General features: G+C 47.7%; 3 protein-coding genes across 3 annotated transcripts in view; 1 reads left to right on the forward strand and 2 right to left on the reverse strand.

Annotated features, from left to right (window-relative positions):
- LOC137147939 (C-type lectin domain family 4 member G-like) overlaps positions 1 to 8480 on the reverse strand; it is a 16232-nt gene extending 7752 nt beyond the window's left edge. The window contains exons 1-4 of the mRNA XM_067540364.1: positions 8349 to 8480; positions 5753 to 5878; positions 1819 to 1881; positions 173 to 235 (exon numbers count right to left, since the gene is read on the reverse strand). Coding sequence (XP_067396465.1) covers positions 173 to 235; positions 1819 to 1881; positions 5753 to 5878; positions 8349 to 8439 — 343 coding nt within the window. The 5' untranslated portion in view covers positions 8440 to 8480. The remainder of the gene's footprint in view (positions 1 to 172; positions 236 to 1818; positions 1882 to 5752; positions 5879 to 8348) is intronic.
- Positions 8481 to 25327: 16847 nt separating this feature from the next.
- On the reverse strand, positions 25328 to 36647 carry LOC137147936 (adhesion G protein-coupled receptor E3-like). Its single transcript, XM_067540357.1, has 11 exons — positions 36470 to 36647; positions 35853 to 35948; positions 34716 to 34912; positions 33849 to 34019; positions 33502 to 33696; positions 32546 to 32781; positions 31767 to 31833; positions 31039 to 31130; positions 29519 to 29687; positions 29202 to 29408; positions 25328 to 27645 (listed from the first exon to the last, which is right to left on the reverse strand). Exons 1-10 carry the CDS (start codon positions 36501 to 36503, stop codon positions 29214 to 29216), a joined length of 1452 nt encoding a protein of 483 aa, XP_067396458.1. The 5' UTR covers positions 36504 to 36647; the 3' UTR covers positions 25328 to 27645; positions 29202 to 29213.
- A 34116-nt stretch (positions 36648 to 70763) lies between these two features.
- LOC137147937 (EVI5-like protein) lies at positions 70764 to 121329 on the forward strand (the record flags this gene model as incomplete). The annotated part of the gene is made up of 15 exons (XM_067540358.1): positions 70764 to 70817; positions 83330 to 83556; positions 89702 to 89891; positions 90277 to 90501; positions 93483 to 93557; positions 94705 to 94830; positions 95205 to 95348; positions 96480 to 96569; positions 98057 to 98154; positions 99584 to 99644; positions 100279 to 100332; positions 101852 to 101884; positions 107105 to 107245; positions 114830 to 114958; positions 121189 to 121329. Coding segments are annotated over exons 2-15 (1689 nt in total), but the record flags the coding sequence as incomplete, so codon positions are not given.
- Between the last annotated feature and the right edge of the window lie 3792 nt (positions 121330 to 125121).

The raw sequence follows: 125121 nt of genomic DNA on the forward strand, positions 1-125121 counted from the left end.
CAAACAGAGCCCATCACACTGCTGGGAGGGACTCAGGGCTCAGCGGGAACAGGGCGGTTGCCAGGGGACGGGGATGTTGGGTGGAGCTTGTGAGGAGGAGTGAGCTGACTGGGTGCAGGGGGCTCACACAGGGGATGCTGGGCTGTGCATCCGTGAGGGCGCTGGTACGTACCAGTGCTGCGCATGGTGGACTGGTTGAAGTGAAGCAGCTCCAGTTGCTTTGCTGTCTCGGCGCCTGGAAGAGACAGAGATTGGTGAGCTGGGAGCTACCCCTCACCTCATCTCCCGGGGCGGGGCTGTGGTCCCTACAGAGCGGGTCTGCCAAGTACTGGCATCTCCCGGGGCTGGTTTCCTTCCTAGGAAGAGGCTGCAAGGGTGGATTTGCTTTCACCCCCATGCCATGATGGTCCATGAGGCGCTGAGATGCAAAGTGACTTGCCCCAGGCCAGGCAGTGAGAGAAGATTAGAACTTGGGGCCCCTTGACTCCCTGCCTTGTGTTCATTCCTTCAGACCCCACAGCCAGCTGCCAGCCCTGCCTGGGGAGAGCTAGTTAACGAGTTCAGGTAGGGCCCATCCAGACTAGGGAAATTTGTACTAGTGCCACTAAGACTGGTGCAAATCCCTCGTGCAGACACATGGCACAAGGCTCGCACAGGTTACCAGGGTCAGGCCCACTGGTGAGAGTCCTACTTTGCACCATCCCAGCATGTCTATATTAGTGGTTTGCATCGTCATTTACCCATCAGGACAAGGTCTTTAGAGAAAGGACAAGTTCTGCATCACCTGGAATCACGTCTCTTCCTACAAGCTCCATGCCGGCTCGACCACCAGAGATGGGCTGGATGTAGGAACTCTGGGTGGGATTCTCTGGCCTGTGCTATGCAGGAGGTCCCCTTCTGGCCTTAACATCTATGAGGGACAATGGGGCCAATTTCCCTAATGCAGACAGTACTTTAGCTAGTTAGACAGAGCCTCATCCACTGAAGACAATGGAAGCCTTTCAATTGGTTCAGTAGGCTTTGGCTCAAACCGTTAGTTAATAGGAGCACAACAGAAAAGATGGAAGCTTTGGCACCTCTTGTTTCTCTCTGCCTGTCTGTCTGTCTGCACCTTTCGTCCCATGTCTCACACTTAGAATGGAAGCTCTTTGGGGCAGGAACTGGCTTTTTGTGATGTGTTTGTACAGCACCTAGCACAGCAGGGTCCTGGTCCATGAGTGGGCTCCTGGATGCTACCATAATACACCTAATAGATAAGAGCGTTAGGCTGGAGGGTGCTAACAGCACCCACCTTCAGGTCAGTCTGGGATCCAGAGACATTCACAGCCCATTTGAGCCAATGGGCACCAAGTGCCCACATTCAGACAACTGGAGGAGCAATCAAGTTTCCTTATGTAATGAAACAGCTGCAGACAATGGCGACCACCCCAGGCACCAGGCAGGAAAGAGCCGTGTGGGCTCAGGAAGTCCCTGGTTGCAGACCCAGGCGCTGGGAGTAACCTGTGCGTGAGGGCAGCTGAAGGAGATGTGAACAGGACCCTGGAAGGAAGCAGAGATGGTGTTTCTTGAGCACAATGCCCGCTGGAGAGGCAGATGGAGGATTTCCAAGAGAGGGAACAGCCTGTGGATTTTTGTTCCTCTGTGTTCATGACAGATGTTGTATCTAAATCTCACTGAGAATAGACCTGCCTGGGAGCAGCAATTGCTTCCCCTCCTCCCCCTAGGACTAAACCTGGCAATGCCTCAAATTTTGGTTTCTGCCCAAGGGGCAACAGTAACACCAATACATGGACACTCAGGAATAAGCTGGATTGTTACCGTTGCCTTTCAGGATGGATTGACCAGTCCGCATCTGCTCCAGCTCCTTGGACATCTCTGAGTCTAGAAAGAAGGACAGACACCAGTGTTATATGGTTTTCAGGGGGTGCAACAGAGTGGCACCCACCACTCGCAAGCACCCCCTGAACCAGTGTGTGCCTGCACTCTCTTAGTCTGTGGTGACCCCTGTCAGTGTTGTCTCAGGTGGGTTTTCAACAACTCAGCCCTCCAATCGAGTCTCTCATATGGACTGTATGTGAAATAAACTAGACCCCTTCTGGGATACACAGTCTAACATGGGCCTATTCCAGTACCCCTCCATTAGTATCTCTGTACCTGTCCCTGGGCTCAGTCTTTAAATAGTCCTAGCACTGGTATGGGGCCATACCCCACGGGCTTCCTCCCTGTCTTTGCCCGCTCTGGGCCTTTCTGGTCCCAGCTCTTCATCTGGGCCACTAAACCACCTGCCTCCCTCCAAGGGTATTTCACAGTTCACTACTCCAGGTCTCAGCCCAGGGACCCTATGAATAGCAGCCATGTGCCACTGTGTCCCTTTAAATAGTCACTATGCTGCTACCAGTCACTGGGCCACTTCCCTACAGCACCTTCCTGAACACTTCTTCTTTGCCATAGGACCGAAATCTTTTGCTCAGCCAGCTTTCACCCCCCTCTAGCTCCAGGTAGCAACTGACTGACTCTAGGGACCCTGCAGCTTCTTTTATATGGCCCTCCTGTGCCCTGATTGGCTGCTCCCTGCGGCCTCTCTGATTGGCTTCTTTCCCCCACAGCCACTCTCAGCTGCTTGGAGGACTTCTCTACTGCTCCTTTCTGGGACAGGGTGTAGTAGGACCCTGAGGCCTCCAGCAGGGGGCATCTGGGCCTCATACACCCTGTCACAGGAGTAAATTTTCAATTTGGATTCACAGCGTAGAGAGAAATGCTGCATTTCTTCTTTCCAACTTCCCCCTGCTGGCTTGTGACTGGTGGAGATAATCTCCGAGTGCGGGATCCACAAAGGGGTTTAGATGTTACAAGGCTGAACATCACAGGGCCTAGAAAGTCCCAGGAACACCACTGTGATCCACAAAGCACAGTTATGTACCCAGGCTCCTATACGATGAATGGGGAGAGACACATCAGAGAGTGCAATCCAGAAAACCCAGCACGCTCAGTGAGGAGCTGCATAAGCTAGCCAATGGAAGACACTTATGAGCCCCTTTCTCAGAGCTAGGTGTCCTAGTCCAGGCTGCAGGAATGGGAAGTATCTAGCTCGCTAGTGATCCATGAACAGGAACCCCGCTCCTGGCTTGGGTGCCTACATAATGTCTTGCAGGAATGAGTCAGGTCCCTGCCTCATTCTACACAATATGCAGGGGAGGAGGTAGGGCTGCTCACCTTATAACTTTTAGCCCAATGATTAGAGCTCTCACCTGGGAGGTGGGAAATCCAGATTCAATTCCCTCCTCCCTGGCAGAGAGGGAGAACAGATTTGAACAGGGGCATCTCCTGGATCATGCACCTTGGGCAAGATAGATGATCAAATGCCTGTCTTCCTCTGCTTCATGAATGACCCTGGGGCTTAGGTGAGAGACAGGTGTCTGGATGCCTAGAGGGAGGCAGGGGAATTCCCAGGGAATTACAGACCTGTTATCTTAACGTCTGACCCAGAAAGATAATGGAGCAAATAATTACTCAATCAATTTGCAAATATCTAGAAGATAATAAGGTAATAAGTAACAGTCAGCATGGATTTGTCAAGAACAAATCATGTCAAATCAACCTGATAGCTTTCTTTGACAGGGTAACAAGTCTTATGGCTGGGGGGAAGCGGTGGATGCGGTATACCTTGACTTTAGTAAGGCTTTTGATACTATCCCGCATGATCTTCTCATAAACAAACTAAGGAAATACAACCTAGCTGGAGCTACTATAAGGTGGGGGCAAAACTGGTTGGAAATCCGTTCCCAGAGAGTAGTTATCAATGGTTCACAGTCAAGCTGGAAGGGCAGAACGAGTGGGATCCCGCAGAGATCAGTTCTGGATCCGGTTCTGTTCAATATTTTCATCAATGATTTAGATAATGGCACAGAGAGCACACTTCTTAAGTTTGCGGACAATACCAGGCTGGGAGGGGTTGCAAGTGCTTTGGAGGATAGGATTATAATTCAGAATGATCTGGACAAACTGGAGAATTGGTCTGAGGTAGACAGGGTGAAATTCAATGAGGACAAATGCAGAGTGCTCCACTTCGGAAGGAACAATCAGTTGCACGCGTACAGAATGGGCAATGACTGCCCAGGAAGGAGTACGGTGGAAAGGGATCTGGGGGTCACAGTGGATCACAAGTTAAATATGAGTCAACCATGTAATGCTGTTGCAAAAAAAACTAACACGATTCTGGGCTGTATTAGCAGGAGTGTTGTAAGCAAGACACGAGTAATAATTCTTCTGCTCTACGTCGCCCTGATTAGGCCTCAGCTGGTGGATTGTGTCCAGTTCAGGGCACCATATTTCAGGAAAGATGGGGACAAATTGGAGAAAGTCCAGAGAAGAGCAACAAAAATGATTCAAGGTCTAGAAAACATGATCTGTGAGGCAAGACTGAAAGAACTGGGTTTGTTTAGCCTGGAGAAGAGAAGACTGGGAGGGGACATGATAACAGCTTCCAAATACATAAAAGGTTGTTACAAGGAGGAGGGAGAAAAATTGTTCTTCTTAACCTCTGAGGACAGGACAAGAAGCAATGGGCTTAAACTGCAGCAAGGAGGTTTAGGTTGGACATCAGGAAAAACTTCCTGCCTGTCAGGGTGGTTAATCACTGGAATAAATTGCCTAAGGAGGTTGTGGAATCTCCATCATTGGAGATTTTTAAGAGCAGGTTAGACAAACACCTGTCAGGGATGGTCTAGATATTACTTAGTCCTGCCATGAGCGCAGTGGTCTGGACTAGATAACCTCTCGAGGTCCCTTCCAGCCCTATGATTCTATGCCCAAAGGCAAAAACTTAGGTGCCAAGTGAATTTAGGCGCCTACAGCACTCAGCAAGAGTGGGAGACTTAGGTGCCTAAATCGGGGTTTTGGTGTCTAATCAGCTTTGTGGATTCCACCTAGAGTCCCTCTGAATGACCTTTGCCCTTGCTTTGAATGACCTCTGCCCTTGCTTTGAATGACCTCTGCCCTTGCACAAACTGGCCAATCACAGATGTTTTAAAAAATCACAAGATTGGCTTAAAAATCATGAGATTTGTGAAAAATAATAGATTTTCATTTCCTTTTCTTTGCCTCCTGGTTTCTAAGCCATTATGCCACTTTCTCAAGCTTTTCTCTTCAACTAGAAACCGCCTCAGTATTTTTAAATGAAAGCTCAGAGTCTCACCTAATCACATGACTCCTGGAGCTGGGGCTTGAATTCATACACAACTTAAAGTTGGCAACGCTGTGTGTAATGGCACCCGCCAAGGCTCCTCAGCAGGATGCGAATCCCTGCCCTCTACAACAAAGACCTCTTGAGCTAAAGGAGCAACTCTGTTAGCTGGCAGGAGTAGTTAGGCCGTAATCCTGTGTGGAGCAGCTGCTAGAGGGGCCCCAACACACACTACACTCACTTACTGCACATGGGAATACATGCAAGAATCAAACACCAGCGTGTCCCTGCTCACAATGTGGCCTGGGAAGGGGCCCCACAGCTGTGAAATGGAGAGCAGGTGGCCTGACTTACAATTCGCAACACTACGGCACGGTGTGGGGGACTATACCCCTTTCCATACAGCATCTGATGCTGCCCATTGACAGAGAGAGGGGACCGGGCTGGCAGGGACCGATGGCCTGAAATCCTGGCCTTGCTGAAGCCAATGAGAGTTTGGCCATTGACTTAATGGCATTAGGATTTCACCCCCCATCTTTTCCACCAGGCCCATTCTTATGGGATACTCACACTTTGCAGTCACCACGGCGAGGAGGACGGCCCACAACACGAACGACACGGCGTGCACGGCATAGAGGGTTAATACGGACTTTGTCTCCCCATTCTGGCCCCTAGCAACATGCTCCAAGGAACTCCCTGGAAGGCAGCAGCAGAGACAGCTTAGGTTAGAGCATGAGTCCCTACCCTACAGAGAACCAGTGCTGGGGGGAAGGAGGAGAGCTCGGAGCCGCACGGGGGAAGGCACTAGAGGAATTCAGAATTCACTATTATTATAATTCTTGAACAAATAGTGATGGACGTGCCTCTGGTGCCAGGAATCTCTGTGCAGCACGGGGCATGTAGGGGAATTCCCACCAAGAGGCTGGGAAACCAAGTTAGAATGTTGATGTCCATCCATCCGTCCACACAGGTTTCGGCTGAGCCTAAGGCCCCAGCAGTAAGAGAACCCCATTTCCTGGGCATCCCTCTGTTTTCCCAAGGATCCTTTGAGGAGCGGGGCCGTGAGATTCACGTGATGCTCTGATGATTCTCTGGTGTTTCAGCCCTCCACCCCTGCCCTTTTCCTCTCTCTGCAGGATACAGCTCCACGGCTGGGACCCCTGCTTACATCCCCCCCCCATCCTCTGTTCAATCTGTGCTCCCCTCTTGATGGTTGCCCCTCCCTGTCCCCAGCCTAGGGTGACCAGATAGCAAATGTGAAAAATCGGGACGGGGGTGGAGGGTAATAGGTGCCTATATAAGAAAAAACCCCGAATATCGGAACTGTCTTTATAAAATCAGGACCTCTGATCACCCTAGCCCAGTCCTGGCCTCCCCTCCTGGTGCGCTACATTCCCCCATGCACTGTCCCCCACCATTCCTCCCTATCTTGCTGCAGACTTGTGCGCCATGAAGCCTCCCCAATGGAAAGGCTGCCCCCGGCTGTATGCTGCTCTGTCCCCTCCACTGTCGCCTCCTCCAGACAGGGCCCAGCCATTGGTTCAGAGCATTTCTCCTTGCACAGTGCCCCACACTCACCAGCCAGACCTCCCTTCCCCCCATAATCCCAGCCCACTGTGCTGCTGTCAGCAGGGGGGCTGGGGAGGGAAAAGAAACAGCTGTATCTCCAACCCCCGCATCTCACATCAGCCTCCCCTCTCCCCCCCCACACACACACACACACACCCCTTCCCTTCCCAGGAATGAAAATAAAAAAGAGGAAGAAAAGAAGCACAAATCTGCTGTCAGTGCAGAACTGTAAGTTCCTATTGCACAACCAGCGGCATCCCATCTGACCAGCAGGATTCTGGATCTGAAATGTTCTCTATCGCTTCCACCACTGGGCCTGGGACGGACATCGGGGCCCAGGCTCCTCATCGCACAATCTGAAATTGTGTGTAACAGGCTCCACTGCCCGGCAACTCGCACACCGTTGACACTAGTCCTGAGTGCAGTATGGGTGCAAAATCTATTTATCTATTCATAGAATCAGAGAATCACAGAAGATTAGAGTTGGAAGGGACCTCAAGAGGTCGTCTAGTCCAAACCCCTGCTCAGAGCAGGACCAACCTCAGCTAAATCATCCCAGCCAGGGCTTTGTCAAGCTGCACCTTAAAAACCTCTAAAGATGGAGATTCCACCACCTCCCTAGGTAACCCATTCCAGTGCTTCACCACCCTCCGAGGGAAAAACGTTTTCCTAATGGCCAACCTAGACCTTCCCCACTGCAACTTGAGACCATTGCTCCTTGTTCTGTCATCTACTACCACTGAGAACAGCCTAGCTCCATCCTCCCTGGAATCCTTTTTCAGGTAGTTAAAGGCTGCTGTCAAATCCCCCCTCACTCTTCTCATCTGCAGACTAAACAAGCCTAGTTCCCTCAGCCTCTCCTCATAAGTCTTGTGCTCCAGCCCCTTAACAATATTTGTTGCCCTCCTCTGGACTCTCTCCAACTTGTCCACATCCTTTTTGTAGTGGGGGGCCCAAAACTGGACACAATATTCTAAATGCGGCCTCACCAATGCCGAATGGAGGGGAATAATCACTGCCCTCCATCTGCTGGCAATGCTCCTCCTAATGCAGCCCAATATGCTATTAGCCTTCTTGGCAATAAGGGCACACTGCTGACTCATATCCAGCTTTTTATCCACTGTTACCCCCAGGTCCTTTTCTGCAGAACTGCTGCCCAGCTCATCAGTCCCCAGTCTATAGCTGTGCATTCAATCCCATAAACACCATCACCAGCCTTTCTATCTATCTACCCTCATACAGCACCCCTCCATCCCCATACACCCACTCTCTCTCTTGCTCCCTCTCCTTTTAAACCCCTCACTGCCAGAGTATCCAAGTGCCAGACAAACGCTGGACAAAACGCTGCTGAGTCAAGCCTGGAATTCTCGGCCGGGCTCTATCCAGCCCCTCCTCCACCTTCCACAGCAGAGACCTGCCTTCAGGTCCGACTGTGCAGCTCCAGAAGCAGGGCCTGATCCTGCATACCTCGCTGACACCACACCCCATCGGCTTCCCTGGGGTGTGAGGTCTTCAGGGTCAGGGCCTGTGGCTAAGGAGTGAGCCGATTAGTAGGAAATGATCGCGCATTCTCCCACGAATGCAGCCCAGGGGTTACCTGCTCTCCCAGATGTCATTTCTGCTTCCTGTTCCTTGAGTGGTTCTTGGTCTAACTCTTCACACTTTCTGTAGATGCTGCCCGAAGCCATTTCTCTCAGCCTCGCCCCACCTCAACTGCTCCGACGGTTTTATGCCAGCTGAGACTCTGCGCAGCTTTCCTGGAGGAGGAAACGCATGTACCAGTCACCCTTCCTCTCTTCAGAGCTGCAGAGATCTGTGTCCCTTTCACTTCTCTCTCAGCTGCTGAGCACCCTCATACAATCAGTGTCCCTGGCGCGTCTGAAAAATAATAGCTCCACACACCCAGTGGGGCATCGGGAAGGGGAGGATATTAAATTCCTTCAGAGGGAAAGTTCAACCTCTGCCCAATGAGCTGCTTGTACTCAAGATCCCTGCTGCTATTAGAAATCAGTCTATCCATCCATCCAGCATCCACACATATCTATCCCCATATACACCCATCCATCCTCATACACATCCATCCGCCCATCCATCCCCAGTCACAACTACCCATCCATCCATCCACCATACACACACACATCCATTCCCAGACACATCCACCCATAAGAACATAAGAACGGCCATACTGGATCAGACCAATGGTTCATCTGGCCCAGTGTCCTGTCTTCTGACAGTGGCCAATGCCAGGTGCTTCAGAGGGAATGAATAGAACAGGTAAGCATCAAGTGACCCATCCCACCAGCCATTCCCAGCATCTGGCAAACAGCGATCCCTGCCTACCTGGCTCATAGCCATCGTTGAACCTATCCTTCGTGAATTTATCTAGTTCTTTTCTGAACCCCATTTTAGTTTTAGCCTTCACAACATCCTCTGGCAAGGAGTTCCACAAGTTGACTGTGCTTTGTATGAAGAAATACTTCCTTCTGTTCATTTTAAATCTACTGCCTATTAATTTCATTTGTTGACCACTAGTTCTTGTGTTATGAGAAAAAGTAAATAACACTTCCTTATTTTATTTACTTTCCCCACACCAGACCACAGTCTATCATATTCCCTCTTGGCCATCTCTTTTCCAAGATGAAAAGTCCAAGTCTTATTAATCTCTCCTCATATGGAAGTGTTTCCATACCCCTAATCATTTTAGTTGCCATTTTCTGTGCCTTTTCCAATTCCAATATACCTTTTTTGAGGTGGGGTGACCGGATCTGCAGACAGTATTCAAGATGTGGTCATACCATGGATTTATATTGAGGCATTATGATATTTTCTGTCTTATTATCTATCCCTTTTCTAATGATTCCTAATGTTCTGTTAGCTTTTTTGACTGCTGTTGCACATTGAGTGGATGTTTTCTGAGAACTATCCACTGTGACTCCAAGATCTCTTTCTTGAGTGGTAACAGCTAATTTAGACCCCATTGTTGTATATGTATAGTTGGGGTTATATTTTCCAATGTGCATCACTTTGCATTTATCAACATTGAATTTCATCTGCCATTTTGTTGCCCAGTCACCCTGTTTTGTGAGATCCCTTTGTAACTCTTCGCAGTCTGCTTTGGATTTAACTATCTTGAGTAGTTTTGTATCATCTGCAAATTTTGCCACCTCACTGTTTACCCCTTTTTCCAGATCATTTATGAATATCTTGAACAGCACCGGTCCCAACGCTGTATGATCAGAGCGAGAAGGAAAAGGAGACCCACAGAGACCTGAATTGCTTGCACCCCAGTCTAGCCATCAACAAGGACAAGTCACGGGCCAAACTTCCACCATGAGAGGACAGTTTTGAAGAGCATGTCAAAAGAGATTTGGATGTCTTCGCACATAGATAAACCAGATATTGGATCACCATTGCAATGTAAACGGAAAAGTGGATTCTTCAAGGGCCCAATGGCATCTGAGCTTCTTCAAGACCTTATCTGACTGCGGCTGGCCCGGGTCAGCTGACTCAGGCTCGTGGGACTCAGCCTGTGGGACTAAAAATTGCAGTGTAGATGGTTGGGCTTACCGGATTTCAGAGCCGGGGCCTCAGCCTGAGACTGAATGTCTATATTGCAATTTTTGCCCACCAATTCAAGCCCCATGGACCCGAGTCGATTGACCTCAGCTCTGAGGCTCAGTGTTGTGGGTTTTTATCACAACATAGACATACCCCAAGTAATTTAGGAGCCTAAATCCCTGTGTCAAAGGGCACTTTGGGCCACATTTACCAAGGTATCTGGCCCCTAGAGATGCAGATAGACAAGCAGAGTTGCAAAATCAGCTCTCCAGCCCAGAGACTGTAACAGTGAGGTGGGTGTCTCAGTGAGCTCTGTTCTGATTAGGGGTGTTAAGAAAGGGGAAGAGATCTTGGGTTTTGGTCCACAACCGGAGCTCCTAGGTGCTACTGCAATCCAAATAAATAATAATAGTCTGTTCCTCAAGACATGGCTCTAACTCCAGCCTGCTGACTCAAAGCCAAGAGCACTCAGGACAGAGACAGTGACGGTAACAGAGCTGCTGACTATTTCTAAAAAACTGGGGTGAGAGGGGAACCCAGCAGAGGAAGAGGAAAAGGAAAAGGAAGATGTCACCAGGGCCAACAGGTAAATGATCTGTCTGGCTCATCCTTCTCTCTCTGGGCCCCTCTGCACTCAGATTTTGCACCAATGTCACTAAATCAGGTGAAAAACTCATTTAGTTCAATCAGCACAACTCCCTAGCTTGGATGTAGTCATATGGTTGTGGCTTTGGAAGAACTACACAGGCACCTTTATACCGCTCTAACGGCACCCTGTCAATTTAACTAAACAGGGTTTTTCTACCAATTTAATTGCATCAGTGCAAAAACAGAGGGCAGCCCAGCCCAGCCCTCTCCCTCCATGCATAGTCATCATTTATCTACCTAAGTGTGGAAGCCCTTGGCTCAGGGCTGGCTTCTGTGCTTCTGCTCCATGGAGTGTGTGTGTGGGGTGGGAGCTGCCAGGAGCTGGGGCAGGGACCTGGATGGGGTATCTTGCCTAAGCGATGGCTATGGGGCAAGAAGCTATGATTTGGCATTGGCCACAGTCGGAAGATGGGACATTGGACTAGACGGACCATTGGTCTGACCCAATATGGCCATTCTGATGTTCTTATGCCCTCCATGGGCAACTGAGGGGAGTAATACCACCTCAGTGCTGCTCCTAGGAGCTCAGGGCAGGGATACATTACCCCAGCTACGCTCACTGATAACTGCAGAATCGTGTCACCCTCCCTGTTCACTGCAGATTCCAGTGCCAAGCTGCCCTCCTTGTTTTTAAAGATTTCCAGGCACTTGCTCCAGCTGGCTTCAGGGCCTTGTGTCTCCCTGCTCCCACAGTGTCGGCGCAAGAGCTTTCTCCTCCGCAGTGTGTGCTGCTCAGCGCATGGTTCCTGCATCCCCCCATGCACTGATGCACCAGCTTTCCTCGAACCTCACTAGGCAGCGTCTCTCCAGCCCACCACCAGCCCCGATGAATACCCATCCTGTCCCTCTCACGAGGCGTCGCACCAAACAGTCTCTGGGAGCATCAGCCAAAGCACAGGCCCCAGTTCCAACCCCGCCAGCCGCAGGCGCAGGCCTCGCTGGAGCCCTAGGCATAACTAAGTGTGAACCAAAAGCTGTGAACCAGAGCAGGCCCGGCCTGGGCAAAATAACACCACCCTAGGCGGTAGCTAATGCCAAGTGAGCACATTCCCGGCTGGAGAGGCTGGTATAAAACCACACAGCTCTCACAGCTTCTCCCTGGCTTTGGGACCACTGAGTGCTGGGACGATAAACAAACGGGCAACAGGCCGTTCTGGCAAATGCTGCCTTGGCACCCAAAGGGAGGCGACACTGGCGCAGAGACGTACGAAGCGAGCCTGGGAAGCAGTGAGGACAGCAGGCCAGGCGGAGGGCGCAGGAGGCCTCAGGCAGGGGGATACGTGGGGTTGCCAACTTCCAAATTCCTTAAAACCGGACGCTACAGCCCCGTCCCCCGGTCGGTCGCTCCCCCAGTTGCTTGTTCCCCCTCCCTCTCCCCCCATCACTCGCTCACTCCTCCTCCCCCGCTCACCCCCCCATTGCACCCCCCTCACTTGTTCCCCCTCCCCCTCCCCCATCGCTCCCTTGGGACTCACCTCACCTGCACAGCCGGGCCAGGAGCTGATGCGGAACCTGCCTGCCCGGCAGATCCATGTAGGAGGTGGCCCCGGCTGCTGAGAAAGAGCTGGCATGGGTTGATGACCAGGAGCCTCCCCCTGTGCTGCACTGCCCGCCCCCCGCGCTGGCCCTTCCCGATCCCCACACCCCAGGCCAGGCTGGCGGGGGGGACCCATCTGGCGGTGGTGTTTGCAGGCAACGCCGCCTCTGTTCTGGTGCCCCTGCAGGTGGCAACCGGACGTTTGGTGTCCAGTCAGTCCACCCTACAGGTGCCCTCTCGACCGGAAACTGGGCATCTGGCAATGCTAAGGGCGTTCTGCAGACTAGCTGTTGGGATCAGCTGAGCCGGGGTCAAACACGACGTACCCTGCCAGCACCAGGGTTTCGAAACACGCTGGGCGACCTGGTTTATAAAAGCATCTCTGACCTCCCTATAGGTTTCTCATTGCCACAGCACCCACTCAGCATGGATTTGTATCCGCCCCCACCGCAAAGCAAGAGAGAGCCATCCCGGTGTCACAGCTGCAGGGACTGGCCGAAGGGCGCACGGCGAGCCTGACGCCGAGCCGGGAACTGAATGCCAGTCTCCTCCAGGCCTGCCTGATGACCTGCCCCCTCGACCATCCTTCCCACCTTACCCTGCTCTAGCCAAGGCCGTGGCGTCTGTGCAGACAGGACCCCAACTGTGACTGGGGGCTCTAGGCGCTACCATGGTAATAATGGGAGCAGAGTGTTCCTGGGTAACCCACTGGGTCAGGATCACACAACTGGAACCAGTCAGGGACCAGTAGCCACCAAGGCCGCCCTGCTGCAGCTGTGTCAGCTTTGAGGAACCTGGGTTTCACAGCTTCCTTTGCTGCCAGGACCGCAGATGCTTCCTGCAGGGCTAAGCAGGGACGACGCGTTCCCATGAACGGTGACTCAGGCTGCAACCCACGCTGTCACTGATGCTCTTTGGCAGCTGTTTCCATGCTGAGAGCGGGTGAGAAGAGCACTGCTCTGCCCCAGTGGTGAGGGTGGAGGCGGTGGGGGTGGTCCTTGTTGTGGTCGGGGTCCCTGCTGAGTCTGAGGCTTCTACAACGTAAATTGCAGACCAGGATTGAATGGAGGCAGTGTTCTTCCAAGCTCCTCCCACAAGAAAAGCTCCTCCCACCTGAGACTCAGCTCTCAGAAGTCCCAGCATGGAAATTAATGCAGAGAAAACCAAGCTGATAACAAACAACCGTGATGGGATCAACTCATCCATCACTGTCAGTGAACAAGAGCTGGAGACAGTGAAACAGTTCAAGCGTCTGGGCGCAATCATCACCGACGAGGGATCAAAGGCCGAAATTCTGGAAATTCTGCACAAACAACAGCAGCACTGGCAAAGCTGAAGCCAATCTGGAGGAACAAGAACATCTCCCTGAAGTCCAAATTGAAACTGCTGCACGCACTGGTCATCTCCATTTCTTTGTATGCGTGCGAGACATGGACCCTTACAGCCGAACTTGAAAGGAAAATGCCGGCAGTGGAGATGAGATACTTCCATAAAATCTTGGGCAACTCCTACCTTGACCATGTCACTAATGAAGAGGTTCGGAACACTATCACCCAATGTGCTGGGTCATATGAAGGAAGATCTCCTGATGACCGTGAAGAAGCGCAAGCTGAAGTGGTCCGGCCCTGTAACAAGATCGTCTGGCCTATCCAGGATCATCCTCCAAGGGACAGTCCAGGGGAGGAGAAGAAGAGGCAGGCAGATGACGAGATGGACTGACAACATAAAAGAATGGACAGGAACGGACTTCGCGGAGACTCGGGCACTGACACACAATCCTCAGGGGTGGACACAATTGGTTGCTCATTCATCAGTGATGGTGCCCCAACGACCAGTGCAGTTATGGGAATGACAACGATAACAATAATATAGAGATGCTGAATTTACGGCCAATTAGAACAACCTGTAACCCACCAACCCCTCCCCCCCCTTTGTCCTCCAACTACAGGGGTATTAGCGGGCCACTCTGCCTTCAATGCTCCCATAGAACGTGTGCTAACTGCTTCTGCTAAACTAGCTGTTTGGTCTTGTATTGACATTCTGACATTCTCAGCACCTTTCTACTGGCGGGACATGTATTATCATCCCCATTTCACGGCAAGGTACACTGAGACACAGATGGGAGACACGTCACAGAGCTGGAAATAGAACCCAGGAATCTAAATTTCCAGTCCCCCTTCTGTAACCACTAGACCCCACTCCTCTCTCAGAGCCAGGGACAGAACCCAGGAGTCTGGACTCCCAGCCCCCTGTTTTACCCACTTATCCCTGCGGATCCTGCACCTTCTTCCCTTCAGGGCACCTACACTGGTGACACCTCATTAGCCCAGTGAGGGAGTGGGGGAAAGAGGGAGATTGTTGGATTTGAAAAGCGATGGAGGTGCGATGAGGCCAGGAGATATTGGGGTCCCGATCCAGGCACCAGGTGAGAAGGTGCTTTCATTGGAAGCAGCAAGCTCATGTATATGAAGCGGGGTGGGGCGGGCAGAGCTTGGAGCATCTTTCTTCTGTGACTAATGTGGGTGAATTTCACCCCTTTGCAAAGGGACAGCACAAAAGCCTGAAATGGGGTTTAAGGGGTGCGCAGGCCTCATGGCACGGGAGTGGATTTCAGCCTGTATTAAGAGCTGAGGGTGCGAGGGGCATCCAAATGTTTTACGCAGGAGCAGCTTTGCCACAGATCCACCTGCAGATGCGTCCCAGGAGTTTGGGGCAAGGATGGATGGTGATGGGTCCCACTGCTCAGAGTTATCCAAACTGTGTCTGTGCTAACACCCCCACCCCCACCATCCTGCTCCCCACTGAGATCAGGGGATGTGTCTGTCTGTCCTGCAGTGGGACAGAGGAGCTCTGTCCACGACTCAGATCCAGATGATGCACAGACACACAACTCCGAACAGCTGGAGAGCTTGCAGTCTCCATTGGGCATGTCGCAGTGAGTCAGGGCAATGTCCAGAGAGCGGGCAGAGGGGCCCAGCAATGTGTTAAGAGTGATCATTACAAAACACTTCATCCGAGTGCCTCTTTCCAAAGGGGGGTTCTGCTCTGCAAAGCGGCTGTAAAAAAAGAGCCCCTGCCTCCCCCACCACCCACCCTTGTGAATACTGGAGCCGGAGCTTATGCCGCGTTTCCCGAGAGACGCTCAGCTCCCTGGTGAAGCCAGTCTGGGGGCTCCGTGTCTCTCGCCCCAATTCCCAAGTCACTTTTCAGAGCAGAACCGCGCTGTGCTGGGGTCACATGGCAGCAGGGATCTGGAGATAGGCCCAGTGGGGAGATCAGCCCTGGAAAGCACTGACCGAAGGAGATGCATTCGCTGCAGTTGAGTCCTGGCCCTTCTCTCACAAGGGCTGCTGCTGGGCTCTGTGGTCTGGTGGGAACCCACCTCTGGTGAGACACCAGCATTGTCCCAGCACCCCTGGGAGTTGAACAGCCTCCCCCGAGGTAACCCCCATTCTTGTCTTTCCAGCATCCCCTCTCTCCTCTGTCTGATCCCTCCCCAAACCTCACCACCGTTTGCGCCATATCAGCCCGTCGCTGAGCTGCTGCCCCACGCGATGGTGAAACCCACCCTCCACAGCGGGGCCAGCGCACACGCTTGTTACCACTGAAATGGCACATCCGCCTTATGCCCAGGACTCCCATCATTCCTTCCTTCCCACCAGGCGTAAGCGGCACCTAGGCCCCATGCCGGCTCCCCGCCCAGGACGCGTGTCACCAAGGGAGGGGTAGGGGTCGAGGCATCGTACCTGCTGCCTTTGGTTGGCGATCACCATCAGAGCGGAACCCCCGGCCATGCAGGAGTCTCCCGCCGCCGGCCAGGACATCTTATCCTAGGAAAGAAGCGAACATGTCCCTTGGTTCCCACTCGGCACTGGGGAATGCCTGCCGGAGAACACACCAGAGCCAGCGTGGGATGGGTGTGAAGGCTCCTGTCCAGGAGAGCATTTCAACCAGTGCTCAGCTTCGAGCGGGTGAGTGATACAACGGGGCTGGGATTTCTAGTGTTCAGCACCCACGGCGACGCTATGGAGCAGGTTTACCTGAGTTAACCTGTCCGGTTCGATTCGGGTTCTGAATTCACCCTCATCCCTGCAGTATCCCAGCACCTTCCAGTCATTCATTAAGCGACACGTCTAACCTCTTTCTCCTGAGGTTTCTTGCCTCCCACCCTCTCCCCAGGAGGAACTGTGTGCGCCATGGAGGGGTTTATTTGGGGACGATTTTGTTATTTAAACGTCCCCACACGCTGCTCTACCAGGAAAGGCCGATCGGACGAGGGGCCTGGCATTTGGAGCAGGAGTGGGGGAGGTTTGGGATGATCCCTCATTCCTAGGGAGTGCATCCCACAGTCTGGGGCTGGCCCCCAAAGAAGCGCTGTCTCCTGCACAGAACAGCACTTGCCTGCCCCACCACCCACAGGTCCTGTTGGGCAGAAAGTGCCCAGGGGCCTGATGAACAAAGCTGTCAACTATGGCCCTATCCTGGAGCTTCAGGCTATCAGGGATCCTGGTCATGAAGCGCCTTGGAGAGAAGGACTGAGCTCTTGAACTTGACACGCTATTCAATGGGGAGCCAGTACAGGGAACGGAAACCTGTCCCCAACGGTGGGTGTTGAGCACTTTGGGAAATCTGGCCTGTTCTGTGAGACTCACTCACAAATTGCTGCCAGCTGGGTGGACGTTTTGTGCCGATGAACTCTGTGTCTACTTGTGGAACAAGAGAGCCAAAAACCTGTGTAAAAACTCACCTGTGTGCCACATATTCTTTATTTACTTCCAATTCTCACTAGCACCCAGCGAAACGCTTGCAAAGAACGACTGGATTCTTTTTCTTCCATCAGCTGCTCATGAGCTGATGAAGAAATTGTAGCAAGTTTTCAGTTTTTGGAATTATTCATGAATTTCATCTTGATTTTCCCTGAGCCCTGATGAAAAAGTTTGTCAGATGGTTTCTCGCAAATAGCCAAACTTTGACATTCATCCCCTGTCAAGTAGCTACGTAAGTCACATTGTATTGTCGTGCCTCTGCCAAGCAGAAGCGGATGGCAGAGTCTTGCAGGTCGGATTCCCATTGAAAGAGAAATCAGTAATGTGATATTCTCTTAGTGTAATTTGTTTATTCACAATCTGTGTACTAGTCCTGGAACAGAGGTGCTCACAAACAGCATGCAGACCAATCCGGGACCTCAGCCCACTTACTAATGTCCATTTTCCAAGGAGCAACTCAGCCCCATGAACTGACTCTAGTTAGAGAGTCCCCTGGCTGCTTGCAACAGCTCCCCTAAAAGAAATTGAATCACAAAACTAACAACAAACAACAACACAACATGTCTTGAAGGACTGAACGCTGCTCAGACACAAAGAACAAGAACCTGCAAGATGATGTACAACACGTGCACTCCACCATAACAGTGTTGTACCTAGGGTTGCCAGGTACTTTCCGGTTGAAAAGGGAATCTGGCAGTGTCTGGTCAGCAGTGCATCAAAAGTCCATTTGCCATGGGCAGGGGGAGGCACCGGCTTATCAACCCATGCCAGCCAGGGGCATAGTTTGGTGGGGGGGCATTGCCTCCCCACCCTGCAGTTCCCACCACCCCCATTTTCTGCAAGTGCTGAGCAAGGCTTGCTCTGCTCAGCCTGTCCTGAGGGTGGGGCCTCTGTCCTTCCCACACTGAGCCAGCTCACTTGGCTTCTCTCCTTGGCTGAGGGTAGCAGCTCCAGAACACTGCCTCCTGGGTCCTAGTGCCTGTTGTCATCCTCTTCTAGGTGTGCTGGGTCCTGTTTCTGTGCAGTGCTGAGTGCCTGCAGGGGGACTGGACAAGGGAGGTTGGGTGGGGGAAGAGGCAGTGGGGAAGGAAGGGGGATGGGATAGGGCATGTGGAAGAGAAGGGGATGGGGGAATGGAGCAGGGCAATGGGGCAGCAGACAGGAAAGGGGAATGAGGCAGGGGGAAGAGAAGGGGATAGGGTAGGTTTGTCATCCATCTGAATTTTGGCTTCGGTGTTGAGGTGCCATTTAGGCTTGCCAGTTGTCCGGTTTTCAGGACCTGGCAACTTTATCCATCCCTTGATAGGCTGGATTATGTATCAGTCCAACTAGGGCCAAGATGATCAGCTGTGTCCTGTTTCACCCGCATGAAAATCTTGGGTTTTTTATTAAGATATGCTACTTTTCAGAAAGTGCGTTCCAGGGCTTAGGAGAGTATATAAGGGACTGAAGCATTACATTTGTACTACCTTAGAATGAATAGTTACAAGATTAATTCAAAACACCAAGACACTGAAATCTCAGACCATTATGTTAGTAACTAACCATTCGGTATGGGCATTACGTACGTTGCATTGGAGCCAGGACTGAAATGGCGCTAGGCCCTCTGCACTGTGGTAAATTGCACCCACAAGGAATAAGTTACTTGGGAAAGCAAATGATTATGTGGCACCTTGGTTCATTCCTCAAAAATAAACCTAGGCTGGGAGAAGTGGCGGGCCCTCAGGAAGTGTGAGCAAGGCATTCTGGGAAGATAGCTCTTTCCTGTCGGCAATGTTTTTGGCTGACATAATCTCATGTCACTAGATGTGCATCAGGTTGGCTTCCTGTTTTATTTTTCTGAGATAAGAGATCTGCAAACTCAGAAGCCCCCAAGCTTGTCCTCTCCTGATAGCATCTGAGTCACATGGGAAACTGAAGCAAGAGGTTTCTGTTCAGTGAGTGGAATGAAGTCAGTGGGATGAATTCAGGGGTGGATAAGGAGAGTCTAGAAGCATCTAAAAGTTGATGTAAGTTTCTGGTCCCTCCAATATGAATGTTGAACCAACTGAGATGCTGTCCCTACTTAGTGAAACACCCTTAGATTTACTGAGCTAGATTCTTTTGGACCAAGGTTTTTTTTTCATAAAGTCGCAGATTTTAAGGCCAGAAGGGACCGTTAGATCATAAAGTCTCATCTCCTGTATAACACAGGCTATAGCATTTCATTCAGTTACCCTGCACTGAGCCCAGCAATGGGTGTTTGACTTGGATTCAGGAGCTGGAGAATTCCCCTCTTCCCTTGGGAGTTTGTTCCAATGGTTATAATCATCCTCACTGTTAAAAATACGCCTCATTTCCAAGTTGAATTTGTCTGGCTTCTTGCTCTGCCTTTCTTTGCTAGATTAAAGAGCCATTTAATCCTGACTATTTATATGCCGTAATCATGTTACCTCTTGATCTTTATTGTGATACGCTAAACAGATTGAGCTCTTTAAGTCTCTTACTGTCAGGCATTATTTTCAAGCTCTTGAATCATTTTTGTGACTCTTTTCTGCACCCTTTCCAATTGTTCAACATCCTTTTTAAAATGCGGACACCAGAACTGGATGCAGTATTCCAGTCTGTGTCTCAGTAATGCCATATGCAATGGTAAAATCACCTCTCTGCTCCTACGCACCACTCCCAGTTTTATGTCCACGGATCGCATTAGTCCATCTGGTTACAGCGCCGCAGTGGTACAAGGTGTTTCCCAGCACTTGTCATGTTTGGGCAGGAGCTAAGGATCCCAGAAAACCTCATGTATGGAGTTCCTGAAAAGGCTTACAACTGAAAAAGCTCACAGCTTGCTACAGAAAATGAAAGGACCACGAGGTAAGGTCATATGGGGAATCTTTCAGAAGAGGGGACCTAGTCTATTTCCACACTTCATGGAGAAGGAAGGGTAGGAGTCCTAAGCTGTATAAACCTGGGGAGGGAGTTTTTACAGTAGGAATAAATGAAGTGGGGACTTTATAGGATACAGTTAGGTCCTAGGACTAAACCCAAAGTTATTCATAAGCATCCTGAGAGGGTATCAGGGACATAGAATTTCATCCCGGCTGCCTTTGATCTATCAATCAATCAATCGGAGACCTAGTTGGATGAGTACCCTTCCTTTTGCCACAGTGGAGGGAGCAATCAAATGCCCCTTTGTGCTGTGATAGCCTACACATTGGAGATCACTGCCCAAGGCCTGGTCAGCATACATGTGGCAAGGTCTGAGAACAAGCTAAGCCATGTGGGCTGAGATGTTACCCTGGGGACTGATTACAAATGCAGGGGCTGGGGATTGCTTTGTTGCAGCTTCTTGTGTATATCAGAGGTAGAAAGGAACCAGAAAGCAGAGAGAGCGACAACCACCAGCAAGAGAAGCAGGTGTGAGTGGTGGTCCTGAAAGGGAGCAAACACCTGGCAGGGTGAGGACCCCCCATCCCTCCCTGCTGCCTGGCTGAGAATCCACATGCTCACCACATGGCCAGCTCTGAACTATCACTGTGCTTTGTCCAGGGTGCATCCCAGTTCAGTGGGCCAGTCCTGGCCAGTCCTGATGGTTTGTTCAGGGGTCTCAGCTGGGGTGAGTGGGAGGGGAATCAGGTCCCTAGGACTAGACCCTGCCCTGGGTTAACTTCTTTGTTTGATTGATTTTGTTGAAAATTTCTGTGGGAATAACCCCATTTTTGGACCAGCTCTGCTCTGCTCCTGCCTTTCCATTATCACTGAATTGGGCCCAAGATATCACTAATTGTTTTATCCCTTTTCTCAATGCAGATATTGACGAGTGTCAACAAAATGCCACCATCTGTGAACTGTACAAGGGATGTATTAACACTCCAGGGAATTACAGTTGTAAATCAACGAGAGTCATGGGTTGGGCTCCCCCATCCCCCTTTGAGGGTCTGATTTCTCAGGGAAAGCAAGGCAGTATGGCCCAATGGCCTGAGTCAGTATCACTGCCCAGGGGTTGCAGCGAGGCAGTATGGCCCAACAGCCAGAGTCAATAAGCAGCCCTTCTGGGTCAGGGCAGCATGGCCTAGTGGCCTGAGTCACCAGTGTTGCCCATGTCTGGGAGACAGTGGGGCCTGTTGGCCCATTGGGGGAGTGGGGCTCCACTTAGGAGCATGTCACACGTGGGGTAGTACTCTTCTGAGCTCCTAATGGTGGTGGGGGTACTTGCTACTGAGTCAGCAGGGATCCTCCCACAACACACTGACTCTCTCCATGGGTCAGGGCTAGCCTCCTTCCCTGGGCTACTTCCTACCCCATCTCCTCCAGTGGTGGTTCATCAGTAGGTCAGGCCTCTGGGTCCTTCAACATGTCCAGCCTGCGGGCAGGCATTCGGTCACAGGTTCCGGGACTCCTTCTGGATCCACCGGGTCTCTAATCTGCTTGGTTCCCGAGTATGTTGGTTCCCGAGTATGCTGGTTCCATAGCAGGGGCCTCCAGCAGGTCTCCTTCATCCTTGATAGTCAGCCCCAAATGAACGAGGCTGCTGGTCCCTTTTGAACTGAGGCAGGAGTTGGAGCATGCTCATCACGGTCTAAGGGGCGGGACTTCCTCCGCCTATAATGCACGGTCGGTCAACTCCCTTGTCTCTAGTGTGGGGTAGACACACCCCATCACAGGGAGCCAGAGAGGGGAAAGCTCCAAACCATCACCTTCCCCAACAGGGAAGAACCGCAAAGACCTTCATGTCCCAGGCAGAGTGGAAGATATGCAAAGATCTGGCACAGAAGAGATGGATTCCCAGGGAAGTGGTTTCACAGTGAGAAACTCTGTCACTTCTCCCCTCCCGGCTGCTGAGATGCGGCTTATCACAGGGAACTGCAGTGCGGACAGCGAGGTCTTCAGGGTCAGGGCTCAGACGACAGACATTCACTGCGATACAGTCACCATGGCAACCAAACAAGGTACCATCCCGGGGATGGAGATGCCCAGGGACCAAAGCACAGCACAGAGCAACTCCCAGACACCGAACCCCAGCCTTTGTTCTATCCTTCCTCTGTCCCGGGATCCCCAGGCCAGGACCCTCACCTTGTATTTGACTATATTAAAATGGATTTTGTTTGAATAGGCCCAATTCACTAAGTGATCCAGATAACATTGTATAATTGCCCTACCCTCATCATTTACCACTCCACCAATATTTGTGTCATCCACAAATTTTATCAATTATGATTTTATATTTACTTCCAAATCATTGATGAAAATGTTGAACAGTGTCTGGCTTAATACTGATCACTGTGGAACCCCACTAGAAAAACCTTCATTGGATGACGATTCCCCGTTGACAACTATTTTTTAAAATCTGTCAGCTAGCCAGTTCTTAACCCATTTAACATGCCTATGGCCCTTCATCACCCACCCAGTGCCTTCACTGACCTAGTGGTGGCTATGTCTGATCTTCTTATGATGCAGTGACTGTGCCCCTGAGTCTCCGGGTGAGAGAGGAATACAGGAGATGGCTCAAGGGATTTCGAACATCCAGCACAAAATCTCAAACAGCCAATCTATCCATGTTTACTGTCGCCCCCACCAGCACCAAGACAGTAAGAGGTCCTCAGCTCTGTTCCAATACCAGCCTGTGAAACAGTTGTCTCTAGCTGGGTCTCATTATTGCTGTAAAGGGCTTTGCCCCCCAAGTGACCCAAGATTTGTTTTAAGTCAGTTGGGAATGTCATTGAGAGTGTTAGTTAGTCACATCCTGATTGAGGGGTATCCTACATGTCTTAGGCACCAGCACCAAATGCTCCTTTCCTAGCACCTCCACATTCCCTTCACTTCGCTCCACTGACAACTCTGGTGGCCACTGTTTGTGGGCTGGGTGAGCATTGGCTTTTGCAATGTAAAGATCTGCACATATTGGATCAGGATTGTTTCCTGGTACTGAAACCTTGTCTGTGCAGATGGACCATCCCCAATGAGCGGTCAGCACTGCAGGGATATCCTTTGCCTCCTTTACCCTTATTGAGTAAGAATCCCGGAACTTTGGTTTTTGCCACCAATTCGTACATGACACTCACAGGTGCTTACGAACCTTTCATCATTTTTCTCCTTCTCTTTCCAAGAAGGAAGAACATGGAGGGAAAGCACAGCCTCTTGTGTCTCACACCTCCCTGCTGCAGCCCAACATCAGACACTGCAGCCTTCGCATGGACGATGAAGTTGCTGCTTTATTGCAAACAGCCAATAGCTGCTGCTTGTTGTTTTATCTGTGTAAGGTGGGAGCAGGGGAAGGGAGAGGGTCTGTCTTTCCTAAGCATGATGCACCGTTAGAACCCCACCCGTAGCTGGACCAGTCCACATTTCTGACAGCAGATGCATGTGAGCGAACAAACAATTCCATGGAGTGTTAGTAGCAGCTACAGGTGTAGCACATTCACCATCACCAGCTAATAATATGTCAGACATATTAGTCATGTAAAAAGGGAAACGATTTTGGAGGGCAGAAGGACACTTTTATCCAGCGGTCAGTTAAAGCAGGATGTACAGATCCTGAGTTTCGAGGAAATCCATGAAACCATTAAGTTTGAATGTGATGAGGGCGTCCGGTGAGAAGGCAGAACCTGGATCCACCATGGGGAGAAGCCAGGAGCACTTTTGCAATTGGGAACCTTTTGCCCTTCACACGGATTGGCTCGGAGCCTTGTTTAGTCTTAAGGCCCACTCTCCACACCCAGAATACACGGGGTGTCTTGTATATTTTAATGTTACGCACTGCATACCCATCCACCTATGGGGCCTCTGTGGCGCAGCCAAGAACAGCCTCCATATCTGCCATCCCAGACCACTGTCTTAACCACATGACCACCCTGGATCTCAAGCTGACAGCTGAGTCCTACATTGTGCAGCTGTACCTCAGCCCAGACCTGATAGCCGCCAAGGTCCAACGTGCAGAGTGAAAAAGATGCAAGTTAAATCTAATTTTAGAAAAGAGATCTGGCCCTGAGCACACCTCCTTTTTGGAAGTCCACACTCACTTTTTCTACTGCTCATCCAAAGTGAGCAAGACCTCTGCACTGCATTATACCCCACCACACAACTTAATCTGCAGAGATCATCAGGGAACATCTCTTTGGAATTGCTTTTCACCAGTTGAATATGGGGGTTGGACTAGATGAGGGGATTGGACTAGATACCTCCTCAGGTCCCTTCCAACCCTAATCTTCTATAATTCTATGAATATTTGGATGGTGCTGTGCAGCTGAAGACATAGGAGAGATACGGAGAAAGAACAGTTTTTTTGGTTAAAACGTTGGATTAAGACGCAGCAGAACTGAATTCAGTTCTGGTTTCGTTACAGGCTCCCTGTGTGACTTTGGCCAAGTCACCTGATCCTTTCTTCCCCATCTGTATAAAAGGGATAATAATCCTTCTGTTCTCCTATCTTGTGTCCATCTTGTCTACATAGATTGTAAACTCTTTGAGCCAGGGACTGTCTCATACTATGTGTATGTACAGCACCACGCACAGCGGGGCTCTAGCTGCCAAGGAAACATAAATAAATACTAGCCAACAGAAGTGGGCTCACACGATCATTGCAATGAGCTTGGAGAAATTTCTCATGGAAAGATGGCATCGGCAAATTTCACAGTGCTGTGGAAAAAGCATGTTTTGAAAACAAATTTTATTTGAAAGACGAGAGAATGTAGTGGTGCAGTGACAGGGCTGGCGATGAAAATCTATTACAGGCCAGGCCCTCGGCTGGTGTAAACTAGTGCATGTTCAAGAATCCTTCTGGGCCTTGGGAAGCAAACAATAGCCATGAAGCAGTGTGCTTCAGCCACATCCTCAGCCTCACCTTCACCCCATCAGTCACAACCCCCATGCCAGGTGCTGGGAGCAGGGCTAACATAGAGTTTTTATGCCAGCTCCGCAATGGCCAGGAAGGATGTCTGCACAGCAGGGCTAATCACAAGCCATTTCTGCCCACTTGAAAGCCCCTTTAGACTGCCAGAGGTCTCCAGGACAGGCAGAACATGATCGTAAAACCTCAAACCAAAGAGGCAACCAAAGTTCATAAGCAGGTTGTTTTATTATTTACACCTTACAGTGAAACAGCATAACAAGCCCACACATGTAGCATGCAAGAGTTCTGGAAATCGCCTTTTCCTTACAGTGTGCTTACCTAAGAAATAACTGCTTTCTGGCCTGGTAACTGGCCCTTTAAATCTGGGAGAGACAACCAGCTAAAAACTTTAAGGTGGATGCTGAATTCAGTTGGGTTGTGGATTTGCATCAGAGGAGAGGATTTGGTTCAATCCTGCTTCCCCCCTCCAGATTTTGTAGATAGTTGTGATGGAGAATGGCAGCTGAAGCACCTACCCCACTGGCATAGTGAAGCCGATAATAAATGATATAATAATGAATGACTAAATAATAAAACATGATAAAGATTGTTAGAGAGGTGATTGTTTCACTGAGATAAAGTGGAGGGTGTGACGCCCTGCACCCAAATGGTCACCCTTACAGTGTAATGGTGTATTGTCTAATGCAAAGTATGTCACGCTAGATGTCTTTGGAATACTCATTATGTAATGATCATTATTGTTATAGTAAAACGTTTGCTATAATGTCATGTGTATAGTTATGAGGCTTCACTATGTAATGTTCCCAAAGATGTGATGTGTCCTCATGGCTTGAAACATATCCAGGCAAAACTCACCAGGAGGGGCAGTTCGCACCTCATCAAGACCTAAGACTCATCACGTATAGGACAAACCCAGTTCAGCCTTCCAGGAACAAAGGACTAGGTTGGGTATCAATAGAGGATCAATTGGACTCTCCAGTGAGTCACTTCCCTTCCCTTGGCCAGCTTGGAACCATAATGAAGCAACGCTCACTGACTCAGGACATGGATGAGTCCATATAAGGACACTGTCATCTGACCCTGAGGGAGGCAAAGTCTCAGAGAGGAGAAGAAGCATTATAAAAAGGGGAGACATTTGCCATGCTCTCTCTCTTCCATCTCCATCTACAAACGCCACCAAACAACTGAAGTGCTAACCAAAGGGGAAAGCCTGGCTGAAGGGAAATCAGCCAGCCTGCGGTGAGAATCTGTAAGGTTGCAGAAACTGTTAACTTTCGTTTAGAATGCATTTCGTTTTTGTTTCTCTTGACCAAATCTGACTTGTTATGCTTTGACTTCTAATCATTTAAAATCCTTCGGTAGTTAATAAATGTGTTTATTTGTTTGTTCTACCTAATGCAGCGCGTTAGGTTTGAAGTGTTGCAGAGGAAGATCGTGAGTATCAAATCGAACGTTGAAATGGAGGCTTACAGAAAAGCCTCGGAAGGGGTTCAAAATTCGGAGAATGGTAGTTTGGTCGTTTGAATGATTAAAGAGCGGTGTCAATATCAGAACATTCTGTGATGTTTAAAGTAATAATCAGTTTTCAAATAGAAGTGTTATTTAAGTAAGAATTAGTAGTGGAGAATTAGGTGATGGCGGTTGGGAAGGCGGGTCCCATAGGAATGCATTGCTTCCATAGACTCGCATTGGGATGATGCAATCAACTACTTCCTGTGGGGAATGACTCAGCAGAACCCATACAAATACATTGTAGCCCACTGACATGTATGGAACCCGCAGACAGGAAGTACATGTGACCCCTCCCAGTCACATGCAGTACATGTGACTGGTATGTAAATTACTGAAAGCTGATTGGCCGTAAAGGCTAATGCATATAATTTTCTTTGTTAAATTGATGAATTTATATGAGCTTACAGTGTTCAGTGGGCATAATTGAACATTGTAAAACAGAGGTTCCTAGGGTTGCATCTGAGATGGGGGGTATGTATAGGGTCATTCTATTGTGTATGGGGTCACTCATTCAAAGAGTGGCTGGCTAAAAGCACTCTCACTTAGTTGGGAGCAGTTTACATGCTGGAGGTTGTGTATGAACAGCCAAGGAGCGGGGTTTTCACAGCAGAACACAGTAAGACGGGCTCCAGGAGTGGGGCATTGGGGTGACACAGCAATTCACCAGTTCAGATTGCACCAAGGGAATGTCACAGAGGGCTCTCCCCCACTCACCCACCCAAATTGAACTCCAATCCCATGGGAAAACTCCAGTCAACTTCAGTGGGAGCAGGAGTGGGTCCTCATTCAAAAATAGTGCCGAGTCTGCAAAATACAGCCAGCCTCCACTGAAGTGACATATGCAGGAAAATAACTAAACAAGTGTTAGATAAAACCCGCTCCCTTCCTCCATCCATGCACAGATAAGCCATAAAATAGCAGTTAATAGAGGCTCTTCTAAATAAACCAAAAATGTCCACTTCCAGAAATGGTGGTGTCTGGCTAGGACTGGAGCTGGGAGTTTTTTCAGAGATAAGTCTCCACTTTTTCCTCCATTCTTTTATTCCTGGAAAGGAAAGCAAAAAAAGACAAGAAAAATGAAGCCAGGTTCAAAAGCTCCTCTTTAAACATGCAGATTCTCTCTGGGACATGATAGACAAAGCTTCTGGATCTGAGATAATGTAGCCAGAGGAAACTCCATTCAATGCTAACTCTGCATTGGAAATGGCTCATCTGCACAGACAAGATTTCCACCCAGGTTTTGGTTTGCAAACCTCCCCATTCTGATAAATTCAGGTTCTTGTATCACAAAAGCCAACAGTTGCCCAGCCCATTCCACGGTGAGTGATGCATGAAGCTTGCAAAGAAGCAAAGGGAAAGGAATGTGGAGGTGCAAGAAAAGAGGTGTTCTGTGCTGGGGTCTAGGACACCTGGGATTCCCCCTGGATTTGGATGCAATTGAATAGCACTCAGACTCCCACTGCCATTCTCAGATGGATTAAAACAAACGTGTTACTGAGGGGACAAGGCACCCCAGGAGCTATAACAGACCCAGAGAGATGCAACTCTTTTGATGCTAGTGTTGGAACAGAACAGAGGATTATGAGACTCTGTGCCTTAAAACAGCACCCTGAAACCCCCATATTCACCACTGTCACATAACTATAATATGGTTTGCACAAAGTATATCTTATGAGTTATCCTTTTAAATGTCTTGATCTGTTAAGCATTAATATCCTGTTGAATTGTACATGAAGTTAGGAAGTTTTGCTCTGTGTGTGCTACTTAAAAATATTGTGCGGTTAGAAATGCCCACAACCAGTCTTTCAGGTATAACAGTGGAGTAGCTAGACAGCGTTAATGGTTCACCAGCACCCATCAAGGAAAGAATCCACTTATCCCAGAAACAGTATACCATAAAGACTTCACAAAGAAAGCACATAGGCAATGGATGTTGCTTGACCAATGGGGGCAGCCCCTCATCTCATAACCAGAGATCTTTCCAGGAAGCTGGAAAAGCTATAAAAGGGGAACTGACATTATCACTTGGCCTCTCTCCGCCCACAACTCAACACCTGAAGGAATGTCTGGAAGAGAAGACTTTGAACAGGAGAAGGGTGGTCCCAGACTGATGAGAGTCCCAGCCTGTGTATTGAGGAACTGCTTGTACCATCTGCCATGGTGAGACATTGCTTGATTTAAATTCTCTTCACTTTGTTGAAATTAGACTGCAATTTTACTTTTGTTTCTTAAGTAAGCAACTCTGATCATTTATGCCTACCACTTATAGTCACTTAAAATCTCTCTTTCTGTAGTTAATAAATCTGTTTTATATTTTATCTTAAAACAGTGTGTCTTGATTGATGTGTTTGGGAAATCTCAGCTCAGTTAACAAAAGCTTGTGTGTGTCACTTTTCTTTAATGAAATGGTGAACTACCGAACTTACACTGGCCAAGTTTCTGAGCAGTGCAAGATGGTACCATTCTGGGGTCCAGTGCTGGGGAGCTGGGGGGACTAGCTGGGGCTTCTCTCTATTGTTGGTTCATGAATGACTAAGGAAAGCATTCATGTAACTCCGCTCGGTGTTTCCCTGCCTGTGAATGTCTGTGTAAGTGCTATACCTGACAGAGGTTTCAGCTTGATGGTGTGAGAGGGAGACCAGGAGGCTCAGCAGCACTGCAGTCCCAGGCTGCACCTCGGGGGACACTGTCACAAGGATCTCCTACCATCCTGGTGCTGAAAGGGTTAGTGGACGTGGACAGACCAGAAGTTTGAGTTGTGGGGCTGGGTTTCCATCTTTTAATCCATCTCCTGTACTCCTCTCTCACCTGGAGAATAAGGGACATGGTCACTGCATCATGTAACTAACACCATCAGACAAGGCCACTGCTAGGCCCGATAAGTCACTCAGTGGCTGATGGCAGGTCATGGGTATTACCTGACGATTGAGGAGACAGTGCACCAGGAAGATGAAGGCTCCCTGCAGGCTGTTGACAATGGTGAATAAATACGCAAAGACAAATTTTGCTGAGCCGACTCGGAAGAGACCAAGACTCCATGTGCAGCCCAGAATGAAGAGCTGGGCAACAGCTTTAAAAGTCAGTAGTCTGGATAAAGGCAGATGGAGAGATACTGTTATAATGACCCTGTGGAGAGTGACTGAGTCAGGGGCTCTGGGCAGGATGGGGCGGAAAAGCTGCCATCCGCTTTACTGTGGCTTAGGGTTCCTGTCAAGGCGAACACAATGGCAACTTATGCCTATGAATCCTAAATATAATATTGTGCCTAACCCCTCCCACAACTTCCCCTTCCACAGGAGACTCTTCCAAAGCAAATGGTTCAACCTGCCATTATTGTTTTGTTTTTAGTCCCTTCACAGAAGGGCCTGGCAATGTGACAATCAAGTGGGAACAGGATATTGGACCCTTAGGAACCCATCTACATTCTCATAGACTCTAAGGTCAGAAGGGACCAATATGATCACCTAGTCTGACCTCCTGCATAACGCAGGCCACAGAACCTCACCCACCCACTCTTGTTCCATAAATTGACAGATGGGTCACTACAGAGTAACAGGAAGCCACACTTGCCTTCCTCCACAAAGGATGGCGCTTTACCTCTACAGCCCCAGGGTAAAGGGACAAGTTTTCTCCACAAGTAGCAAACGGCCATCCATTGGGCCATGGACCCCAGGTCTGAATATCAGCATAGACTTGCCATTTCTCCTAACACAGCACAGGCATGACTATAGACACCATGACTTTCTGAAACCTCAACATTCTGATCTGGTTCCTGAATCCTTTCCCCCCATGTCTCCATCCAGCATTCCCAGTTGGAAGCCCTGATCTCGTTCATCCCTAACAAAGTGATTTCATAATGAGCTGCTTTAAAGGCAATTTGCACGCCACAATCTGAACGTGCAGCAGGACTGACTGCAAGAGCCTCACCGATCTGTCAGTGTCTTCCGTGCTATTACTTCCCTTGACTTCAGCAAAGTGTGGATCAGACGCTTGTATTGCAACTGTCATCTCAACATCTATCCAGGGATCAACGTGATGTACATGAAGCTAAGTATGTCCCATGATCCTTTACTGCCGTATGAACCTCCCCCTCTCTCCTAACCCAACCCTTCCTTTGCCGCCCTGGCTGTGCTGTGTCTAATTTAAGGGCCGATATAGCACACCCATATTCATGCAAATTGTCCTTATTCTGGCAGATGGCCCATTGACAACTTTAGGACTCGTGAGTAAGGAACTGCTGGTGTGAGTTAGGGTTTGCCAGCTCCTTGGGGAGTGAGACTTTTATTCTCTGTTCAGGCGGAAGGTCTCCAGGATAACCTGGAAACCCTGCAGTGCCATGTGCTCAGCTGTATGGCAGCAGGAATCTGTGAGGAATCCCATAGGAATTCCCATACATGAGGCTCACGGAGCCCTTCTAGCTGATTTAGTGCTATCCTACCTGGTGTCTTTGAGAGTGGATACGCCTTCATTAAGGGAGGAGAGTTTGCTTCTCAGGATCCAGAGGGTTACAATAAAAAATGTTAAATTTATCTGTGGAAACAACATGAAATATCCCTTGTAAAACATGCTAACCAGGGCCAGTCACCCTGGGTGAGGCACGGAACAATCCTATGGGATCACTAGACTGCTGCAGACCAATGACTGCTCATCAAGGTGGGTCATATACCATTCCCTGACAGATCTTGGTCCCATGCCATGCAGGGAACTGTTGGCACAGGCAGGGCTGCAATGTATCAGATGGGATCATAGAGCCAACTGGCCACATTCTGCTCTTAACTGAATCTGGAATGACTCCACTGACTCCAATAGGGTTTACAGTTATTCCAGATTTACAGCCATGTGACTAAAACCAAGATTTGTCCCAAAGCTTCTAGATCAGGGGTGTCAAACATACGGCCCGCAAACCCAGCTCCTGGAATAGAACCCAGCTCTCCTGACTCATAACCCCATGCCCTACCCATTATTCCTGACTGCCTCCATATAATGTAGACTACTGGGGTAGGGAAAAATCCTGCACTGGCCAAAGCGGGATGGATGAGGTGGAATCTAATAAGACTCTTTCATCTTAAATTCTGTGGGAGATATTCTTCTCTTGGCTCCACTGGAGTCCACAGGGTTATAGAGGTGTGAGAAGAATTGAGCTCTGTGGTTGTGTGACATACCCACCAGGATTATGACACAGACTGGTCCCAGGAAGCTCCAGATAAAGTCTGTCTCCACTTTGAGCCAGCAGCTAAAGGGAGGGAGGGAGAAGAACCATATTATTTCAGACATTAACATGAATTCTTACTATTTTTGGCTACTGGGGTAAAGAAGTAGCTTCTGCAGAGTAAAAATAGACTCAGAGGGAACTGCTCAAAAGTTCTGGAGATTCTGATTTCAGAGGGACTATATAGATTTACCCCAGATTTACACCAGTGTAAATACTCTAGCACTCGGTTACTATGGTGACTGGCATGGAATAGGTGTCTATATGGGGAGAGAGAGAGAAACAGGAGTAGGGTTTGGACAGTTATGTCCCATAGTGCTCTCAAATGATGCATCCCATTGCAGGGAAGTTCAGGACTTTGGATGACAGGGTGGACAGAGGGGTCTGGTGGATCTAAGGGGGATCTTCAGGACTTTGTACAAAGTATTGAGGAAGTTTCCCTGCCCACCATTACCACAAAAACAGCCACAAATCTCATGTTAAGCTGGCTTGTGCCTCCATCCTCATCACTCCTAGTAACTCTGAGCCACGGGTAACATGTTACTGGTGTGCACTTTAACTACACTCCTTGAGGACTCAGTATTACTGGTGAGGGAGGAAGGTCCCAGCTTGAACAGTCAAATTGCAGGTGGCATTATTAGTGAAAAACCTTGGTCAAAGTCAGACTTGCCATAAACCAGTGCAACGGCACGGAAATCACATCCTAAATGCCCTTTGGGATGGACTTGGCACTTACAAATCTTCATGTCCATAACCTTCAGGATTCAGTGCTGCAGAAATAGCCACTATCAGGGCGGGCAATCCGTAGCCGAATGGGCACATGTATCTCTTCTTGAACCTGCCGGCGCTGGTGTAATTCACGACCTTCAGGTTCCTGACAGTGAGGAAGAGATGCAGCCCCTCCAGGAACATCCAGGTGAAGCAGGCCAGGAAGAGGTAATGCAGGAAGCCAGCAATGACAGAACACACCACCTAGGGACAGGACGAGAGAGAGAGCTCTGGGACACTGCTTCTGGGAAGGGAAATGCTGAATTTGGAGGTGTGGGGGGGACTTTCATGAGGATCACATAGGGATTTGCTAACACAGCTCTCCAGTTACAGAGCTCTCTCACAGACAATATGTTCTTCAGTCTATGGGGGGCTTGTCTAAGGGCAAGCAGGCAGGGCTGGACTTTGAATTATTGAAAGCTCCTGTCCTGATCTCCACTCAGAAAAGATGGATTCTGGGGGTTGTAATCCCAAATGAACCGTGGAAGCCATTGGACACTCTGAGGAATCCTGGGAAAGGGAGCACAGATATAAACAAGCTCCCTGTCCTCATAACAGGGACAGACCTGTAGGGCATAGGTTTTCCTCTCTGTATCTGCTTCAGGGTATAGGTGTCCTGTCACTACCCATCACTGTGGGGGCAGAGAGCACAGGCCAGGGACTGTGACTCTGGAAATCTGTTCTTTTGTCTGACTGATGAAGGATGGACCCAAAAGGAAAAGGGAAGGACTAGGTTCACCCATGGAGATTTCTTTTGGAGGGGAATAAATAATTATTTTTGCTCCTTTTCTGAGGTACTAAAGAGCATAGAATAAATGTTACCGTCCAGCTGAGGGTATAAAAAGGTGCTAAGGTGAGGGGAGCCTTAGAACCGCTGACAGAGGATTTGGACACAGCTTAATTTTAACCAAGTGGATAATAGACCTTATGGCTGGTGCGGGTCACCCCAAAGAGGAAGAGCAGGTCGGCCAGGAAGAGGCAGAGGCAGAGCTGCAGGTGGATGGAGGTGCTGACGTTGCGGATGGAGCGGCACAGGAGGAAGGTGAGGATGGCAAGGAAGAGGCACAGCAGAGAGAGGGTCAACCCCACATAGGTGATGATGTTCAGTGGGCCACTGTCCTGTAACACAGCAGAGGGAGAATCACCAGTAACCCCAGCCCAGGCCCCTCGGCACTGACCCATCCTGTATGGCCACAGGTGATTCCCACTGATTTTGCCTGAGTAAGGAGCTCAGAGTCCAGCCCTTTGATCTGAGCCTGACAGTGAGATACCTTCTCTACAGAGATACCCATGAGGACGGCGAAGCTGGAGAGATGGTAACAGCGGCAGATGGTATGATTGAAGGTTGTTCGGAAAACAAAGCAGCCGTCCTGACACCAAGTGCCTTTCTCATCAATGGATTTCCAGTGAACGCAGAAAACCTCTTCCTCCTCTTTCTTTTCCTGGAAACAAAACACCACCATCATCCTCCTCACTGGATCCCTGAGAGAATACCATTTCTTTTAGCACACATCTCTGATATACAGTAATAAACCTGAAGTCACCAAGGGCTTCCAGACTCTCACTGTGCAGCACATCATAGCCACTGGGACTTCACACTGGCAATGGAAATACAACTGAGCTCCTCCAGCTCCATAGCACAAGTCTCTGACCCCGTCGCTAACGTGGTAATTCCCTTAACTCCAAGTCCTGGAGGGTCTGTGACACACAATTGTGCAGTTCTGATTTTAGCCATTAGAAGGCAGTCACACACCCGCCCACAAATACCCACAGCCACGCCCTTTAGCAAGCTCGTTACTTTATCAAAGAAAGCACCATCTCATGCTGTTTTCCTGAACTCTGCTATCTATGGGGGGTTGCCTTCCAATTATTCCTGCTCTATGCGGCAAGCTAGGCAGAATTGTTACTCCTGACCATTTTATGTGATGAATTATAACCCAGCCAGGCCTGGATTGACCCTATGTAACGTCCTCCACCAAAACAGTCCCACTGTCAGCACTGAAGAAGCGCCTTCTGTTTCTCAGATCAACTGGGAATCCAGTAAGGCAGCAGAACTCAAATGCCCTGCAGGAGAAGCAGCTTTTAAGTAATCCCCTGGAGAGCTGGGAACAAAGCAAAGTCAAAGCAGCTATACGCACCCGTCTATGTTGCAGAGTGAAGTCCACATGTTCGAAGAACTTGAGTGTCCTATTTTTGACAGCTCCACTCACCACCTTGGAATTCAGGCAAACATTCATCAGCTTCCTATCAGCCATTTGACCTTTCGTGTTGAGAAATCTCTTAGTAAAGACAGAGTCCAGGGTGGAGTAAGAAATAAAGGCAATAGCCTCAGAATCTGTGAAAACAAGAAATGATGCCTCATCATAGAGACAAGGACATTGAGACAAAGAAAGAGCAAGCCAGGTGCCTAAGGTCACAGCAAGTCTAGGGCAGAGCTGGGAAAAGAACACAGGAGTCCTGGTTACCATTTTGATCTTTAACCACTAGAGCATGTTGTCTCCTCCCTCTTCTTCCACAGAAGCACTTCTGTGTTGGATACATCTAAGGGCTGTCTACATGGAGGAGTAGCCTGCACTCGGGGTCTGATTCCTAACGTGTGCTAACATATGTTAAAGCACACTAGGGATCTTTAGTGCACACCAGTAGGGTCTATACGGACCAATCAATGCACAGTACGTTAATGCTCTTTAGAAATCATACCCTTCTGGCGTGCATTATCCAACTGGGTAGACAAGCCCTAGGTGAAACCATAGTTTTTCTTGATTAGGAGAGGCAGAGGGGTTGACCAGCAAGGAGCTTTCCCTGGTGCTAAAGAATTAGGAACCAGGCCCAGGTAGGTCACATCAGTCTGAAAATTGGAGTTAAGAGTAAATATTATCCTGGTTCCATTATAGGAAGTCATGCATGTCCAACCAGGAGTCTAGCTGGGCTCATCGCCAGGACATCATGTGCTGGACCAATGGATCTCTGGACTTTCCATTCTCTGGACCAGTTCATATGCAGAGTGACCCTATCAAAGCTTATCTCCCATCCCAACCCCTCGTTGCTTGGTTTTCATGCTGCAGGACAACCAGGAGTGAAGGACTCTGCAGAGCTCCATGGCCCACAAGCCTGAGAAACACTGGCTCAGCCAACAAGGTCCATAGTAGAGTCAGGATAACAAAGGCAAGGAACCTAGCCTGGGGAATCTATGGGGAGAAAGGAAGGGGAGCAACAGGACTGGGATTTGGTGCCTAGTTAAAGGGGTGAATGCCTGGGAACCACCAGGATGGTACCTTCTGTGGTGTTAGTGCAGTTAATGTCCATTCTCTCGTCTTGTGCGCTCAGACTGACCTGGCTGCAGTTCCCTGTGATGAGGAGTGTCTCAATAGCTGGGGAGGGAAATGACAAAGTCTCTTGCTGTGATGCTAAGGCAGGTTTGGAGCTCCTCCCTCCCCGAGTCCGACCACCCCATCTTCCTTTATCCCCACCTCCATTTCTCTGTGTTTCCATTTTCCCTGAGCCCCCTGTGGCTGACCTTCTATGATGCATCATTCCAGTTCCCCATGAAGATGTCACTGTTCCAAGAGGCAGAAGGCAGCTTCTCCCTGCTGCATCACCTCTGCACTCATTTAGCAGGGGAAGCAGCAAGAAGGGGTATTCAGGGGCAGGGAGTGAAAGGGGGAAGAGTCACCCCCTAGGCTCCTGCCCACTCAGCACAGCTGCCTGTGGTGACAGGAGCCTGGCATTGCTCCCTGGGGCACTGGCAGGGCTGCAAAGCTCCAGGACTGGCTTATAAACCCTGATATAGGGGCAATGAGCAGAGGTGTTCTGTATCGGTAGTGAATGGAGTATAACCCCATATTTCACAGCCACCCATAGGCCAATGTGCAGAGTCTCCCAATTTCCTCACCCATAAAATCTGTTGTCACGTTCTGTGTCTTCATCTCCGGAGACCTCAAAGCAGCAGTCAGGGCAAACAATTCCACACTCTGCAGCAGGACTGTCACATCTGATGCTATCTCCTTATCGCGCTCAGATCCACTGACATTGGGGATGGAGCTATTCCGGAGGTTATCAAATTGGAGAGCAACATCCTGGGATTGGGAAATGAAACACCCAGAGAATGTGAGAGGATTTCAGAGGTTCGTGAGTCACATTCTTCAGATTCCCAGGGAAACAATGACCCCTCTTAGGAACATACGGGTTCACAATGACGCCCCCACTCAGAAGGACTGCAGCATTCTCAAAGAGGGAGCCCTTTACAGAGTGAGTCTACCGAGGCTTACTCAGGACTCCATAGTAACCTGAAGACAGAGTAGGGCTAACACCCTTTGTCATTCACTCTTCATCCTTGGTACTTCAGTGTAGGCACCAAAGAATATTGCAACAAATCAGCAGGCATTTAGGTTTTCTCTGTGCTGCCTGAAGCAACTTGGATCTTCCTAGGACTAGTGGGAATAGAACCCAGATCCTCCTGTTCCTAAAGCCCAAGCTACTGCCATTTAAGATAAAGAGCACGCACGTGTGGGCATGCAAACACCCACACACACAGCCCTTTTCTGAAGCGCAGCTACAGTTTCCCCAACAATAAGACTGCTATACCAACTAAACAGCTCAGGGCATTTGGTCTTAGAGCACACACACACACAGGGGCAGCACCTCTGACCTTCAATGATACATTTGTATTCTCTGCACACGTGGTCTCCAACTTCTCGATGGCTGAATTTATGGAGGAGCAAAATTCACTGTTGCTGCACTTCCACTTACCCTGAAAAACACTCACAGGAAATGGGTTAGTTCTGCAAGCACAGAAAGGCCACCCAAAATTAAGGTTAATGGCTTCCCACAGTGATCTTGCTTTGACTTTTGCCTGGCTAGCTGTCCCACTAGACTGCCTACAGATAAAGATATGTTAGGTTAAGTGTGGTGAAGCACACAGACACACTGGTATTTCAATTAGGATTGAAACATTTCACATACATTAATGAATTTGTCCTTACAAAACCCCTGTGAGAAAGGAAAGGATTATTATCTTCCTACAAAAGGGGAACCAATGCACAGAGACTGAGCAAATTGCTCAAAGTCACACAGTGAGTCTGGGGCAGAGATGGGAACTGAACTCTGACTTCCTGTATCTCAGACTGGCCTTAACTGCAGAACCGATGTACAGTGGGGGTGTCACACACCTCACCACGTTAGGGCAGAATTTTCGAAAGCACACAGCATTGGACTAATTCTGCTCCCACAGAAGTTAGTGGTAAACCTGATTTGGTAAACCTCCAAATAAACCCTTTCAGACATACCTGCATAGTTTTTCTCTTCTCCAAAAGTTCTTTTATCGGTGAAGTCTCTGCCTTGCATTTAAAGGGAAGAACATCTAGCAACAGAAAGACAGGAGCAGATAATCAACCTTTTATATCAAGCCAACATCTGCAGGGCTGAGGTTTTCAAAAGTGCCTAGCGGTTAGTGTGCCCAAATTAAGACATCTTAAAAGGGCCTTGACAAAGTGCTGAGCACTCACCCTCTGAAAATCAGCCCCCTTTAAGGTCTCTCAGGTTAGGAAACCAAAATCACAAGGCAATTTTGAAAATCTTGGCGTGACACATCCAAGGCCATACATACACAGGGACGGACAGAGCCAGGAATGGAACCTTGATCACTAGCCTAGTATTTTAGCCACAAGCACCATCCTTTCTTCCTACCAGAATAAAAAGTTGATGATCTACTGAAACCCAGGAGGTCTTTCCTTCCTCTAACTCCATTGATCCCTTAAGCCTCATCTATCTGACAACTTTCAACTGAGTCTGTAACCAGCTGGCAATACATTCGGCCCTAAAAGCCTGGTTTATGTCCACACATCGCCTGGTTAATACTCACGTAAGCTTCATTGATCAATGTGTATGTGTCCTCTAGGGGCTGGTCCACCAAGGGTCTGGTTCTGCTACAGCACCTAGCTATGAGAGCTAGTCCCTCAGCTCAAACTGTAGTGGTTCATGCAGTTGCTAGGTCCTGGGTTTAATTCTTGGTGATAACCAAGATGACTAATGTTACATCTGCACTTGAGAAGTTTACCTCACCCTGTTATTGTACTTCTAAAAGAAACTTCAGGTCTGAGTCTCAGAGTATTTCTACACTAAAAACGCTAAAGTGGCACCACTGCAGCTGTAGCACCATAGTGTAGACACGGATGACAGCAACGGAAGGATTCTTCCATTGCCGTAGTAAATCCACCTCTGAGAAGTGGCAGCTAGGACAAGAGAAGAATTCTTCCATTGACCTAGTGCTGTCTTTGCGGGGGCTTAGACTGGCTTAACGAACAAGGTCAGCCTAAGTTTTAGGTGTCAACCAGGCCTCAGTTACACTAAAAGCTTTTTATGAGGCTCCGGCCTGGAAGAGGGAGTTAAAGTGGGTGTAAGTGGCTCCTTAAGAATGTTCCCTGTGCAGGGGGCCTCCACAATTAGTGTGGAACTGGTATAAGGGTCTTTACATGATCTTGGCTTCATATGCAGGCAGGTCAAGGATGTGGTAAGAATGCACTAGGCTACTGCTATTTTCTGGTTCTCAGAGGCCATGGGGAGCCAAGTGTAAATTACAACAACCCTGCACATAGCCCCGGAATGCACAGAGCACAAAAGTGGCTTAAAGCTACCTTCTCCTCTACACTTTCTATTCCCTGCCTCAAGCACCACAGTGGAATAACTGAGAATCAGGCCATTTATGTCCATACCCAAAAATTCTCTTAGGTACCCAGAGGACATTACAACCAAGTGCAGGAGGAAAAGTACAAGTTCTTAAACCAATGCAGAACAGCTGGTGAGCATCTGCCAAGCTGCATGAGCTGGGCTGAAACTAGTTCAGTGCAGCTAGCAACACAGGCACAATCTTAGGCCCAGACTATACCTAAAACTTAGGCAGACCTAGCTACATCCTCAGGGGGTGTGAAAAATTCACACCCCTGACAGACCTAGTTACGGTGTCCTAAGCCCTGTGTCAACACCCTCCTCTCAGAGTGGTGGATTAACTATAGAAACAGAAAAACCCTTTCCATCACTGGAGCAAGTGTCTACACCACAGTGCTACAGAGGCACAACTGCAGTGCCATAGCTGTGCTGCTGTAGCTGCTGTAGTGTAGACATAGCCTAAATAACTGTGGCTACTGGTGGCCTGGGGTGGCATGTTGGGCCAAATTTTCAGCTGGTGTAATTCAATGGAGCCCCATCAAAATCAGCAGACTTGACACCAGGCCTATGGTTGCCTCCCTGGTTGTGACAGATTGCTTTGCAGCATGGACACAAACTGTGGTCAAAATAGATTTAAAACTTCTCCTACTCACTCTTTGCACAGGAACCGGGAGTGCCATAGCTGTTTGTGTCGGAAACCCCAACGCTCAGGAGCCCAAATGGAGAGCTGGGATGTTTCACCGCATGAGAGCTGTTGGCAATGCCAAGCTCATGCACGCCCCAAGAGAACTCAGTGCCATTGACTCGGTGCCACTCCACGACCCTCAGAGGTTGATCGTCTACGGTGATGGCTCCAGTCTCTGATGTATTGGCCACAACCAAGGCATAGTTCTTGAAGCCCTGCCGGTCATTTATAGAATACATCAGGCAGTAACTGGCAACATCCGGAACACGCATCAGGAAGGAGTGGAAGGAATTATCGATAGCTGCGCCCCTGCTGTAGTACATCACCTGGATGCTCACATCAGCAGAGATGAAGACTGGGCCAGAGGGCTTGACAGGGAGCTGGTGTACACTGCCTCTTGTTAGAGTAACGTTCTCTTTCTGTCCCCCTAGTTGATACAACACCATTGTGTCCTGGGAAGCAGAGATGTAGACTGTGTTATCTACTCTTTGCCAGGGTAAGGGAGGGATGATGTATGTTGTACCCCAGCTGCAAGCTGGTAGAAGCTGCTCAAAGACATGATTGCATTTGGTGTTATTACAAAAACACGTCTGGCCGACTAAGACAGCCACTGGCTTGTCTGATTTAATCCTGGTGCCAGATATATTTGCTATGCCTTCAAACTGGATGGCAGAGAAAGCCTGAGATAAACGTTGCACACTGCCGCCAGACGAGAAGCCTTTTAGGTGGCCTTTCATGGAGATGTTCACATAATATTTATCTTGGATCGTCATAACAAAGAATTCTGGGTAACTATCTAAGTGTTCTGTTGAGGGAATCACTATGTAGTATTCATTTCCCAAGCTGGAGACAGGATACAGCACAGTGGTCTCAAAGCTCTGGTGTTTTTTGCTGACAGACACTACTGAGATATCTTTGTCAGCCTTGACTAGGACCGCACTGAAGAACTTGGTATTGTCCTTAATTCCCACTGACTCTGGTAGCTTGACCCGCATCATCTCTCCCTGATTTACCGTAATGTTCTTCTCAAAACTTGGCCTGCCAGACGTGTAATTGGAGACAGAGACAGATACTGAAGTGGAGCCAGAGAAACCAGTAATTTCCACTTCAAATTGACTAGAGTTCCCACAATTGTCCGTGTAGGAGATGATGAATTCTCTTCCCAGAGTCTTAGTTGGACATGTGCCTGCAAGGAAAAGTGGCAATAAAAAGTCAGAGGTGGAGAGATAGATACTGTCAAGATATGGAGAGATGAAGAGTAAAAGGCACCAGATCAACTTTGTTCAGGCTAAAAATTCAGACCCAGCGAAAAAGAGCAATGGAGCTTGAAAATCTTAGTGCAGCTAGAAATTTTCCCCATTATATTTTTCATCTAAATGAAAATAGTGTTATTAATAACAGTAAACATTATTTTAAATAATGAACATGCACAACTTAGCTTGGAACCCAGCAAAGACCCTGGAACCAAACACAACTTTGGGGAATGTTCCAATCTGGATCAGAACTCCATGACTTCCCCTGATCTCTGTAATAGTTCAGAACTGGAGCCATGGATCCAAATACTCATGGAAACACAGAAAATTTTCAGATCTGGATGCACACTTAATGATTATGATCCAGTTCTAAGAATAATTGTTTGCCCTTCTCTTGCACCTCCTGTCTAAGCTCAAAGCACTTTACAGACATCAAATAATTCTTATGGCCCCACCAGGAGATTGTCAATATTACTGTCCCCATTTCACTAAGGGGTAAACTAAAGGACAGAGAAGGGAAGGAGCTGACTCAAAGTAACCCCACAAATCAGCAGTAGAACCAAGAATAGAACCCAGGCCTCCTGACTCAGTGTTGTGTGCTCTAACCATTAAAACCCACTCCCCTGCCAGACTTGGGAATAGAACCTTAGGTCTGGTCTACACTGGCAACGGAGGTCGACATAACGTCACTTACGTCGATCTCTGAAAGTCTGCATCTACACTGTCACAGCAGTCCCATCGACTTAACACGCGGCAAAAGTTGACGTAATAAAACCACCTCCGCAAGTGGCGTAGCACCTAATTCTATTTTATTGGTTGGGTTTTGCGTCAGTGTAGACAGAGCATAACGTAATTCGACGTTCATGGCCTCCGGGAGGTATCCCACAATGCCCTGTTGTGACTGCTATGGACATTCGCACTCTGCTGTTACGTGGTCACGCTCACCAGAAATGGCCCCTCCCGTCATGCCCAGGAAAATTTCAATGTTCATTTCCTGTCTGGCCAGCATGGAGGGAGCTTGTAGCTGAACTCCTCATGGCTTCTCCAAGGCCCAAACGCGCTCCAGCATGGAGTCGGCCAGAGGTCTTAGATCTCATCGGTCTTTCATCCGTTATGGCTCAGCTCAGAGCCATCAAAAGAAATTTGGACATTTATGGGAAGATATCCCAGGGCATGTTGGAGAAGGGACACAACAGGGACGTTCAGCAGTGCCGCATGAAGATCAAGGAGCTACGGCAGGCATATCAAAAGGCCAGGGAAGCTAACAGCCATTCTGGCTCCTCGCCCAAAAAATGCCGCTTCTACGAGGAGCTGCATGCCATTCTCAGCGGGGACCCCACTACGGTGCCACCACGCAGCATTGATACCTCTGCTCCATCCCACTCCAGGGACGATGAGGATTCCATGGACGAGGAGGAGGAGAAGGAGGAGAGCAGGGTGCAGGAGAGCAGGGTGTCCCTTCTCCCAGACAGTCAGGACCTATTCCTGACCCCAGAGCAGTCCAGCAGCACGCAGGACAGCACTAATGAAGCACATCTGGTGAGGGTTTTTTTTTTTTTAGCAGTTAAGTTCTTTAAGGGTGGGTGGGAGGAAGGAAAGGGGATTTTAGGGATTTAGCGTACTGTCTTGGGCGGCTACTCCCGGAACAGATTATTTATGTTCAGACATATGCTCCGAGAATCATCAGTTGATATCTCAAGGAAACTTTCCTGTATGTAATCTGTTATCCTTTGCAAAAGGTTTCGGGGCAGAGCAGACTTGTTCCTTCCTCCCTGGTAGGATACTTTGCCGCGCCATGCCACAATCAAGGGAGCCGGAATCATGGCAGAACACAGCATAGCGGCATAAGGGCCAGGCAGGTACCCCGCTGCATGCAGCAAATCTTCCCTTTCCTCGTGCCTTATCCTCAGGAGACTGATATCACTCATGGTCACCTAGGGAAGACGGCGCATGTTTATTCCCCATTGTATTGCCCCAGTAAAGTCACTTTAATTATTTGGCTATGATTTCAGACAACACTATTAACCCCCCCACGCTGTCCCCAGATCCCCGGTGGCCACCTCGTGATGAAATGGTCATCTTAATTAAACCGTGGCGCCTAGGCACCCCTCTCATACAAGGCATTTGAAATGAGCTTTTTTAATCCTCTCTAAAGCAGAGTAAAGTGCCCCTAGCTTATCATCTCTGCAACAGCACAGCGAGCCGACCCTTCTGGAATGTGCGGAATGGAATGAGGGTCTGTCTTACCCTTGTGCACTGCAAGGGGAGTTTTTTATACATTGTGGCATTTCTTTCATTTCCCTGGGTATCCTAACAAAGGCACCATTGTGCATTTCTTTTCGTTCTGTAGACACCTCAGCCTTGGCCCAGTCCGCTTGAACTGCTGCGGAAAGACTATCTCAGATTAGGAAGAGAAAAAAAAAACCCAAGAGACGACATGTTTGGTGCACTCATGAAAGCCTCCGTGGCCGCAGAGACAGAGCTCCGAGCATGGCGGATGACCTTGTCCCAGAACATGGACATAGACAGGGAGAGTCGAAGAGTGATGCAGGAGTATGATTGCAGTACCACGCAGGAGATGCTTTGAATCATGCGTGACCAAGCAGACATGCTCCGGCGGCTTGTGGAACTTCAGGAGGAGCGGCGGCCGGACAGCATCCCACTGCAGCCCCTCCATAACACTCCTCAGCCTATGGCTTTGCTGCCCTCCCCCTCTCCCACCCCCCCAGCGGTCTCGGAGGAGAATGGCCAGGCTGCAGTATGTGGTGCACTCCACCCCGGTGGAGGCGAGTAGAAAGCAGCGGCGGCCTCGCTAACAGCTGGCCTGCAAGCAACCAGACTACCATTTGAGACTGTGAGTGAACACCAGCCCCCCACCCCCACCGACTTGAATGTTCATAAATAAAAGTTTGCATCGTTTCAACACATTTCTTCATTAAATCATATCTTGCTTGGAAGAGATTTGGAGGTACTGATGTACATGGTAGGGGGGATTTAAAGCAAAGGCACATAACAGAAATACAGAAACAGAAATCATTACTGCGTCTCATTGCAGAACCTGGTTTTCAATGCCTTCCTAATGCAAAGCGCTATGCGGTTAGCTCTCAGCATATTGCTGGCATCTGGCTGCTCATAAGTGGCAGCCAGTCTTTCTGCCTTCACAGCCCAACCTTGGGGGAACCTTTCCCCTTTCGCTTCACACACACTTTATGAAGAACACAGCATGCAGATATCACTGAGGGGATGTTCTTTTCACTTATGTCCAGCCTAGTGAGGAGACTTCTCCATCTACCCAAACGTACATTCAACAACCATTCTGCAACTGCTTAGCCTGTTATTAAAACACTCCTTGTCACTGTCAAGGTGCCCAGTGTACGGCTTCATTAGCCAAGGGAGCAAGGGGTAAGCGGGATCCCTCAGGATCGCTATTGGCATTTCAACACCCCCGAAGTTAATTTTTTGATCTGGGAAGAAAGTGCCAGAGAACAGCCCTGAGTTCCGAAATATGTGCGCGTCAAGCACCTTTCCAGATCACCCCACATGGATATCTGTAAAATGACCCCTGTGATCTACAAGGGCCTGCAGAACCATTGAAAAGTACCCCTTCCGGTTTATGTACTCGGTAGAGAGGTGGGCAGGAGCTAAGATAGGAATGTGCGTGCCATCAATGGCCCCCCCGCAGTTTGGGAACCCCATCGCAGAAAACCCATACACTATATCCTGCACGTTTCCCAATGTCACTAGCCTTCATAGCAGAAATCTATTAATGGCCTTGCACATTTGAATCATAGCAGCTCCAACTGTAGATTTACCGACTTCGAAGTGATTCCCAACCGAGCGGTAACAGTCAGGGGTTGCGAGCTTCCACAGAGCAATGGCCACTCACTTCTCCACCGTCAGAGCTTGTGTCAAGCGAGTAGTCACGTGCTTCAGGGATGAGGCCAGCTCTGAGCAAAGTTCAAGGAAAGTGGCCTTTCGCATACGAAAGTTTTGCAGCCACTGGTCATCATCCCACAGCTGCATAACGATGTGGTCCCACTAGTCTGTGCTTGTTTCCTGGGACCAGAACTGGCGCTCCACTGACTGCAGATGATGTGTTACAGCCTGCAGCGATCGGGAATTGTTCCGCTCGATGGCTTGTAGCAGGGCAGCCTCGGTGGCATTGCGCTTGCCCATGCCTCGGGTTCTCGGTCTTCTTTGAAAATACTCCATGATAAGCCGAGATGTATTTGTGATGCTCACAATAATAGTGCAGAGTTGAGCTGGCTCCACGTCTCCACAGCAACGGAGAGCACGTGGCATAAACAAACGGCGCAAAAATCGGTTTCCTGTTTGTTTGGGGGAAGAAGGGAGGGGGAAGAAGTGCTGCATCATGGGACGATGAATCTCGTCCCAACAGCCACCGCGGCTAGTCACACTGTGGGATAGCTACCCACAATGCACTGCTTTGACTGCCGACACAATCGTGGCGAGTGTGGATGCATGAGCCCGGTGCAAGGAGCGTGGTGTGGACACGATCCAACGAGTTCTAAAAATCGGCGGGTGAAAGTTGACTTTAAGTAAGTCGACTTCACTCTGCAGTGTAGACATACCCTTAGTCTGTTGTGTTGATATGGGTAGGGGTCTTGGGCCTACTGGTGTGGGTTGGAGTCTTGTGTCAAGTTATCACTGGCACTTGCTCCTGTTGCAACCACCACCATTAAATATATAGAGAGAGCGAGAAAGAACCTTTTATTAAGCACATATACAAAAAGAAACAGATAAATAAAATTACAATTTAAAAAGTTAAATAAAACTTCCATTTGATAAGTTTCCTTTATTTCCTTTTTAGCTATATAGGGCCAGATCTTCCACTAGTGTAGCGCCGCTGAATATAGCAGACCTTTCCTGATTTACAACAGATGAGGATTTTGCCCATTATTCCCAGCTGACATCCCACTTGGGTCTTTATAGAGAGACCCAGAAAGATAGTATCTTACTTGTCTCAATAAACATTTTATCCTCACTCCCAGAGCTCTCTCTCTGCCCTGAGTGGAAAGAAAATTAAGGCCAAATGTAATATAGCTTCGCTAATTTTCACTAGCAGAGAATCTGGCTATCTAGCTTCATGCCCTTTAATACTATCAGTGAGGGGCGATATTGTGAAAAGCTGGGCTTCCTTTTCCTGTCACTTACACCATGTGAATGCCATTGATTTCAGTGAATTTCTCCTGATATACACTGATGTATGTGAGAAGAGAATCAGGACCATCTTTCTTGGCCTCAATGGGAGCTGCAGGTCCTCAATCCCCCTCAGGATTTAGCTCCATTTGTATGATTTCTCACTGTTTCTAGTTTCTACATGAAATTGATCATGATTTCAATTTTCATTTGTAATTCTGTATGCTAACAGTTTCTTAAAGGGGAAGCTGCCAAAAGGACAGACCCAGAGTTACTGCTACTTCATTGTCTCTCCTTTCTGACAGACCTTTCTCCAGATACTACCAGGAGTCCTGGAACAATCTGTATAGTGGGGATGCTGAGAGTTATTGAACAAAACCATAAACCCTATATCTGATGGAAACCACTTCAACCCAGGGGGTGTGGCAGCATTCCTAGCATCCCGAGTTCCAGCACCTATGGGTACTGCAGTCCAGTATGTGAAGTCTCCAGCTACTGCTTTCTGGGCTCACCTCTGGCTTTTCAGTATGGCCTACTAACACTATTAAGAGACCTCTCAGTAGGACATGGCAGCAGAAAGAGGTTCTTGTCCATGGGACAGAGTGTGATCAGTCTAAAACAAGAATACGCTAAGAAGTGACGGAAGGAGAAAGAGGGACTGAATGGATAAACAAACATAGAGAAGGAGGAATTAACCCTGACACCCACCCAGAGAATCTTTCCCAGTTCTCAAAATTCTGGGTTTTCAGTTCAGGCCCTGTTTAAAACCTGAGGGGTACCCACCCCTTCAAACAATTCAGCTACTCTTAATGACCCAAATGAAATGAACCCCCACATTGGAGTCCAGATAATGCTGCTGAGAAATGCCAAGTCAAAACCAGCTTCATGGCAGAGACACTCTCTATGGGACTCATTTATTACACGCACAAAAGCTACACAAGGCATTAAGTTTCACTAACCTGAGAACTTACCAGTGCTGCTTGTCCCCTGGGTGCTCGCTGGTGGTAGAAACCAGAACAGTCCAAGGAGGAAAAACACTTGAGAGAAGATGAACAATACTTGTTTAAAATCTGATATGGCAATAAACAACCTAGGGAGATATTACTAAATAAAGGCATTTAAGCACCTTTGTATGAGTCTGACTCTAATCTCCGTTATACTGGTGTACTTTGCAATGACTCCATTGGTTTACTTTTATTGGCGTTACTCTGGATTTATCCTGGGACTTAGTAGATCAGAATTAGGGTCAGGGCATTGGGCCCCATTACTATGGGGATAATGGAGCTAGGCACTGGATTTTCCCGTTCAAGTCTCATCTGCTGATGCTCTCTAGGGGCAGCTAGGAGGCTGAGGTCTGAGTGGCTTCTCGACGCCCTCACCGTGGTGCAGGGTGTCATGGAATCACAGGGTCTGGTCTATGTCCCAGCCATAACCAATCCCTTTGGAGTGATCCCTGTAGTGTGCTGGGCTCCAAGGCCCTCACACAGTTCCACAGGGGCAGACCCATGGCCTCCAAAACTAGGTATTTGGGTGCTAGCAATCCCCGTCATTCTCCGTGGTTTCCTGTAGTAAGTCCAGCAGAGCCAGACTCCAGTGGGAGGCTTGTTTTTTACTCCTTCAGGGCACAATGCTCTCAGTGAGTGTTTGCACTAACACCAGACAGCCTTTTCAAAGCCAGGTAACAATTTATTAGTCGGCTGGCCTACAGAATCTGAAAGTTCTTGCTTTAGCATAGAGAGGCTCAGGTTAAGACATGCTCCATATTGGCCAATGCCAGGGCTCCCACGAGCCATGCTGCTGTAGGAACAAACCTACAGGTTTTCTCTCCCTGTCTCCATTTCTTTTCCTTTAGTCCCAGGTGTTTTTCCTGTGTCTCTGCAAGCTCAGCTCTAAACCCAGCCTCCTGCCACCTTTCCCCTTTGTTCTCCTGCTCAGAGCCTTTGCTTTGCTGCCCTGAAAGGGGGTGAGAAATCTTCTTCTTTTTGGCTGTTGGTCACTAGGCGTGAATGTCCCGGCCACTGGGGTTTCCGTTGTCTCTTCCAGACCCTCCATTCACATGTGTAGATTTTATTCCGTTTGTTAATGACTCTGGTCTCCAACCAGTCTGCTGAGTCAAATACCTCATCCCCTCCCTTTACACTCAATGCATAGAAATGCAAAGGCCATTTCAAATGAGGCATGCACAGGAATCATTACCAAAATTTGCACAACCACTACAGAGGGCTTTCCCCCTTTGCACTTGTCATTGTGAATTCTGTCAGATATAAGCTTCTGACACCTGCTCCTCATGGGACAGCATGCTCAATGTTAAGCAAGGAAGCAAACACTCCCTAGAGAGGGGCAAGACACACAATAAGTTTGCAGGAGAGCATGCAGCTTGCTTCTATTCAGCCAACAGCTGCTGCTGCATCTGTTCTCTCTGTCCACCTGTCAATATAATCCTCCCCATACCTACATCCTCTGATGGTCCATCTGCCCAGCCAGCAACAGACTGCAGCAGCAAGCCTCTGAACCCAGGTCGACAGACTCAGGCTCATGCTACTGTGCTAAAAGTAGCTGCATAGACAGAGCTTTTAAAGTATGGCTGGACTGGAGGTCAGGCTCGGAAGCTTAGGGAGGGGGATGAGCCTCAGGTGGTCCAAACCACAACTTAAAGCTATTTTTATCATGATAGTGCAAGCCTGAGTTTCTCAACACGGGCTTGGTGGATCGCTGCAACAAGCTGAGGAGAGGTAGGACAGGAATCCTCCTAAGTACATGAGGAGGGAACCCTCCTAACTTCCCCTCCCTCGCAACTCCAAGAAGTTGCCAGCTGGCTACTCCCAGCTTTTCAGGGATAGCAGCTTGCCTGCCACACTCTCCCACACATCATGGCTCTGTCATCACGACCTTTGTTTTACTTACCTGGAGGAAATGTGAAGCTTTGGTGTCCCATAGCCACTCAGAACACAAGCTCTTGGATTCTGACCCTTGCCGTTTCCTTCTTAATCAGAAACAAGACTGAAAGCAAAACTGGCACACACTTGGTCACAGCATCTTCCTCTTTAGTCCCCTTATCTCTTTAGAAAGATCTAGATTTCTAGAAACAGAGTCTTTGAGATAAATTCACCTCACTGAAGTCAGTAACTTATCCCACTAGGGATGGGCTCTTTATTATTTATTATCTTCCCTAGCCCCTGCAGTGTGCTGGGTGCCCTCACAGGGCAACAGGGAGTCAGACACAGTCCTTACACGGGACAGTTTACACTCTAATGGGAGACCTGACACACCAGGTGAGAGCTATATGTAATTGGAGCTGAAATAAGATGAGCAAACAAGGGTTACAGATGCAGCTTGGAGATAAATGTCTGACTGCAAAGATGGTGTCACCAGGAGGCTTTGGCTTCCTTGACCACAGGATGCTGCTCCAGGAAGGACTGCTAAGCAGAGTTGGGGTCCACCTATCTAGGAAGGGGAACAGCATATCTGGATACAGATTGGCTAACCTAGTGAGAAGGGCTTTAAACTAGGTTTGATGGTGGCAAGTGACAAAAACCCACAGGTAAGTCAAAGACATGGAGACCTGGGAGAAGGGCCAGAATCTGGGGGGGAGAAGGGACTGTTGTAGCAGGGACAAGGGAAAGACAAGAGAAAACATAGGAGGGAAACCAAATCAGTATCTTAGATATCTGTATACTAATGCAAGAAGAATGGAGAATAAGCAGGAAAAACTTGAAATGCTAGTTAATAAATACAACTATGACATAGTTGGCATCACAACTTGGTGGGATAATACGTATGACTGGAATATTGGTACAGAAGGGAGGAGCCATTGCCTTGTACACTTGGTCTGAGGTTGAAATGGAAATAGGAGACAGATTTGTTGAAAGTTTCTGGGTAAAGATAAAAGGGGTAAAAAACCAAAGGTGATATCATCGTAGAGGTCTTCTGCAAGCCATCTAACCAGGAAGAAGAGGTGGATGAGGCTTTTTTTAAACAACAAACAAAATCAACCAAAGCACAGGAGTTGGTGGTATTGGGGGACTTCAATTACCCAGACATCTGTTGGGAAAATAATACAGCAGGGCACAGATTATCCAAGACGTTCTTGAAATGTATTGGAGACAATTTTTTATTTCAGAAAGTGGAGAAAGCTACTAAGGGAGAGTCTGTTCTAGCTTTGATTTTGACAAATGGGGAGAAACTAGTTAAGAATTTGAAAGTGGAAGGCAGCTTAATGGAAGGCAGTTCATGATATTAAGGCATGGTAGGAGGGAAAACAGCACAATAAAGATAATGAATTTCAAGGCAGACTTTAGCAAACTCAGGGAGTTGGTAGGTAAGATCCTAAAGGGAAGCAAGTCTAAAGGGAAAAACAGTTCAAGAGAACTGGCAGTTTTTCAAAGAGACATTATTAAGGGCACAAGAGTAAACTATCTCTTTGTGTAGAAAAGATAGGGCGTATGGCAAGAGACAATCCTGGCTTAACTAGGAGATCTTCAACGATCTGAAATTCAAAAAAGAGTCCTACAAAAAGTAGAAACTAGGTCGAAGTACAGAAGATGAATGTAAACAAAGAACAGAAATATGTAGGGGCAAAATTAGAAAGGCCAAGGCACAAAACAAGATTAAATTAGCTAAAGACATAAAGGATAACAAGAAAACATTTTAGAATTCCATAAGCAAGAGGAAGACCAAGGACAAGATATGCTTGTTACTCAGTGAAGAAGGAAAAACAATAATAGAAAATGTGGAAATAGCAGAAGTGCTAAATGACTTCTTTGTTTCAGTTTTCATCAAAAAGATTAGTAGTGATTGGATGTCTAACATGGTGAATGCCAATGAAAATGAGGTAAGATCAGAGGCTAAAATAGGGAAAGAACAAATTAAAAATTACTTAGACAAGTTAGACATCTTCAAGTCCCCAGGACCTCATGAAACACATCCTAGAATACTCAAGGAGCTGACAAATCTGATATCTGAGCCATTAGCAATTATCTTGATAAAGTCATGGAAGAAGGGAGAGATTCCAGAGGACTGGAAAAGGGCAAATATAGTACCAATCTATAAAAAGGGAAATAAGGACAACCTGGGGAATTATAGACCAGTCAGATTAAACTTCAGTATCCAGAAAGATAATGTAGCAAATAATTAAGCAATCAATTTAAACACACCTAGAAGATAACAAGGTGATAAGTAACAGTCACCATGGATTTGTCAAGAACAAATCATGTCAAACCAACCTAATAGATTTTTTGACAGGGTAACAAGCCTTGAGGATGGGGGAAGTCGTAGATGTGGTGTATCTTGACTTTAGTAAGGCTTTCGATACTCTCTCACATCACTTTCTCATAAACAAATTAGGGCAGCGGTTCCCAAACTCTACCACATTGCGTACCGCCAACATAAAACGCCACCATCTGTAGCACCACCAATTTTTGTGGGGTGGGGCTGGCGCTGGACCGGCTCCTGGCCAGCCGCTGTGTGTGTGTCCAGAGGGGTGGGGGCAGAATGGCCAGGCCGTCCTGGGCACTGTGGCCACTGCGCTCTGCCCCTGCATGCCGAGCACCACTGGAGGCTCCATGGCCAGCCCCCCAGCAGCAGGTGGATGCGTATCATTGGGAGGTGGCCTGCGTACCACCAGTGGTACATGTACCACACTTTGGGAACAACTGAATTAGGGAAACACAGCCTAGATGGAGCTACTATAAGGTGGATATATAATTGGTTGGAAAACCATTCCCAGAGAGTAGTTATCAGTGGTTCACAGTCAAGCTGAAAGGGCATATTGAGTGAGTCTTGCAGGGATCAGTTCTGAGTCTGGTTCTGATCAGTATCTTCATCAATGATTTAGATAACTGCATAGAGAGTACACTTATAAAGTTTGCAGATGATACCATGCTGGGAAGGGTTGTGAGTGCTATGGAGAATAGGATTAAAATTCAAAATTATCTGGACAAACTGGAGAAATGGTTTGATGTAAACAGGATGGAATTCAATAAGAACAAATGCAAAGTACTCCATTTAGGAAGGAAAAATCAGTTGCACACATACAAAATGCAAAATGACTGCCTAGGAAGGAGTAGTGCAGAAAGAGATCCGGGGGTCATAGTGGATCACAAGTTAAATATGAGTGAACAGTGTAACACTGTTGCAAAAAAAGCAAACATCATTCTGGGATATATTAGCAGGCGTGTTGTAAGCAAGACACAAGAAGTAATTCTTCTGCTCTACTCCGTGCTGATTAGGCCTCAACTGGAGTATTGTGTCCAGTTCTGGGCGTCACATTTCAGGAAAGATGTGGACAAATTGGAGAAAATCCAGAGAAGAGCAACAAAAATGATTCAAGGTCTATAAAATATGACCTATGAGGGAAGATTGAAAAAAATTGGGTTTCTGTAGTCTGGAGAAGAGAAGACAGAGAGAAGACATGATAACAGTTTTCAAGACAGGGGATGGATCACTTGATGATTACCTGTTCTGTTCATTCCCTCAGAAGCACCTGGCACTTGCCACTGTTGGAAGACAGGATACTGGGCTAAATGGACCATTGGTCTGACTCAGTATGGCCATTCTTATGTACTTAAGCACATAAAAGGTTGTTACAAGGAGGAGTGAGAAAAATTGTTCTTCTTAACTTCTGAGGATAGGACAAGAAGCAATGGGCTTAAATTGCAGCAATGGTGGTTTAGGTTAGACATTAGGAAAGAATTCCTAACTGTCAGGATAGGTAAGCACTGGAATAAATTGCCTAGAAAGGTTATAGAATCTCTATCATTGAAGATTTTTAAGAGCAGGTTAGACAAACATATGTCAGGGATGGTCTAAATAATACTTAGTCCTGCCATGAGTGCAGGGGACTGGACTAGAAGACCTCTCAAGGTCCCTTTCAGTCCTACAATTCTATGATTCTATGAAAAATAAGATCAGATAGTTACTTAGCTGTAACTCATCCCTTGTTCCACAATGTCTACACTTCCTCCCCAGCTCTTTCAACACCCTCCTCCCCCCATCACCACTTCCTCACCAGCTCTTTCAACTGGGGCTGGAGCACATGACTTATGAGGAGAGGCTGAGGGAGCTAGACTTGTTTAGTTTGCAGAAGAGAAGAATGAGGAGGGATTTGATAGCAGCCTTTAACTACCTGAAAGGGGGTTCCAGGGAGGATGGGGCTAGGCTGTTCTCGGTGGTGGCAGATGACAGAACTAGGAGCAATGGCCTCAAGTTGCAGTGGGGAAGGTTTAGGTTGGATATTAGGAAAAAGTTTTTCACTAGGAGGGTGGTGAAGCACTGGAATAGGTTACCTAGGGAGGTGGTGGAATCTCCATCCTTAGACGTTTTTAAGGTGCAGCTTGACAAAGCCCTGGCTGGGATGGTTTAGTTGGGGTTGGTCCTGCTTTGAGAAGGGGTTTGGACTAGATGACGTCCTGAGGTCCCTTCCAACCCTCATCTTCTATGATTCTATGAGAGAAAAGATTGAAAAAACTGGGTCTGTTTAATCTGATAAGACTGAGGGGGAGGAGGGACATGATAACCATCTTCAAGTACGTAAAAGGTTGTTATAAAGAGGAAGGTGATAAATTGTTCTTCTTAACCACTAAGAACAGGATTAGAACCGATGGGCTTAAATTGCAGCAAGGGAGCTTTAGGTTAGACATTACAAAAAAACTTCTTAACTGTAAGGTTAGTTAAGCACTGAAACAAATTACCTAGTAAATTGTGGAAGCTCCATCACAGGAAGTTTTTAAGAAGGTTAAACAAGTATCTGCCAGAGATAGTCTAGATAATACTTAATCCTGCCTTAGTGCAGGGGATTGGACTAGATGACCTATCGAGGTCCTTTCAGGTCCTACATTTCTATGATTCGTCACTTCTGACTTCAGAGGCTCCTAGGGCTGTGAAGGCTGTTTCCACCTAACACTGAGTAGGGTTTCCTCAGTTGCCTGCTGTTCAGACAATATTTTCTGACAGAGCTAAGTGGCATAAAGGGGAGTCCGCATGGGGCCTGGAGGACAGTGCTAGAGCCTCAGTGATGTAGGAGGTTATGGTCTTTCTCTCTGACCCACACATAGACTCATAGACTCTAAGGTTAGAAGGGACCAATATGATCATCGAGTCTGACCTCCTGCACAACGCAGACTACAGAACCTCACTCATCTACTCCTGTAATAGACTCCTAACCTATGACTGAGTTATTAAAGTCATCAAATCATAGTTTAAAAACTTTAAGGTACAGAGAATCCACCAGCAAGTGAGACTTCCCCCTTGCTACAGAGGAAGGCGAAACCCCTCCAGAGCCTTTGCTAATCTGTCCTGGGGGAAAATTCCTTCCTGACCCCAAATATGGCGATCAGTTAAACCCTGAGCATGTGGGCAAGACTCACCAGCCAGACACCCAAGAAAGAATTCTCTGTAATAACTCAGAACCCACACCATCTAACATCCTTTCACAGGCCATTGGCATATCTACCACCAGTAGTCAAAGATCAGTCAATTGCCAAACTAGACTGTTCCATCATACCATCCCCTCCATAAATTTATCAAGCTCAGTTTTGAAGCCAGCTAGGTTTTTTGGCCCTACTGCTCCCCTTGGAAGGCTATTCCAGAACTTCACTCCTCTGATTGTTAGAAACATGAGGAGGTTGACCCCAGTGTCCAGGAACAAAGAACATGTCAAGTTCCTAGTAGTCCAGGACTGAGATGTGTCACTGAAGCAGGATACCCCTCATGGCTATTCCTATTGCTGTACAGCCAACACATTATCTCTTGATCACGGCAATGCTTAGACATGCAATCTTGACAGAGGATTTCAGGTTTAATTTCTCAAGACAGGCTGTGAGATCCTGTGAGAAAGCAAGAAGTTGGTGTCAAGATAAAGCAGAAGCAGTGTGTTCTGAGAAGAGAGCCTTTTCTTTTCTGTAGTTTCAGCAGATATGATCTTATGACACAACAGGGCCTGCTCTCTGTTTGGTTTCCTTCTTAATTTCTCACTAACATGGTTGCTGCAAGGCTCAGAATTCCAAAACTCATCCTCTTCTGATAGGCTCTGAGCCTCCATGGGAAGCTGGTGCCTTGTATTCTCTTCAGGTACATGGGACAAACTCAATGGAATATGGAACCATGACTCTACAGCTAAAAAACTAACCTAGGAACAGATTCTGCCACCCTTAACCTATGGGGCAATTTATGCAAATAAGATACTACTATTCAACACGAGCAAGAATCATAGAATCTGGCCCTAAGTTAACTTTGCCTGTTTGCAAATTTCCCACAAATGGATTGCAATTCCCTTGAATGTATTCATTATTCAACATTATCCATGGAATAGTTTTACTGAATGATTTATTCAATGTTCAGTTCTCAAGGTGTTTTAACTGATTGCTTAAGTGACCTGGTCTTATTTTGAACACTTAAATTCTAGTGCATAAATACCCTATAGTTACGATTTTGATACTCACTTTTGAGGAAATCTGAGGAAAAAATGCAACAAAATAGTTGAAAAATGTTCTGTACTCATTCAATGAAATTTTGAAATATAAAAAGTTTCAGCCAGCTTTGTAGTTGCTCAAAAACTGTAAATACTTCACTGACATTTTTCTTCCCTCCATCCACCATTTGTTGAAATGTTGTTGATTCTCCCCATGCTCCTTTTTTTTTTTTTTTGGCGGTGGGGGGGAGGATCAAAGTGTGAGGTTTCAATGCATTTTTGTCAAAAAAATTTCTGGGGAAAAAAAGACCACCAGCTCTATTATCTGCTGGTATTCCTTGGTATTCTCCAATATTCACTTTTTAAAAATTGCTCTTTCTGTACTGCTCTGTCCATATTAGAGCTATGCAATGCAGCAACTACACTGCTATTGTTATTTGAGCTAGCTTTGATCTATGTCTATCTCCTGCTTGCAGTGTGGATATTCCCTGAGTGTCACATGGCCCATATGCAGCAGTAGCAAGACCTGTAGTCTGTTCCTGCAGAAAGAGGGGTGCAGGCAGGATAATTTGAAGAGGTGTTGGCCTAGCAGATGCTCCTCACAGACACACGGTATGGGAAACACAGAAGGCTAGAACCTGCAAACCTGGGAGTGGGCCAGCAGGCATCTGAAAATTCAAGGAGAGAAGAGTTTTAAGGTCTTTCTCCATAGAAGACAGCTAGAGATAAGATGTCTTCCTAATCCTTAATAGAAATCTTTGTGCTCCACCACTGAGCAATGAGGAGTGGATGGGAGAGTCTTATATAACCAGAGCCCATACTAACAAGGACACACAGGAAAAGCCCTGTCTCATCCTCAAAATATGCATTAGGAAAATGAAAAACCGCTAAGCCTTAAGCCTTCCCACTGTCCCTACGCAATATCAGAGGATGAAACTTGAATGAAAAATCCAGTGTCTGGGCTTTAGTCTCCTGTCATTTACATCTGATTTTCACTGGAGAGACTCCAGAGTTATACCTGTATAAATAAAACCAGAATTACCTCAGTGACAATGGAGCAACCCCATTGTCTTCAAGGGCTTTATTCAAGAGTAACCAGGGCCCAAGCATACTTTTTTCAGGCCCAGTACAAACTTGTAACACAGGCCCCCTCCCACACACATACCACAATCCCTCATCCCAGACATACAATCTCATGAGTCATGAAAAAAGTTTGAATTCTGAAATTACTGTTACATATTCTACATTTCTGAAAAATGCCTTCTTTGCTATTTTTGTTTAACATAACACCTAGCCTGAGAGTCCTACAAGTTTGCTGACTATTTTGTAACTTTTGGGTCATTATAAAGGTATTATATCCTGTCAATGTCTTGATTTTTTTATTCTAATGGACCAATGTGACTGCAAACATTTTATAATTAGGCCAATTAACTTTAAAGCTTTATTTTTCTGACCTTTATCATTGCAAAATCATGAATTAGCCCACCAAAGTCAATTTCTCTTGCAAGTTCACACTCAATAGACAAGATAGCTAGGTGGCTTAACCATTCTTGCCCCATTGTAGAACGCCTGCAGTTTTTGATGAGTGCTAGCTTGCTGAAACTTCTTTCAGCTTCTGCCACCATCACTGGCAGTATGCAAAAAAAAAAAGCGATGCACGTTTTGGCAGTTTTTCTTTGTCATCAATTGCCAGTGCCACAGACACAGTCTCTATATTGAAATCATTTTCATCTTGATTTTGTTCATCTGCTTCCCTAGTTAGTATATTGCCTGACTGCAGAAAGGCCTCGTCTGATTTGAAAATCTGGAGGATAGATTAGTGTCCTTTAGCTTCTTTTAGTTCCCTTTCTTTTGCCTCCTTACATTTCTGGCTGCCTGATTTGTATGTATAGCCACCACCAGACATGGCAGTATTGGGTGTGTGTGTGACTCTGAGTGAATTAGACACTTACTCACATATATTTGGGCCTGCAAATCCCACCAGAAGAAGAAGCAGCACTGGCTCCCACTGTCTTATGGTGCTTTGCTTTGCCCCTCCCACCAGCTGTCCCTCCCTCCTGCCTGTTGGGTATATTGTTAATTGTTGTATCCCCCTCAGGGTGGTTTAAAGTCAGAAATACAGGCCCATCGCCATCTTGGTTTGTTAAAAAGGACAGTGAGGACTCCATTTTGAGAAGCCTTCTTTATGGGATTTCCCGCCTTTTCCAGTAGAGGGCGGGATAGACAGAGAGAGGGAACAACTGAAATCTGCCCAGCAACATTAGGGTATAAATGAAATCAAAACAGACAGACAGTTCGGGGCTGTCCATCCCAGAGGCTCAGGCATGGGCACGGGCACCAATGTCCATCTAAGTGGCAGTGCAGATCGTGACAACAGCGCCAGAGCCTTGAAGCCACGGATATCACTTCATTCCGGAAGGTTGAAGCCAACACCCTGTGAAATGGAGAAGAACGAATCTTAAGTATTACATCGGGACTTGGTTGGGTATATTGAGTTTTGGGGAGAACTGGAGTATACCTCCGCTGTATTATAACCCCTCCAAATGACCCTATTATTGTTAATTTATCCTACAATAAATTTGTTTTTGTTTACTTTACACAGTTTCCTGATTCATCCACTAATTACTGGGACCGATGATAGATACAGTGGGGAACCCTTAAACACTACCTCTTGTATCTGCTGGTGGGTGGATTTCGGTGTTTACCCCTCTTTCCTGCTAACATGCCTATGCACAAGGAACTCTGGGACTGGTAGTTCTTGATCTTGTCACGGAGAGGAGCCCAAATCTCTCTGTCTCTCAGTCTCAAACGACATGTCCTAGTTTAATTGCACAAGCACTCACTCTCTATTCTAGAGAAGGGCCTGGGCTGCGCCAGCAACTCCCTGTTCAGAATGTTGCTTGAGACTGCTCGAACACCGCTTCTGATTGACACCAGCAAATCTCACAAGATCTGGACAACAAATACATAGATATAGGGAAATAAGTTTCTATAAATATCCTCAGGCATGATCTACAATTTAGACTCAATTTTTTCCTCCTGGTAATGGGGGGTTGCCGCCTGGGCTGGGCCCCTCAGGGCCTCAGTAAAATGTACCCTAGCCCCCCATGTGGGGGCCCTGATAGTAACTGATTGGAACAAAGGCCTCGTCTACTCTAGGAAGGGTTTGCTAGTATGACTAAGGCTCATTCAAATGGTACCCATAGCAGATAGTCCTTCTCTCAGATTATTTCCTCTTCAGCCATAACGATCACAATGTAACAAGATGCTTAACAAAACCAAAGACAAATGTTATTATTTATATTACAGCAATGTAGAAAGGCCCAGAGATCTGGACCCTCTGGGCACTGTACACACATAGTAAGAAATAGTCCCTGCCCAAAAGAACTCACAACTTAAAGAGACAAGACACCCAAAGTATGGATTGTTATCCCCATTTTACAGACAGGGAACTGAGACACAGAGAAGTGAAGTGACTTGTTCACCCCAGGGTGGGATTAACCTTTTGTGGGCCTGGTGCCAAACATATTTGTGGGCCCCCATGGGACATTACAGCAGGAGTGCTGGAACTTCCCCCCGTCCTGCCTCTTTCCCCCAATACCCCACCCCTCCCTGCCTCTCCCATCCAAGGCCCTGCCCGCCACTTGCTGCTCTCCTGCCTCCCCCTTCTCTGTCACTCACTCCTCTCCACCTCCTCCCACCTCAGGGGTTTAAGCAAAGTGAATGAAGTCACTGTATGCTTTGTCTTTATATATCCATATACTTCCTTTCTGACAAACGAGAAAACTTAATCATGTGGACCAACTATTCACTTGCTAGAAATGCAGGCATAAATGTAACCCTTCTGCCAGGACATCTCCTTTTGCAAGCACAGAGTTTGAGAGTAGAAAGTAAACCTTTTAATAAAAGGAAGGAAGTAACACAGCACTGGTTTCAGAAAACAGTGCAAACAGAATTCACAAACACAATGAGCAGAAACCACCCCACCCCAGAGTACGTGGGGCATATCCTTTGCCTCTTCCTTTTTGCTTTCCCCTGCCCTACCGACTATCGACTATCGTAGTTGCACTGTCCACCTCTCAGTCATGGGGATCCACCAGCCCCCTCTGCTGGCTCTCAGTCTCTTGAGGTTTCCCAGTTCCTTTAGCAACTTCAGCTCTAGTGAGCTCAGCTTTCAGTGAGTTCAGCTCTAGGGAGTTCACCTCCCAGTGATTTCAGCTTTCACTTCATGGGAAAACCCTCTGCTGACACAGGAGCATTATTCCTGCTTTTAACAAAACAAAATATTTCAAGAAGAATCATTAATTCTACCTTTTAACAGTGGGAGGAGATAGTCAATCCATGCCTGAGGGCAGTCCTTGGTTAGGGCTGGTGCAGGACTCTGCACTTGTCCTTGTTGAACCTCATCAGATTTCTTTTGGCCCAATCCTCCAGTTTGTTTAGGTCCTTCTGTATCCTATCCCTATCTTCTAGGGTATCTACCAATCCCCCCAGCTTAGTGTCATCTGCAAACTTGCTGAGGGTGCAATCTACCCCATCCTCCAGATCATTGATGAAGATGTTGAACAAAACCGGCCCCAGCACCGACCCCTGGGGAACTCTGCTTATGACTGGCTGCCAGCTAGACATGGAGCCATTGATCACTACTCGTTGAGCCCTATGCTCTAGCCAGTTCTCTATCCATTTTATAGTCCATTCATCCAACCCATACTTCCTTAACTTGCTGATAAGAATACTGTGAGAGACAGTATCAAAAGCTTTGCTAAAGTCAAGGTATATCACGTCCACCGCTTTCCCCACATCCACAGAGCCAGTCACCTCTTCATAAAAAGCAATCAGGTTGGTCAGGCATGACTTTCCCTTGGTGAATCCGTGTTGACTGTTCCTGATCACCTTCCTCTCTTCCAAGTGCCTTAAAATGGATTCCTGGAGGACCTGCTCCATGATTTTTCCAGGGATTGAGGTGAGGCTGACCGGTCTGTATTTCCCCGGATCCTCTTTCCTCCCTTTCTTGAAGATGGGCACTATATTTGCTTTTTTCCAGTCATCAGGGACCTCCCCCAGTTGCCACAAGCTTTTTTTTTTTTTTAAATACTCTCAAATCCTATACATGAGCTGGTGTTTCCTTGTAAATTTCCATCTTTCTCTGTCTTTAAATATCCCTGAAACAAGACAAGGCTCAGGACAAGAAAGTCTCCCATCCTAGACATGGGAAACAGAAAAGGCCTGATAAACCATCTTCCCTTGAAAACCTGAATTCACTCCATTTTTCAGGTGTTAATGGAAGATTCCTAGGGTAAGCAGCTTCGTGATTTATTTAAAACACAGAACTGATTATGTCTGGATAATCACTAGGATGAGTCACAAGAGTCTGCATTCTAATGCCTCACAGTAATAACATCCAGGCTTTGCTAAATCATCTGGTTCAGAGAGGCTGAGATCAAAGCTTTGAATTCCATCAGTGAAACTACCTTTTCTTTTCTTTTTTGGTTGCTCATCAAGGAATCGAAATAAACTTGTTGGCTTTGCAAGAACTTTTCAGCTACACAAGCAGTTTAAAATGATCTTGAGTCTTAACCATAGGACTGGGCATTTTAAATAGAAATTGTCATAATGGAAATTCACCTAGTCTGAATCACTTACGCAATTTATTGTGGCACGGCGCCCTCTAGGACCACTTTGTGGCAAAGCAGCTTCTAAGACTGGGGAGAATAGGGCCCAATATTTTTAGAACTTGGTCCTGGCTTTATATTTTTTCTAATAATTAAAAAGCAGTTTATAATTGTAACAAGGCATGCTGGGACACATATTATTGTGTAGCAACTATGCATGGAGGAGGCCTGAGGCACAAGGCCAAACAAAACACATAGTGTATGCTAGTTGCTTCCTCACTGCTGTAACATGGTAACACACCATGGAGTGCCCTAATGCTTCAATAATAGTATGTCTTTCCATCCAATCTACCCCACCTGTGGGACAGGGAAGATAAAGACATGTTGAAGCTGTAAACAAACTTTTATCTGTCTCTGGTTAACACATGCGCACTCACATCCACACACTGAATAGACAGCATCTGATTCTGATCTAATCTACACCTATGTAATTCCATTTTTCAGTCAAGTTACTCCTGATTTGTCTTGGTGTGAGATCAGAATCAGGCCCACACTAGAATACTTATGATTTTGCTAGTCTGCAGCTTTGTATACAAGAAGAGTTTCTCCCTTCCTGCTGTCGTAAACATGATTTGGGAAGTATTTGGAAAAGGTGCTTTTAAATATTGAAGAAACAATGCTAGTAACTTCCAGGAAATGGCTTCAAGCCTTCAGCAGAAAGTCCAGAAAGGACACTGCACCATCTATTCTCTAATGCCAGTTATTTCCTCTTAAGAAACTATTCCAGCAAGTCAGGGGACAACAGTTCACTGGTTTAAATGTTTCTATTAATGGTTTTTTCTAGCGCAATGGTCATTGCATTCTAACAAGCCAAGATGTACAAGGAGAAAGCCTTTAAATAAAGTGTTTAGAACAAATTAATCTCTCATGTAATTCCATTGGCTACAATGGTGTGAATTTGGCTCTTTGGATTTATAAAAAGATTGGTTTGCTGAGAGACTGTCATTGGAACAGATACTACTGGTGTAAATCTGAAGTAACTCCATCAACTTCAGTTGTGTTATCACAGGTGTAAATGAGATCAGAATCTCACCCAGTGCTATAGGAGCACAGTGACTGTCCTTGATTATTTCCTCCTTTCTTAATAAATCTTATGTGTGAATTTAGTGCTGGTGAAGGTATGGGATTGGCAAACTGGGGCTTGATCCTGTGTTTTGCCAAGATGCACTGAGGCCAAGATGCATTGGGGCTTGATCCTGTGTGTTGCCAAGACAAACTGAGGACTCAACACAACACAGGTCTTTGTCCCTCTATTTTTCCATGGAAAAACACTGGCAACTGCTGTACACATTTTCCATGCACCACATTCCTCCTTTGTGCCTCAAGCATGACCTGGATTATTCAAGTTTTGGGTATATGACAGTAATTCATTTTCTGTGGCCTATTCGGTTCTTGATCTCTCAACTAAGGTTGCCACCAATGTGGCCAATTAGTGTCAGATATGAAGATGGGTTTTGTAAGGTGGATACCTGTCCTAAAGGGAACTGGATTGAGATTCTCCAGCTCATTTCAAATTACAGCCCAGCAGCTTTTAAAATACGAACAACTTTGTTGCAACAACCTAGACTGAACTCAGACCAGAGAACTAGAAGTTACTAAGACATTTGGATACCATTCTGATGAGCATGGTATAAAAGTCCATATAAATCAGATAGAACTGAAAGTTTCCATATTCTATAGACAACCGCCTAAAGCATCTGGAAGTTTATCTAATCTATCATATGTATCCATCCTTATAGATTACAAGATACCAACTACCAAAATATCTGAGTACTCTGGTGTCATGCTGGTTTTAAGAAGGAGCTTCCCAATGCACACCATATACGCTGCTCTGCTAAAGTTAAGGTTGAGCATTTCTGTTTACAGATGAACTATTCTAAGTGCTCTAACTTGGTCTGTCTTGAAATTTGCTGTGCATCATAGGTGTGCTGGGTAGTATTAGTAGTCCAAATTTGGAGTCATTTGAGGATGGGTTTCTCAAGAGACAGACACGCCCCCCCCAAACCAAGCATTTTACAAAACTAACTCATTCTTCTAACTTTTATTGCATAATATGACTCTAATCGTTCCCCAACTGATCACAGTCTCTTGGTATTTATCTCATCTAGTGCATGACATTCACTGGCTCTTTGGGGAAGCAATATTTTAAACGTTACTAATTTTAGCGTTTAGAACTTGGGTTTAGGTCAGTTGGGAGCCATCTCCACCTGGCCTATACTCAAATACCGAGGCTATGTCTACACCATAAGCATCACAATGGCACTGTAGTTATGCCACTGTTGTGCTATAGTGTAGACACTTGCTACAGTGATAGAAGGTTTTTTTCTGTCGCTATAGTAAATCCACCGCCTCGAAAAATGGCAGTTAGGTTGACAGAAGAACAGCAGGTAGGTCAACCTAAGTTTTAAGTGTAAATCAGACTTGAGCCTACTCCACACAAACCACTCTAGACTTACTAAATTTTACCTCTCTGCCACGAAGGCCTCTACTCACCACTGGACAGTGCTGCCTCCTGGCGGTTCTGGGGCTTAGCTCTGTCATGTCAATGTCCTTTCCTAAGGTTGCACACGGTCACTTCCTTGGCCTGTGGCCCTTCTCACTCCAGGAACCACAGTGTCCTCCTTGTGACTCGGCCCTCCAGCCAGGTCACTGCATGGTGTGCCCTTCGCGGGAGAGGGATGTGTATCAAAGTCCCTGCTCACCGGCAGTCTTTCCATTCACTGCCCCAGGTGCCACTCTCTCAGTGGCTGGCAGGGGAAGCGGACCCACCCTCTACTCCAGGTTCCGACTCAGGGAACCTCTAAACAGCAGCCAAGGTGTGGTTCCCTCTTGCACCTTGCTGCCTTTCCTTAAGCCTCTTCCTTACCTCCTGGCCCTCCCACTCCTCTGAGTTTGCCAATCTCTCCACTCACTCCTCCCAGTGAGTGACCGTGGGCTGCTTCTCTATAGCCCCCAAACACACCTCTCTTCTCCCAGGGAATGAATACAGATACCTCCCTGATGTTGGAGACTCAGTGCAATTTGAGTTGCCTGACCGCTGTCCTACAGGCCTAACCTAGTTGCTTGCTGAGCTATTCTGACCCCTGTAGTATGACATCTTCAGGTTGGCAGAGATGAATAGGACTACTGAGTAACCTTGCAGATGTCTCAGTTTCTGCATACCGCGGTACACAACAAGACAAAATACACAACATGTGTGCTTGCAGCTGCACATAGATAACGGTGATGGGAACAAGAAGTTATCCTTGAATGTCTGGGATACACTTTTTCATTGCCAAGGGGCATATTTTTACATTGCCCCTCCTATCACCAGATGTTGTTTTGACGACCCCAATTATCATGATGAGAATGGAATGTAGTCAAGGGTGAAAACCCAATGTAGGTAATTAGCATATATGATAATGAGTAGAGAGGTAATTAGATGAAAGCTGTTTATGGAAGGGTATAAGAAGTTACCACTTAGACAAAGTGCTCCATCAACACCTGACTCTGCAGGAGGTGCTGCCGTTTGGACCAGAGAATCCACTGACTCACTGGCAGGGCCCCTGAAGAAAGCCGTTCCTGTACACAGCCTTCAGAGTAACTGCTTAGCTCTCCAGGCTTAGTGAGTATGATATATTGTAGTTAATTTTAGACTTTGTATTCAACTAGTCTATCTATAGAAAACCATGCACTTTAAACCTTATTACTCTGCAAATTAGGCGTACTGTGTCTCACTGGTATTCACACTGATCAACTAAGCATCCAGTATCAACACCTGCAGCCTCCTCTACTTCCAATTTCCTGACTTTTTAAAAGCTCCACTGTTCCCACACAGGTGACAAGCTTCCCTTAAGTATATGGCTACCGTATGTTTGGGTTTTCCCAGACATGACCTCTTTTTCGGTCCTCCAATATCTGTCCAGGCGGATTTTTAAAATGTGAAGAAATGTCTGGGATTTTTCCTTGCTCATTGCAGATCAGAAAGAGCCATCTCTGCAGAGACCTAACTAGGCTCTTCAGCACCCAGGACAAGCAAGCATACTTGTGCCCCCTGCCATTGGGTCCCTGTCATTTCTCTGCTCCCATGGCTTTGCACCAGGGTTGGCTGCCTTGCTCATCCCACTCTGGTTGTCCCATTGGTCCCATGTCCCAATTGGTTCCTCCCCTGCATCTGCATCTGCCAGATCCTGCCTGCCCCAGCCCAACCCGCCAGGGAAGCAAAGCCACCAAGCACCTCTCAGCCAGGCCACTTGCCCCACCACTGGATCTCAGAGCGCAGCCGGGAGGGGTGACAGGGCCAGGCCCCAGCTCCCTGCCTTGGGTCGTGGGAGAGGACCACGGGGAGGCACTAACTGACGGGCTGGCACTCCATCCCAGGCCTGCACCAGCCACCATGACAGGGAGCATGACACTGCCCCCCCTCAAGTGTGAGGCCGCAGATACCCCCCCAACATCCCCCAAATACCCTATCCTGTTCCAGCACACACACGTCTCCAGCACCTTACAAATACCCCCTCTAACACTCCCCAACTGTACCACCCCTCCAGCTCTCCCTTCCCACCAGAAGTGTCCTCTATTTGGGAACCTGAAATATGGAAACCATACCTAATTAGGGTTTTCCTCCCAGGCTTAATTCTCCCAGATTGCAGCCTAAATGGCTGATTGGGCCCAGTTCAGCTCTTGCAGGGCCAGTGTGGAGCATACACCGCATCACACTGCCTATCACCCTTACCCAGAGGATACCTTCTGAAATACTGCCTTCACTTACCCCTCAGTAAGCCCTGGAGATCACAGTCATGTATGCCACCAGACTGCTGACAATCTCGATGGCAAGAAGACACCTTTGTGCACCTCTGTGGACATGGCCTGCAAAACTCTGTGCTGCAATGAGGCATACCTGATCCTTTGAAGTTCACATGCACCTCTCATCATATTACAGTATCATAAGTAATAGCTCTGCAAAGATACTCCAACTAATTCCTCCACTATTCACCACAGCTACACCTAACACAGTGAAAACAATTGGAATGAGTGCAGATAAATGCTGTAATTCAAATCTGTGGACCGCAACAGAAATAATGACACATTCTCTCAGATCTTCCCCATGTCTATTTATTATGGGGTTGCCAATACTGCTATCCTGTCTTGGTACATTCTCCAGTATCAAAATGGAACAGGTAAACATCCTCATATTCCCATGAAAGATGCCAGCTTTGATCAGAAGTCTGTAACTTTATATAGCACTCTTCATCCATAGGATCTTAATTAATGTTCAACATAGTGATATGGCACTCAGAGTATATCTATTCTGCATTGTAAGCCCAGGCTAGAGCCTGGGCTCAAGGTAAACCCCCCTTGTGTTCACACTGCAATTGCACTAAACCAGGGCTAGGACCCAGGGTCCCAGGACCCTGCAGGACTGGAGTATCCAAGCTCAGGTGAAGCCAGAACCTAGGGTCTGAGGTCAATTGCTTTGTAGTGTAGACACAGCCCTGGCTTGATTCAGATCCCAGGAGTCATCTGGATGAATCCCCCCGTTCCTTCTGGCAACTTCCTTAAACCTCTCTATGCCAACAATCTGCAACACACTATATTGCAAACGGAAGCCACCCCCCCCCCACACCCATTTGTGAACAGCAGCAGCTCAGGTCCGTGTTAACCCACTGTCTTCTGATCATGGATCTGCAAGCACACTATCAGAGAGCCTCCAGGGTTTGCAACAGAGAACGATATGATCAAGCCTTTTGCAAAGCAAGCTGCTTCCTGGTCACGCAAGCACAGCCAGATTTTGGTGAATCTGTGGTGTGAGGCCAGTAAAACTCTGGACATCAGCAACCAGGAATGCCATGCATACCAGCAGGCAGCTAAAAAGTTGACAGCTGTACTTTCCGGACCGGTGATCAGTGCAGGGAGTGAATTAAGAGGCTAAAGAGAGAATACAGGAAGATCCGGGAGAAGAATTGCGCTTCAGGCAACTCGCCAATGACATGCCTCTTTCACAATGACTTTGACTGGGTCCTGGGCACTGTGCCCAACACAGAGCCAACCATGCTTCATGATGACCTGATGAACCATGATGGTACCCTGCTGGCCCTTAAATCCAGCAAGGGGACTGATTGCAGCCAGCAGCCAGCTCCCAGCCGGGATCATGAAGTGACTCTTTCAATGAAGCCAGTCCCAGAGTAGGCTATGGATCAGGATCAACAGCAAATGTTTGGTTCCTACTCAGAAGAGTTGTTTGAGCCTCCCGCCTCTGAGGAACAGCCTGCTGCTAAGCCTGCTGAGAACCCGGTGGAGACAGAAGCTGCTCCAGAGCTCAGTAAGTGTATGATACAAATTAAAAGTTTATTATTACAGTATAAGGAGGGATTTCTGCTTTAAGAAGCAATGCAAAAATGGTAAGCTCCAGCTACCAGCATTTGGCCACTAATGGCGGATGTATCAAAGCATCCAGGCCCCCATAAGCTGGTCAATTTCACTTCTCTTACCCTTCTCCAAAAATTCATGCTGATGCCTCAATTTCAGCTACCCACCACCGAAAATTCACACTATAAAATTCACGGTATAAGCAAAGAGATGCGTGCGGCTCGTGAGCCGCGGGTTGGCCACTCCTGCCCTAGGTCCAGAGCCCAGGGGTGCTGCGGCAGCCACTGCCGTACTCAGCCTCTCCCCTGCCCCAAAGCAGGCCATGGGGGCCAGCATTCCAGGGCTGGGGCTGTCAGAGGTGCTCAGCCCAGCACTCTGGGGCTGAGGCTGCCTGGCTTGTTGCTCCAAGGCTGGGGCAGGCTGGTGATCTGGGGCTGGAGCCACCCAGGATTGGTGGGCTGCGGGGGCCAGGGCCCAGGACACAGGCTGGCTAGGGTGGGGCTCCTCTGGCCACCTTAGGGGCCTGGACAGGGTTTGGTGGGGGAGGGGGCGAAACCTCTAGCAGAAGATGCAGGGCTGGGTGGCTAGCCTTCCCAAATGGCCAGTTCACGCATCGCTGATGGTCCAACTGTTCCTTCAGGGTAGGCCATGCAGCCTCAACACCTCTGAGACTCTGGGCTCCAGTGAGTTCAACTGAGATAGACTCCTGGGATGAGACTTTTTGCTCACGACAGGTGTCAATGCACCTCAGCAAATACTTGCAGTGACACTAAGCAGACTTTTCAAAACAGAATAAAGTTTATTAGTCAGCTGGAACACAGCATGAAAAAGTCCTTAGGTTAGCATAGAAATACAAGACAGTCCATACTGGCCAAACCAGCACTCCCTTAAGCCATGCTGCTGAAGGAACCATCTTGGTTTCCTCTCTCTGTATCTGTCCTTTAGTTTCTCTTTCTTTCTCAGTCCCAGATGAGAGCTGCTGTGTTTCTCCCAAAGGCTAGCTCTTATCCTAGCCTCCTGTTATATTGTGGTACGTTGTCTTCCTCTTGCAGACCCATGATGAGATCACTTGTTCTACCTGCCGGAGTTTCCTGTGGCTAGGTATCAGTTGTTCAGTGTTTGGGGTTCCCACTGCCTTTCTGGATCCTCCATTGATATGGGCTGGTTTCAACCAATCCTTTAACAACCCATTCATACCAACCTCGACAGCTGCACAAATGCCTCAGGTCTCCTGTTTTGCCCTAAAAAGCAGCTTTTAACCATTTACATACTCTATGCACAGCAATGTGAAACCTAAAAGGAAACTGAGGCACACACAAGTATCATTTAAAAAAAAATACCAAAATTCCTTCATTCACTCCATGTGAAATCAAGATACCCGGTTTCACTTATGCTCCCTGTGGCTCCCTTGTCCATCTGTAACACTGTGATAAGTACCACAACACTTTGGCGGCTACCGAAGTACCATGCTCATCCCAAAGTTTCAGGTGAGCAATTGAGCCACTTGAAGAAATAAGAGACTCGTTCAAGGTGATGGAGACCGTGAGAAAGCCAGGAAATGAATCCAGGTCCTCTGTGTCACACTCTATTGCCCAGGGGACATCACTCTTTTTTTCTCTCATTTTGCAATGTTACCTGGGTCTCAGCTATGCTGTCGCTGTCGCTGTGTCCGCCACCACACAAAATCGGGAATCCTGTCAGTTCATCCAGTGCAGCAGAATCTCAGTTTGCACCATGCCATGGGGGCCTGTTCTGCAGCTGGGCTGAGACATAATGACTCAAAAGGGGGCCAGCGATGGAGTTAAGGGGCTGTAAAGTTCCAGGGCTATTTAAGCTTATGCCAAGCATGCTTCACAACCCACCAACAGTAGCTAGTGTAAAGGCAGAATTAAGGTTGTGTCAAAAGACAAAGGACAGAGGAAATGTTGGGGCCCCTGACATGGAAGGGACCTCAGGAGGTCATCTGATCAAAGCAGGACTAACCTCCTATATCATCCCAACCAGGGCTTTGTGGGCTTAAAAACCTCTAAGGATGGAGATTCCACCACCTCCTAGGTAACCCATTCCAGTGCTTCACCACCCTCCTAGTAAAAAACTCTAATGTCCCCATTGCTTCCTGGGAACCCTCTGCCAACTCCCTCATTGGGCTCCTTGGAGAACCTCGCCCCCCCACAGTGCTCCCTGGGAACCCCTGCCAGCCCCCCAGAACCCCTTCCCCAATGCTCCCCAGGAACCCCCTGCCAACCCCTCATTGGGCTCCTTAGAGAACCTCCCCCAGTGCTCCCCGGGAACCCCCTGCCAACCCTCCAGAACCCTCCCCCCATGCTCACTGGGAACCTCTCCCCCAGTGTTCTCTAAGAACCCCCGGACCCCCCTCAACGTTGCTCCTCCAGTTCCTCCCCCTTTGCCGCGCTTGGCGCCACCTGAGGTGTTGAGGCAAAAACTCTCTTCAGCAACACGCCTCCAGGTACTCGACGCCTCATAGGTGAGACCCTTGTCCGTCTCCTGCTCTCTGCCAATTGGAGTTCTTTCCCCGCTCAGTGGGCGAGGACTACCTGGGCAGCTCGTTCTTCGCAATCCCATTGGGTCGCCGAGCTAACACTGCAAAACCTCCCTGTAGCTGATCAGTTTTGGTTACCTGTCAATCAAAGCTATTCTGCTAACCTATTGGCCCTGGGAACAAGAGGTGGGATTTTTTCTATTCTTTCCATCACAGAGCATTCCACGCCTAAGCTTTCCTGAACCAGATAGGTGATCAAACCTGTCTATCAATCCCTCTTGTGCGTTCTATTAGTCTCTGGAACAAGGGGAGCCCGCCCTCTTCATCCTGCCAGTCAACGACTTTTTAAACTTAATAGGTGGGAAGTCTTGTCCATTAACCGTATTCTTTGTGTCTATTGGTTAATCGTTTAATAGGCGTGGCTTATATCCCCGCCCCCACTCCTCCCTTCCCCTCCCGGATCCGCAGCTCCTCTCATTCCTTCTCTGGCTGCTGGTGGGTGTGGGTACGGCTCAGTAGCCAGCCGTGAGCTCCGATTGGAGGATGCGGTTCGGTAGGCGGGCTCTGAGTGTACCTTCTCAGGGCGGGATTGGCCAGAGGGTGAACGGGGCGGGGAAGAGGGCGGAGTCACCTGTCAGTCAGTGAGTCAGTCTGTCTGTCTGGTCCGGGCAGCCCGCGGGGGAGGTGGCGGTTCCATGGCAGCTGCGGTGCCTGGCGCCCCTGCCCCTTTTCATGTGGTGACTGGGAGAGAGAAGGCCGGGCCCGCGGGGTTCGGTCCCCCGCCCCCCTGAGGAGGAGGAGGCTGGGGAGCCGCTATGGCAGCGCCGCACAGGTAGGAGGAGCCGCCGGGGGCCTCCCCCCCCCCACTCTGGGGGTGGCTGGTTCCCTTTGCCCTTCCCCCGCCCAGGGAGCGGGGGGCTGGGTCCCCCCGATCCCAGTGTGTGCGGGGCCCACTCTCCCCGGCGGGATGCCTGCTCCCCCCTCGCCGCAGCCTGGCGGGGTCTGGCCACCCTCCCTCCGATTCCCCGTCAGAAAGACGGAGGGGGGTGTCTGCTCCCTCCTCCCAGACACCAGCTGCCACCCCCAGCTGAGGTGGTCATCCTCCCAGCCCCCACAGGGATAGGCGTGATTCACCCTGAACCCGGAGCCAAGAGGGGTCTGGTTCGGGTTCTGCCTTCTCTCCCAGCTAGGCGGGTGGCATCTGTGAGCCCCCTCCCATGTAGGGAGTGCCTGGTCAGTTGCCCAGAGACATGGATACTCCCTGTTCTGGTAGTGCCCTCGTTTTTCCCCCAGCTCCCAGGAGGATTTCACATCTGCCCTATTCCCCCAGGTGCAGTGAATGGAGGATGTGGTGGTGAATCTGCCCACAGCCCCTCCTATGCCCTCTGAGATGGGCATAGAGAAGGGAGAGTGCCAGCTCCCTTCTATTTCCAGGGAAAAGATGGTAGGAGCTGGCACATCTGCCTTCACCACACACTGGCACTGTGGCCCGTCGCCAGCTCCTCTCCACGGAAGCCCATGTCTCTGTGGTATGAGCTTTTTATTTGTCTCTGTGTCCCAATCCCAGTAGCTACCGTCTCCTTCTGGGTTAAAAAAAATACAAAATCTAGGCCAGGGTGACTTGGTCTGTTCTAGAAGGAGCCCTCCCCTTGCTTCCTTTTCTGAAATGGTATCTGCTGCTGAAACTGAACAGCTGATCACTCCCTAAATTCTAGTTCTTGCTCCTTTTTTGTGCTGTAGTTAGGATAGTCTCCGAAATCCCTTAGTTGATGGCTCTGCCAAAGCCAGCACAGACATGAGGAGTTGTCTCAACAAGGTCTAACTGGATACCACTAGGCAGGTGTTATGGCAGCACCACTGAATTCTGCTCTGGCTGAAGGTTTGTTATTGTTCCCATTGTGTTCATTTTTAGTGGGGTTTAGTAATGGGTAGAAATCTAGGATACAGTTTGTTCCTCTTGACATAACTTAAAAAAATACACTGCCAACTGACTGTCTTTGAATGAAAGATTGCCATAATGTTAAATGCTCAAATCTTTAGGTTTAATTTTTGCCTATTCAGTATGCCCAAAATGGCTAAATTATGAAGAGGAGGATCTTTGCTGTGACTGATTTGCTTGTTGAATATTTCTGAAAGAAAATGTCTCCAAATGGCCCAGATGTTTCTTAGCTGCTTAGTACGTTGCTTGCAGGGAGTGAAAATTATGTTGATTTTGGTATCTATGGGATTTGCTGTAGTCAGTCCTGATCAATGCAAAGAAAGCATCACTAGTCTGAGATCTTGCTTATCACCAGACTAGGTACCAATGGAAAACTTCTTAGGGGTATAAAGCATTTGTTGTTAGCCCTAGGTGCAACTTATTGGCACCTTTTTTAAAAATCAAATTATTTTGATCACCATCATGTGTTGTCATTTTGCGCTGGACTTTTAATAGGATTTTAGCAACCACTGTCTCAGGAACAACTAGGGTGCATCTGCACTTGGAAAACTAGTACCTGTTTTTCAGCAGTGACACAAGTGTTAGTATAGATGGGGCTTTAAGCAGTTTTACCATCCTTTCATGTGTGTTCACTCTGAGCTCTGACTATGCCATTGGAAGCTCATCTTCATCAGTGCTAACAACGTTGAGAGCACTAGTGTAGACAACCCTGCAGCTGCCAAATGGCTTTGAAAACTGTTGCTCAAACTTACTGTGGGCAGGCCTCATGAATACGATTCATAAAATGGTTTTGGCAACTGGCAGACTATTTAAGTGCTTGTCTATACAAACAATTAGTTTGTGGCAAGGTGGACTATGAATCTACCCCATGCTAGCCTGGCAGAGTCTAACTGTCCAGGTACATCTTGCTGATGCCTGTTTAATAGTTCATTAGCGTGCTTTGAGCTAGTCCCATTTCAAAAACTAGCTAGCCGTTTCATCTCGCTGCAAACTAATTGTACTTATAGACAAGCCCTAAGGCGTCTTTTCCTTAATGTAGACACTTTCAGCAGGGTTAGCTGATGTGGTGGTTAGTTCTGGCAGTTTTACCATCTAAAAGAGATGGGGGCCTTACAATTAGAAACTGGTGCCATTTACCATTTGAAAGTAACTTGGAGTCTCAGCTTTGAAGAAGTATAACAGTGAACAGCTGACATTGGAGATTATGAGATGTCAGCTGCTGAAATCATGTCAAAATTGAAGTGGAAAGAAAATATAATTTGAATGTGACTTTTTGAGGCCTGCTATTCGGTCAACTGGTATCAAGGTTTTCAGGACCAGTTAATGCTTCTGGACATCGTTCCTGGACTAGTAAGCAAAACAGGGGAAAAAATTTGTATCTGTGGTTGTGGAATTTCTCTTAACCATGCTTTATTTTCTTCACAATAATATACTTATTGATACTTTGGGAGTAATTGATGTGACTAGATATCTTGGCAATCTAATACATAGCATACGTACCATTGACAAAGACCTTGCCAGTTGTAAATTATCAATGGCTTTGCTGTTGGGATCCCCAATGAGAAAACAACTTACATTTGAAACAAAATTATTTTTTCCCCTTGGTAGTGGAATTTTAGATGTCCATTTGTGAATTCCTCCAATGGCAACATTTTTGTTTTAGAAAACTTGAGAGGTGCTGAAAATTTCACATATCAAAAAAAAAAAAAAAAACCAAAACAACAACCTCCCAACCTTGCAGAAAAATCCAATAACATTGAAGTTTTGGATTTGTAAATGAGACTAAGGAAGAGTGATACTCAACTCCCACTGACTGGGATTTGGTTGTCTAAAACCTTAAGTGCCTTTTGAACATTTCAGTCTACAGAACTTTAAAATTAAAGTTTTGGGGTGGGTGGGAAAATAGCCAGTGCTCCTCAATATTTTTATCACCATCCAAAAGAAGAGCCACAAATTGGGATGAAACCCAGTTTCTCTGTTGGGTAGCTGACTAAAAAGAATCCTAGATCATTGGATTTGCTCTGGCCTGTAGGGATGAATTTTACCATCTGCCCTTCTCTGCTGTCCACACGCAAGATTCTTTGAAATTATAGGGTCCTAATGGCTTGCTATAAGGACCTGGTTCTTGTACATGTGTGCGCTCATCAAGGAAAAGGCTGTTCCCAAGATCCAAAACAAATAGGTCATCTAATTTCAGGCTTAACAGTCTTGACACTGTCCCTTTAAAAAAGTATTTACTTTCACATCTAGTAATAAAGTAATAAAGTCCTGGGTTGCCTGTGACATTGATTTCAATGGGGTTTTATAGGTGTGCTTGTGAGTAATACATTCTTTGGTAAATACTGGCAGCCAAAGGCTGAGAACTAAGGGTTCCTTATAACCTTGAGTTCTTCTGAAGCATACTAGCAACATTCTAAAATGTTGAGAGTCCTGTAGCACTTTAAAGACTAACAAATGTCATTTCTGCAGGATAAGCTTTCGTGGGCTGCAACCCACTTCATCAGATGCAAGAAATAAAAATCAGATGGGGTGTGTGTGTGTGTGTGTGTGTGTGTACACACATATATATGTATACATCCAAGGGTAAGGAACAACAGTAGGGAGGGTAGGTGTTAGCAAAGTCCATTCAGTTAGAGTAGATGAGGCCTAACACAACCATTGATTAGCAGGTGAGAATGTGTGAACAGTGACCATTACTTCTTGTAATGAGAGTCCCTATTCAGACCCAGTCTGATTGTGTCAAGTTTGAAGATGAGTTCCAGCTCTGCAGTTTCTCTTTGAAGTCTGTTTTTGAAGGTTTTTTTGTAGAAGTATGGCAACTTTCAAGTCAGCTACAGAGTGTCCTGGGAGATTGAAGTGCTCTCCTACTGGTTTATGGATGTTCCCATTTTTTATGTCTGATTTGTGTCCATTTATTTTTTTGCATAGTGACAGTCCGGTTTGGCCAATGTCCATGGCAGAGGGGCATTGCTGGCACGTGATGGCATATATTACATTAGTAGATGTGCAGGTGAATGAGCTCCTTATGATGTGGCTGATGTGGTTAGGACCTGTGATGGTGTCACTAGAGTCAATGTGTGGGCAGAGCTGTGAATGGGGTTTGTTGCAGGGATAGGTTCCTGGGTTAGTGTTCCTGTTGTATGGTGTATGGTTGCTGGTGAGTATTTGCTTCAGGTTGGGGGCTGTCTGTAAGCAAGGATAGATCTGCCTCCCACGGCTTGAGCGAGTGAGGGATCATCTGCTAGGATAGGTTGTAGATCCTTAATGATGTGTTAGAGATTTTAGCTGGGGGCTGTAGGTGATGGCCAGGGGTGTTCTGTGGTTTTCTTTGTTGGGTCTGTCCTGTAGTAGATGACTTCTGGGTACCCATCTGGCTCTGTGGATTTGTTTTTCAAAGTGTCCTTTCTAAACTCACCTTTAAGTGGAGTCCTGATGTATTGACATGAACACATTCAACACTTGCATGAATTGTCATGTCAAGAAAATTATTGAAATTGGATTGCCTTTACTTGATGTTCAGCACAATAAGAGATCTTTGCATACATACAAAGGCTGATGGTCTGTGTTGAAATTGAATCATGCAAGGAGGAAAAGAGTTTGGAATCCGAGAGTGTTTGGTGGTAGACACTTTGTTGGCTACTCTAGATGACTGTCTTAAAGGACAATTTTTACAGCACAAGTTCAATTTAGCTTCACCACATGCTGTTTGCACCAATGCATCTTGTTGCTGCCCTAAAAAGAAAACCTTTGGGCTTTAGAGTTCAAGACCCATTGTTTGTTCAGTCCTCTAAGACCTCCTTCAGTGTAGGGGAGGGGTGACTTTGGGGTATTGATGGCAATTTGAATCATAAGGACAGAGTAGCTGTCCTAGCTATATTATTCAGCTTTGCCTGTACTGTGGTATCTTAGCACACTGCAAGTCTAGTGTGATGTGGTACGGCTTAAATGATAACACTGATGGTGTGTTCAGTGATTTTCCCCCTCCCCCCATACCTGTCGGCATGTTGTTACTCTGAACTCCCACTGAAGTGAAGAGGATTCTTGCACCATAGACTTCATTGTGTTTTTAGTCATATTACTAGAGCTGCTTCTGTATCTGACAGCATTGTTGTATGAGCAGTTCAACACTGTATACAGTCTGTTAAACTAATAAAAGCACGGAAACTCAGGCCTAGAGCTTCCGTCATATCCCTCTGCAGAAATATAGATTTTAATACAGCATTTAAGATTGCCCATTGTAATCATTGCCTCAAAACAAAATCTAAACAAAGTGGGATGACTTTAATGAGTGACAGCCATGAGTTGTCTTTCCCCTGGGTCAGAAACTAGCTTCACTTCCCCAGATGAGAATGCCATGAGTCCTCAAGCTACTGGTCTGAATCCCATGGCATTTTTTAAGATTCCCACCACCCTCAAGCCCCCCACATTGTGATCTCTGGCTGGAGGAGCATGTAGCTTCCTTATTGAGCAGCCAATGAAGGAACATTAGTTTCTCTAACTGATTTGTCTTCTGGTCAAGCTATCCTGATAGCATAGTGAGGGGGAGTTTATGCACTCCTGGCTCGGTATACATAACAGGCCCCGCTCTCCCTTATGGGATGTTGGGTGGGGGAGGAACCAATAATGGGGGCTAATGAGTGTCCTGCTCGTAGCTGGAGTGGCCTGTTTCTATAAATTAGCCCACTGAATTTTTTTAAGGGAATCTACTACCATGGAAGGTGCTGAATTAAAAATGTGTTGGAGACTAAAGTCCTCTGTCTACCCCCAGAACAATAAAAGGGCAAACTTTCCCACATGCTGTCTGTATCACTGTACCTCACCTCTGCCTTGGAGGTAGCTCTGGGTGTTCAATTTGTGTCTGTCCATCCTAGCCTCTCTGAGACTGCCTACAATACATAGCATCAGATGTGATGGTGACTTGATATAATACTGGTCTGCTCAGAACTCTATAGATCCCAGCTCATTTCATATAATCTCCTAAAAAGCTTTCAGATGGCAGTGACTTTTGGTTACTACTATCAGAAATGGATTTAAACCAGCGACCTAGGGGAGCCTACATCTTGGATGTAGTTAAGTGGCTAAGTTAGGATGCTGTGAACTTCAGAGCTAGGTAAAACAAAGTGGGGGTTTTGTTTATCTTCAAGCCCTTGTGGCAATGTTAGATATGTGGACAGGACAGTCATACTCGAAGGGTTTATTGTATTCATTTCCTTCTCATCCTTTACCTTGCCTGATCATGTGATAATTCAACTAGGTACTGAATTAACTTCTGGGCCATAGCTTCTAATGGTTAACTGTACTGGTATGAACAAGCCAGTAGCAGGTTCGCTTGGGGTGTGCCAAGAGTATAAAGTTCTGATGTCCTCATCTATCCCATAGTGGAAAAATAGAGGGAAATTTCTTTTGTGCTAAAGGTGAAAAAAGTTTATATGATAAATAATACTGGATCTTGGCAACCCTATGCTAGTCCACTGGACTAATGTTTTTAGCAGATGTCGTTGGAAAGCAGCTAAATGTTTATCCCTTCCAATAAATGTTAATGCTTTTAAAATAGAACCTTGGTTTGTTTCAGAGTAAAGTGAAATTTGGGACATTTCTGCAGGATTCAGCAAAGGTTTCTGCTGATATTAATGAGAGTAAGGAAGGATGTGTGTTTAAATATTAGGTAGTTTCATCATGGGAAGCTTCAGATAAAGTATAGATCCCAGTATAGGTGATGCTTGCTTCTGAAAATGTCTCGTTCCCTATAGATATAAAAATAAAATCTGTTCAAGACCATTCAAGGAAGCTTTTATAGCAGGGATGCCCCTGTGGAAGTTTACTTCAAGACTGTTATTTCATAGGCATTACAGAATAGTTCAAGAAACACAGATGTTAGTGAAGTGATCTTTTCACTGTAAATGATATTGAAGTCTTCACAGAGAGCTTACAATTATTTTTTAATATAGAAATTAATGATTCACAGAAAATCTTTCCTTTGCAATGGGACAAGTCACTCATACAGATCAGTCCTTTATTATAAACAATTTAATTCCCATCTTCCCACTGGGGCCAAGAAGCTATGCTCTTTAGATTCAAAATGTTTTTGTTAACCTTTGCTGTACTTCAAAACTATTAACCTAATGGCACGGTAACTCTGTTTTCCAAACTGAAATGACTTTAGTTATTATCAGGTGTTGTCTTACTTATCCACTCTTTCTATCTGGTTGTTCCCAGTTTGTAGTGTGTTTAGTGTGCCCACTTTCCTGTTGATGAAGGGTTGGAACCTCTACAATATGTTGCTCCCTGATTAGGATAGTCACAGTTTTCTGATAACTGCAAACGATAGCACAGCTTAATCCTTCCTGAAGTAAACCTAAGCAAGCATTTTTCAGAATAGGCAGTCACTTAGTCCTATTCTGATGGTATCTGGTTTGCATTGAGGGTAATGCAGCTGATGCAGGTAAATAAGAAATATTAATTATGAAAAATCCTATTTCTCAAGGTGGTTTGGTTCTTTCTCATCTCAGAGCTGTTTCTAGCATTTCTGTTACTGTTTTGCCCTTACTACAGGTTGCCCTTACTAGCCATAGGCACCATCTTTTGCCAGGAATCAAATTAGGGCCCTGCAATCTCAGTGCCATTCGCAATCTAGCACTGTAGCTTTTGAAATGTCATGATTGATTTGGTTTTCAGGTTGCCTTTGTCATGTGTTCCTTTTTGCTTATGACCTTATACTGTGAGGCTAAAGGCAATGCCTTTTCAACCACACTTCTTGAGCAATGCAGGTATCTGCTTATTCTTCTCAAAGTGTTGTTACTTGTAACAAAACATACTTTATTAATTTTATAAACAATTAGCTAATGAGTCCTGACCTCTAATTTATAACCGGCTGCATGCTGTGCTAGAATCTGTCAGCTAATCATACTCCGTTCATAATGTCCATTTTTGTAACAATGTATTGTGTAGTGGTCATGATTATTCAGCATTCATGTGGAAACATGAAAGAAGTGCTTGTACTCAGTTGATCACAATTGTGCCCACTCCTGTTTGTAAAGAGTTTTGGTGTCATGTATAATTTCCATTATTATTTGGAGCTGTTAAACCAGATTTGCTCCTGAGCTCCTCCCCTCGCAGAAGACTGAGAAATGTATAATGGCACATGCATTTTTGCATAGTGACAGGGAAGAGCTGATCAAATGCCTCACACCCAGCAAGCGTGTTTGCAATGAAAGTTTTGTAGATCTAAGAATGAGAAACAGGATTGTGGCACTGATTGTTACAGTGCTCCTTGTCAGTGCCTCTTCCTAGGATCCAAGCCTGCACATAGCTGCCAGTTATAACAGGGATGCTGAGAAGAGCTGGGAGTGAAACAATGCTAAATTAATCCAAGAAACATAAGAGATCACTTATTAATAGGCACTAGAAAATATTCCCTTTTAGAAGTGTCTGGCTCTGTTCAAACAGGCAGAGCTTCTGCATTGTTCACAGTGGTAAAATTAACTTTGCTGCATTTTTTAGACATGGGGCTTCCAATTTGTGGATAATAGTTGTAATTTTACAGTAATGCCCTGCTGGTGTCAGCAAATAAATGAGGCTGAGATTTATAAGAACATGTGATACTCTGTCTGTATTAAGGGAAAGGGGGAGAAATAGAAGCACATGTTACATATTTGTGGCTGACAGCTGTAAAATTGGTAGGAGCCAACATAATCATTTATCATCCTGATTAATCAGCCCTGTTATAACTAGGACAAGGCGTGACAGATTTCTAAAGGACTACACATTATTGGACAGGGGTTGATATAAAAAAAGATGGGGGCACTAATTGGGTTCAGTACCAGTGTCTTACTGAGAAGCTCAGCTCAACCACCTCCAGCTACTGGAGGTGGGGTGGGGGAAATTTCTTCCAAGGTGCTGTCTTTTTTTAATACAGCTTTATTTTTCATAGTTCTCGGCTAATAGATAACAGCTCCCAAGCTGCTGGAAGAGAGAAACTCTTTCCCCTTCCAACCACACTCCAAAGCCTCCTAAATACAGGGGGAGGATGATCTCTTACCCTTTCTCCAGCCTCTGTTGGTTTTTTTTATTTTTGTTGTTTTGTTTTTTGGATGGTTGTCCCTCACAAATAGCATCATTGCACAGCAGCATAAGTTTTAACTTGATATTATTGTCAGGTTTCTGGCTGCCTGGAACAACCATGGTGAAACTGAGGTAAGTCTTGTAAATTTCACTTTGCTGCTTGTTGGGAAAGCAATGGGCAGCAACAGAGGTACCAAGTCTCTGCCTATAGTCACAGGGAAACAGCCCTGTATGGATTCACTTTTGGAAGGTTCTGTGCAGTTAATGCAAGCTAGAAACCTCGTGACCTGATTTTTCAGAAGCACTGAACACCCGCAGCTTTCATAGAAGTCAGTGGGAGCTGTGGTTGCACAGCACCTGTGCAGATCAGACTGATGGGAGTTTTTTTAAATGAGTGTTTGTGCTCAGCAGAAATTGATGCTTAGATCTCCTCTGCCCACCAGGCTCTGCCACTGATTTAGGCTTATCTCGGTACTACAGCCCTGATGCTTTAGTGTAATATGCTAGCCTCTTGGCCTTACTTCAGTGCTTTATCCCCAGCATGAGAATAATATACTGAGCACTTCTATGTTAATGTCTGTGCTCTAAACTCTGTTATAACTATTAGGTACTTAGTGCTCTGTGCCCTAAGCTCTATTATCACTATTATGTACTTAGTGAAACTTTTCAATATTGTGGTGTTTTCTCTCCTGTGGTTTCAATATACTCTATTGGTCTTCTCAGGTTGAGCTCAATATGCCAGACTCTTGATGCTATTTAGGCAGAGGTAGCCAAATTGCAATTTAGGGGAGGGCAGAATGAGACCCTCCAGCAATCCTTATGCAGTTCTGCCAGAGTCCAACACCTGGAGTCTTCATGGGTGTCTTTCAATGCCTGTTTCAGCATGTGCCTTTTGCCACAAAGTTAATACAGGTACAGGCTTCACAAAGCTTCGATACAGGAGTATTCTCCTCCTAAAAATGTGTAGAAAGTGGCAGGCGAGTTGGAATGGCTGGGCTACCAAAGACTTAGCTGTTAGAAGCAGCATGCTGCTGACGTGGCCAGAGAGAGGTACAGCAGCCCTGTCCTCCAACTCTTTCACTCTGCAGACCACTTTGAAAGAGAGATCCCTTCATGGACACACCTGCTTTCCAAATATCCCAACCCACACTCTAGTTGGTTTTAAAACCATTTCCCTCTGTATACCATGCAGAAAGGCTGAAAGGCCATTTAGTTAGCTGACTACATGGAGTGTACTCTTTTTTTAGATTTTATATGAGGGAGACTTGGCGGAGCAGTGTTGGAAACCTCTGATCATTCTGTGGTCACTGCACCTTATTTGATGACTGTCCTCAATGTTAACTCACAAGACATTAGTGCAAGCTTGTTAGAATAAGAGCAGCAGCACAGAGGATTTAAAAATATACCTGAGCAGTGGATCCAGGTTGAAGGGATAGCTCTGACCCTTGTTCGGATCCCTGGAAGGTTCAGTGCTCTGCCATCTTGAGATCAGACTAAAGAAGGGGTATGTGTGCATGAGGAAATATCTTTCTGCATGCTACCAATGTTTGTGACGCATGAAGTAGACTCTGTGGACTGCTCTGTCTCAATCACTCTAGTCTTGTTCTCTCCTGGGAGGAATTTCTCTGTAAAAATTGTATTAATACATAAACTAAACCACATTTTAGTAATCTGAAGGCTGACACCAACCAATAAAATTAATTCATAGCGAAGGCTGCTGTTATGTCTGTCGTCAGCCAACAAATCATATCTGAGGAACTTGACCAAGGCTTTTAAAATTTATAAATTTACAAAATCCATAGATGGAAGGAATGCAATAGGTATAAACAAGCTTCATGTGATTTCCCTCTGTCTTGAAAAACGTAAATCAAATTGGCCTGTAAACACTATCCTACCTCACAGGAGTGTTGTGAGGATAAATATGCTAATGATTGAGAGGCTTGCAGATACTGCAGTAATGGTAGCCATCCAAGTACCTAAGATAGATATTATAGTCTGCAGCCAGACACGAATTTGGGCTGTGATCTCGTCAGATCTTGCAAATAGTGGGAGTCAGGCCTGGTCAGTGTTTGGGGTTAAGTCATTTACGGAAAACCCAGGATGCTATATGTCCACCAGTAGTGGTGCTGTGTCCCCTCTGAGTACATGTCCTACCAAGATGCTAAGACATTATCCATATTCAAAGTTGCACCAGTTTAACTATAGGTATGATTTTAAAAAAACTGATCTAGTTAAACCAGTGCAATCAAGAGTTTATCTTCCATATTATCTTTCACACATAGATAAAATGAATAAAATAGGGTGAGAATTTCAAGCTGATTAACTATTTCTGGTTAGCTCCATGTGCGGACACCCTTATTCTGGATTAAGAGTGCCTGATTCTGAATTAGTTTAATCCAATTCAGATAAACTAATTTGGAATCAGGCACTTGTATTCCAGAATAAAGGCATCCACCCATGGAGTTAGTCAGGAATAGATATTTGGAATAACTCCTTATGTGGACAAGCTCTAAACCTGGTTTATTGACTTGGCTTAATTCAATTAATTATCAAGTTAAATTTAATAGACTTTAAACTGACTTAATTTTAAACCAGTTTTGGCACAGTTCAATTTAACATCAAATTAAACCTGTACAAAGGGGCAGTTTGTGGCTGGAGATGTGGTCCTTTTAGCTGACTCTAAAAGCTCCTTTATGGTGAAAGACTGCAAATAGTGGGTGCAAAATAAAAGCTGCTGTTGCTACAGAAATCTGGAGTCTTGGGTCTGGGTCAGACAATGACAAAAGGCGTTGGATGAGGCCAATGTGGATGTGAATCTCTGCAATGGGTAGTGGAGCAGTTCCTAATGGAAATGAAAGAGCATGAGACTAGATTGGGAGTTCTGCGCTGAAGGTGATCTACTTTCCGGTCCATGAAGTGTTGGTTTAGAATAATTCTCGGTATTATGTAGGGAGCCAGTAGCTGCTGAAACTGAGGCAGTGTGGGTATGAAAAGGTCTGAAACGAAGAGGGAGCTATAGACTGTGGTGCTTTCCATGCGTATTAATGCTGCTTGTTCACTTCCAGATGAAACTTTGACTTTCCTGAAGGCTGGTCCTGTGGATTTTGCGAATGAACATCCCTGCTACCCTCAGCCTTCCTGAGATGGCAAGTCCGGCAGTCAGCCCAGACTCTTCCTCCCACGAGGCTCTTTCTTCCGTCAACTCTGCGCCAGCATGCTCCCCCACCTCTGATTCAGAGAACCTGAGCCCGGATGAGCTGGAGCTGTTGGCAAAGCTGGAGGAGCAGAACAGGTGAGGAAAGCTTACAGTTCTAGTGTGTAGTTGTTGCTGAGGAGGCAGTTAATAATCCACGGAGTCTGTCTGTACTGCAGTGTGCTGCGTGTCATCACCTGTATCTGAACCACAATGTGAAACTATCAAAGAACAGTACTGCTAAAGTGCTCCAGCAATGTGTGTCAGCCAGCCCTGACCTGGAGGGATTGCCTCGCCAGGTGAAAGGACAGCTTGCCCAGTAAGGCCCATACAATCCTTAGCCTCGCTCCTCCTCACCATCAGCAAGACATCAATTGTGATGGACACAGTCCTGTGCTAGTGGCAAGTGTATGCAAGCTTCCTTCCCCCACCGACAGATCAATTCAGTGATTTCCTCGGCAGCCGAAAAATAATTGGTAGTTTGACCAAGAGTTTTTACTAAACTGGGTCACTTTTACTTCAGTGATCTAGAGGTGAAAGGCTCCATATATTTCTGCCAATCCCTTGAGTTACTCGATCCAGCTGATCACATTTTTTCTGATCTTTCATCTGTCTTGAGGTGCCTATCACTTGCTCCATGGTAGGAGTAGTTCCTGTAGGGTATCTGTTTACAGAAAATGTCCATCTAGCACAGTGCATAGAATCCACAGTAACAGATCAGTTATCTGGTCTACAATTACTACAAGACTGGGGGCTGGACATCTTTTCCCAGCTCAGCCTCTTAATCTGTAGCCTGGGGCAAGTCACTTCACCATTCCGTGCCTCATTTTACCTGTATTTAAAATGGGGATAATAATACTTGCCTGATCCAAAGACAGGCTGTGAGGCTTAATTAATTTGAGCCAAATTCTGCCCTTGGAGACATTCGCTTGAGTCTCCTTAAAGTTGGCAGTTGTCACATATGAGCATGCAAGGGCAAAAATTAGCCTGTTGCATTTGTGGAACACTTAGATCCTGGGACAAAAAGACTCTGGAAGGATAAAGGCAATGGCAATCTCTGTCCTGATGAATTTCTTATCTGCCTCACCTGCAGTTTCTGATGGGAATGATTCCCTTGTTGGTTTTGTGCTATTTTTAGAATACAAGTGAACACGTTGTCTTTAACATCTGACCCAAACATGAGCGATCTAGATGCTGGAAATGTAAAGAGCTTTGCGCAGCTAAAGTTTGCAAAACATGGGTGAGGGAAGGCATCAGCTTCCTACAAGACACGGGTGTTTCCACAGCTTGTTCTCTTTTAAAGTGGGGAGACTGTAGTGTTTACACTCATGGAATTCAGCTCATGGCAGCTGGAACTCCTTTTGTCAACTGTCCACACAAACAGTTGTTGATGATTCTCTGGGAAACAAAGCAAACAGCTGTGTTTTAACAAAGTACAAAAATGTTGCTGGAACCTTGTGATCCGCACCCTGTTGGAGATGGAAGGAGTTAGAATCAGTAGTTCCCAAACTTCTTACTAAGGTGACCCGTCAACTGCATCTTGTCTTTTTCTGTGACCCACACAGGATCAAATTCATGGAGGGGCTCAAAATCATAGGCCAGCATCCTATTACTCCTCTGCCAGCTCCTCCTCGCCCCACTGAGCGGGAATTGACCACCTTCAGCAACACCCTCCATCTTGGCACTGCAACCCTAATCCCATTTAGGAGCAGAGGGGAGCCCCCAAAGGCCAGGATGGGTTGGAGGGCAAGCCTCACAGCCAGGCCAAACCTGAGTGACACTGCAACCCCATGCACCAGCTCACAATGCCCAAGGCAGAGAGCCAGGCCCAGCCCCCATGGGACAGGAATTGCTGTGGGAAGAGTGCAGGGTAAGCTCACTCTCCCATTCTCCTGCCCACCCCTCTAGGGTCTCCTCACTGAACTGGCTACAACCTTCCTGTGACCCATTGGTGGCTTGTGAACCCCCCTTCTCCCCCCCCCTCCGTATGGAAAACGTTGAGTTAAAGCAGGGGTGGGGAACCTTTTTGTTGCCAAGGGCCTGATGGTGGCCCTGGCGGCGGGCGGGGATTCGGCGACGGGGGGGGATTCAGCGGCGGCACAGTTACGTGTGGGGCGGTGCCCGCTGCCAAAATGCCGCCGCCGTTTCCGCCTTTTCGGCGGCGTGGTTTTGCAGTGTCCGCAGGGGTCTGTGGGGCAGTAACCGCCTCTGGACTCTCCCCCCTCCCCCCCGCTGAAAATGGGCAGACGGCGGCAGGGTTCCCCACCCCTGAGTTAAAGGATCTGTTGAAGACAGATTTCCTTGAACTATCTGCAGAGGACCAACATTCAAATAATATCTTGGTTTCAAAGCAGTGTTGGGAAGAAACTGGCCATCTGAAATAGCACCATGTGCTGTATCTTACCCTCGTCAAAAGATGGCCCAAATAATTCTTGTTTAATAAAAAAAAAACAAAAAACAAAAAAAAAACCTTCATGTTCTTAAGTGCAATTTTTGAAGTGTAAAAGTAATTGGTATAAAACTTTTATCTCCGTTGATAAACTGTGCAGTGGAGATGAGCTAAGCAAGTAATTGATTATCCTGTACTCAGACTTGGCAAGAAGCATATGCTGCTAACAGGAGATTCTGGGAGAGAGCCCAGCACTGCATCCCATTAGAGCAATGTGAATCCCAGTATGTGCATTCAGAATCAACACAGCATATTGGCCCCATGGCCAACCTGAGTTCCATTCCCAGGCCTCTTCTCATTCTCCAGGTGAGATTTTTTTCCCTAGTGTAACAGTTTCTCTATTGAGGTCTGTTGTGTAAACCCATGCTGAGGGCGACCGAATTACTTTGAGGAAGTTCCATGATCTGTTGTAGGAGGTCAGACTAGATGATCACAATGGTCCCTTTTTGGCCTTGGAATCTGCTGCGTCTGTTGGCTTTGCATAGTTCCAGCCCTGACCCTATTAATGCCATTTTCCATCCTTTCACTGTGAGTGAGACGCTGACCTTCTCCCTATAGGAGGAGGGCACTCTAGCAAACAATTCAGCCTGAGTCTCTCTGTCCTTAAAGAATCCAGGCCTCAAAAGCAAATGCTTCTCATAGATCTCTAATTGTGCTTTGGTTCCTATCAACTGGGTGAAGACTGGGGGATGCAGTTTGTGGTTGGGGGGTAGGGGGAATTACACAGTGTGAGGAAAAGGATAGGAGACAATGACAATGTCAGGTCCTGATCATCCTGTTTCCTCAGACTTTTCTTTCCCTGTTCCTCAGCAGCCAATCAATCAGTCCCTAACTTAATGACACTGAATCCAAAAATGGCGTAACTTTGCCAGCTGAACTTAAAAGCAGAAAGGTGCAGCTGTTGGCAGGGGGAATAGACATTCAGAAAAGCACCAGATTCAATATCCTTCCCCATCTTTTAGAATGTCCTCTGAAACAATACTGTATTCCCTCTGCACTGAAACTGCCTCCATTTTGCTTCTCTCTGTGTCCTATTCAGCCCCATAATATGCCATGTTCTTTTAATCAAGAAAGTGACTTTTCTTAAAGTTTGACTGAGTATTTCAGGAAAGGGAGATTCCTTTTCTGTTCAGGTTCATTAATTTCTTGTTTTTAATATTGTGTTAAGAGTAACTATTAGTCTCAAATCAGGAAGTCACTCTGCACAGCCCTGGCTTTTGTGCACCAGATAACAAAAGCCACTTTCATTGCCCATTTCTGCCACAATAGGCATCTGAGTCTGTAACTCAGTTGTAGATTTCCTTCCTTCTCTGATTGCTCTGAGGGGGTGCACGTCCGATTTCTTAGATGTTGAATGTTTAAAAGGAAACAAGAGCATCTGTAAGATCTATTGCCTGAGTGACAGGAGGGAGAAAATGCAGAATCTTGCTAAGGGTCCAGCTACTTTGAACAATGACTGTGTTTAGATGAAATGGAAAGCAGAATCCTGACTGCTTGTGGTGGCTGAAGATACATAGTACTTCTAGCAAGAACTGGGGTGATATCTCTTGTAGTCCTGGCCCGGTTACCAATTTGGTTCTGCATCTTGCATGCCTCAAACTACCTATGCAGTTTAATTTGTAGCTCATCTTCGTTTCCTGCTCTAAACTGTAGCACAGTGTAGTTGTGTGCTGTTAATTATCTGCTCTGTCCCATCCCAGGGGAGGTAATATTTCACTGAAAGGTGAAGAGCTCTCTTCTTGCTTTGCCTTTCAGTTTCCTTGTAACCTAGTCTACACTGAAAACTTACAGCAGCACAGCTACATCGATCCAGCTGTGCCGCTATAAGAACGCTCACGTAGCCACGTTTTGTCGACGGGGGAGAGCTCTCCTGCCGACATAATGAAACCACCAAAACAAGCAGAAGTAGCTATGTCTAGGGGGAGATGCTCTCCCACCAACGTAACGCTGTCCACACAAACGCTTATGCTGGCAAAACTTACGTCGCTCAGGGTGTAGTTGTTTTTTTTTCCACACCCCTGAGCAACAAAAGTTTGGCCGGAATAGATGTTACTGTAGACAAGGCCTTAGGCCTAAATACAAGGTGGAACAGATTGTTTAGCATAAGTAGTTAACACATGTCAAGAGATCATTCAGGTTGAAGTGACCTGTTAACACCTCCTGATGATTGTTGTAATAAACCATAAATCCAGTGTATCAGTTCAATTTTTAATGTCTAGCAAAGTTATGAATTTGCTTAAATTTCCCAGACCTAAGGAAGAGCTCTCTGTAAGCTTGAAAGCTTGCCTCTCTCACCAACACAAGTTATGCTAGTAAAAGACATTCTCACCCACCTTGTCCCTCTAATATTGTCGGACCAACAGGTCTGCAACAACACTGCATGTGGTTTGTTTGTAAAACATTTTGGTATCCTGAAATGTAGGGCCAGAACTTCAGCTGATTAAAAAATGCCCTATTTCTATTGAGTTCAGTAGACCTATGCTGATTGATTTACATGGTGTAGCCTGCAATTATTTGAAATGGCCACCTGGTGGCATCATAACTTAAAATGGGAATTATAATTTAATACTGCGCTAGACCTAGCCAGGATTGGGGCCCAGGTGTGCTAAGTGCTTTAGACATATGCAGTCAAAGGGACTGTGATCCTTATTCTAATAGGATTTGGATAATACCTGCTATATAAGCTCTCCAAACAGCTTCAGTTCTCACAGTACCATGTAGTCCAGGGTCATCACTCTCTGAATCATTCACCTTTTGGCCTGATACCTTTTACTTTGGTCTTAGCCCAAACACAGTTTTTTTACCTTTTTAAGTTTAATCAGAATTCCTTCAGGGGGATAGAAGCTCAGCAGTGGAGCAAGAATACATAAAGCCACAGAAGAGCTTGGAAAGCGTGTGCACTGATTACCTCCAGACTTCTGTTTTCCTAGGCAATTAAATGCAAAGGCCCCTAGCTTTAGGGTTGTGAGATGAAGGGCTCAGGAGTCAGGAATAAGTGAACTCGGCCATGTTGTATGTAGGCTGATCTCAGCTACTCTTGTTAAATGTAAACCTGAATGGTTACTATGTTGTATTCTAACAACATAACATAACGTTCAAGTTTACATTAAATAAATATATTTGTAAAGGTACTAATGTGGTGAATACCCTTCTTAATCTGGCTATGGGGGTCTATCAAAACAAATTATTAGAGTGACTTACAAAAGGTGACATACTGGAGTTCAGGTTGCCTTCTAATTCTGACTGTATTTAAAGGCAGGTGTCTTTCTTTGAAATAGAAGACAAGAAGGGTTAAAGAGTGTAAATTGGACATTAACAGAGCCTAAGATCCGAGTACAAAGGGTTTACTCTGGACTCTGATGCACTCCCGGTGTGAATTCCCCCTCAGAAAGCCCCTATTGCGCAAGTTGGGTTAAACTTTATTCTTAAAAGATCCTCTGACAAAGAACGTCCGTGTTCCATGGGGGAATCTTGGAGTCTGAATCACTTCCTGAAACACACAAACTTGAACTCTTATTTTTAAAAGTAACATAACACATTAAACTCTCCCTTCTGCTTCTGCCTTTGCTGCAGAGGTAGGTGGCTTTAATAGCCCTTCTTCCTGCAGAGGAGCTTTCTCTTTGGATGAGGAGTGTTCGCGCCATGCATGCTCTGATGTAGAGCAGCGAGGGGACAGACTTGCTCTGGTGGTCTCTCTGTGTGGCTTGGGACGGTTGCTTTGTGGCTTTGCTTCGTGGAAGCTGGGAAGGGGTGGCGGTAGCTACGCTCTCACCATGCTGATGGCATCTCTTGCAGGCTGCTGGAGGCAGATTCCAAGTCCATGCGCTCCATGAATGGCTCTCGCAGGAACAGCGGCTCTTCCTTAGTCTCCAGCTCCTCAGCCTCTTCCAACCTGAGCCACCTCGAGGAGGACACCTGGATCCTATGGGGGAGGATCGTCAACGAATGGGACGAATGGCGGAAGAAGAAGGAGAAACTGCTGAAGGTGAGGAAAGAGTGCAGGTTGGAGAGAAATTGAGACACTGATAGCACAGACATCCATCCCCCCCTCGACTCCCCCTCCCAAGCTCCTTCTCAGCAGCACTGGAGATCCTTTTCAGGATCAAAGGCGGTTTGATTTCCTCTGTGGCTTTAACCCTGTCCTAGGACTTGCCACAGACATTCTTCCCCTACTCACCCCCATATCCACACATCTCAATCACAAGTGCACCATCCCAGGCCTTTGCCAGCAAGCACATCAGCACAAGCTCATGCAGAGGATTGAAGCCCATTCACCCCTTGTGGCACAAAGTGGGGCCATATAAAATACCAAGACTGTGAAACATTCTCCCATGCCAGCTCACTATCTGCCATGCCTTCCTTCTCACCAGGAGCTGATACGGAAAGGAATCCCACACCACTTCCGAGCCATCGTATGGCAGCTTCTGTGCAGTGCCACAGACATGCCTGTCAAGAACCAGTATTCAGAGCTGCTGAAGATGTCTTCCCCCTGCGAGAAGCTGATCCGGAGGGACATAGCCCGCACGTACCCGGAGCATGAGTTCTTTAAGGGACAGGACAGCTTAGGCCAAGAGGTCCTTTTCAATGTCATGAAGGTAACAAGGAGCCGCCTGTAATGGTCACATTGGAGGACAGCATCTAGTTTATGAGAACAATGTGTATGGTAGCATACAATGCAAGCACTGCACTCTCAAAGTGGGGTTACAGTCAGAAAAGTGACTCAGTGGAAGCTACGCAAGTTCCATTTCACAGGCTTGAATGACACGTCTGTGACCGAGTAAAGTCTCACGTGGGATGGGGGCGAAGGTAAAACGAAAATCCCCAAGCCCTGTAAGAAGCGAGTCTTACCAGGAAGTAGGCTGAAGAGAGTTTGTAACTCAGGTTAGGGTGTGGTCCAGCTGTTTTCACTCACTGTTCGAACAGGGGAGGGAGCCCTGGCTATTAGTCTTCAGCAAAGCACGCTGGGAGTCAGAGCTCTGGGTCTGGGCCCTACAAATACAGGCACTTCCTACTGGGGAGGAGGGAGTGGCAGCACCAGAGAGAAGAATAGCACCAGGCAGGGGATGCTATCTGGAGGATCCTGAGAATAAGTTTCTCTTGCTTGAAGAAGCTTGTATTGGCTGGGTATCAAAGATGTTGGGGGCTGATATCGCTAAATATTCCAGGGGTCTGGGCTACAGAGTGTTCTCCATAGAGTATCCTCTTCCATCTGTCTTCCCCATCATTTTCATACTAACCTGACCCATCAGCGAGAAGCTGGAGACAGGGTCAAACAAGACTTTGTTACCAGTTTTACAACTTCTGCCAGGGAACTTTCTTCCTCCTACTCTTATATCCTCCCCAGGGAGGATATATGAGGAAGACTAGTATCCAGGTGGCTCTGCTGTAACTATGGGTCTCGCAGGGCTATCAGGAACCTGGGTGACTTGTCAGTTTCATCTGACTTAGGGAGATGGCATAAGAAGGGACCCTGTATACCCAATTGATCTAGCTGTGAAGATGTATTAAATGAAAACACACGGTTGACTGCAAATCGCTGCAGCATTTTTTCCCCTTAAAACTCTGAATGTCTTTTGCCTGTTAAAGACAGTTTGAAAGAGACATTCAAATAAGGAAAATGGCCTTAGAAAGAGGGGGCTAATAAAGCATATGAGAAAGGAGAGGCAATTTCCCTTTAATACGTTTCTCAGGGCCTTTGCCACAGCCTGGGTGTCGGTTCTTATCTCTTGTTGCGTAAATACAGTGGAGGGCTGTGTATAGAGGTTTAAAGCGCCTCATTTTTCTTTGTCAAAATTATGGTTTTGGTGGCATATCAGCAAAGTATCTCAATGATTCAATAATGGATGAAAGCACATCCATTCCTCTGGAATGCAAAGGTGAAGTTTGAAGTCTTCTAAAATACTTTGAGATCTATGATCTATTCTAAAAGTGCTGTGGAAGAGTTAGATATTATCTCACCAAGAACAGGGATGCACCATGGGCAGCCACTGTACCAACTTACCCAGCCAATGTGCTACCTTGTTCTGGAAGGACTCTCAAGGGACTTCAGGGGTGTCTGGTCTCCATAGCCCATTCAGTGGTTGGTTCTGAGGCTCCCAAACAGGGCCAGTTGCAGTGGTGGCTTCTGGGATGTGCCTGATAGTCTACCACAAACCAGTCGAGCCCACAGACTCACTTCATGTGGCCTAAGCACCAATTTGAGACTTCTGTGGAAACACCACACAGTCCCGAAGGAGCCAAGCCAGCTATGGAAGAACAAGCTGGATTCTGCCTCATGCATCAACAATATTGTCTGGTAAATGCCAACTGTAAAATCTGTTACTGGGACCAAGGGTGGATGGAGGCAGGGAGAACCCTCTTGAATGTCATCTCCTGCTGAGTGTATGCAAGCACTGGTGGTTACAGAAATGTAAATAAACTTAGTGCTGGGAATTGAGCAAACATGATCTGGGAACCCTTGAGGGACAATAAATATGGCATCTCACATTTATAATGCATCACTCTTCTTTCTGTCCTTCAGTAGCTATTTCTTTCAGCCCTACATCCCAGAGGCTACTGGTATCACAAATGACACGTTCATCACAATCATATTGACCATCACCAGGAGGCAGCTTAGATAGGCCAGTAATATTAAGTTTGTCTCCACATGCATTTCACAGCAATTCTCTCAAGCTTTCAGGATATGAATCTGACTTTGAGTTACTTTGCTATGCAGGCAGGTTTCTTTCCTTGTTGGGACATACTAACTCCTTCTCATTCTCATTAGGGGCTGTTAGGGACCTGGCTTAAGGAGAGAACAGAACCCTTTAATGTTAATGAGACCCAATCTCTATGCCCCAGGCTATGTCTGATTATGGCCTTCAGCTTGTTTGTTCTTTCTATTTAATTTTTCTCATATCTTTTGAATACATGTTGTGGGAAAGGCACAGATTGTTCCCATCCTCCCATTGAAGTTTTCTGTGGATTTAATTTAAATGCGTAATGGTAACTGCATTATGTTCTGAGAAATCAATTCTTACACACCTGCAGAGAGTGCGCTATTTGTGCTATGGTTCTCTGATGGAATCTCATTGGAGTCCATATGGCCGCAGTGGGGGCATATATGACTGTTACCTGTCCCATGTGTGTTTGGCAAGTGCATTGTTTCTACGTAGTTGCTTTTCTGACAGTAACTGGATGTTGATACAGGTTCTGTCTCTTATCAGAGCTCTGCTGTAGAGCGTTAATGCAGCTTTGTAGTAGTTAAAGCGTGACGTGTGCTGCAGTCCCTGGGCTCAAGAGGGCACGCTGCGGGCATAATTTCATCTGGGATACATTTCTGTTGTGGGAGGGGGCGGGTGTGTGGGTTGCACAGTAATACTTAAGCTACTTCCCAGTCCTAACAAGAAGCATCCATTCCAAAGTTCCTTCCTCTGGCCTCCAACCCCTATGCCTCTTGGTTTTGGTGCCATTCTCCTTGCCCTTATGCTCTCTTCTAAGTAATTATCTCTTGTAACATCAGAGCTCTGTAGTTCCTTGGCAGGACTCTAGAAAGGATATCCCTGCCTGCATCATACTCAAGCCCTCTCTCTTTCAGGCTTATTCCCTAGTGGACCGTGAGGTTGGATATTGTCAGGGCAGCGCATTCATCGTGGGATTGCTGTTGATGCAGGTTGGTGCGAGAGGAGATCATGTAGTATAAGATTATGCAGCAGCTGTGCCACCAAAGCTGCTAGCCCAAAGCTCTTCCCAGAGCAATTCATTGCTGGGGAAATGCCACAGGATCTTTAACTTCCCCCAGAGACTTGGCAGAAGGGACTTTATTCAATGGCTCACCCGAAGGACCCGTACTGCTTACTGCACTGTCAGTGCAAATGCAAACCCTGGGAACAGTTAGTGACCTTCTGGACTGTGAATGCAGCCAACGTGAGCTGTGCTGACTCTTTTCTAGTTCTCTGCCATTTCTGGAAAGTGTCCCCTCTCTAGTGCCAGAGTGCCATTTTTAGGGAACAGGAATTTTCCACTGACATATAAAGCTGAGCATAAAATATGGCAATCTTCCTGCATCTGTGTAACAAAGCAAAGCCTGTTTAAAACCCCACCTCCCCCTATGAAGCATACTCCTTAGAGTGTTTAAGGAAGGATTTTTATAGATGAAAATTTAATACTTGTTTTGTTGTTAAGCAGTGCTAGAAATGCCTCTCAAACTTTTCACAGAATGAGCAGACTTATGGCATCTGGCCGTGCACTTAGTTGCTTCCTCTTAGAATCAACGAACCTCTTGGCAAAGTTTTGAACACTCCTTTGTTTCCTCATTGCCTGTTTTGACCCTTACCTCACACCAGTGATCCCTAAAACCAGGCATTAAAGGAGGGTAGGTGGAGAAAAGCCATTGGGCCTCCCTGTCACCTTTTTAGTCTGTGGATCAGACTAATCTGTAAAGTGTAGCGTAAACTTATGGGATGCTATGTATAACTGACATGTAAGATCAATATAGACATACCAGGGAGAAGAGGGCCCAGTATGGCAAGGTACTACTCTGTACATGACTGGGATTATGTTCTCCGCTGGGAATGCGTTTTATGTAAGCGCTGGCTGGCCAAGCCGTTTTCCTGTATAATTCTGCTGCTTCCACATGATCACTGCCCAGAAGTGTCAGGAATCAGTTAAACCGAAATGCAAAGCTTTGTTCTACATGAAGCTGCTGCACTTCTCATAACAGAAGTGTTTGATCTATGCTGGAGCAGCGTTCTGGGTCGGTTCTGGGCTGAGCTCTGTTGAGAGACTAATGTGGGATTTGTCTCGTTTTGAACCTGCAGATGCCCGAGGAAGAGGCTTTCTGTGTGTTTGTGCGGCTGATGCAGGAGTACCGATTACGAGAGCTATTCAAACCCAGCATGGCCGAGCTAGGCCTCTGCATTTACCAGTTTGAGTACATGCTGCAGGTAAATACTGTCACCTGGCTCTCCTCGCTGGAGGCCAGACACAAAGACCATGTGATCCAAAGTAGTAGCAGTTTAACTGTGGGAAACTGGCCAGTGGTTTCTTTGTACACATCAGGATCTGTGAATCTGGGCTGGAGAAGCCTGGCTCCTTTCCAGATTCCCCTGTGAGTGTTAGAGAAGACCAGAGCCTAAATGAGCTAATTGCCCCTGGGAGCGGCTAATGGGTTGGTTCCTACAATGGCGTCCTTAGCTCTGATAGTTCAGAGCCTCCTCCGGCCAAGAGAATCCCTTATCCCAGAGGGGATGGTGGAACCCAGTTGGCTGTAATTAGCAGCAGTAGTAAAATGTCTGCTGTGTCTTTCTCGTATATTCAGGAGCAGCTGCCTGAGCTGAACATTCACTTCCGCTCCCAGAGCTTCCTCACCTCTATGTACTCGTCGTCCTGGTTTCTCACCCTCTTCCTCACAACCTTCCCTCTGCCCGTGGCCACTCGCGTGTTTGACATCTTCATGTATGAGGTAAAGCACTTCAAGCCAGGGGGACTGGGGGCATGAGGGTGGGCGTGGGCACACAGGGATTTCTGATACCGAGGGGAGCAGCTGCTTTTCTCAGTGCAATGATCAAATGCACTGATGCCAGCATTAGGAGGGATTAACCGAGGACAAGATAAATCATTTTAAAGAAAACAGCTGCATTTTCTTGAATAGAAAAACCTCATTAGAGCTTGCATGGCTGCCTTGCAAAATAAGAAGGGAGTTTCTCTGCCACACGGTGCCTAAAGTGTTTAAAAACCTGTTGCCTGATTACACTGAAAATCAGCAATGATTGGCCCTGAGGGCCCAGCAAGGGGAATAACTTAGTGGCAGGGGCCCCATACTGCACTTTCGACCTCCTCACAGAATCTGGCCGTATGTAGCAGAAGTATCCTTGGGCCATATGTGTAGGCTAGCTCTTCTGTGTGTGTAAATTGGAGTCATTGCTATGCTAGTGGTGGCCAAACAGCAACACATAGAGTTCTGGGCAGACAAGTCCTAGTCAGCCTTCTTGAGCCGAGGGGCCTGGCTTACTGGGCCTGCATTCAGGATGAGGCATTTTTCATATGCCCATCTTCCTCAGGTTAGTTGTTGGCCCTCCCTGAGCCTGGCAAGTTGCCTTTATGAATCACTGAGCTGGTCAGAGTTTGGCTCCCCCATGCAGTAAGCACAAATATGAGACGCAAGCTTTAACTTGTATCTGACCCTGAGGAAATTGACACAGCTTTTCCCCCAGTGAGGTTTTTGGGTGGTTTCACTGGGAAAAGATGGACACCTTTTCCTTTCATGTTGAAGTGTGACCCTCGAGAAATTCAGGGTCTAATTCTCAGTTATGCTAAAGCCTTCTTTGTGTGGCTCTGACGCTAAGTTCCTGTGTTGTCCTTGCCCTGGCAGGATAAAGGGAGCTTACTGTCGGCCTAAATTACATTTATTTTAAGGCTCTTTTCATTGCCAGAGTGATATCGGGTCTTGCTGTAAATGTGAATCAGGCCCTGGGTGCCTTTCCCTGTCCCTCTTCTCTCTGCATGTCAGAACTTAGGCACCTAACTTTAATTACACTCTCAAATGCCGCATGAGCCTTGTCTGGGGCTCAGTCTTCTCTGTGCTTTGCCATAGGGGCTGGAGATTGTGTTCCGTGTGGGGATGGCCCTCCTGCAGTTCAACCAGGCAGAGCTGATGCAGCTGGATATGGAGGGGATGTCACAGGTCAGAGCAGCTCCGCATTGCACTCAAATGGCCCTCTGGGGGGGTTTATACTTCAGCCATGCAGTTGTATTAGAAAGAGCCCCGTAATCCTGTTGAGCTGTGATTGGCTGGCCATGCCCAGTATAACTCCCAAGGCCAGCCCACTTCCTACTGGCTGGCCTATGCATCAGTGCAGAGTGGCCTTGAGCTCTTGTGGTGTGACCCTGCTCTGTGTAGCACTGGTGTGTTTCCAGCCGTGAAGAGTCCCATCCTGCCATGCTTCTGAAACTCAGTGGGCCACAGGTCTGAGCAATCTCTCACACCCTGCAGCCCTGTAGTTCCTTCCATTCTAGCCCAGAACCTGAATCCAGATCTTTGTGAAAAGTGAGTTTAAGCAACTTCTGCAGGCAGTTTCCTTTTTCCTCGGGCACAGTTTCAAAAGTGAGATGGGAAAGAGTCCTCATTCTACAGCCCGTGAAATACAGTTGCCTGTAATGTGTACAGTTTATCCCAGCAGTGCTACGCACAGGGTTAATTTTACAGTCCAGGCCACAGCCCTGTAACCTGTGGTTCTTGTTCTGCTCAGACTGCAGACGATGCCGTACCAACATCTTGGCTGTAAGGGACCCACTGTTGAGTCCAAGCAGCTGGTGGTGGGAAGGGCGAATAGAACAATGACATGGCAAGAAAATGCATCAGTGTGTTAAATACAATTGGGCTCTGTGAGCCTGGCCCAAAGGCAGTTACAGTTCTAACTCGCTGTTCTGTCTGTGACAGTGAAGACGGAAGGTGAAAAAACATTCAGGCCTGCTGAGGTTGCCAGAGTGATTTTTTTTTTCCTTTCAGTCCTTCCGCAGCCTGGGCTCTAACTGGGCACTCAGGTTTTGGAGCTGTACGAGGCGTAACTTTCAGCTGTGCTATTGGATGTGAGATGTCCCGAGACCAGATACATGAACATCCACTGTGTGTTCAGAGCTGGCAGTATTAGATAGGCTCCTGCGCCTTTCTTGTGCAGGAGCTCAGATCTTGCAAGTCACGCCACCTGTCTGTGCCTGAGTTTCCCCTAATTCACCCCTCTAGTGTAAAGTGCTTTGAAGATAAGCACTATAAAAATGCCAAGAGTGGCACATTGTTCCTGCTGCCTGTCCATGATCCTGGGCCATAAATGGGGAGAGGGATGTAATCTACCCCCCTCAGAATTTCCAGATACTGAACATACCCAAGTGCTGCTCGGGAAAAGTCCCACATTCCACAGGTGCACTCGAAACACTCAGGTCAGAAATGCCAAATTAGCAACAAGTAAGAGACTTCTAGTGATTGCTCAAGAGGGTTGGAAATCACTGGAGCCCAGGGAACACGGGTTGCTGGGCTGTCTGCTCTGGCATGAGAGAAGCAAGTGCTGAATTCAGAGGCTGGGAGAAGATTTGGGGAGACTTGGTAGAATTTATTAGGATGCTCAAAAGGGGCTCAAGAGAAATGCATCCTGTCCTCTGCTCCCTTCCCCACAGTATTTCCAGAAAGTGATTCCTCATCAGTTTGACAGCTGCCCTGACAAGTTGATCCTGAAGGCATATCAGGTCAAATACAACCCCAAGAAAATGAAGAGGTAAGTTCGTTCCCTCACCCTGGGAAACATACGAGACAGGCATCTGGCAGGAAAACCCCTCCCTGGTCTGTGCTGCTTTGAGGATCCTGGGCTAGTCTTAAGTGGGAGGACAGGGAATGGAATAGGAGTGCACGTCACAGGGTCTTCTAGCTATTTATTAGAGCCACACAGCAAGCAGCAGTGAAAACAGAGGCGAGATGAGTGAGTGCTGTGCGGGAGGACTCACTAATGACAGGGGAATTACTGCCTTCTCTGACAGCAGGTCTGATGGGCTTGTGGGAGGCCATGAAAGCTTTTCTGCACTATGGAGACAAGGCAGGCTGATGGCAGCAGAGCCATCCTGTCTTTGCGCGGAGTTGGGCGGGGCATTTTGTGTATCTGAGGAAGTGCTTTCCCCAAGTTTCCAGCTCATGCCATGCAAGCAGGGAATACTATGACCTCCTGCCTTCTTCTCCTGGAAGATAGAGGCCTGCATTTCAAATCTCTGAAGCAGGGATAGTCATCCTGACGCTTGACAAAGGAGGAGGGTGCAGGAGATGGAAAGATAAAGATTAGGCAAAATTGGCCTATTCCAATTTTCCTCGTAGTTCAGTTAAGGGACTCGTTACTCGCTATCCCCTCCCCCCTCCAGGGAGCCTACAGTGTCTTCTCTACCTTATCGTAAGTTGACTGAGTGACTAGTGTCCTTCGATCAGGCTGGGTCTCCCCAGCCCTGACAGTAGTGAGCAGAACTGTCTCCTTCCCCAGGAGACCAGCCTGGAAGGACAGTCCCTTTGGGAGCACACAGTGCTGAGACACAGACTGTTATCCAACAGCAGAACCGCAAAACCTCGCCAAATGGTTCAATCGGCAGCAGGGGGGATCGTTTGGAGAGGCGGGTTTAAGAAGTAGAATCTCGGGCACTCATGGGCACACAAGGTTTCTATTCCTTTTGTGCTGCTGCTCGTTCCTCGCCCTGAATCCTGATCCTTGGCCTGTGGCCGCCCACTTTGCTGCTCATCAGCTGATCTGGATGTCACGTTCTGTGGGCTTGTGACTCCAACTGAGGAGCAAGCAGCAGGAGCTGAGGACTGGGGGTGTCAGTGGCAGGTCTTTAAGTTGCTGAGGAGCGTGTAAGACACCAGCCATGCAGCTAGGGGCCTTAAAAATATCATACGTGGGTAGAGCAGTGTGTTTGTTAAAATCAGCATATATGTAAAACCCTGAGTTCAGAGTCACTCATTTGTCCCATTGTGCCCAGAAGCTTTAGTATGGCCTGTTGCTGCATGGGCCTCAGCACTGTGTACAAGACACCGCAGGGGAGTTGTGTATCAGTCTAGATTGTTAGCTCCTGGCCTCTGAAGGTGTGTCCACTGACCCTGGTTGCTCTGCTGGGATGGGGAGGGGCTGACGCAGGTTAGATCCAACCTGGCTTGCGTGTCTGTCTCAGGCTGGAGAAGGAGTATGCTGCAATCAAAAACAAAGAGATGGAGGAGCAGATCGAGATCAAAGTAAGTCCTGTCTTTGCTCCATGCCCTCCTTCCCTCGTGTCGCTATGTATCCTAGCAGCACATAGAGGGAAAGGTTATGGGAGCCGCCTGAGTTCAGCTCTGGGAGCTCATCAAATCATTGCCTCTTATGCTGCTTATTGGTGCTGCTCTCCAGGATTGCTAACCAAAGCTAGACCAGTTGGAACAGATGCTCCCCTCTCCCACCTGGCCTTTCACATTTGTGTAGCTAACTACGCTTGGGTACTGCAATTCCCCCAGGAACTTCAGGTGGCTGCTCCCTTCATTTCTTGTGCAGTGGTGCTGCACAGTGTTAAATAGCTGCCACATTCCACCCCAGAGGCAACTGCACTTCAGAGATGAGTGAGGTGATCCCTGTGTATACTATCTGGGTTCCTAGGGAATGAAAGACACTGTGTAAATGTAAGATTACTCCTTCATTCTTATCCCTGAATTTGAAGCTATCTCAAAGCACTGGCAAAGGGTTTTCACCACCCCAGTTGTCTCTTTAGGTCTCTGGTCCCAGCATTAGCTGGGATTTCAGTTATCCCCCAGTAGAGGGCAGACCCAACCTATTTAATAAGGCCAGGCTTCCATACTGGAAACTCCTGCTGATCTCTCACTTCTTCCTCTGCAGAGGCTCCGGACTGAGAACCGCCTCCTGAAGCAGCGGATCGAGACCCTGGAGAAGGTGAGGGGCGTGCCGGGCCGTGTGCGAATCCACCTCCTCCACTTCCAGACTAGCGTGGCTACCAAAAACGAGGCCTTGCACAGCTGCTTGTCCCAGCTCACCATAAGCATGCCCAGGAAAGGCAACCATTAGCCCAAACCGTGTAGGCAGCAGCATATGCTCACACCACTGCCTGGCATGTCAGTCTATGCACTGTCAATAATAGTGATGGTTCCGAAAGGAAGACTTTGGAGTCCGGTCAAAGGGCAGGGACAGGGCATGCTTTCAGGGTGTCTATTAAAGTAATGCTTGTGTGTTCAAATGTCTTGCGATCGGGAGGAGATTCTGAAGCTTTAGTTTTACTTGCCAGGTCACCGAACTGCTGCTTAGATTGTTTGGGGGTTTTTTTATTCTTCAGTTGCAGAATAAAATGCAAATAGAGACCCAGTCCTGAAGGTACACTGCGGTCACTTGTAAAAGGGTATCTCTAGAACTGAGCAGAGTACCTGATTTCTTTTCCCATATGGCATTGACCACACTTAGTGTGGCTTTTAAAACTTACTTGTCCTGGCCTGCAGTTGATTTGGTTGCCCTGCCATTGAGTCTAATGCCTCAGCCTCTAACTCTGTCACTCAGCCTCCTGCTGTAAAATACTTCACACTACTTTGTTCTTGTGTTTAAAAAAGCAAACTTACAAAATGGATTTAAATAAAGCTTAAAGAGGAAATCTATGGAAACAGAGAATCCCTAATTACCCTAGGGCTTCCTGGCCCCATGCATGACCGAGGGTCATCTACTAGCCAGTGCACACTGCTGTCTTGCACTCTGGCACTATAGGCCTGCTCCTCAGAGGTGCTGAGCACCTGCAGCTCCCATCCACCTCAGTAGGTAATGTGGGCATTCAGCGCCTCTATAGAATCAGGCCCTAGATCCTAGGTCCTCTCTTTGACTGCACTGGCCAAGACCAAGTGTTTAGTAATCTCTTTCCAGGTGGGATGTCCTCTGTCAAGGACTCTGGCTCTCATGGATTTTCCATTGCTAATTACTAGCTTGATAGGACACTATCACTGAGGACATCTTCAAGGGCTGCAGGCAGTATATGGCCCTAAACTCTAAGTCATAGTCGCTCTGTCCGCCTGGAATTGCAGGGTTCAGACCCAGCTAATCAATGGCAGGTTTATTGCTGGTGAATACAGCGAGCAATTTGTCTTCTATCAAGGGGGAGACACTTATTGGACAAATTCCTGTACAGATGTGGGCTGGCTCCTGGCAGACTGCCACTGTTTGCAACAAAAGGTAGTGGGGTGAAAAGTTTGGACTCCCCTAACTGTGCTGGAACAGAAAACTTCTCTTCTTGGGTGCACTTATCTCACTGGGCTCTGCTGGGTTCTCCTCCTCCTGCTGCTAAGTCTTACTGTCCTCTGTGCTTCTAGCTGTGGTTGGAGCGCTTGTGCGATGACCTTGTTATTGTCGTGTCTTTTTTTTTTTTCTTTTTTTCTTTCCTTCTCCATCTTTCCTTCCCTGTCTGGATCTCTCCTAGGAGAGCGCTGCCTTGGCAGATAGACTGATCCAGGTACAGTAAAATCTTTATTTTCATCTCTCCTTTCTTGGTTTTACATTCCAATCCAGAAACAAAACCACTACACCCACTGTGTGTGATTTGCATTTACTCCACTACTCTTTATACAGGGTCCTAGCAACGTTCCCAGGCCAGATGCAAAGGGTTGCAAGTGAATCCTTCCTGTATCACAGTTTCCAAGGCCTTTGGTGGGGAGCGGGGATTACTTAAACACAAACACTAGAGAATTTGGGGCCCGAGCCTCAGCTGCAATAAATCAGCAAAACTCTATTAAAATAGAAGGGCCAGATTCTGAGTAGTAAATTGGCATAGCATTACTGACTTCTCTAGCGCACTGTCAGTTTACACTCTAAGGATCTGGCCTTTGATCTCTAGACAGACAGCAAGTTGTAGTTGAGAGAAAAACTTATTAAAAATTTAAAATGTGTGTAGCTAAACCCTCCTGGGAGCCAGCCAGCTTTTTCACTCAGTAAGCTCCATATTTCATTCACTGCTCAGACTCTGGATCAAACCCAGCTCAGCTTGTTGAGAAATCCATGCCTGCCTGCTCTGACTGGTGTGCAATAAACTGATGGCCTTACTTCCTACAATGGGTTATTTGTATTAGAGGAGCCCCAAGCAGAGCTCAGGCCCCTGTTACGCTGGGTGCTGTGCAGATGTGTGGGAGACAGCCCTGCCCCAGAGAGTTTACAGCCTGAATAGACAAGACAGGCAAAGTGTTGGTGAAAAGGGTTCTCTTCAGCCTGCAGCTGGGAAACTAGGTGAAGTGACGTGCCCAGGGTTCCAGAGAGCATGGCGTTGGGGTGAGAATTGGCACCCGACCTCCTGAGTCCAAACCCTGTGCTTCAGCTGCAAAACCAGCATTGCTGCTTAAATGCCAGCACCCTGTAAGGTATGCATGTGGGCAGTCTTCGGCCAAGCGGGGCACAGAAGGCAGTTCTGACAGCCCCAGGGAGGGCCCCTCCTCGTCAGGCAGGAGCCAGGGTCAGGTGTGGCAGGGGATTGCGTGGGCAGCACCCTCTGCTATACTTGGCAGGAGGATTCTAGAAATGCCCTGCTGCTGTAAAGCACATTAGGGGCCTTTAACCACTGGGCCACGAGTGGGGGAAGGAAGGAGCATCCTGTGATCTCTTGTGGCAACCCTGGGAGAAGTGGTTCCTGCTGTAACCATGCCACCAGCCCAGTAAGACCCAAAGTGCCCTGGGCGGGCAGGCAACGTCACCTCAGCTAGCAAGGTGGGTCGGCTCTTGTGTAGGCCGCACACAACTCCCAACTCTCTCAGCAGCCCTCACCGACATTATTATCCTCCTCCCCTGCCTCCCAAATGAAGGAGCAAGTAGCCTTGTTTTACTATACGTCCTAGTCAGCTAATTAATAGAGGTCCCATGGCACTGTGATGTAGAGAGCTGCAGTGCTGTGGGATGAGGGTGGGGGAAGATGAACTTTGATCTCCATCACCCCTGACTCCTAGACCTCGAAGATGGGAAGGACACCAGCTGTGCCTCCCTCCCATCAAATAAACTCAGGGTTAGAAATGCGCTCCCCACCATGACCGTGATCTCACCTGCAGTCACCATGGGACTCTGCGTTTCTGCATTGCATCTAAACCCAGTTAAGTTGGGCTGGTGCCTTCAGGGTAAAACAGACAAAGGTGGGGCAATGGAAGCTGCTGGCTAGCAGCTTGTGACTTCTGACAGCAACCTTCCTGATTGTATTGCACCTCCTAGCTTTGCTCCTCTGAGAGAGGCCATGAGGGAGAGCCTATGGCACACGCTGTAGCGTTAACCCCATTACTGCTTTTAGCACAACCAGTTATGTGCATTAAGTACTTAGCCTAAGCCAAAGGCATGAAGCTAAACTGCTAGAGGTTAGTCTCCACGCTAGTTTAACTGAAGGAGTGATGGTAAACCAGTGCAAACCCCTGTGCAGACCCTTAAATCTATGTAAACCTGGCTTGTATCAATTTAGCTTGAGGCAATTTCTTCCTCTTTTAAGCTATATCTACAAGTTGCATTTGAGTTAAGTTTTGCGAGTGGCTGTATAATGGGTTTGCACCAATTTAACTAAGGTGGCTTTAGTTAAACTGGTGCACTGCTGCAGACACTCAGGAAGGTGTTCACACTGGTGTGCTTCCCTGGTCTGGGAGCAGGGGCTGATGGTTTTGAGTTTGTCATGGTATTCTTTAAGCACCAACCATTCACTTAGTGCTGTAGAAGATGCAAACTGAAGACAGCAAAGTCAGGGGAAGAACAAGACAGGAATGACTAGTCCTGGGTGTGTTAAGGAACTTCACCTCTGTGTAACTAAACTGCTGAAATTAAATGACTGAACCTTCCCCGCCCCACACTGAGCTGCAGCACAGCTTACTCTGTAATTGACGGCCGTGTGAGCACCAGTGCTGCATGTTATTACTAAGGGTTGCGCTGGTGCAGCTACATTGATTTATTATTTGTATTGTTGTAACATCTTGGAGCCCAGTCAGGGCCCAGGCCCTCATTTTGCTAGTTGCTGTTCAAACACCAATTAGAACAGTGGTCCCTGCCCCAAAGAGCTCCCTATCTAAGACAAGAGACAGCAGCTGAATACAAGCTGACAAAAGCATTACCAGGAAACAGTGAGCCAATACTGGGCAGTGTAATAGGCAGTGGGCTCAGCACACCAGCAGCCTCACCCGTGTCAAGGTTTTTATAGGCTCATGGCAGAGAAGAGCCTGAAGGAGGACTGGGGAGCAGCTTTGTGCATGTTTATGGAGAACTCCTCCCGAGCATGAAGGGACTTGCTGTAGTGAGCCCACTGAATTTTGGTTATGTGGAGACAGCCTCAGACAGAGCCGCATTGTCCTTTACTGCAGCACCCCTTTGCCCCACTGGCTGACCCATTAGCTCTCCTAGCTAAGAACTCTCTCTTCAGGAGTAGCACAGCAGCGGGGAGTCTGTAGCGAGATCACTGGGCCAGACTGCAGGGTGGGGAGGGTCATGGGCTCCTTACTTCAAATCATGAAAAGTTTGGGTCTTAGCCTGTGGAAGATAAAAGTCCCAGGGCAGCTTTCCTGGGCAGCGAGTCTCAATGAAACAAAACAAACCCAGTCAGAATGACTCTGTTACAGCTCTTGGCCCCAGTACATTCCTCAGTGCAAACTCCTCCTCTGCCCCAGCCAGGTCATACTCAGGAGTCTGCTGGGTGGAAGAGACCAGAAAGTTGCTCCACTATGGCTTCCCTCACCTGGGAGCCCAGCTATCAGTTCCACCTCCCCACAGCTTAGCAAGCCACAGTCTTTACCTGGGCACACTTTCAGGGCCAGCTTCCTCCATTATGCCCAGAAAAAAGGTTTAACCGTTCCCGCACATCTCACACACCCATGTCAGAGCCACTAGGAGAGGTTTGAACCAGGAGAAAGGGCAGTGGGAGGAGACGTTGGGCATGAAGGCTGGCGTTGTTTGTAGAGCCGGTGTGATAAGTACTAATACTTTATTTTTACATTCCAAAGCATTTCTTGTGCCATGTGCAGACAGCTCCTCTGCAAATGCAGCCACCTTTGGGGTGGAGTGAAGTAGCTAGTAGCCACACAAGGGTGATGAGGGGAAATTTTGGCTAGAGACGCTCACCTGAGCCCACTCTTGGTGAAAAGTGCACTTCACCAGGTAGATGGGACCCCATGTTTGTACCCTGGTGAACACGAGAGAACCCAATTCCTTTGGAGGGACGGGGCTAAGGCAACCCTGTGGAGCTGAGAACAGAGAATTCTAGGGGGCACACATCTTCCAGAGCTCATCCACCGTGGGGCAGGCACTGCTAGCTCTCAGCACCATCATGCTGATTATTTAACATTTAGATGGTGTAGCACCTGGAGCCCAGTTACACTGGTGCCTTGTTGTAGGCACTGCACCCACACACATGCAGAATAAATTACCCCCATTGCCAGTGTGCTAGGTGCTGTACACACCCACAAATGACCCCTCTTGTGCGAGGTGGTCCCACATACACAGAGTAAATAGTCCCATGCACATGCATACACAGGCTTTATGATCTGCATCGGGCAAGGCCCTGTGCACATACATGCACGTTTGCACAGACGCACAGGGTAGATGACCTTTTGTGTAAGTTTTGCACCATCCCCTCTTCCCCCTTCAGTATCCTAGTGCCTTTCAATTTCTTGCCTTCAGAAAGTCACCGATGCCTGATGCTCATTCTTAGGATCTTTGGGATAGAGAATCTGCCAATCTGGTGACAAAGGGTCTGTGGGAGAGCCAAGAGCCCCTATTTCCCAATCCCTCCCCTCTGCTCTAAGCAGTACACCAAGCTGCCCCCTGAATACAGTAAATGCTAATCAGGTAATCTACTTCCCTGCTCGAACCAGTAGAGATAATCTCCTAGTGCTGGGAATAGAACCCTGGAGTCTGACTCCTTGGTGGCAATCATCCTGCTACTGGGATGTTCCCAGATGAGTCTGATCAGTGGGTGAGAAACGTGTTTTCTCCAACCACATCAGGGAATAAATGAGCCATCATGGCCCAGTGGGCGTGGCAAGGCACTAGGCGTCAGGTCTCCTGCGTTCTAATCCTGAGCTTTCCACTGACTCATAAGCTTAAGCAAGTCGCTTCCCCTCGCCTCTCTGTGCCTCAGTTTCCCCATCTGTAAAATAAGGATAAAGCGATTTATTCTATTCTAAACACTTTGTGGCCTGTGCATGAAAACTGGTCTAAAAGAGTTGAGCGTTAATATGTTTTATGCCTCCTTGTAAAGCAGGCAAGCATTTGTCCCAAAGTCACAGACGTAGAACCTCAGGAGTTCTGATGCCCAGCTGCCCTTGCCCCCACCACTAGACCACACTCCCCTCCACGAGCTGAGACTATAATCTGGGAGTCCTGAATCCCATCCCTCAATTCTTACTTGACCACACTTCTCTCCCAAAGCTGGGAATGGATCCCAGGAGTCCTGACTCCCAGATCTGTATGCTTTAGTTGCAAGACCCTGTGGCAAGGGGTAACTGGCACTGGAGCATTGGCACCAGGAGGTTGGGCAGCTGCTGCCAGAGCTGTCTAAGGGATAGGCAGCACTTGGGGAATTCACTCCTGACCAGTAAATCTGATCCTACTGGGCTGTGATCCCAGCCACTGCATGCGGCCCAGAAAGAGCGTCCCAGAGGCAGAGCGCCTGAAGCATGTTGAACGCATTTACTTTGACATCCTCTTTACCTCTCCTCTTCCGCCCCAGGGCCAAGTCACCCGAGCACAGGAGGCCGAAGAGAATTACATCATCAAGCGAGAGCTGGCAGTGGTGAAGCAGCAATGCAGCTCAGCAACGGAGAACCTGCAGAAGGCCCAGAGCACCATCCGGCAGCTGCAGGACCAACAGGTGAGGAAGCAGGCTGGGGCGGCACTGCTGAGGGGGGCGTAGGGCGGGAGCATGACATAGGTTGCCGGGTGGCACTAAAAATGCACACCTGGGGATTTGCCCTGCTTACTGGAACCTCTGGACTAGATAGGCAAAGCAGCTGTAAGCCCTGGTGTGCACCGGTGCAGCTTACCTTCGTGCAAATAGCACCTTACCTGCCCATGCTAGTGCCTGGGTAAGATTTAGCCACATGATGCCATCTTGGGATCCTGCACCCCAGACGTTCAGGGAGCTGCCATTTAGGTGCAGCAAGACAACGTAATATTTATTTGTATTAGGGTAGGCCCCAGAGACCCCAACTAAAATTGGGGCCCCATTGTGCCAGGCACTGCACAGACAATCCCTGCCCTGGAGCTTGCCCTCTAACAAAGCAAAGGAAGGATTAGTAGCCCCATTTTACATCTGGGGAAGTGGAGGCCCACAGCTGTGCCAAAGAATCCTGGGGTAGAGTTGGGAATTGAACCTAGATCTCCTGAATCCTACACCAGCACTTTAACCACAAGATCATCCATGGTCTCTGGATGGGGGTGCCAGAGGATTGACGTAAATCAAAGCGATTTAAGTCACGAATTTTAATCATGATTTAAATCATCGATTTTAATCTTGTTTTGTGTTTGTATTTTTTACTTATTTTTCTGAAGAAATGTTGATTCTCATGGGTTGGTAACCATTAAAACACGTTGATTTGCACCAAAATATAAGCTTTACACTAAATGTGAAACTTCTTTTTGCCAACCAGCAGGATACACTATATCTACACACATTTATTTAAGCGGTTATGTAGCTTAACATACATTTATTCAGATTCTTAATGTTTACTTTTTTTATAATATTAGAAAATGGCAAATGATGCATTTATTTACTACATGATTAATTTTTTACTTGTGATTTTTTTTCAAGTTCTAGTTGGATGGAAACTGGAATTCAATTAAAATGTGAAAAAACATTTTAAAATATTAGGTAAATAAAACTACCTAAAATGTGCTGGAGATGTAAGAAAAATAAGTTACTGAAGACATATTTTGCATTTAAAACTAACTGATTGTGACGTTTCCCCCCTGCAATCTGGACTGGTGTGTAGCTGTGTCACCCCAATTCCTCACTCCTGGGCCCCGATTTACACTGCTTTGCTGTGTGAACCACCCACTCTTGGGTCAGCCCACTTCTAGCCTCCTGCGGGTAATCAGTCCCTGACTTAGTGAAGGAGCGCTTCTGGCCAGCCACTCATGGGATAGACATCCAGCAAAGACCTCCAGTCCCAGATGCAACTCCGAGAACTGCTGTTTTGCAGGTTCAGTGTTGTACACTGCCCCCTTCAAGCTCATTTACCTTTGTCTGTCAATTTATCAAATAAATTGCTATGCACCAGCTCTGTCACTCTGAGGTCTCTGCACACACTCAGTCCACATGCACTGTTTTAGAAAAAACAAACACATAAGTTTATTGACTACAGCAAGATTTTAAGTGAATCTAAGTCAGATTAATATAAATCAAAAGATTAATAATGAGTCAAGGAGTTAATCACAGTTACCTAAAAGACAACTCGTACCCTAAACTAAGATTAATGTTTCAGTCTCTTTCAATCTATGACGTTAGCTTACTACAAAGGCTGGTTGCGATGCATCTTGCAACCAGGCTTCCCCCCCCCCGTCCCCCCACCATGGGTAGTTGCTAGTCTTTGATGTTGCTTGGAAGAGAGATTCCAGGGGAGAGCCCTGAGACAAAGATGCCTCTTTCTTTTTAACCAGTTTCCTCGACACCCCGGGGTCAGGTGATCGTCCATGTCCGGCAATGGGCGTGATTTTTCCCTCTTGAGCCAAAATGCTCAAAGGTGCTTAGGCCAGTCCATTGTTCCTCTATGCATGCCTCTGCCAACTTGTGGAACCACAGGTTTGTGTTAGTCTGCATCTATCCAAGCCATGTGGGACACACGTTTGGGGATATGATATAGCAGAGTTTCATCTCTGTACATATGTATGACATGGCAGGGAACATGCTACCACAACAATAATGTTCAGTCTGCCATGAGCATTCCAAAAACACCTTACATGACATACGTTGCATCAGACAATACACCGTTACACTGTAAGGGTGAACATGAATGATGCACAAATCACACCATAAGGGTGTACATGGAGTACAGCGTGTCAGACTGATAATTAAACAAAGACAGTATTATCTGACAATGAGTTGAACTGATTGCTTCTGGTAACCATATGCAGTGTGTGTAAAACTTGTCTCTGTCACCAACAGTAGTTGGTCCAATAAAAGATACTACCTCACCCACCTTGTCTCGTTGAGATTTTAGAACTATTAGATCTCATCCTCTCACATCTAGTTTTTATTCATTGACTGGAAGAGGAAAATAAGTTTTCCTCTTTTTTCCCACTCCGAATTAGTTACTTAACTTTGAATGAACTAGTCATTGAACTGAACTAGTTGAATAAACTGAAGTCAAGAAAATATTCTCTTTGCACCTGCAGAAGAGGCTGCTGCTGTGAAAAACTCAATTTAGCACTTCAACAAACGCTGGTTGCAGGTGCTGAGCCAGTGTCTTCCACCAGTTCAGTGGTTGACTTTCTTTAAAACTTCAGCAGCCAACACGTATTGCTTAATATTAAATGTTTTATTTAATTTAAACTATTTTAAGAGATTATAGTAAGTTTAGGCCTTAACATACATTGCCATAACTTCACATATAATTTTAAATAGGTTCATTTTTAAAAGGAAGAATATGTATTGTACATTAAAAATATCCAATTTATATTTAACACATCCATTGGTTTTGATATTTTTTTTTTTTTTAAATCATTGATGGTGCCTCTGCTGGCTCCACATTGGCCACTGTTGTCTATAGCTCATTGCAAGAACCGGGGGAGGTGAGTTTGTGGACTGCAGCCGAAGCACTGGGATGAAGTGATGTAACAAAGGTGACTTTGCTGTTCTGCATCAGTGGATCAGCTTGCTGCACCCGTGTTACTCACACTGAATCCAAACCGGAGCCAAAATTCCAATCTTGCCCTAACAAACAGCTGGAATGTGCCCTTCAAGCAAGGAACCCCCTTTCTGGGGCAGAGCTTGCTACAACACAGTTAATATCCATACTGTGAAAATAACTAGAGAGGAAGGACGGCCTTGTGGTTAAGGCCCTGGATTCCATTCTCAGCTTTGCCACTGACTCCCCCCAGGCCTGGTCTATACTTACAGGGAAATTCGGCAGCAGTAGCTTGCATAACTTACGTCGACTTCCTAAATCCTCTTCTGCGTGCAGTCTCCCCTGCACTGCGCCGATGGGAACTGCGTACCTGTCGACGTAGCGCTACCTCTTTTGAGGAAATGGTTTAATTAAATCAACTTTCGGATAGATTGAGCGGGTCTTTCTGCTGCTCAGTTGATCCGTGTAATTCGATCTGACAGTGTCGAATTTGCCGCCATCAGTGAAGATATACCCATAACTCCCAGTGTGAGCTTGGACAAGTCCCTGCATGTCTCTGGGTCCCAGTTCCCCCCTCCTTTGTCTGTTCGGACTGTGAGCTCTTTGGGGCATGGAGAGTGTCTCTGTGCAGCAGCGGGGCCCTGATCTCAACTGAGATTTCTAATTGTTGCTGCCATAATTTGGGACCTGTACTCTTGACGGCTGTGGGCATTAGAGTTGCCAGGAAGTGAGGTCTGAATCACTAAATGGAAGTTAGGAAGATGAAAGCAAAAGCAAAGCAAAAGCTAAGTATATGTGTGGGAGGGGCGGTTGGTGCCTGTGATTATCTCTCTCTCTCTGACACATACACACACACACTCCCATGTTAAGATTACCATGTGTACAATGAGAGCCCAATCTCTTTGCCACCTGTTGCCTGTCTTTGATAGAAGCTTTTTGATGGGCCGGGTTTCTTCTGAATCTCACAGGTGTCCTTGCATTGCATGTAGAAAAAACGGCCAAGCAGTGGGTTGAGTTTTTGGTTTTGGTTTTTTGTTTTTTGTTGGGTTTTTTTGGAGGGGGGGGAGGACGACTTTGAATCCTCCCTCCCCCTTTGTGCAACTGAAATCTCTGATATTTTTACCCTATCAAAAAATGCAGAGTTCTCACCAAATGGAGAGCGCAAACAAACAGTGCTTAAAACAATGCTCAGCAGCTCTTCTTCCGAAAGAGCCCCGGGGAAAGCCCTCAAGAAGGGTGAAAGGAGGGAACGCAGGGCCCTGTGCTTACAGGGAAAACAATAGTGCCTAGAAAATAGACCTGCCTATGGTGGATGGGCAGAAAATAGGAAGGTAGACGTTAGCCTGCTTCATGGATTCTTCCAGTTCATCCGAAATGGGTTCTTTGTGGGAAGGAAGGATTAGTCTTCTGGTTAGAGCACAGGACTGGGGTCAGGACTCCTGGATTCTGTTCCTGATTCTGGGAGGGGAGTGAGGACTAGTGGGTTAGCAGGGGAGCTGGGAGCCAGGCTTCTTGAGTTTTTGTTCCTGGTTTTGTCACTGACTGTGTGACCTCGAGCAAATCTCAACCAATCCCTCTGCCTCAGTTTTCACAACTGCAAATACAGAAAACAATTCTTTACCCAACAGGAGCATTGTGATACTAAGTTCATTAATGTCTGTAAAACATGTTGGGATGTTCAAGTGGAGACAGGCGGAGTGTTTGCTATTAAATACGGAGAGTGTTGAAGCACAGGGTTACGCTAGAAATGTCTCTTCCGTTCCATGTGCAGCTGACTCATTCCAGAGATACAGCCCTACAGAGGAGCAGTCTGATGGAAGCCATAGACTCCAGGGTAGAGAATTGAGAGGGGTAACTGGTAGCCTCTGGGCATAAACCAAAGGTGCCAATTCATATGGGATTGTCCCATCTGAGAAGCCTGTTGCAAATGGGCTGAGTGAAACGAGGGAGCCCTCTCCCACCTGACTCCAGTGCTGCAGAAAGCTCGTCTCCTTTGGGACGGCTCCAGGGACATCCCAGGCTGCTAAGCCCCATGTCAGCAAGGCACCAGGATGTCCTGGGGAAGAATCCTACACCAGCTGAGGGGAAAATGAAAAGCTGTGACCCATATGGCCTTTCCCATCTTTAATACGCCAGTCCTGGGAGAATTCACAGCTTACATTGGTTCTGAGTTCAGCTGCTGAGAAGACAGGGCTTTGCCACACCGGGTCAGAACACTGATCAGAACGTTGGTCCATCTACTGTGGCTACACAAGGCATCAGAGCAGTCGCTCCTCTGGACCATTGGCGGTGTCAGCCTTGCCTGGCAGTTCTCTTTGAGATCCTTGGGGGGAGTGGAAGTGGGGAGCTGGGTCTCTGGCGACTGAAAGAACTGGAGAACCACAGCTTCATAGAAAGCGGAACCCCCTCCCCCCCATCTCCTGCCTCTTTCCTCCTTAATGCACCTGGTCAATTCCACAGTGCTGCAGATGGGTGGCGGTGGGAGATTCCTTCCTGAGCCTGTACCGGCAATCAGTGTGTGAGATCTGATAGACCCCGTCATCTCCGCTCACCTGGCACCAAGCAGCCATAAAACTCTCCAGCCTGCCTTTAAACCAGCCGTGGTATCAGACTCAGTGACCTCCATGCCACTGGCTGGCAACACGCAGAATCATCAGAGAGTTCAGAGACAGACAAGCCTTCTTTGCAGCTCATCTAGTCTATCCACCCCACAGAGGCCAGGGCAGGGACTGAGATCCCCACAGCATGTTCCCCATGGCAGGGACGGTGCCCTCCTCCCCCCAGCAGTGTATTCCTCTCCTGTGGGGTGGTCTCATTCCAGCTGCACTCACTCAGCATAGGGGGGATCTGGTTGGGGAGGGTTCTTGCTTCACTGATGGGAAATGATGGTTCTGCCATGCAGTCTGGGTGCTGGGAAGGGTTGGCTTGGATCTGGGTTAGGGTTTGTGGCCAAATGGAGGCCAGGGCTAGACCTCAGCTGGTGTAAATTGCCACTGACTCTGATACAGCTTCCCACCATTGACCCCAGTGGATCGATGCAGGTTTATGCACCAGTTGGGATCTGGCCCCTAAAATCCCAAGTCAAGGGTTCTGAGATCTCACTGCCTGCTGGCACAAGGATCTCCTACGTAGAACCAGAAATTAGTCCTCTTTTGGCTTTGGATCCAACCTAAAACCACATCTACAGAAGGGTGGTGTTGCATGCGAGGCCTCCAATACATAGCGCCCCAAAATTCCAAAGTTGTTGGGTTCAGGATTACATCTGATTGCGAGGAGGGGTCTCCATTCCTCCCCACAAGGGCTGGGTTGGATTCTGTTTAATTCTTCCCCAGAAAACAAGCTGGTGTTATCTGATGAACTGTCAACAGCTGCGATAGCATAGACGGTTACAGTGGGTAGGATCTGTGCCAGCCTCCCCTGGCCGTCCCCCGGCGGAGGTTGCTGTGGTTGAGGCATGCTCTGGAGAGTAGCACTCTGCTCAGATTGGGTGGGGTGAGGAGAGAGATTGAGGAGCCAGCTGGATCCCGCTACAGGGAGAGCCTGCAGCAGCCAGCAACGGTATCCTCACCCAGCTACCCTTCTGGGGGCCCCCAAATGTCACACAAGCAGCCTCAGGGCCTCCTTGGAGTGTGCCTAGTCCCCATCAAAACTGTGGCCACTGGAGTAAAGGTTCAGGGTAAGATCTAAAGCAGCCACAACAGTCAGATGATGGGTGTCTAACCCCGTCAGCATAGTGTAGGGAGTTGGGTCCATTTGCTCCCCAAGTCAGCAGGCCTGACAAGGCTGCAGTCACCTGGCTATTGGGAATCCCCCCGTCCCAGCTGCCTGAGCGTCCTGCTGAGAGGCCCCCAGAAGTTGAGTCCTGGACAGTTTGATTCAATGTGAGGACTTACGGGGAAATCTCAGAGCATGCTGCTAGGAGGCGCGGCGCTAGCCTTCACCGAGACTTTTGGATGAGACACAAGACCAAGGCCTCGAAGGCTGATGGACATTAAAGATCTCCTGGCCCGTTCTGCAAAGGTGGGAGTGTTAACCCTGGTGCCCAGCCAGACTAATGTTTCATTCATCTTTTACAACCTTCAGTTGGAGCGCTGCTGTACAGCTGTTACACAGTGCCACATCCCACCCCAGAACTGCTGCATTGCAGTGATGGGCACGGAGTCGCTTCAAAGGGCACGTCTGTAGGAAGAGAAACTCCAGACCTGGGGAGCGGGTCGGGGGTGCCTCCCAGAGTGGCGGGGAAGGTGAGCAGATCTGTCTGGTCATGGGGGCAGCTGAACATTGGGCAGGGCCCCAAAAGTGCAGAGCTGCTTCTGTCTGTAATCTTGCAGCCTCCCTCCTTCCCCCCCATCTACCCATCAACACACTTGAGCTGTGCCCTGCAGGGGTGCGAGGGGAGTTCCTTCCAGCGGCCTCTCTCATTGTCCAGCATTGAATATGGGGTGCATTGCGGGTATACATTGTCTCCCCCTAGAGGCTGGCCCCTGCAACGAGAACAGCCTTGCTCACGCTAGAGGAGTTGTTCACTTGGTAGAAGCCTGTGGTTTCGGTGCTAAAGGTTCCCTCCCTGGTTAACAAGACCTGATCTGGGTTTTTTTGCTTCCTGACAGGGAAACCCCCGGTTCACGGAAGAGTTTGTGAATCACCTGGAGACAGAGCTGGAGCAGTCGCGCCTGAGGGAGACAGAGACACTGGGTGCGCTGAAGGAGATGCAGGACAAAGTGCTGGACATGGAAAAGGTGTGTGTGGGGAGGGTGAAATCCCTGCTCCAGCATCGTTTAAACATGCCTGCAGTGGGAGTGAAGTGGGGAGCAGCCTATGCCCCTATGATTTCCCATGAGTCTGTTACTTTTATAACATGGGGTGTCAAAGGGAGGCCTTGACGGCTTCTGGGTCATCAAAGATTCCGTGTTGCTCTCCATAAAAGTGGGACGTTAGCCCAGCCCGCCTGGTCCAGTGCCATAGAAGGGTTCTGCCTACTTCTGCCTGTAGTTTCAGCTGGAGGCAGGATTTTTCTTCATTGTCCATCCTCATCTGATGTGTCATTAAACAGCTGCTGTATTCCCCTGAGAAGTGGCTGTATTTAAGTGGGGACTTAAGTGAACCCTGTGTGGTTTGCAGAGTTGTATTGGGGTCATGCAGGATGAAAGGCATAAGGGATTAGATTCTCAGCTGGTGTAAATCAGCATAGTGCCATTGACTTCAATGGAGCTATGACAACTGACACCAGTTGGGGATCTGGCCTGAGATACTCACTATGATGCTGCTGATCCATGGTATGTGGATTTAGGCAGGTGAAGTGCATGCCTGATATTTAATTGTAGCTCACAATCCTAAGCATAGGAAGTCCTGAGCTAGACTCAGGGGCAGGGTTGCCAACCATCTGTACATTTACAGACAGTTAGTAAAAAAATGTACAGTTTTAATACTGTCAGTAAATCCGTAAATAAATGAAAATGTCTGCAAAATTGGGTAGAAATAAAACATTGTATTTTGACATTGATGGTCATCATTCAGGATCACTTCTTGTATCATAAAACTACACTGATCATGACTTTATCAATGTCCTGTTTTCTATTCTTGCACACACCCAAAGAACCTGATTGATCATTTAACTGCAGCTAAAACAATTGCGTAATTCCAAATTCTTGTGTACAGAATACCGTGAGCGAGTACACACTTTTGTGATGTTATTGTATTGTTTATGGTATTTTTAGTGATGCCAGTAAAAAGTTTGGGTCAGTAAAAAAAAATCAGCTTCAGATCTTCATGTCAGTAAAAACTAAAATGCAAGGTTGGCACCCCTGACTCAGCCGAAAATGAACTGATAGCTGCTGCTGTGCGTAGAATAGTGATTGAAGTGGGGGAGCTTCAAGCACTCGCATGGGAGATGAAGATAAGCTGTATTCACCAAATGCCTTTCTGCCTGAAGGACCCCCCAGACTTAGCTTAGTGTGCAGAGACCACACCTGCCCCACCGAAATGCAGTCACTTTTGAGGGTGGAGCATTGGTTCAATGGCACAAAGGAACACTAAGGGAGAGTCAAGGACAGGAAGTGAAGAAGAATCCCAATCAGGGCCTGTGCAGCATCTGGTAAAATGGGGTCCTGATCTCAGCAGGGCTCTGTGTAGCTCCCAGCCTCCCTGGGCACAGTACCCGGTGGTACCACACTGGGGCACTGCTTTAGTACTAAGCCGCACTTTGCCCTTCCTGCAGCACCCTGGATTTTCCTGGGTGGTTTCCCGTCCAAGTGCAAAGTTGGGCTGATGCTGCTTAGCTTTTGAGGTGTGACCTGCTGACAGCACAAGGGATCTGACTGCAGCTGATCCTGCATGCTCTTTATGACTCTTACTTTATGTGCCTCACTCAGGCCACAGGTATTTTTAGTGTATCTCCTGTTGAATCCATTACACTAGCAGTGAGAGGCAGTGTGAGCCCATGCTTAGGAGGTGTCGGGGACCTGGGTCCTTTTCTCAGCTTTGCCACTGACTGGTTGTGGGCAAATCACTTCCCCTCTCTGTTTCCCCTCAGGCCCTGCATGTCTTTTTTCTGTTTAGATTGTAATCTCATTGGGGCAGGGACTGTCTCTCACTTTGTTCTTTGCAGTGCTTGGCACAATGGGGTCCCTGATCTTGGTGGGGTCTGTGCAGCGCCCAGCACAATGAGAGCTCTGAACTTGGACAAGGCTTCCGGATGCTGCTATAATATAAATTAATAACACGTGGCTGTTTTTGCTCAGGCTGAATCTTCTGCTGAGAACAGGGTTGTATCACACACACGCCCTCCAGGTCTGTTTAGGGATATTATTAAGAAGGCTTCCTACCCTACACAGTATCCACCTGGACCCATTGTGTCCCCTTGGAGGCTGAATGCCGACAGGATCTCATGCAGCCAAGATTTGCTGCCCACGTTTCCTTTTCTCTGCCCGTTCAGCAATAAGTGATTGTACATTTGATTTATTTTTTCCTTTGCGGTCGCTACTGGGATTAGATTTGAAAACCTCTGAAGATAGTTATCGGAGCATGATTAAAAATAAAAGCAGCTAGATAACTCCCCTCTCTCCCCCTCCATAAGAGGCCTTGGCTTGTAACCATTTCCTTCCTGCATGGTTGTAAGTAGCATTTCAGCATGCTTTTGTGCTTTGCAAAAACAGACCAGGTCTGTCAGGAAAGCCCAGTAATGGGAAAGTCTACATGTATAATTTCAGAGTTGGGTAGCAATCCCATGCAGCAGGAGAGGGGCAGCTTAGAGGGTGCGCAGGGTTCTAGTGGAACAATCATGTAGCAGACCTGAACCAAAACGAACAGATTTAATTCCTCCAGTGGGAGATTGGTGCTATCACAAAGCCCACCTGTCAGCTCAGAAGAAGGGCCAAGGGACCACTGGTTACACTGTGGTCTGCTCACTGTGTTGGGGCCAAGCCTGGCCCAGTTGCACATGGGGTAAACATGGTAGAATGTGTGCTCCCCAGCTGTTTGCTGGTACCGTTCTGAGCCGGGTGAGAGCAAGGACTGTAGGAGGGAAGGAGTTAACTATCCAAGGCTTCTGGTTCCGGTCTGGGCTTGTCTCCTCCAATGGGCTCACTGGAGTGAGAGAGAAGCTGGTTGTACTAGGGCTGGCATGATCAGGCTGGTAGTGTTCTGCCAGCTGTATTGTCCAAACTCAGGTCCCAGTCTCCCCAGTCCAGTGGGGTCTGTAATCACTGCAGCTTTCTGACCCCCTGCCACACCCTGCCATGTTCTTGAATGCATTCAGGCCTCCTTTGCTGGGAAGGGGAAAAGGCAGGGGTGGCCTCCTCAGCGCACACTTAGTAAAGTGAAGCAACCCCAGCTAAGTAGGTTCAGTCCAGTCCTGTACATGAATGGGAGACTTCCCACATTGGATGCTGGTGGGGCTGAATGCCACAGGGACACACAAGAGAGTGCCAAGGTTCCCCTCCTCCACACTGCAGGACCATCCATCAAGGCATCTCCTGGGCCCTAATCTTTGTTATATCCGAGCACCTCCCAGTTACCTAGTGGAGTCATCCTCCCAGCATGGCAGGGAAGGATCATCATCCCAATTTGCCTGAGGTCACTCAGGGAAAATTGGGAATTGGACTTTCTATCATTATTATTATTTATTAGGGGTAGTATGGTAGCACCTGTGGCCCAGTCATGGCCCAGGACTACATTGTGCCAGGTGCTGTACAAACACAGAACAAAAAGACTGCCCCTTCCTCAAAGACTGAGGTCTATTAAGTCTCTGTCTAGAACCTTGATTGTAGGACCATCCTTCCTCTCTGCCTTGTAGCCTTGCTGTGAGCCAGCCAGAGACTGGACCTGAACAAATCCCTCATTTTCTAAGTCCTCCAGACATTGGGGGTGCTTGAAGTGTGATCACAAGCCTGGATCTAAATGCTGCAAAGGTTCTCTGTCCTTATAGCAGGCTGACCTGAACGCCAGATCCCAATCCTCCCACTTTTGAAGGTGGTCTGTCCAGATCTGAATTTCTATACCTTAAATCTAGCGTCTATCTTCTCTAGCTCAGGCTGAGCTGATGCTGAGGAGCCTCATCTGAGCTGATCAGAGCCTTAAGAATCAGGTCCTCCCACCCTTTTAACACCCCGACAGGCCCCAAACCAGCCCTTCCTGCTGCAGCTCACACAGCTGCAACCACACTGGATCGGCGCGTGAGAAAGCTCATGGGGGCTTGAGAGCTTGAAGGGTGACTCAAGGTCTCACCCTCCACCAAGCACATCAGTGTGAAAGCCCCTGACTCGGGCATGGGGTAAGGAAAGAGGGAGCTCTGCGTGTGGGTGTGTATGTGACACCACCGCTGGGTCCCATTTTTGTCCTACGAACAAGACGTGCACGTGGTTTATTTGACTAACGGATGTTGCAGTCTTAACAGACGGATGTGTAATTGCTCCATTGTAAGTGAGGTCACCACTTGCCCCCTCTCCCATTACACACACATGTCTGTCCTCTCTCCCAATAGTCCCATGAAGCAGAGGGAGAAAAAGGTGCTGCTGCTTCCACTTGGAACTAACCTCTTAGCACACAGTTGGTGGCAGGGTGGTATTTTCTCATTGTTGATTTATATTATGATTTGACCTACAGGCTGCAATCAGGGCCCCATTGTGTCAGGCACTGTACACACTCAACACTGAGATGTACAGCACCTTGTACAATGGGGTGCTACTCCATGCCTGGGGCCCCTAGGTGCTACCGTAATACACCTAATTAATAATACCTGTCCCTGCCCATAAGAGGTTGCAGTCTAAAGTATAAGACAAGGGATGATAGGTAAATACAGTAGGACAAGGGGGTGACACTTGAGGTAGTTATGATCAGCAGCATGAGGAGAGATCAGTGTGAGCCATGGAGCAGCTAGGAGTATTGAGTCAATTCACCCAGGCAGACGAAGGGGACGACTGTGATTGCCTCCTAATATGATCTGAACCCCAGGGTTCACGGTGAGTGCAGGGCCCTGGCCACAGCACCAGTTCAGGAGAGATGAACTCACAGTCCCCAAACTTTACCCTGGCTCCCCCCCTCCTACCTCCCCTGCAGCTGCCTACATGTGATTTCTGCTTCATCAGAGGTGAGATAACACCTCATCGGATTGCTTGCCTTTCCTGCTGAGCATGGGCGTGGAGTCTGAAACCAGAAAGCCGCTGGAAGCCTCCCATGGCCGGCTGCTGCCTATGCGGGGTGTGTGAATCACTCAGCAGTCACAGAGCTCCCTCGGTGGCTTTGTCTGCATGGTGGCCGGAGCCTCAGTTGCTGTAAATAGACACAGCTCTACTGACTCCAATGGAGCAGCACCAGTTTACACCAGCCAGGGATCTGGTCCTGGGATTTCAGCCACTGGTGCAAACTCAGCATACAGATCGTTTGCACCAGCACAGCTCACTCTGGTGTGAAGCCAAGAAGAGCTGCGCTAGTTCAAACCATGTCTGCCCTTGTGATCTGCGCTGCAGCTACTCGAGGGCTGAAATCTCAGCGTAGATGTGGCCTCAGCTCACTGCTGCAAAGCGTGCTATAGAAAGGCCAGTCTGCTGGCCACCCTTTCCAGCCGTGTCTGAGGGCTGAGGAGAGTTCAGAGAGGCGCTGCTCGGGCTGTGCTAACTCCCAGCCGCTTTTCTTCTCGCGCTGTGGGTTTGCAGAGCAGCACGGCCCTGCTGCAGTTGTTACAGTCAAGAAGTGGGTGTTAATGTGAGCCCCGTCTTACCACCCAGGCTGGATTGTCCTTTCACAGTAGTGTGGTTGTATGGACTCCAGGGGCGTTCTTCCACTGTGAGCTGAGAGCCAGTCCCCATGGCTCTGCCCCTGCTCAGATCTGCCCACTTTGTGCTGCTCCAGACAAATCCCAGGAGCCAACATCTCCAGAGGAGCCAGCCAGTGCCTGTCCTATCTCCTGAACCATCAGCCAGTGGGTTGGCTTCTCTAGAACAGCCACCATGTCATGGACTCCGCTTCCAGCATGGTCAGTGTCCAAACATAGCTCTTTCTAGATGGGACTGGGTTGTGTCCCCACCCCATGCCAGGGCAAGGCTGTGCCCATTAGGCCATGCTGCTGTCCCTTTCCGTCAGGAGATCCCACCAGTGGGAAGCTTGGAGCCACGTGGGATCTCCTTTGCTTACAGCAGGGGTGGGAGTGGGGCCAGCTGAATACAGGAGGGTGGGGGTGGTCTTGGGGTCTCAGGGAGCTGCTGGCAGGACAATGCTGGGGAGCACACAGAGCAACATGCCACTCCGCACCCCAGCAGCATCACAAAAGGCCCAGGGGGCCTGAAGCAATCTGACTCTAGCCCCAAATTGTTTCTCTGAGTGCAGGGCCATGGCACACACCCGCCCTTGGGGGCATGCTCAGTGCCCACAGAGCCTGAATGCGGAAGGGTGGGCAGCACAGTGTTATGGTCAGAGCGGAGACGCATGTGCTGCTGGGGTCCCTGTCTGACTCCCTCTGCCCCTCTCCCTGCAGAAGAACAGCTCGCTGCCCGACGAGAACAATGTGGCCCGTTTGCAGGAGGAGCTGAAGGCTCTGAAGGTCCGCGAGGCAGAGGCGCTGACCTCGCTCAAGGAGCTGCAGCTGCAGGTGAAGGAGCTCAATGACAGCTGGCAGGTAAGGCCCCCTCCTCATCAGCTCCACTCCACCAGGCCAGCTACCCATGACCCCGCCCTCGGCGCATGGGCAGAGACCCCCGTGATTCATCCAGTGTCAGAAGCGTTAGCGATCATCTCCTGTAACAGCCTTGGGATATGTTAAGGGCTGTTACAAAGGGGATGATGATCAATTGTTCTCCATGTCCACTGAAGGCAGGACAAGCAGTTCCGGGTTTAATCTGCAGCATGGGAGATTTAGATTCGATATTATGAAAAACTGTCTAACTCTCAGGGGAGTTAAACTCTGGAATAGGCTTCCAAAGGAGGCTGTGGAATCCTTGTCATTGGAGGTTTTAAGAACAGGTTGGACAAACACCTGTCAGGGATGAGCTAGGCTAGGTTTACCTGGTCCTGCCCCAGCACAGGGGCTGAACTAGAAGACAACACCTCTTCCAGCCCTACAGGTCTATGACTCTGTGATCCTCAGATCTGCCTCATTGGGGCTTTTGCTGGTTGAATCAGTTCAGAACTGGCCTGAATCTCAGCCTGGACCAGAACTGTGATAGAGGAGTGGTCGTTGTGTGTCATAAATTCCCTTCCTGCTGTAGCAGGCTCAGGTATCTGGGCTCAAAACCAGCTGGCTGTCAGGAGCAGAGATCCATCCATTTGCCCACAGAGCTCAGAGTCAGGAGGAAAGAGTTCCCTTCTCCCTCAACAGATCATAGAATCATAGAATATTAGAGTTGGAAGGGACCTCAGGAGGTATCTAGTCCAACCCCCTGCTCAAAGCAGGACTAACCTCAGCTATATCATCCCAGCCAGGGCTTTGTCAAGCCTCAGCTTAAAAACCTCTAAAGATGGAGATTCCACCACCTCCCTAGGTAACCCATTCCAGTGCTTCACCACCCTCCTAGGGAAAAACTTTTTTCTAATGTCCAACCTAGACTTCCCCCCTGCAACTTGAGACCATTGCTCCTTGTACTGTCATCTGCCACCACCGAGAACAGCCTAGCCCCATCCTCCCTGGAACCCCCTTTCAGGTAGTTAAAGGCTGCTATCAAATCCCCCCTCATTCTTCTGTGCTTCAGGAAGGGATGTCTTTCAGCTAGCCTGGGATGCTCTGACAGAGCAGTGGGGGCAGGGAGTCGGGACTCCTGGGTTCTATCCCTGGCTCACAGAGCAACCTTAGGCAAGTCCTTTCCCCTCTGTGCACCACACCCGCCTTAGGGTCTCACTCTTTCATTCGGGTGAGCCTCTTGGCCTCACTGCCTCCGTAAACCAAACCTCAGAGCCTTCAGCACCCCTGCTTCACGCTGGCAGCTGTTTTCAGCGAGTCCACACATGAGAGAATTGTACACTCAAAAGGAGCAATGCACCCCTCCCCTCTCCCCCCCCCCCCCCCAAGCACCTGCACTGACTCTCAGCCAGCGTCGCAAAAGCAGTCGGGTTATTAGATGTCTGGAACACAGCGGAGAAAGTCCTTGCTTAGCATTAGCACGGAGAACTGAAAGTTACAGCATGGGCCATCTTGGTCAGCCCTGCGCCTCCCCCCACCCCCCTTGGCTCCTGCTCTGTCCCGCTGTATCCTCCTTGTTCAGGTTCCCTGCCCAGTCCCCCCTGGGCCCTCCTCAGTCCTTCCTTCTCCAGCTGGTCAAACACAGCTGGCCTCCTGGGGAGGGGGTGAGCCCTCCATGGTCGTTAGTTGGTAGGTAGCAAATGTCCCGGTGTTTGGCTTTGCCCTTGTCATTGGAGAGTCCAGGAAGACAGGGCCAGTCCGCAGACAGCCAGGTGGTAGCCTGCCTGCGAGTAAACTGCCATTTTCCACCCCCTCGGTGACAGTGTAGCGTGATAGGGGAAAGTGAGGTGCACGCAGCATTTATACAAAATATTACAGAAAATTCCCACTCCGTCACTTCTCTTCCCCCTTCGAGACCGAACTGAGCAGGGTCACTTCAACCAGTGACCTAGGGAAATTCGAACCCCCACTAGTATCCATAGGTGCTGCAGCATCTTTCCCACTTCCTTGGCAGCTGTTCTACCAGGCCCTTGCAAGAGTCATTTAGCACCCTTGCTAGCCAATCAAACGTACAGTTTCCAATACACAGTTCAGAGCAGTTCCACGCCCTCCCGTAGGTCTGGTCTGTTAGATGGCACGAGCAGGGTGCATGTCAGGAGTTTTCATGCAGCCCTGTGCCCTTTTGCCACCCCAAAATTCCTCCATGTGTCGACCATCTTGGCCGCAACCTGGGGTGTCCTTACCCCTTGTTTGGAATAGGGAAAGATCCCTTGAGCCTTAGATCTTAACCCAGTCACATCTCTGAGGCTCTGGTCAGGGGCGCCAGAACGGGGGGGCCAGGAGGCCATGGCTCCCTCATCCCTCGGGGGGAAGAGGTGGGGCGAGGGCAGGACCTCCAGATCAGAGGCAGAGCAGGGGTGGGACCTCGTGGGGAGGGGCAGAGTGGGGGGGCTACGGATCAGGTGCCGGTGGCCCCCCCTCTTCTAGGGAGCTTCCGGTGCTCCTAACTCTGGTGTCCCAGGGTCTGGTGAGGCAAGCATGCAAGGTGCTCCTGCACACTGGCAAGCCCTCCCAGGAGCTATGTCCCAACCCCAGGGCTGTGCATATTCCAGCAGCCCATTTTTCCTCTTGGGGTCAACCTGATCCCTCACCTCCGGACTGAGTCCTGTCTCGGCCCCCCATCCCGGAGGGGTGTGATTAGGGGCCTCTCGTTGAGGAGAGCCCACTGTGGCCATGGCCACAATCTGCCCAGGTTTCTCTATTACCAGCATCGGCCTTTCAACTGCTTTCCCCTTCTGTGCGGCGTCTCTCACCCCTGGACAAGGCAAACACAGCAGTTCTCCTTCTCTGTCTCTATCTCCCCCATGGGGGCAGAAAGTGCCCTTACGCATCAGAGCCTGTGTGACTTGCATCTCCCATGTGGAGATGGTGGAGTCCAACCCTCTGTCCCACTCAACTACATGGGGTCTGGTTACAGACAGGCAGGTATCTTGAGCTTAGCAGCTCTTCCTTTGTATTACCAGCCAAGGGGGAAAAAACCCACCTCCCTGCCCACCAGGCTTTTTGCATGTTACAGCAAATATAATGCCCATCTTCAAGAAAGGGAAGAAAGAGGATCCAGGGAGCTACAGACCGGTCAGCCTGACCTTAATCCCTAGAAAAATCATGGAGCAGGTCCTCAGGGAATCCATTTTAAGGCACTTGGAAGAGAGGAAGGTGATCATGAACAGTCAACGTGGATTCACCAAGGGCAAGTCATGCCTGACAAACCTGATTGCCTTCTATGAAGAGGTGACTGGCTCTATGGACATGGGGAAAGGGGTGGACGTGATATACCTTGACTTTAGCAAAGCTTTTGATACAGTCTCCCACAATATTCTTATCAGCAAGTTAAAGAAGCATGGGCTGGATGAATGGACTATAAAATGGATAGAGAGCTGGCTAGAGCATTGGGCTCAATGGGTAGTGATCAATGGCTCCATCTCTAGGTGGCAGCCGGTCACAAGCAGAGTGCCCCAGGAGTGGATCCTAGGGCTGGTTTTGTTCAACATCTTCATTAATGATCTGGAGGATGAGGTAGATTGCACCCTCAGCAAGTTTGCAGATGACACTAAGCTAGGGGGAGTGGTAGATACCCTGCAAGGTAGAGAGAGCTTCTTCTTCAAGTGAATGCTCATGTCCATTCTATTATAGGTGAGTACACACCACCGTGCATGGTTCCCATAACCTTTTTCCCCTTAGCAGATCCCATAGGGCCTGCTCTGGTGCCCCCTGGAGTGCCGTGCGCATGCCGCG

The sequence above is a fragment of the Emydura macquarii genome, unplaced genomic scaffold, assembly GCF_026122565.2.
Source record: "Emydura macquarii macquarii isolate MOO-44397 ecotype Brisbane River unplaced genomic scaffold, CSIRO-AGI_Emac_v2 contig_581, whole genome shotgun sequence".
In the NCBI taxonomy this organism is placed as follows: Eukaryota; Metazoa; Chordata; order Testudines; family Chelidae; genus Emydura; species Emydura macquarii.

Excerpts from the sequence above, each read along its gene's own strand:
- LOC137147936 (XM_067540357.1), bottom strand. The coding sequence starts at position 36,503 with ATGAAGACACAGAACGTGACAACAGATTTTATGG. Across the intron at positions 34,913-35,852 it reads CTGCACTAACACCACAGAAG|ATTCTGAGGCTATTGCCTTT; the intron begins GTACCATCCTGG and ends TTGTTTTCACAG. Across the intron at positions 29,409-29,518 it reads ACTGTCTCCTCAATCGTCAG|GTGAGAGAGGAGTACAGGAG; the intron begins GTAATACCCATG and ends CTTATTCTCCAG.